At 34.0% G+C, this 107,772-nt stretch overlaps 13 protein-coding genes across 16 annotated transcripts in view; 4 read left to right on the forward strand and 9 right to left on the reverse strand.

The window, feature by feature from the left end:
- Window positions 1-877, forward strand: part of LOC18104679 (G-type lectin S-receptor-like serine/threonine-protein kinase B120) — a 3,883-nt gene extending 3,006 nt beyond the window's left edge. Inside the window, exons 5-7 of the mRNA XM_052446682.1 lie at window positions 1-16; window positions 121-271; window positions 348-877. The exon at window positions 1-16 is cut by the window's left edge and continues 222 nt beyond it. Of these exons, the coding sequence (XP_052302642.1) occupies window positions 1-16; window positions 121-271; window positions 348-677 (497 nt within the window). The 3' untranslated portion in view covers window positions 678-877. The remainder of the gene's footprint in view (window positions 17-120; window positions 272-347) is intronic.
- Window positions 878-3,103: 2,226 nt separating this feature from the next.
- Window positions 3,104-3,748, forward strand: LOC7497418 (calcium-binding protein PBP1). The gene has a single exon (XM_002319361.4). The coding sequence runs from the start codon at window positions 3,176-3,178 to the stop codon at window positions 3,533-3,535; it is 360 nt and encodes a 119-aa protein (XP_002319397.1). The 5' UTR covers window positions 3,104-3,175; the 3' UTR covers window positions 3,536-3,748.
- A 24,167-nt stretch (window positions 3,749-27,915) lies between these two features.
- On the forward strand, window positions 27,916-30,245 carry LOC7497419 (indole-3-acetic acid-amido synthetase GH3.6). The gene is made up of 3 exons (XM_002319362.3): window positions 27,916-28,328; window positions 28,448-29,376; window positions 29,485-30,245. Exons 1-3 carry the CDS (start codon window positions 28,018-28,020, stop codon window positions 30,069-30,071), a joined length of 1,827 nt encoding a protein of 608 aa, XP_002319398.1. The 5' UTR covers window positions 27,916-28,017; the 3' UTR covers window positions 30,072-30,245.
- Window positions 30,246-37,348: 7,103 nt separating this feature from the next.
- LOC7497420 (putative F-box/FBD/LRR-repeat protein At4g03220) lies at window positions 37,349-39,391 on the reverse strand. Its single transcript, XM_002319908.3, has 3 exons — window positions 38,132-39,391; window positions 37,836-38,018; window positions 37,349-37,742 (listed from the first exon to the last, which is right to left on the reverse strand). Exons 1-3 carry the CDS (start codon window positions 39,173-39,175, stop codon window positions 37,428-37,430), a joined length of 1,542 nt encoding a protein of 513 aa, XP_002319944.2. The 5' UTR covers window positions 39,176-39,391; the 3' UTR covers window positions 37,349-37,427.
- A 4,801-nt stretch (window positions 39,392-44,192) lies between these two features.
- LOC18104680 (fasciclin-like arabinogalactan protein 12) lies at window positions 44,193-45,210 on the reverse strand. The gene has a single exon (XM_006376481.3). It carries the CDS (start codon window positions 45,109-45,111, stop codon window positions 44,299-44,301), a length of 813 nt encoding a protein of 270 aa, XP_006376543.3. The 5' UTR covers window positions 45,112-45,210; the 3' UTR covers window positions 44,193-44,298.
- A 2,439-nt stretch (window positions 45,211-47,649) lies between these two features.
- Window positions 47,650-48,734, reverse strand: LOC7494455 (fasciclin-like arabinogalactan protein 12). Its single transcript, XM_002319909.4, has one exon. It carries the CDS (start codon window positions 48,621-48,623, stop codon window positions 47,808-47,810), a length of 816 nt encoding a protein of 271 aa, XP_002319945.2. The 5' UTR covers window positions 48,624-48,734; the 3' UTR covers window positions 47,650-47,807.
- A 14,245-nt stretch (window positions 48,735-62,979) lies between these two features.
- LOC18104681 (fasciclin-like arabinogalactan protein 12) lies at window positions 62,980-64,006 on the reverse strand. The gene has a single exon (XM_024583390.2). It carries the CDS (start codon window positions 63,913-63,915, stop codon window positions 63,121-63,123), a length of 795 nt encoding a protein of 264 aa, XP_024439158.1. The 5' UTR covers window positions 63,916-64,006; the 3' UTR covers window positions 62,980-63,120.
- Window positions 64,007-70,002: 5,996 nt separating this feature from the next.
- Window positions 70,003-71,114, reverse strand: LOC7477688 (fasciclin-like arabinogalactan protein 12). Its single transcript, XM_002319910.4, has one exon. The coding sequence runs from the start codon at window positions 70,963-70,965 to the stop codon at window positions 70,171-70,173; it is 795 nt and encodes a 264-aa protein (XP_002319946.1). The 5' UTR covers window positions 70,966-71,114; the 3' UTR covers window positions 70,003-70,170.
- A 1,609-nt stretch (window positions 71,115-72,723) lies between these two features.
- Window positions 72,724-77,830, reverse strand: LOC7464706 (cell division control protein 48 homolog C). Its single transcript, XM_002319911.4, has 10 exons — window positions 76,826-77,830; window positions 75,473-76,089; window positions 75,125-75,277; window positions 74,619-74,735; window positions 74,371-74,475; window positions 73,953-74,018; window positions 73,773-73,837; window positions 73,490-73,691; window positions 73,181-73,345; window positions 72,724-73,095 (listed from the first exon to the last, which is right to left on the reverse strand). Exons 1-10 carry the CDS (start codon window positions 77,745-77,747, stop codon window positions 73,048-73,050), a joined length of 2,460 nt encoding a protein of 819 aa, XP_002319947.3. The 5' UTR covers window positions 77,748-77,830; the 3' UTR covers window positions 72,724-73,047.
- A 528-nt stretch (window positions 77,831-78,358) lies between these two features.
- LOC7464708 (F-box/LRR-repeat protein At3g26922) lies at window positions 78,359-81,297 on the reverse strand. Its single transcript, XM_002319913.4, has 3 exons — window positions 80,278-81,297; window positions 78,992-79,162; window positions 78,359-78,875 (listed from the first exon to the last, which is right to left on the reverse strand). The coding sequence occupies exons 1-3, from the start codon at window positions 81,229-81,231 to the stop codon at window positions 78,597-78,599; spliced, it is 1,404 nt and encodes a 467-aa protein (XP_002319949.4). The 5' UTR covers window positions 81,232-81,297; the 3' UTR covers window positions 78,359-78,596.
- A 4,258-nt stretch (window positions 81,298-85,555) lies between these two features.
- Window positions 85,556-89,705, reverse strand: LOC7464709 (pentatricopeptide repeat-containing protein At3g12770). Of its 4 annotated transcripts, XR_008057026.1 has the most exons (4): window positions 87,345-89,705; window positions 86,459-86,585; window positions 86,070-86,365; window positions 85,556-86,021 (listed from the first exon to the last, which is right to left on the reverse strand). XR_008057026.1 is itself a non-coding variant. In XM_052446212.1 (2 exons), exon 1 carries the CDS (start codon window positions 89,621-89,623, stop codon window positions 87,383-87,385), a length of 2,241 nt encoding a protein of 746 aa, XP_052302172.1. In that variant the 5' UTR covers window positions 89,624-89,705; the 3' UTR covers window positions 85,556-86,585; window positions 87,345-87,382. The 4 variants fall into 4 exon arrangements, 1 of the variants encoding a protein (XP_052302172.1); XR_008057024.1 differs by having other exon boundaries at window positions 85,556-86,365; XR_008057025.1 differs by having other exon boundaries at window positions 85,556-86,368.
- Window positions 89,706-90,297: 592 nt separating this feature from the next.
- On the forward strand, window positions 90,298-92,360 carry LOC7464710 (uncharacterized). The gene is made up of 2 exons (XM_002319363.4): window positions 90,298-91,152; window positions 91,827-92,360. Exon 1 carries the CDS (start codon window positions 90,448-90,450, stop codon window positions 91,141-91,143), a length of 696 nt encoding a protein of 231 aa, XP_002319399.1. The 5' UTR covers window positions 90,298-90,447; the 3' UTR covers window positions 91,144-91,152; window positions 91,827-92,360.
- Window positions 92,361-92,816: 456 nt separating this feature from the next.
- LOC7497421 (fasciclin-like arabinogalactan protein 21) lies at window positions 92,817-93,878 on the reverse strand. Its single transcript, XM_002319915.1, has one exon. The coding sequence runs from the start codon at window positions 93,876-93,878 to the stop codon at window positions 92,817-92,819; it is 1,062 nt and encodes a 353-aa protein (XP_002319951.1).
- Between the last annotated feature and the right edge of the window lie 13,894 nt (window positions 93,879-107,772).

Raw genomic sequence — 107,772 nt, forward strand, 5'->3', positions numbered from 1 at the left:
GGGTGGTCGGTACCTAGTAAGTTCACAGATTGCACATAAACTTCCTTTGACATCAATCTGATTCTACTGATTTTGCTAATATTTTGCTGCTACTAATTCATAGCTCAACTACTTCTGCAGCGGCTACATATCACCTGAATATGCACTGTATGGAAAATTCTCAGAAAAATCAGATGTCTTCAGCTTTGGAGTTCTTTTATTAGAGCTTGTGACCGGCAAGAGAAATATCGAATTTTTTGGTGCCGAGCTCCCTCTAACCCTTCAAGGATGGGTAAGTGATTGACTTTCCTTCTTTGTTCTGCATATGCTAGGAAAACAAGACATTAATGTCTTCAACATGTTTTCAGGCATGGGAATTGTGGAATGATGATAGAGGACTAGACCTTATCGATCCGTCGATAAGGGACACATCTGAATGTCCTGAAAGAGCTCTCAAGTGCATCCATGTAGGGCTTTTGTGTGTTCAGGAATCTCCAGTTGATAGACCAACAATGCCATTAGTCGTTCTGATGCTGGGCAATGACAACGCATCACTTCCTTCTCCAGAAGAACCTGCATTTTCTAGTATTAAGCGTAGGAAATCTAGCAATGTTGTTTCTTCTTCTTCTTCTGATCACAACACTTTAAGTAGTTACTCTAACAATGAGTTGACAATTACCCTGCCAGAGGCTCGATAGGACTTTTCATTTTTATTTTATTTCACCTGAGATGCTTACAAATTGATCTTTCAATTTACCTGTAGCACTGTCTGGAAACGCAATATCGAAATGTAATGCAAATGGAGCTTTGGTCTGTACTTTCTCATCACTTGCACTGAGCCAAATGGATTTGTTCAAATGCTTCAGTGAATTTTATACGCAGTTGGCGATGATGGAAATAGTTCTATGTTAGATTGAATACTTGCCACATTGCATTCCATTTCGCTAATCATTTCTTGTGACAGATCCATCTGAAAAGGTAAATCTTGACTGGAGCAAACGTTTACGAATCATTGAGATCGAGTACTGCTCAAGGCCTCCCTTAAATCCACCATAAAAGAAAAAAGAAGAAGAAAACAGAAGAGGGGGATGGAAGAAAGAAAACCTTCACAGCTCGATAACGATTCTTGGAAGTAATCTACCATAGCCATGCGTAGTTTCTTGGAAGTCCTAGTCAGAAAACTTGCTGATCATCTATACCTTTGTCTCTTGCATATCTACTTTACGTGCCCAAGACATTCCAAAAGTTGAAGTTTCCAATTCCAATTCTGCGTATGACATCACCATGGTCGACGGCAGCCCACACGTCATGGACACGGCCCTTCTTTATGGCTGGTTCCTTCCCAAAGAAGGAAATTGAAATTGACATCTGCTCTTTGTCTCCTATGTTTATATTTATTCCATGAAATCATGCATGAATGTGTCAAGAAGATGTTTGCCAATTTTCATATTCACATATGACTAAGTTGAAATTGATTTTATTATGTGAAATGTGAAGGTAAACTATTCTTTGTTTAATACTTTAATTGAGTGTCAAGAATTCACTTGGAATTAAGATTTGGGTCATTTGTTCGTTTTTTCTTTTATTTACTATAACACAATTAAGTAAAACATATATTTTATTTATCTACTTATAATAAATAAATTGAATAAAGAAAATATCTTTCATATTCACCAATTTGTTAGTTTTTTTTTTAAAAAAATGTATTTAATGGGTCATTTTTACTCTGTTATTGTCACATAATATAGAAGATAGATACGAAATAAATATAAACATGTTTGATTAAAAAAAACAAATATAAAATATAAAATAAATTTATTTTTAAACCAATTTTATAGTCAATTTTACGTTTTGAAGCGCAAAAAAACATTCCATTAACCTTTATTATCCTTGAGATCATACACTAATTTACCTGGGCATAAAACCCTTTTGTACATTAATTCTCACCCTTTTTTTCCATAGAATAATAAAAAATTTAGAAAACAATCTTTAGTTATAACTTTTCAAAAAACCGGGTTGGATTAACTGATTTGTCTTATAAATTCAAGGAGCTGTTTGTTTTTATATTTTAAAAGTGTTTTTGAAAAAATTAATTTTTTTTTAATTTTTTATTTATTTTAAATTAATATTTTTTTAGTGTTTTTAGATTATTTTGATGTGTTGATATAAAAAATAATTTTTAAAAAATAAAAAAAATTATTTTAATATATTTTTAAATAAAAAATATTTTAAAAAATAACAATAACCTTAGTTTCACGTAACAAATGATCGGGGCTTTTTCAAAAGGGAATTTAGGAAAAGTTTTCAACAAGAACAATCAAATTTGAGTCATCTCACTTGATTTTCTATGATAATCAATGCTTGTGTTCAGGCAAGATACAGATGCACTTATGAACAGTTGATGCTGTCCTTTCTCCTCCCTACCTATTTCTTCCTACCCTGCATTAATGGATCTACTTTATTTTATTTTATTTTTGGATGGAAAGAGAGATGGGTTATCGTGTCGACATCGCATCATTTTTTATTTAAAAAAATCCCCATCGCATCTGCATATGATTATAAAAACTTATTCTTATAGATGCATTAAGTTATAATCGTTTGAGAAAATAATTCAATTTTAAATAATGTATAAAATTCATCTAAAAATAATTTTTTACTATAAAGAGAGGACAGCATTTATGACTCTTAACAAACTATCAATGGGAAGATCATGATAGAAAAAATAATTTCATTAATACAATATAATATTTAGTGTAAATAAAGTTCGGATTGAAAAATATATTTAATGGTGAAAATTATATATAGGAAAAAAAAAAGACAATAAAAATAAAAGGTACCCTTGTGGAGAGAGTCGTGCAATTTTATTTTTTTCCGTGGCTTTTCCCAATTCGTAATGAAGTCAAAACTCAAGAAAAGCACGGATTCACAGACGCAAACTATATTAAATGACCAAAAAACCCTTGACAACCTTCTGCGAAACAGATGATACTGCACCCCGTGTAAGGAATCAAAGCCGACCAAATTGTCTGTCCCTTCGCTGTCACCCATTGTAAGACCATAACCCTTCAGTTCCTTCCTAGAAGATCCTCTTCCTCCTTTCCTCTCCTATATAAATGCACCAATTCATACCTTTCCACTCATAAATCACATAAGAATCCAATCTTCACGCTTGTTTTCAAAGGTGTCTTGATCAAGAATGGCAGGAGTTGAGAAAAGAGCAGATTTTGAAGACTTGTTGCCTGTAATGGCAAACAAGCTAGGTGGGGAAGGTTTGATAAACGAGCTGTGTAATGGGTTTCAGCTGTTGATGGATAAAGATAGAGGGGTCATTACTATGGAGAGTTTGAGAAGAAATTCGTCTTTCTTGGGCTTGCAAGATTTGAGTGATGATGAGCTTGCTAGTATGGTTAAAGAAGGTGATCTTGATGGTGATGGGGCCTTAAATCAAATGGAGTTTTGTGTTTTGATGTTTAGATTGAGTCCTGAGTTGATGCAAGAATCAAGATTCTGGCTTGAAGAAGCATTTGAGGAGGAGCTCAAGAGTGATGGGCTTTGAGTCATGCTAGCTGCTGGTGATGATCATCATTGTTTCTACGGATTTTTCTTTTGCCATTGCAAAGATTTGTATGCAAATAAAAATTAACACCGCCTTGATATGGTGCTGACCACTTCAGTCTAGTTTCTTTGTTATTTGTTTTCTAATTTGTTGCTATTGATGTTCAAAATTGAAAGGAGAATACTTAAATACAGAGCATTATTTGCAGGGAAATTTGGTGTTTGTGTTGTTCTCAATTCATAATTTTATTAGGCTATTGTTTTAAAATAAAAAAAGAAATAGAGACGATTGCCCACAAATCCACCATTACAATTAACAAAACATGCCATTACTCGGATTCGAAATCTCTTTTTGGGAGATTAGACCTGCCCAAGGCCCCATATTTTTAGGTGTCTTATATAGTCCCTTAACTCTTTGTAGTAGTCAAATTGGTCCCTAATACTAACAACTAACATTGACCACTAATTACTAACCATTCCATTTACTCATATTTCCCCATAGACCACTAAAGAGGGTTTTAGGCAGCCTAGAGCACAATTCTCAACTAGGTTCTTAAAGTATGGTTTTATCAACTGACTTTTAGGCAGAAGGGCTTAATTGAAAATTCCAGATACGATTGGGACCTTAATTGAGGGAAACAAAACTCCAGGGACCCGAATCAAGATCACCTCTTAGGCTCATTGCTTATACGAGGTTAATTACCATGTATCTTTAATTTCATTCATCTCTAATTGCAATCATGCATCGGGCTATTACTTTGTGAAAGGTATGGTAGGATGAACAATAATTAACTAACGAGGAAATAAATTGAAAATGTCTTCCAAGATGTATCTTTAATTTATGGGAAATTAAGGGGGAAGAGACCACGAGAATATATAGACGTTGTCATACTTTGAATTGATCTTGGAAGCTTTAATCCATGATCTATTCAAATCCGTTGTCACTTTAATAACCTTAAATTATACGTTGTTGTGTGTATGGTTGTGAATCTTGTGATGCGGTAGGCAGACAAAAGCTACGGCAAATCCAAGATTGTTGGTCAAGTTGGCACCAAGTTCCATCCTCCTTCCATCCCTCAATGTTCTTCTTCTTCTTATTATTATTATTATTATTATTATGGGAAATCCATCAGCTTTACTAAGGGAGGTAAAATTCATCCATCAAGAAAATTAACGAAACCTAATAGACATTGAAAAATTACTGTAGCTCCGTTCTTACTGTTACTGTTTAATGGATCAGCGTAAATGTGTTTTTACCTCTTTATTCAAAAAACTTTACCCTGGATTTTGGCTTTTAAGGGTATTAAAATCTTTTCACATGATCTATTTGTTATTTCTAAATTGATTAGAGATAAATATATATCTTTTTTTATTTTTATTGCACGGTAAAATAACCAGGATACCCTTGCAATCAAAAAACTCAAACCTGGTGTCAAGTGGTATTTAATTTTGTATTTCATAATTGTTTTTTTGTTATTACAATTTAAGTTGAGGGGCAATTTGGTAATTAATCAAATATAAAATATTAAACAATTAAAATGCATAGTAAAATAACAAAATACCCTTAAAATAAAAAAAAATTAAGCTTGAGGTCAATGAGTGTTTTAGGTTTTTCATAATAGTTTTTTTAATTAAAAAGTCAGCTTAGGAGGACTTTTGCATTTAGCTAAATAAATAAAAAAACAAAAAAGGATGTGCATGTATGGCATACTTGGGGGCGCATGGGAGGCGCCCATGCCCTTCGATTGTGCGATGCCTCACAACATCCAAAAATAATCTTTTGTCGTGTTGTTGGAAGCATTGTCGTGTTTTATTTCTGTTGGTGCGATAAGTGTCTCCGATAATAGTCTAGTTTGTTGTCACTTTACCTTTCTTTTTTACCCCTTCTTCTCTCTCTCTCCCTCCCCCTAAAAATTACAGTTTGGCCCTCTTGGTTGCTGATATTTCAACTTCAGTCTCTATTCTTTTGATTTCTCATTTTTTGTATTGGCCTCTTTATAAAAGTTTTATTTGTTTTTAATTTCATAATTAAATCCCAATTTATCAAATATTATATTCTCCAATTTGGTTCTTATTCTTTGGGTTTCTAATTTTTTGCCTTGATTCTTTTGTAAAAGTTTTATTGGTTTTCAATTTCATCTTTCAATTGAAATTGATGGTATTATATTTTTTAATTTGGTTCTCGCTATTTTGATTTTTAATTTTTTTTTCTTGGCTCTTTTGTAAAATTTATTATTCTTTCAATCTCATCATTTAATTACAACATTGTTTTTATTTTTTTATGTCAATTTTGAACCTTATTCTTTTTATTTTTTGTCCTTTTACTAAATTGATTTTTTTTTAATTTCACCTTTCAATTAAATATAAATTTATTTTTTATTTTAATATTTATCCTCATTCTTTTAATTGCTATTTTAAAAAAAATATTTATGTATAATTGAATTTTTTTCAATTTCATTCATCAATATATAATTGATTGAGAATTAGATTTCATGATTTTTCTAGATTGGGTGCTTTGGGTCTAATAATCTGGATCACGAGTTGTAAAATTTAACATGCGATTTTTTTAGAAAAAAAAGCTTTATAATTCTTTTTAGTTTTTTATCGGGTTATTCCAATCACATGATTTAGGTCGTGGGTTTATCGGAATATCTCGGGTTGGCTCAATCCTAATTAGTGAGGTTATAAGTTTATTATGACCGGTTTTTTATATCTTTGTTGACTTATCAGGTTAGACACGGGTCGATCCAATATGTTTTTATTTCAATATTTTTTAAAAATATCACTTTTAATATTTTTTAGTCAAATTATGTTTTTACTAATCATCTGGGTTATATTTGGACCCTTCAAGTTGATCGAGTTACATTAGATTAATACCACATGGTTAATATTTTTTCTACTAGAAAAAATATTAGCAACGCATGAATATTTTTTACATTCAAGAAAATTTAATCTGACTCACAAAGTAGCGTGAAACAATTATGTAATCAAAAGAGTTAATTAGTAGCTAGTGATGTGGGAAAGGCTTATTGTCTCATTTAATCTAGTTTTCTTTTGTTCTTTCTTGCATGTTTTGTATGTCACTAGTTTTGGTGTTGGCGTTTCGCTGCGAGGCTGAACTATTTTTTGTATAATAACCTTTACAAAAAACATATCAAAATAAATTATGAAATTTAATTCTCAATCAACTTTAATATTGAATGATAAATTAAAAAAATCAATTAAAATAATTTTAAAAAATAACCTAGTGAACCTTCATCAACCTATCAAAGTGACCTATAAGATTTAATCTTTAAAATATTTCTGCCTGTTAAATTTAATAATAAAATTTGGCAAGTGATTTGACCTACTATTTAACCTACCTGATGAATATTCTTATACATACATCTCTTGACTTTGAACACTGGCTCTTTCTGCCAAGGTTTTACGAGGAAAAATATAACACAAGCTTCTTCCTTCTGACCCGGGTAAATCAATATATATATATATATTGAGAAAATTCCAATAAATAACCGGGTGGTTATAAATTGAAATTTGAAGCAAACTATGGATTCTTCATTGTTATTTTTTTTGGACTTTGAACATTAATTGTGTTGTGAAAGCCGTGTACAACGTCAAAGTCAAGGAGAGTTTTTAATTTCTCTTTTAACAAATGTATTTTCCACATTTTCCCTAATATCTATACAATTTTCTTACGTCATGTTATACGACTGAAAAGTGTGTGTATATATATATATATATATATATATATATATATTTTTAATAATTAAGGTATCATTGTATTAATTTTTACATAGTAAACTTATTTTTTCTTAAAAAGATTGTTTATAGCTAGATTGGCATATTTATGAGATTTTTTTCTTCGTCCTCCCGTGAACACAAATGAGTTGGATCATCACAATAATGTCTTTTCATGCTTTTATATTTGAAAAAAAAAATCAAATTTATATTTTATATTCAGATCTTGTTAGTTTATTTTTAAAAAATTGACGTAGTTATTTAATTAATTCCGTTTATGAAGGTATTTTAAACTTTCACTCTAATATAAAATGTTGAATGATCCCTCAAAATATGTGATTATAAGAGAACAATTGGGAACGTTACTAAAAAATTTAATTTTTTTTTGTTAAAAATTAATTTTTTTTATATGTTTTGCATTATTTTGATGTGCTGATCTCAAAAATATTTTTTTAAAAATAAAAAAAATCATTTTGATGCATTTCAGCACGAAAAACACTTTGAAAAATATTTTGATTGATATTTTTATACCAATCAATCAAATTATAAATCGGGTCAATATATACCAAAAATCTTAGTGTTTTCTATGAATAACTATAAATATTTACTTTATAAGTCCACATTAAAATGAGAAATAAACTATGCAAGAGAGAATTATATTCAGACTCCATAAAAATAATAAAAACATTTTTATATAGCTCAAAAATATTTTTTATTCTTTTTTTTTTGTTTATCTTTCCTTCTTATGTCAATCTTTTTTATGGAATAAATGTCGATATAGTTACTTTTGTGATATTTAAATACCATATTAATTTAATATAAGTTGAACAAGTAGAAATTGAATGTCTTTCGAGTCTAATGGTTTGAGTAAATGATTGAATTACACAATAAAGTGATTTTTGTAAGCTTCAAGTGTGGTTGAAATTGTTCCTCAAAACAAGAAAAAACATGAACAAGAGAAATTGAGTCCCAAATTCTTGCTAATTTTGTCTCCAAATAATTTTTAGAACAAATTTTGGGCCAAGAGCTTACAACCCAGAATTATGAGAAGGTGGTTCATAACTTTAACAATGAAGTAATTGGGCTGGATGATGGATTCATTCTCTCGGCAACCTAGAGCAGTCATTTCAAATTTCTAGATCACATATAAATTTTTTTCTAGCCCGTATGTAAAAGGGATTTCTTCAAAAATTATTTGGAGACCAAATTACCATACCAAACAAATCAATCATATTAATTATTAAATCCTTTGTATTTAGTTGTTGTCTCAAAAAATAAAATAAAAATAGAGACAGTAGTGATAAAGACATATTTATATCTTTACTATTTTTATTGTCTCTTATACTTTTTATATTTTTTGATCAAATATTTTTTTGTCTCTTTATTTTCATCTATTTTTATACCAATCAATCAAATTATATCCTGTTTTAATTGTCTTTCTAATACCCAAATCTGATTTATGGCTTGAAATCTGGATTTTTTAGGGTTAAAAATGAAATACATTTTTTTTAATTCTCTTAATAAATAAAGAAAGAAAAATGAAAATTAAAGAAAATGATGAATGACAGCTTCCATCTTACCAGCTAATAAGATCGAAGCAAGTCCAAAAAGGAGGAGAGTCTCACTGTCCCACTACTAAAGCACAACATCTTGCCTAAAGCCAAAGTGAGCAAATATATTGTCTTTTAAAAAAAAATTGAATGATGTTTTTATAAAAAGTAAACTCCAACTCAGTATCTACACTTTTTATTTGTAATATAATGATAAAAATATTGATAAATTATCACATTATTTTTTTATTAACGTTGGAATCTGGATCAGTTTGCACGCATTTCGACTAATCCCACGAGCCCTGAAGTTAACGACCATGTGAACCTCTAATTGTCATTATATTAGCAACCACAGCTTTTAAACCTGAGATTACAAGAAAAACAAATCTTTTAATTTTAAATTCTTACTACTAAACCATTCATCTATTAAATGTTAATTATCACATTATTTTTTTAATATTACGGCATCAAGAGTACTGTTAATGTTTGTATGGCAATGTAGCCCATTGGGAGAGGGGCACGACGAAGGCCTCGTCTAGTCGTTTCAAACCCACAGCAACTTCTGGAAAAGATATCTTGGATATGGCATCGGATGATCTTATCGATGGGATTTGCCTGCCATTTTTTCTCCCCTCACCTTTTGTGCATGGGGTTGCTAGTCAAAAGAATATTTATAGCAATAAAATCCAACTCCTTTCTACAAGATAAACAGAGATGCGGACAATATTTCATGCATAGATAGTTAATTAGAAAGAAAAAAAGATTTTCAATTCTATAATGTCTAAAGAGCTTGTGCCACTTATAATCACAATCAATGTTGGTGGCATTTTTGTTTTAGTTTATCATTTTGTATTAAATGGAGAAATATGAAATAATATATTTAAAATCTTCAAATTAATTCAAAGATATTATCACATCAATACCCAAAAGAAAAAAAAAAAATCTATGAATGTTAGGAAATCTAATTTGTGGACAAAATAAAGGAGGCTACACAAACGAACATAATTATGTTTCCCTTTTACATTTATCCTATCGGAATCAATTATAAAAAGACACACAACATCTCTCTTTTTAGATTTACTTGTCAAATACAGTTAACCCATGTTGTCTCCCAAATTACTTTATATATATATATATATATATATATATATAGAGAGAGAGAGAGAGAGAGAGAGAGAGAGAGAGATTATCTAGGTTTTATTACATATTGATCTTTAAGTTCCAACACTCGGTGCCTAGATATTTATTAATGTCTAACTTTGTAACTTGTGAAGTAAGCTTTACTAAAGGCTACATTCATTAGTATATCTACTAACTAGTCTTTAGATTTTACAGATGAGAATTGAGTTATCTTGACTTTGAGTTTTTTCTTAATAAAGTTTTGATCTATCTTAACATGATCGGATTATGAGCTAACTCTATGGCTCTCTTGTTTTCATAAAATAGTATAGTTTACCACTTAATATGTAGCCAATTTCAATGAGTAGCACTTTCAGACAAGTAGATCAATTTTCCAACTAGCCATTGACATCTCTTTTTATTAACGAGAATTTGATCGGGATATTCTCCGAGACCATGATTTTGTATTATTAAAGTGTCAGCTGGTTTACTATTTAGCATGATTGTCTTTGAAAGCAAGTCCATCATATACTTCATTTGTGATAAGAATATTTCTTTTACTAATTTGGCCACTTCAAAGCTTAGGAAATATTTTAATCCCTCAAGGTTTTTCATTTTAAATTTAGCTGCTATGGTTTTTTTTTTTTTAATTCTTGAAATCTTTTCTGCATTATTGCCTGTAGTTATCATATCATTGACATATATTATCAAGGCTATTACCTTCTTCCATCTATGTTTAAGAAACATTGTATGATCTAGTTTTTTCCTAATTTGTCGAGGATCTTAAACAATACAAATAGAAGACATTCAAACAAAGAAGGGACACACACATCAAGATTAAATGAGAGACTCTTGTAAAAATTGTAGCCAAACAAAGGATCTAGTAAATAGAGAACAAGAACACAAATAAACCTAGCCTCCCAAAGTTGTGGACAACCTAGAAAATCAACAGCATAACAACAACTTTTCCAGCCTCCAATATCCCATTTCCGATGGAGGTGGCTGGCATCACTCGAACCAGCAGGAAAAAGGAGTCGTGCTCATCGTGGAGTAATCCATGTGCCTCCTTACCTTGACAGTTCGTGAAGAACATGCATTAATAGTGTTTTTTTTTCTAGTAGTTTTTTCTCTGTCCCAACTGACTCCAACGACTTGTAAAGTTTAATTTTAAACCTTAATATGTGATTCATTTTTTTTAGAATAATTTGTGATTTGTTTATTGATTTTAGACTCTAGAACGTGTATTGATTTGTATGTTGTTTTGGATAAATTCAAGATGTGCATGTGATTTTTTTTGTATTTTATTATGCTTGTCATATTAATTGAATTAGTTGAAACATTAGTTATTATTTATGGTGGATATATTTTGTGAAATAATTAATTTATGATGGATTAATCTAAATTATATAACAAAAATAATCAAGACAAAACCTGAGCGCATGTGAAGATTAGGCTTTGTGATGAAGCTTAAATTCTAAATCACTATCCTAAGAGTTTTTACTTCTAATAAATACAAGTATTTAGTTTAAATAAAATATTAGCATATATGCGTAATATGTATTTTTATTATTAAAATTAAATAATAATACAACTTACTTTTGATAAAATGTTCTAGGATGATCTTCATTTTTTTTTAGTACAACTAACTTCTTAGTTAAAAATCTCTGAAAATCAATTAGAATTTATAGATGTTATAAAACTAAAATACAATTTGTTATTTTTATTTTTATTTTCTTTTACGTAATAAAATCACCAAGATATTTTATGAGACTCAGCAATATCTAGAAAAGCAAGCTATTCTACCTTGAAAATTCTTGGTCTAATCGATCATTGCCCTTTTAATTAGTACTATTTGTATTGGAACTTTGGGTCATCGATCCATAATCTACACTATTGTTAAAATTTTCTACTATGTTAGGGTATGCTACCTTCTCATCTCCTTGATAAATGTGCTCCCCACCATTGTTTTGTCTCACTAGCTAGCTGTCTTCATCTCTGGAAAATAAAGGCTCAAGGGCATGGAAAATTCCTCGCAATAAGCTCGCTCAAAAACGAAAATGTCACCTCCACATGTCTACAATGATCTCTTAAAAGACAACGATGGTTTGTGCTTACTTTTTTGTCAAGCCATTGTTGGCTATCTTCGGTCCCTCGTGTTAGCCAAACTTGCTACATGAAAAGATGGGCAGAAAGGCACATCTCACACGACAGGGTGAATTTGGCCATAAACTTCTTTAGTCTAAATCATCGAAAGTTTAAAGTTGTTGAGGAATTTTCAGTTGGATTAAACAAGTACAGTAGCAAAAGAATCCAGGAATTAGAACTAAATAGCTCTGTGCCTAAAAAGATCCAAAATAGTCATTATTTCATCTCTTGTACATGGATGCATCTAGTCATGCCTAATTTCAAATTTTGGATAAGTATTACCCCATTCAGCATGAATACTTAATTCATCTTTTGCTCCTTAATTTGATGTTAATCACTAATTTTGTTCCAAGTTCAGGTCACCAATATGTGTGCCGACAGTCTTAAATGTTGCTGGAAAGTGCTCCTTGTATGGCTAATCATCATGCTTAATCTGTCTGATTCAGAACTTCCATTCTTCTTCAATGCTCCCATTGATAATGACGAGAGATAATAATTCTTGTCCATGGGAGTCTCGAGAAGTCCTCCTCCTCCACCACGATGCCTGCACGAAAGTTCATGACCACTGGCAAACCGGGGTAAAAATACTTGGGGTGGCTGAAAAAACCGTTGACATACAATCTTTGGTTACTGTGTTGCAATAGTAGAGATAAAAATAATTGTGATAGAGGACATGTCCTCGTATCTTTACTATTTTAAAATAATAAAAATTCATTTTAAAATTATTTCATAGACAAATTTATTTTTATATTTTCATTTTACTAAATATTTTTTTATCTCTTTGTAATAATTTCTTCTATCTTAGAATACTAACCAAACACAACATAAGAACTCAAGGACTAGGATGCATATATATGAGCTAAGTTGACAACTAATTAAAAATAAATTATCTTGGAATGAAAGACTAAGTTTGAACTTCTTTTTTTCTATTTTTTTAGATGTCATCGTGCACGATGATTTCAAACTACTCATTTTAGCTGATATTATAGGCCTCTTGACTGCATAAATTAATAAACCGAGGAATTCTGGCGAGGCATTTCAAAACAATGCCTTTACATAAAACCTACATTTGTTAGTTATTAGAATTACAAAAAAAAAAAAAAAACTAAAAGAATTTTTCATTTACATTTCATTGTGAGTCGTATAATTAAATTATTATTTTGCCTTTAAGAGAAAAATTCATTTAACTTGGTTTTAGGAGTAATTATATATATATATATATATATATATATATATATATATATATATATATATATATAAAAGATCCATTAGTTATTATTGCTTTTAATAGAGGGACAAGTAATTCTTTTTATATTTTAAATCCACAATGTGATAACTTATATACCCTTGAAAGTACAACAATTTAAAACCGGAGAGAAAGGATTTATGCTCTTTTTGTCATTTGAATGCATAAAAAAAAGGATTATATTACCTTTAAAATAAAAAATAATAGAACTTAATTACTTCTGGAGGTACATGTCTTTTCAACATAATTATTTTGTAATTATGTATTTGAATATTAGCTATTAAATCTTTAACCATAGATAAAATAAAATAAAAATAATAATTAGCGTGTGACATATACACTAACAAGTGAAAGACGCTCATGCTTTTTAAGAACCACATATTATGCCTCTTGTTGGTCAAATATCATCGTCACCAACAATGTTAGAAGCAGCAAATTGTCCTCTTTGTAGTGGTGGAACGTGTGTTCATGGAGAAAATGCGGTTGAGCTCTACTGATCCTTTTTTTTCTTTTCTTGTCCTCTTTCCTAACTTAGAAATTTGCACTAGCTTTTTCAAAAATCAATTGTGTCCTCAAGTTTGTATATTAATCAATTTTGATCATTATTCTTTTGTTTACTATTTGTTTTGCTTTTAATGTCTTTTGAACTTTTTTTTATTTTGTACCTAAGCGTATTCATCTAATTTTTGTATCCAATTTGATCCTTATTCTTTTTATTGCTATTTTTTTGTTTTTATCTTTTCTTGATTTTTTTTTTCAATTTTATCCCTCATTATTTTATTGAGTTTAATTTTTGTATTCAATTTTGATCCTTAAATATTCTTTTGATTGCTTTTTTTTTTCTTAATTTATTTTAATTTTCAATTTAATCCCTCATTGTTTTTTTCATTTACTTTTTATGCCAAATATGATCCTCATTATTTTGATTGCTATTTATTTTATTTTTAATTTTTGATGATTAAGGATTTTGCTTAGTGATTTTTTAGTGTTTGCCTTATATAGGTTGATACCGGTCTCATGAACCAAGTTATTGGTTTCAAAAATTAGCCTGATTGAACTTCAGTATTTTTTATGCCCTTTTTTCAAAATTGATTTAATTATTTTTCAATTTCATCCTTCAATTTTAGGTTGTTGGGCCTTTAGTTTCATGGTTTTTTTTGCTTTTCTTTATGTGAGGTTGTCTCAGTCTCATATCCCAAATCGCGGGTTTGCTGGGTTAACCCAAGTTAATTCAGATTTTTTTATGTTTTTTTTTATTTTTTTTCTGACATTAAATTATTAAACCTTGAGCTTCGTGGTTTTTCGACATATCATGGATCTTAGTTTTAATTTTTTTTTATTTCATCATTTGAAATTACATTATTGAGTCGTTAACTTTATGATTTTTTTTTCATTTTTTTTTTATGGGGAGTTATCCCAAGTTGCGGGTTAGTCAAGTCAACTTAGAGAATTTTTTTTACATTTGTTTTTATTTTACTTCGGTCTTTTCTTATAGGCTATTATTTTTAAATTTATTTATTTTTATCCTGATCTTATATCACGGATCGCAAGATAATTGAGTTAACCCCGGTTGACTTAGGGTATTTTTTTATGTTTCTTTTTTTATATTTTTTTTAATTTTATTATTTGACATTATATTATTAGGCCTTGAACTTTGTGATTTTTCTCCTTTTTGTTTTTGCAAGGTTGACCTGGATCGTGATTTAGTCAAGTTAACCCGAGTTTACTTGATTTTTTTATTGATTTAACTTTGTTTTTTATTCTACGTCCTTTATTAAGCAAATATTTTTTTAGCCCAATCACATATTATGGGTAGCGTGTTGTCGAGTGAGCCTGGGTTAACTCTGGGTTTTTTCTTTGACGATTATATTTTTTATTTTTTTTTAATTTTATCATTCGAAATTAGATTTTTGAACCTTAAAATTTATTATTTTTTTATTTTTTTATGAGATTATTCGAATCTGTTATCTAGATTACGAGTTAATCAAATTAATCTGATTTTACTCGGTTATCTTTACTTAAATATTTATTTATATGAAATTTTTTTTTAACCTCGTCCGGCGGTGTACTGCAGAAAACTTATCAATATCATACGCTTAAGAGTAATTCTGATTCGACTAGGGTTCTATAGCAGTTGACTATATGACAGATAAGAGTACTGTGCAAGAACAGTTACTAGACATAGACAGTACCAACACGTACCCATTCAACCCACCAGGAAGAAAAGGTATTGCAATATCAAGAAAGTAATGATCATTAATCTCCATAATTATCATCCAAAATGTTGAATAACCTTATAGGAGAATCACAGAGAGGAAGGCTTTGCATGATTATTGTCATCATTCATGTTAAAATTGAAGCCATTGAGCAATTTATAATTATCCTGGAAAGGATGAACTTGGTAAAAAAATGAAGTACAAGCCACGCCATATAAAAACATACATCAAATCTTTGAAGATCCCTTAATTATGGGTGGCGTGCTGGATAGATTTGTTGAAGGAAATCGTAAATTAGTCACTGATATATTGACCAATTCTTAATTTCATCCTAAACCAAAACATTTTATCAATTGGGTACTTAATGTTTCAAGTGTTACCAAACCTAGATTCAATTCAACTGAAAATCTAGTGACTTGACCATCTAATCAAATAACTCATCAAATCAAGCTTAAACATGTGAAAACTTGACCAAATCTTGTGGGTTTTGTCTTGGTACCTTCATTTAAAAAAACAAAACAATTGTATATTATAGTTCAATAATGTTATGGTCTCATAATTAAATAACCCATCAGTTTAATCGCTAATTCACAATTTAATATTTTGATTGGGTCATTATCTGGATCAGTACTTATAAAAAGATTGGATATGTCATTATATATGTCCAAGAAGATACTTAAATTAAAAGAAAAGGAGGAAGGAGAAGATTTTTAAACTAGAGATCTTGATATGATAGCAGTGATTTTTAACTATGCTAGGATTCACTTGGGAATATGATTAGACATGCATGGTTAAAACTGTATTTTACTTTTATCATAGTTTTGAAAGTATTTTATTAATCAATATGTATAATAATTTTATAATATTTTATTAAAAACCCTCTCTTGAAATTTTAATTAGAAAAAAACTAATTTTTTTTAAACTTAATTTTTTAAATTACAATCATAAAAGCTACCACCTTAATACCAGTCATTAATTTGGCTTCCCAATATATCCTCTCATAGAAATGTTCAACATTCATGGTTTTTTTCTTGGGCATGTCGGTATCAAATCGATCCAAAAAAGTTAGGTAAATTGTCTATTCTAGTTGTTGCATATTGAAGTGATGCATGGCTAAGCATAGAAAATGGTAAAAGCTCAAGTACTGAACTGATCAGTTGTTGAGAGGTCAACTTCACAAGTCCTTTGCATCTGTGTACTAGCGTGATTGTGTGCGATATCATCAAGGATCCATATTGTTCCTTTACACAAGTTTGGGTAATCACACAGTGAAAAGAATCAATTCTACTACCATGCATAAATATCAGCATGATGATGTATACTGTGGCCAACTTATGAAGAATATTATTTTAGTGCAAACACATTAAAAAAAAAAAACTTACGAAGGATATTTTATTATGGCGAGAAATTTATAGAAATATATTTTTCAAATCTCTCCCATTTCTTCGAAGTACTCCATTTTGTATGCTGGTAATCTCTTTCCATTCTATTAAAATGCCGACAGTAATTGAGATATATCTTTGTCAAACGTTAATCAACAAGAGAGTTTTGTTTGTTTAAGACAGAAGCTAGCTACTTCACCTGTTATGGTATGCATGGGAAAGTAGGTTGAGAACATCTTCATAAGTGCTATTCGTTATGAAAGTCTTTCTCATCATACTGTTAAAAGTATTTGTCTCCCACAAGTGGATGGAGCTAGCTCTGTGGCAAAATGGTCGGGGAATGATATTTTTGCCCAAGTTAGAAACATAAGTTTCATTCGTGTTGAAGATATTATCAAATCTACTAACGATAATACTAAAGATAATATCAAATTATAATCATATTTGCACAAGAGATTACTGATACTGAAGATAATCGATCGTGATTATATATGCAAGAAATTCTAGAAATTAAGTGTATATCTTATCATTCATTGTATCATTAAATATAGCATTTTTGAATCAAAGGGTTGTAATATATATACGACTCTTTGTAATATATATAGGACTCGATGTAACAGTAATTTATAAGTTTTTTTCTGCAAACTATTCTGCAACTCTTCTACACAATTCTCTCCTTATTCTCTCATCTTTGCATGGTATCAGAGCCACTGACTCACGTCACACAAATGGCTTCTTCCTCAACAAACATTTCTAATGATGCCACCAATGGCAATCCTTCACTTGTTTCTTCTCCAGCTATAAATCTTACAAAACTCTTAAAAAATAACTATAATGTCTGGAAAGCACAATTAATTCCTTTCTTTCGTGGGCAAGGTCTCTTTGGCTACCTTGATAGAACCATTCTCATCTCACCCAAAGAAGTCTTTGTAGTTGGAACGTCCTATGTCATTCCCAATCCTCTTTATGAACATTGGCAACATCAAGATGCCATAGTAGTTGCTATTCTTTTCTCTATAATATCATAAAACATTCTTGTTCAAGTGGTTTCTCATACCACCTCTGCTGCAATCTGGTGTGCCTTAGCTAAATCCTTCTCCTCTCAATCACGTGCTTGGGTTATTCAACTCCGCACTGAACTCGTTAACACTCGTAAAGGTGCACAATTAGCACATGATTTTTTCATGCAGATCAAACGCATGACAGATGAACTTGTTGTTGCTGGTCATGCTCTTCACCGTGATGAAAACATCTCATATCTCCTATCAAGTCTTGGACATGATTATGATTCTTTTGTTACAACCATCATAGCATGCACAGATCCTGTCACCCTAGAAGAAGTATATGCTCTCTTACTCACAATAGAATCACGTCTACTACACAACAATCAACCCATTGTTCAGCCAACAGTTCACATTGCTACTCGTCAGCCTAATTCTCACCACTACAGAGGCTGAAATCACTACAGAGGATGAGGATAAAATTACAAAAAAGTTTCATTCTATAATGGATCTAATGGCAGGAACTCATTTCATAGAGATATTATGATATGCCAGGTATGTGATAAACCTAGCTAGACATTCTGCAAAGAGGTGTTATCACCGGTTTGATGTTACTTATCGTGACAATACTCCCAAATCTAACAACCTTCATGGTCTAATGGCCACAACCACTGCAACTTCAGAATTTGATTGGCATCTTGATACAGATGACATAATCTCACCAATAAAATGGCTAACTTGAATCTGCGAAGTGATGACTATACTGGTATAGATCAAGTCCTTGTTGGTAATGGTGCATGTTTGCATATTTCTCAAATTGGCTCTTTTATTATTACACATTAAAAAACATCATTTGTGTTAAAACAATTGCTTCTAGTCCTTGACATACAAAAAATTAGTCTCTCTTCAAAAGTTTTGCAGCGACAATCTTGTGTATTTTGAATTTCATGATCGTTTTTTTCTCATTAAGGACTACTTGGGGAAAACCCTTCATCGTGGCACCTTTAAAGATGGTTTATATTCATTCTCCAGCCTACCAGACACCTTTCGTCCTCATGCACTCACAGATGTGCGCGCTTCTTACCAATTATGGCACAACCGGCTTGGTCATGCCTCATTTCCAATTCTTCAAAAATCAATTTATGCATTTACGTTACCTGTTGCAAATAAAAGACTTCCAGTTTGTTCAGATTGTCAACTAGCTAGAAGCAGTCAATTGTCTTTCAAAACCAGCAATCATAAATATGTTCATCCTTTAGACATAGTGCATACCGATGTTTGGGGACCAGCATCTATCTTATCAAACAGTGGTGCTCGATATTATGTATGTTTTTTAGATGATTGCACTAAATTCATATGGTTTTTTCCTTTAAAGTTAAAATCTGATGTCGAAAAAGTGTTTCTGATCTTTAAAACTTATGTTGAACGACAATTTAATCGTACAATAAAAAATATCCAATCTGATTTGGGAGGCGAATATCACCGAATGTCTACACTCCTAACTCAAATTGGAATTCATCATCGTAGAGCATGTCCATACACCTATCAGCAAATGGGTACAATTGAATGTTGTCATACCAAATTATTGAAGTCGGTCTTTCATTACTTTCACATTCTAACCTTCCGTAACAGTTTTGGGAAGATGCTTTTCTCATGGCCACTTATATTATCAATCGTCTTCCTATTCCTATTTTCAATAAAAAATCTCCATATAAAATTGTTTATCATCATACAACTGACTATCATTTCCTTAGAGTTTTTGGTTGTGCCTACTAGCCTTATCTTCAACCATATAACAAACACAAAATAGATTTCAGATCTAAAAAATTGTATTTTTATTCATGTCGTTTTTTATGAAAATAATTTTCCATATAAAAATCCTGCTCAAACACCTTGTATCTGTCAAGACTCTGATTCCACAATGATACCATTTTCAAATACTATATCTCCTCTGTCACTAACATCTACAGGTTCTCATGCACCTTCAGCTTCACCACACAATGACTCACGTCTGCCAGTATCTTCATCCTCTTCAGATCCAGCACATCAACCACCAACCACCAACATGTACTTTCCCTAACTTACCTTCCATACCAGTCCTAAATCCAACACCTACTATTCTTGCTATTTGAAATGCTCATCCAATGGTTACCAGATCCAAAAAGAATATTTCCAAACCAAAAAGAACACCTGATGGTAAAACTTTATACCCTCAACCCCAAGCACTACATGTCTCTACCTCTCTATCCTTCAGAGAACCTACTTCATTTACTGAAGCCTCCAAATCTTATAACTGGCTATCTGCAATGAATGTTGAGTTTGATGCCTTGCTATGAAATCGCACTTGGGAACTGGTTCCTCCATCACGCCATTTTAATATCATTGGCTGTCGCTGGATTTTCAAGATCAAATGATGAGCTGATGGTATAATTGAAAGGTATAAAACCCGGCTGGTTCCTAAAGGCTACAATCAGCAACTAGGGGTGGATTTTTATTAAATTTACAGTCCAGTTGTAAAACTTGCAATTATACGACTTGTTTTATCTATTGCAGTCTGCAACAATTGGTCAGTTCGTCAGCTAGATGTCCAAAATGTATTTCTCTACAGTAATTTGACAGAAGTGGTTTACATGGACCGACCTTCAGGTTTCAAACATCCTCAGTTTCCTGACCATCTGTGTAAGTTCAAACGTTCTTTATATGGACTTGAACAAGCACCTTGCTAGTGGTTTTCCCGCTCCGTTACTGTGTTAATACAATTCAAGTTTCATGGCAGTAAGGCAGATTTTATCACTCTTTGTGTACACTAGAACCTCTAGCATCATATACATTCTTATATATATATTGATGACATTATCATCATTGGCTCTAATGATGTAACTATTACATATATCATTCACCGACTACAACAGGAGTTTGTTATCACAGACCTTGGCTCTCTAACTTTTTTTTTAGGCGTTGAAGTTATCCATGATGATACAGGAATCTATCTCACTCAACGCAGATATATTGTTGATCTTCTTATAAAATAAAAAATGGATGGTGCCAAGCCTTGTTCCACTCCAATTTCCACCATTATGGCGTTGATAGCCACTGATGCTGCACAATTTGATGATCCAACTCTGTACAAAAGCATTGTTGGGGGCCTTCATTATCTCTCTTTCACTCGACCTGATATTGCCTTCGCAATCCATCATGTTAACAAGTTCATGCATCAACCAAAACAATCACACTTGAAATGTATAAAAAGGATTCTGCGCTATCTCAAACACTTAATCTTCTATTGTTTATTCTTGTCTCGTAGAAGTTCCTTCACATTTCAAGCATTCTCTGATACAGATTGGGCAGGGGACACAGATGATCGCCGATCTATTGGTGCTTATTATGTGTTTCTTGGATCTAATTTAATCTCTTAACGTAACAAATAGTAAGCTACAGTTGCTCATACAGTACAGAGGCAGAATGCACAGCTCTCACAAACACTACTGCCGAAATCCAATGGTTACAATCTTTAGCTGCAGAACTTGGTTTACGACTATCTCAAGGGCCCATTCTTTGGTGTGATAATATTGGCGCCACGTATCTATCCTCTAATCCAGTATTTCATGCTCGAACAAAACACATCAAGATTGATTTTCACTTTGTCAGAGATCTTATTGCCCAAAAAAAATTGACTGTCAACTTACTGTCTAGTCATGATCAGCTAGCCGACCTCCTTACCAAACCACTCTCTGCTACATGATTCAACCTTTCGTGCTTCAATCTCAATGTTCGTGATCTCCCTTTTAGATTGCGGAGGCGTGTTGAAGATATTATCAAATCTACTAACGATAATACTGATACTGATACTGAAGATAATATCAAATCGTGATCATATATGCACAAGAGATTACTGATACTGAAGATAATCACGATCATATCTGCAAGAGATATTCTAGGAATTAAATGCATATCTTATCATTCATTGTATCCTTAAATATAACATTTTTAAATCAAAGGATTGTAATATACATAGGACTCTGTAATATATATAGGATTATGATGTAACAGTAATTTATAAGTTTTTTCTGCAAACTATTCTGCAACGTTTCTACATAATTCTCTCCTTATTCTCTCATCTTTGCATGGTATCAGCAACTGACTCACGTCACACAAATTGCTTCTTCCTCAACAAACATTTTTGATGCTGCCACCAATGACAATCCTTCAAGATAACCCAACATAAAGAAAACAAAAAAAAATCACAAAGCTCAAGAGCCAATAATTTAATGCAAAATAATGAAAAAAAAAATCAACCTTATAAAAAAAAACTAGGAAAAAAAATCTGAGTCAATCTGAATTAACTTAATTAACTTGTTATTTGGGATATGACATCAAGATAACCTAACAAAAAAAAAAAATGGAACAAGCAATGAAACCAAAAGCATAGTAACCAAATGTCAAATGATGAATTTTAAAAAATAAAAATTAATTTTTAATATACAACCCAAAAAAAAGCCAAACATAATCAGGCTCTAGTCATGAGACAATGATTACTCTGTAGAAAGGCAATCATAAAAAAATAACAAAGTAAAATTTTCAATTGTAAAACAATTTTAAACTCAAACAATATGGACTAAAATTGGTATAAAAAAAAATGAAAGAAAGTGATTAGAGATTAAATTGAAAAAAAAAATTAAGAAAAGGATAAAAAAAAACATAATTGAAAGAATGAGGACCAAAATTGGACAAACAAACAAAATTAAATAAATGTTGAGGGAAAAAATAAAAATAAAAAGATAAATTAAGAAAAGAATAAGAAAATCAAAATCAAAAGAATAAGAACCAAAATCAGATTAAAAACACAAATGCAATAAAATAGTAAGGGATAAAATTGAAAAAATAATAATCAAGAAAAGTATATGAAGCATAGAAAAAAAAAAGCAATCAAAAGTAGGAGGATCAAATCGGATATATTAATCAAATGGAATAAAATACCCAAGGACAAAATTGAAATAAAGCTAAACTTTAAAAAGTATCAAAAGCAAAATAAATAGTAATTAAAAGAATGAGGACCAAAATCGATAAAATTACAAACTAGAAGACACAATTATTTTTTGGAAGGGCTAGCTTGAATTTCAAGGGCATGAGAGAGGAAAGAAAAAAAACATCACCACGGCCCAATCGGACCTCCACCCTGAGCATGCGCCACCCAAAAAACACAGGGGTTGATACGTGTGTTGCACGAATCAATAATTTTTTTTAATAATATTTAATTACTTAAAATTATTAAACAACCCCTAACTAAATCCAAAAACTGCAAAAAAAACTAGAATGAAAAGACTAAAACGCCCTTGAAAGCAACCTTAGTATTTTTTAGTTAAAGAGTAATTCCATAATTTAACTGTTTAAACAAAAAAGAGAAGATGAAGAAACTCCTTTACGCGCTTACTTTTTTTCTTCTTCTTTGAAGGGTATGACTATAACTTTATTGTGTAATTTTATTTAAAGACAAAAAGGCCTATGATTGAAAGTTTAATATTTTTTTTTTGTTTTCAATAGCAAAATAGTTATTTTATTGTGATAAAAAAATGTCATAATCAATTTGTCCCTAATTAAATTTATAATGACTAATGGATTCTCAGCAAAAATAATTCTACCTCTAATTGCAAGTTTTTTTGTTCAATGATATAAGTATCATTTGACTGTTTTAATAAACAGTAAAATGTGACTATAGCTATAGTATTTTACTGATTTTTTTCCCCTTAATATTCAAAGCCATCGGTAGAATACGTACTAGGTAGCATTAATTATAGGATACACATTCTGATTATCATTTCAAGGTTACTTTGTCCATGGGATTAGGGTACATGAAAGTGATTTGATTGGGTTGAAAATGTGTTAAAAGCTGTACTAAGCCCAAAAAAAAAAGAGTATGTTTCCTCTTAGTAGGCAAAACGATCAGTGTCAAAGAGTTATGTTAGTCCACTAAGGGGGTTTGATTTGTGCTATTTCCAAGGATTTCTTAATTAGCACACTTTTCACCCACAAAGTCGTCAGTTCTTGTTAATTAATTCAAGTCCTCTTCTTGCAGGTAGCGAAGGCTCTTCTCAGTTCACTGTTCCTTACCACAAACAATGAGTGAAGAATTTAACCAGTCCAAAGACCAATTTCCTTGATCATTTCATGTTTAGTAATGTTCATTGCAATTCAATTTTGTCCAGTATACCATATATATAATAAGAAAGAAAACATTAATGTAAAGTTATTTATTTTATACAGGCTTATCCACTTCATGACCTCTCTTTATATTTGAGTGGGAATGAAATATTTTAAACTCAAATTTCTTAAATAATTAGCCTAATTAATTGCCTCAAACTCGATTAATTGTTGAGGATTCGGATACCATAATGGAAGATTAACTTCTTAATTTAAGAGGTGTTAAAAAAAAATGAGATTTTAAAAAAATATCTCATTAATTAATGGATTTTAAAAACTAATAATTATAATTCTTACAAAGTAATTTCAAAAAGATTTTAGTACAGTTATTAAACTTGATATTGTTAAATGAGTCGATCTAAGATCAGGTCAATCTAAGATCAGGTCGACCTAGCTCTTAGTTCCAAATTGAGTTTTTAAAAAAATTTAATATTTAATTTGATTTGATTTAGTTAACTTTACAGGTCAACTGCACTCAATCAAAATCTATTTTGATTATGCAAAATTAAGATTAACTTCTCAATTTAAGACGCGTTAAAAAAATATGTGTATTTATGAAATAGGTAATGCTATTAGTTTTGCAGAAAAATTTATTTAAAATATCTCATTAATTAATCGATTTCACTAATTAATGGATTCCAAAAACCAATAATTATAATTTTTTACAAACTAATTTAAAAAAGATTTTAGCATAATTATTAAACATGGTCTTACTAGACAAGTCGATCTAGAGGACCAGACCGACCTAACCCCTAGTCTCATATCGAGTTTTTTTTAAAAATTAACTTGAAATTGATGTGATTTAACTTAATTGACTTAGCAAAGCAACTACAACTTTATCAAAACCTAATTTGATTATAAAAAAAATTTAATTCTTCAAAACAATATTTTTTTTTAAAAAAAATTAACCCGAGTCAATTATATAACTAGAGCATGGGTTTAATAAGCTTAGATTTTAGGTAAAGGTAGCATTTTCCTTTCTCAAAATACATAATAGTTTCATATAGCAGCTCAAACGTTTTTTTCTTTGATTCATCGGAAGATCTAACAGGAGATAACCCTCCCTTTTATACTATTATAATCAAATAAATTGCAATTAATTGGATAATCAAAGAAATTATTACAGATACACGACAGCTACGCTCAGAATCTTCATAAAGATAAAAATATGTAAAGGTCAATGAAAACTAACGTACAGAACAAAACTGTGCATCCAAGCGAAAACAATAAGACAATAATCCCACATAAACATTCCCCGAAATCTCCAGTTTATCATAATCTCACCAAGCACAAAGCATCCCTGCCTTGGTGGGAGCTCTTTCACTTTGCATTTCTCCTCCTTAAGCAACGGGTCATTTTCCATGTGGTTGACTAGATTAATTAATTAAATGAACAGGAAATTTTTTTATCATTGAGACAGCCATTAATGGGCTCAAAGCAATTGGCTATTGAAAGTGACTGTGAATGGCCATATAGGGAACACCAAGAGAAGAGGCCGGGGATGGGACCAGAAATCAAACAGTTTCTGATCATAACTTATTGTATTTTTGTTGAGGCATGGCCATGAATCAATTCCACATACTAATATTATACTATATGTTAATTCTTTGGCCCACATCATTTCTCACACAACACACAATCCCATATATTTTTTGCCCTAAGTTTTTCAATTATACAAAAGCATGTTGAAACGAAAAAGCTCAAGTGTTGCATAGTCTAATTTATTTACTAAACTCATAGAGGATTAGCCTAACAAGTGATTGTCATTGCTTGTATGGATTTTGTGGCATAGCCGTGATTGATTCAAATAAAACTACAAACATAATTGACACATTAATTACATATGATGGTTACATAATGTAACTTACATTATTTTCCTTTCATAGTTGCTGATGGACCCTCCTTAATTAATGACTAATCGTAAATCTGATCACAATCATGTAGGAGGAATCTGTTTAATTAATGATCATCTTAAAGTAGAAATCTGGAGGCATGCATGCATGAATGTCCTAGCCGGCGCCGGCAACTTGTCTTGCGGTGCTGCTGCTACAATTTCCATAGATTTTATGAAAACTATATGCTTAAAGGTATACGTACATGTGCTAAACAAAAAAGTAGTGCACTTTACTCCATAAATCGTCTCAAAGAAGTTATATATATATATATTTCCCTTAATTGAACTCTAAGGTACAATCCATTTTCTTCAAGATTATGGATACCAATTTTCATTTTGACTCAATCTTATTAAATTATTTTTGCTCAATATAATTGTTTTAAGTCACAATTTCTCACTTTAGGTGGAATTAGTCAATTAGAATTGATTCAAAATAAATGAAAAGTTCGGAGATGCTTTTATATGAACTTGTGTATTTTAAATTGGTAAACACAATTTTTCCTACAACATTTTCCCTCTCAATACAAATATTTCTCTAGGTGTACTACTATTTTACTCGGCAGAAATTTTATGTTACTTATTTTTGCTGTCTTTTTAATACGTCAAATAATTTATTTAAAATTTGATTATGGAAAATCTATAAAAAAGAATTAACTTTTCTTGTTATAAAAAAGCTAGTCCAACAACGCCTTTAATAACTTGTGAACAACATTTTAATAAATAAATAAATAAAACTTGAAAACCAAGCTTTATTATATATTTAGTTAGAAGTAATCAATGTTAATCACAAATACTTCACCACCACCACCAATTTATCTCTTAAAACAATTAGTATAAACTCGGACACCAAGCTTTTTTAGTTTACTTAGAATTAAAGTGTCGGTTTGAAGATTATTCGATGCTTAATTAAGAAACTAATCTACTCCTTTTAACCACATCAAATTTTTAATTAATTTTTCTTAACAACACCCGTAGTTCTAATAATCCCAGTTTTACAAGATATTTCCTGTCCTCACACCTCTTTTTACGATTGAAATCTTCTTTACGTAGACTACTCCAAACAATTTTCTTGTTTTCCTTGCTAGCCAGCCAAGCACATATATAACGATGATGATTATTATTTTTCCATATTGTTTTTTCAACTACTACTAATTTCACAGAATTTTTTTCTTCAATTTACTATAAAAAGAATCCCATTTATTGGAATAATTAATGACTCACTCATGATCCAATTAATAGATGGAGATTTTTAGGTTAACTATGAAATTGCGAAGCCATTTTCAGTAAAATAAGTTTTTATCCTCCTTTGATTTGAGTTTAGGCCCGATAGTATTTTTGAGTCATCAACAGTTCTAGCCAAAACTATGTTCATCTCTTCGGTTATGTCATTTTCTTTAATATGAGATAACATAAAAAATATTACTTCTTTTGCTTTACACCATAGTGTTGATCAAGAAAAAAAAATCAGAATCTAGAGCTTAATTCAAGTCGAGCTTTTAATTAAACCAGATAAAATATTAAATAACCTATTAATCTAGACTCTATTTTGAGTCAGTCCTCCAGCAAGATATAACACTATGCTTTACAGTTTACACTATGATTATTTCTACATTATCACTTAACTTGGCTCAAAAGAAGAGTAGAATTCGAAACCCAAGTAAAGCAGGGAAGAGTAAAAGAGAGTTTCTTAATTGAGGTATACCTAGGAAAATAAAATTAATAACGAAAGATAATTTTTAGAGACATACAATATATCCTTTTGTTTACACTATTTGGTTAAACATGTTGCGTGTTTTTGTATGTGTAGTGGGTTACAGGCAGTCACTTAGATTTTTTATTTTATTTTTTTGTTCTATATAAACCCCATACTCCCTCCCCTTCATTTCACACCAAACAATATAGCCCTACTTGCTACAATTGCCATAGTTTCTTCCTTCTCCTTGTCTCCTCCAAAATTTCCTTTCTTTCACTTTGTTTTTCTATATATTAAAACCATGCCTGAAGAAGCTCCTATGAAAAACTTGGTTTGTGAAAAAAGTAGAAAGGCTTTACAGTTTATTGAAGATGTTACACGTAATGCTGATGAGGTGCAAAGAAAGGTTCTTGCTGAAATCCTCTCTAGGAATGCAAATGTTGAGTATTTGCAGAGATATGGCCTGAATGGGAACAAAGCAGACAGAGAAGCTTTCAAGAAAGTGATGCCTGTTGTCAGTTATGAGGATCTGAAGCCAGATATTGATCGTATTGCTAATGGAGATACTTCTCAAATCATATGTTCCCAACCCATTTCAGAGTTCTTGACAAGGTGATGATTCCATCAACTTAGCTTCAGAAGTGTTTATATATATATATAATGGTATATGTGTTTATATATATATATATATATATTTGTGTGTGTGTGACCTGGTGCTATTTGATGTGTAGTTCTGGTACATCTGCTGGAGAAAGGAAACTGATGCCAACAATTGAGGAAGAGCTGGGAAGAAGATCATTGCTATATAGCCTATTGATGCCAGTGATGAATCAATTTGTTCCAGGTTTGGATAGAGGAAAAGGGATGTACTTTTTGTTCATAAAATCAGAAACTAAGACTCCTGGAGGATTATTGGCACGTCCAGTTTTAACTAGCTATTACAAAAGTTCATACTTCAGAGATAGGCCTTATGATCCATACACGAACTATACTAGCCCAAATGAAACCATTCTCTGCCAGGATTCTTACCAGAGTATGTACTCTCAATTGCTTTGTGGCCTTTACCAAAACTATGATGTTCTTCGAGTCGGTGCAGTCTTTGCTTCTGGGTTCATTAGGGCAATTAAGTTCCTTGAAAAACATTGGATTTTGCTTTGCAATGATATCCGGAATGGAACAATTGACCCCAAAATAAGTGACCCTTCAGTAAGAGAGGCTGTTTTGAAAATTCTCAAACCCAACCAGAAACTAGCTGATTTTATTGAGGCTGAATGTACCAGAGAGTCGTGGAAAGGGATCATAACTAGGTTGTGGCCTAACACCAAGTATATTGATGTTATTGTCACAGGGACAATGTCACAGTATATTCCTACACTTGACTATTACTGTGATGGCCTCCCCCTAGTTTGCACCATGTATGCTTCTTCTGAATGCTACTTTGGCCTTAACCTGAATCCTTTGTCTAAGCCAAGTGAAGTTTCTTACACCCTCATCCCAACCATGGCCTACTTTGAGTTCTTGCCCGTGAACAGAAAGAATGGACTTATAAATTCAATCACTGCACCGACATCCCTTGATCAGAAGAAAGACCAGGAATTGGTTGATCTTGTTGATGTCAAACTAGGTGAAGAATATGAGCTTGTTGTCACCACCTATGCAGGTAAGCAGCGAAACCGTTTCCACAATACATAAATTGCTAACTTCTTGACAGAATATTAAATTGCACCATTCTGGCCTTAAATGAAATTGATAACAATTTTTTTTTCAGGTCTTTATCGGTATCGAGTGGGGGACATACTTCGTGTGGCTGGATTCAAGAACAAGGCTCCTCAATTCAACTTTGTATGTAGAAAGAATGTTGTTCTCAGCATTGATTCTGATAAGACTGACGAAGTTGAGCTGCAAAATGCAGTGCAGAATGCAGCTAACCATCTTTTACCATTCGGTGCATCTCTCACAGAATATACAAGCTATGCTGATACATCAAAGATACCTGGCCACTATGTATTATTCTGGGAGATCTGCCTTAGTGGAACAACTCCTATTCCTCCTTCAGTTTTTGAAGACTGTTGCCTTGCTATTGAAGAATCACTCAACAGTGTTTATCGCCAAGGCCGAGTCTCAGATAAGTCCATTGGCCCTCTAGAGATAAGGATAACTGAGAGGGGGGCATTTGACAAGCTTATGGACTTCGCTTTAAGCCAAGGTGCATCAATAAATCAGTACAAGGCTCCAAGGTGTGTTAAATACGCACCGATTATCGAGCTTCTCAACTCAAGGGTTGTGTCAAATTACATCAGTCCAAAATGCCCGAAATGGGTTCCTGGTCATAAGCAATGGTGCACTCCAAACTGAAGGATGAGTACTTCTTTCGAACATATATATATATATAGGGACTTCAGGTTTCAGTGGAAGTAGAAGGAATAGAATAGGAATGTCTTGGAACCAAGATATGTAATAGAATAATCCCAGTCTAGGGTTTCTTGTTTAAGTTATCTAATATTTATCTAAATCGGTTGCTTGTACACAGGTTTCTTGATGATGACCTCTTAATTTGCTTATATATATACTTCTGCCAATTCCAAGCATCAAAAGTAAACCAGAAAATGAAGCACACAACAACTATTATGTTTGGCTACGCCTTAATGTGCCAATATAACGGGGGAAAGGACAATAATTATTATATAACATTCAATTACCTTCCAACAATTATGCTTGACTATGTGATGCAAATGGAAATACGAAAGTCAACAAATATGCAGAGAAAAGACAGAATTTGATGAACCCAAAGGATTGCAGTCATGCAATTTAAATTTATAATGTTATTCTCTACAATAAAGTTTAATGAAGTTTAAAGAGGTTTACAATTTCTTTTGATAGGCTATAAAACCGATCTTTACTAGCTAGGGTAAAAAAAAAAGAATTTTAAAACATAAAAAAAATAATAAAAAATATATAATTAAACATGAAATTTGGACCGACAAGGTGGTTTCTATATATTAAAATAGACATTGAGCATCCCCTAGAAAAATTTAAGTTCAATTCAACATATATAATAAAATAAAAAATTATAGCTTTTTTTAATTATGATACAGATCTAACCTGATCATATCTTCTCTTTCTCTTATATTTAGCCCTATCCTAATAGTCTAGGAAAACATATATTAGGTAATCTGTTTGTGGTGTATCATCTTCTAGCCGTGTGAGATTATTTTTTTTACTACTTAAAACCTTAAGGTTTTGTAGCCCGACTGCATCAGATAAATTCTTCAATTAATGTCTTCGAAAATCTAGATAAGGGAATAGAGCTGCGAGTGTTTGAAACATCTAGTTTTATGTCCTCCTCCATGGCTAGATATTTGAAACATGGAGATTGAAACAGATGTTTCAAACATCTGCCGCTCTGTGCCTTTTTCAATGACTTAGAAGGCACTGATGTTGCAACTCTTTTCCGGCATTCTAGCCCAATGTTTTAAAAGGTCACGTGTTATTGCACTGCAACACTGAAAAATGCTCGTTGCTTACTGATATTGCTGATAATTGTCTCTGATGATCTGTAGAAACACATCAGGAACATTCACTGAGTACTCTAGCTACATTAACCAAGGATTAATTCTCAAGAGATTCTACTACATGGGCGACAGAACAACGAGTCCAAGTCTAGATTTTTGGACAAGATAGCAAGTTGAAGTTCTGTTTTTCACAGACATGATAAATGCCACGTTCTTGAAACGTTAGCTTCGAAATATGAATAACTGAGACAAAAAGTACTTGGACGAAAACACGCTTGCAAATAAATTCTGCCCCATCATTGCCCCCCTGTCTAGCTTGATGAAATGGAGTGACCCTACAATGGTGACCTTGCATTTAAATCTTACAAAGTACACATGTGAGCTGTAAGAGATTGATGTTGTTCCTCATCAATTGAGTCACCAAGATGTTCATAATTGAGCACTTGAAATTGACCTGAAAATACGCTTATGTGCAGACACACACATGCGTGCATGCGAGCTCTAGAGAATTCATTGTCTGGTCTAGATATCCAACTTGGGAGAATAAGTTGATACACAAAATATTGTTGATTGTATCATTTTCATGTTTCATCCACTTAACCACCGTGTTTCACAGATGCCTCGTGTACTGCCATGAAAGAAAAATAATTAGCTTTCCATCCATTACTAATGGCAGTCCACTTTTCTATCTCTTTTGTAAAAATTTCCTGCTGTTAATTAGTGTTTGTGGAAATTTTTTGGCTAACAGATATAAAAAGACTGATTACAGGTAGTTAGAAGAGAAGAATTAATAGCAAAAAAGTTCTGGCTCCATGTAGAGGAGTACTAATTAAAAAAGGAAACGTGCTGCTGTTAAAAGATGATGGTAGTTTAGGAGGTAGTTTAGAGGTTTTAGTGATTAGAAATTGAAATGAAAGTAGTTTGATAGTTAAGATTTCTAGTTGTAATAGTTTAGTAAAAAAGGAACTTAGTTTATAGAAGATATAATACAAGAAGAGTTTTAGGACAAAGACTTTAAGATTAGCATAGTTTTTGGCTTGCTTTACGGATGATGGTTGCATGGCTATCTATATATAGCCTTCCTAACTAACTTTAATGGAACAATCTAAACAAATTTTCCAACCATAGAACTTGCTGGAAATTTAGTCAATACACTCGAAAATTCTAGAGTTTTTTGAATTATGGACAAGCATTTTTTTTTCCTAGAACATTCCTCGTGTTTGTTTGATTTCTCTAGAACTTTCGTAACTTATCTTAGAACTAACTTGTAGTTTGTAGTGTTTTTATAGAATTGATCTCTAGAATCTTCTTTAAGTGCATTAATAATTTAACACTTCTCCTTAGTGCACTTAATTGATACTCCAAGTTGATTTTATAGTCCCTTGAACTTGAATCGTGGATACGCTTTCGTGAAGATATTTGCTAATTGTTTTTTAGTCCTGCAATACTCAAAATCAATTTTTTTATTGCCAACTGCTTCTCGTAGAAAATAATATTTGATTGATATGTGTTTAGTCCTGCTATGGAATACAGGATTTTCCATCATAGTAATCGTCGGTTTATTATCATATAATATCGTTGTAGATCCTTGTTGACATTCTCCCATATCTTCTAGCATTCTTTTAAGCCATATAGCTTGACTTGTTGCTCTTATGGATGCCACATACTCTACTTCAACCGATGATTTTGCTATAGACTCTTGCTTTTTAGATGCCCAAGAGAATATTCCAAAACCAAGTCAAAATGTGTAGTCTGAAGTGCTTTTTATATCATCAATTGATCCAGCCCAATCACTGTATTTGTATCCATATAGTCTTGCATCCATAATTGATATATACTATATGCCATACTCTTTTGTTCCCTACAAGTATCTAAGTATTCTTTTAACACCTCTAAAGTGGATTTTTGGCTTGGACTTTGCATGAACCTCGATAGTAGACTTGTTGCATACATTATATCTGGTCTTATTGTTGTTAGATATAATATGCTTTTTATTAAACTTCTGAATGTTGATGTGCCCTCGTTTTTTTATCCATCTTCCTTCTGTAATTTCTCATTAGTCACAAATGGAGTAGCAACTGCTTTACATCCTGTCATCTGGAATTTTTTCAGGAGGTTCTCGGTGTATTTCTTTTGTGAGATAAATATTTCTTCATTTTCTTGAGTTATTTCTATCCCTAAAAAATAATGCATCAAACCCAAATTTATCATTTTAAAAGTCTTCATCATATCTTTTTTGAACTCTTGAGTCATCTCCTTGTTATTTCCCATATAGATAAGATCATCAACATACAAAGAGACAATGAGGGTGTTAGAGTTACCTTGGGTTTTAATGTAGAGTGTTGGCTCACTCTTACTCCTAAATCGTTGTTCATTGAAGTAGCTGTCGATTATGTTATACCAGACCCTTGGTTCTTGCTTGAGCCCATACAATGCTTTCTTTAATTTTAATATTTTATCTTTGTTACTTTTTACTAAAAAGTCGAACGGTTGCTCCACATATATTTCTTATTCTAAAACTCCATTCAAGAAAGCAAACTTCACATCAAGCTGATAAATTTTCCATCTCTTTTGAGCATTTAAAGCAAATAATGCTTGAATAGTGTCTAGCTGAGCAGCTGGAGCAAATGTTTCATTATAGTCAATGCTAAGTAGTTGAGAGTAACCTTTTGCTACTAACCTTGCTTTATACTTTTGTATTGAGCCATCAAAGTTAAGCTTTGTTTTATAGACCCACTTAACTTCAATGACCTCTTTATCTTTTAGTTAATCCATTAGCTCCCATGTCTTATTTTTCTCAATCATTTTAATTTCTTCCTTCATTGCCTTCACCCAAACTTCTTCTTTAGATGTAGCTTCATAGCTTTTAGGCTTCATAACTGTGAAGTTGTAGCTTTCATAAATGTCAATTAGTGACCTCATTTTACTAACTGGTGAACTTGAAGAAATTCTTTCTTGCCTTATCATTGATGGTGATCTAGGTGAACTTGGAGGGGTTGATGATTGGCTTGTTGATGAAGAAGATCATGGTGATGATGGTGGGTTTCTACTTTCTTCAACATCTCCTCCATCAGCTTGAGTTTAGTGAAAATTGATTATTTTTTTTTCAACTTTTTCTTCATCCCAATTCCACTTAGCATTCTCATCGAACTTAATATCTCGACTGATATTTAGTTTCTTTGTCTACAAATTGTATACCCAGTAGCCTTTTGATGCTGAACTGTAGCCAATAAATATTCCTTTCTCGGTCTTGTCATTGAACTTACTCATTTTTGCATTTGGAATATAAGTGTAACATATACTACCAAAAGCTTTGAGATGCTTTGCTGAAGGCTTTCTTCCTGGCCATGCTTTCATTAGTGTTTTATTTGGCACTGCTTTTGTTGAACATCTATTTAGTATATATACAGTAGTGGATACTGCCTATGCCCAAAACTTATTTGGAAGACCTTTCTCCTTCAGCATTGATTTTGCCATCTCCAATATTGTCCTATTCTTTCTTTCTGATACTCCATTTTGTTTAGGAGCATATTCTACGGTAAGTTGTCGCTCGACACCTTCTTCTTCGCAAAGTTTTGCAAACTTTTTCAAGTTGTATTTTGTACCTCGATCACTCCTCAACACCTTGATATATCGGCCACTTTGCTTTTCAGTATAGTTTTTGAATTTTTTGAATATGTGAAAAACTTCTTATTTTTCTTGCATGAAGTAGACTCATGCCATTCTAGTATAATCATCAATGAAAAGAATGAATTACCTGTTTTGATTTAGTGACAATGTCCTCATCGGTCCACACTCTAATAGTTTTTTTGCTCTATAAGCTCCTCTAAAAGGAAATTACTGTCTTGATTGCTTGCTAAGTAGGCAACTTTCACAAACATCATTTACTTCTATTATTTTTGAAAGATCTTTCATCATAGTCTTCTAATATAGGTCCTTCAGCACCTTAAAATTAAAGTGGCCAAATCTTCGATGCCATAACCAGGAATCATCAACTTATGCCTTCATTGCAGTATTTTGTATATATTGTCATATGATAGGAAAACATCTATTTTTCATCCTTATTATGGCAATCTTTCTCCCATTATTTTTTTTTATCATATATGGTGCAATAATCTCCATCAAAGTAAATAGCTTAACCTTTTTCCTACATTAGGCCTATACTAAACAAATTATTTTTTAAATTCAGGACAAGCAATACATCGTTGACAAATTACATACATTATTTTGTCTCCACAGTGATATTGCCTTTTTCTTTAGCCTCGACCTCTGTATTTTTTTCCAAATCTGACTTTGAAATTGACTGATGAGTATAAATTAGGAAATATGATATCCTTTCTTGTCATGTGGTTACTGCACATGCTATCAATGTATCACATATCTTATCTTCAGTGGTAGCATGATAGCAATAAAATAACAGCTCTTTATCATCCTTCTTTTCATGAAAATTTGCTTGGTGATTATTTTTTATGTGACAATCCTTTTATAAATGTTTGAACCGTCCACGAAAGTGATATTGTGGTTTGCCATGATTCCAACAATCTTTCTCCAAATGATTTGTATTTTTAAAAATGTTGCGAGAAGGATATTTTCTCCTTGGCTGGCTATTTTTTCTTTTAAAATCTTATTTTCTTCTAATTCTCTTCAAGAATTATCTGTAAATTTCTCAGTATTATGTCTAGATTTTTAAGACCTTATATTAAGCTTAGACTGAAAAACACTTTCAATAGAGTCTTCCTCTTAGCTACTAAGCCTTTTATCATGTGTTTTTAAAAAGCCTATTAGTTTAGCTACTGACATGGTTTTAAATCTTTTGATTGTTCTATAGCAGCAACTATAGAGTCATATTTTCTTGTAAGACTGACTAGGATTTTTTCAACAACTCTTAGATCAATAATATTTTCTCCTAAAGATCTCATTTGATTTACCACAACTTTAGTTCTTCCATGATAATCTTTATCGGTCTTAGAATCTTTCATTTTTAATATTTTTCAACTCTTTTCGTCATGTTTAGATTTTAATGGTGTGTAGTGTGTATCTTAGAATCGCCGAGAAACTCCTCCTACAACATATGCCATGCTTGCTTTCCTGTCGAAGCCCCAGTAATCCTAGGGAAAATTGTATCAGCTGGTGATTGTTGAATCAAATAAAAGGCATTAGTATCATTTTGATCTTTCACATTTAACTCCTTTTGTTGTGCTTCTTTTATAGTAGAGATATTTTTCGGGATGTTAAGTCTCTCCATAACAATGTCTCAAAGCTTTTGAGACTTGAAAAGTGTCATCATTTTTATTTATCACAAATCATAGTTGCTCCCACAAAAAATGGAAAATGGCATAGAGATAGATTATGATGAATTTATGGTGGCTATAAAGACCCTATGCCCATTTACGATTAATTGGGGCTCTGATACCACTTTAGAAATTAAATGATGGTAGTTGAGGAGGTAGTTTAGAGGTTTTAGTGATTAGAAATTGAAATGAAAATAGTTTGATAGTTAAGGTTTTTAGTTGTAGTAGTTTAGTAAAAGAAGGACTTAGTTTATAGTTTGGAAATGGTTGAAGGATGTGGGATACACAAAACAAAAACTTTGCTGATAGAAGATATAATACAAGGAGGAGAGTTTTAGTACAAAGGCTTTAAGCTTAGCATAGTTTTTGGCTTGCTTTACAGATGATGATTGCATGGCTATTTATAGCCTTCTTAACCAACCTAAATGGAACAATCTATACAAACTTTTCAGCCATAGAACTTGCTGGAAATTTAGCTAGCCTATACACTAGAAAATTCTAGTCATTCTTGAGAGTCCTTTCCTTGCTTGGGAAAATACTCTGACCGAATAACATCATGTAACATTCTAAACATCCATGAATTTTCACTACCTCGGGTTGTTTAAGAAAGACTTCAAACTCCGAATTTGAACACCTAGTATTGCTCTTCCGAGGAGGTAGACATGTCCCAGAAGTCCCCATTCAGTTTTCGAAAAGGACTTGTCCGGAAATACCTTTGCAGAAGAGCAATATTTTGAAGCCTTTCCTAAACAACCTCAAGGTAGAAAAGATTCATGGATTTTAGAATGTGAGAATTAAGTCATTATAACAAAAGTTTTACACGAGTACGGAAAGGAATAGCAAAAAATATTCATTGCACAGCACATTTTAGAAGAGTACAATTAACAGGAAAAAATAATTATACTCTATTAAGAGGACAGTAAGAATACAATTTTAGCATTAGAAGAAGCCCAAGAGAATCCCATTATTTGTGACCGAACTTTTTGTCGCCGAAGAGAATCCTTAAAGTTGCAACAATTTGCTGTGCAAAGTGTCATTTCTTGCAAGTCCTTCCCATGCTTGAGCAAAAACTTTGCTAGGCTAACTTCGTTTTCACACTCTAAGAATCCGTGTATCTTTACTACCTTGAGGTGGTCTAGGAAAGGCCTTAAAGCTTGGAGTTGGGATTCCCAATATTGCTCCTCTGCAGAGGTAGACAAGTCCCACAAGTCCCTATTCCATTGCTGAAAGAACAAAAATATGAAACAAAACTAAGGCTAAGTGTGCGTGTATATATAAGGCCGTAAATCAAAAGGAATTACATTTATGGTACTCACTCTTCTTTCAGTCTTGAAGTCATTGATGATCTTGAGGATGAGTGTGTGCAACGTGGGAGAGCTCCTGAATAGGAATGCTAATCCTGGTACATTATTTTTCTCGAAACCGGTATGCAACTCCAGAACCTTAAGGTTGTTAAATGGATGGAGAAGGTTTATAATATCGTTCTTGTTTGATAGAATCTGCCAAAATAGTGAGAGTCTATTCTCATGCACTGAATAACATATAACTATTATGCCGGAAAAAAAAAGACTGATAATTGAGCAATATTTCAGGCAGGGAGAAAGGCTTTTACCTCAACACATTGGCTATCAAGAGTTAAACTATGGACATGAGAGAGTCCAGATAAAAAATTGCACACGCTCTGAAGCTTTTCCACGCTCAAATTTTCATGAAGTAGAGAGAAACCAACAGAGGCCTCATGCAGAGAGGTCAAGTTCACTAGAGAACTGCTAGCAGTAATAGAATTATATTCCCACGAAATGCCCCTAAGCCTTGGTGCATTAACCTTAAACCATGTCTTATCACTGTATGCATCAAAACAGCTTGCAACTCTTAAATTTTCCAATTTTGCAGAACAAATGTCCAAACTATGTAGCTGAAAACAATTCTCTATTGTTAAATCTTCAAGGGCTCGACAACAAACCTTGAGATGTTTCATCCCAAAACAAGCATCGAGATTAAGATTCTTTAGACAAGGAAATGACGATTCTGTAAACAAGTCCAAGAGGGAGGATTGTTCATATAAAATGACAAGTGATAGTGACAATGTGTGGAGTGATGGAAACCCAATAGTCATTACCGAAGATGGAAGCAATCTAAAACCGGGATACCGAGATCTCAGTTTGAGAACCCGCAAAGATTCACTCGTTATGACTCCTCGAGGGAAATTGAAGTAATCACCGGTGGCGACTTCCACATCAAGTTCTTGCACATTACACCTAATTGCTCTTCGGATCAAACCATTTAGATGGGAGAAACTCAAATGTGCACGAAAGCGAAGGGCTCTTAGATCAGAATGCTTGTCACGGAGAGCTAGGACATTGGCGATGAAGTCCATCGAAGGCCACCATCTTTTTGATTTAAGCTTTCGTGTAGAACAAATGGCCTTACTAGGGTTCATTGTGGTGAAATCAAGGTCAGGAAATGAGGACCAGAGAGATCTCCATCTTTGAGATAAGACACTGGTTTGAGCAATGGATTTAAGGGGAAGAAGCAAGAGAATGTGATGGAGGATAGCATCAGGGAGATCGCTGATCCTGTCAATGTCATTATCACCTTCATTATTTGATGCAAACCACAACTTTTTTCTCTTGGTGGATCTTGTTTCCATTACCATGATGGTGATAGTTGTGTTGAATATATCTCTCTGTATTGTAAGCTGCTATCGATTTAGATTAGGGTTTGAAAGTTTCGAAAGTGTGAAGTAAGATGATGAAAGAGTGCTTGAGTTTGTTTGCACTTTCCTTCAACTTTTAATTTCTTTTTTTATTATTATTTTTTGAATAATTCACGTTTGAGTTTGAAAGTTTCAAAAGAGTGAAGTTAGGATTTTTTTAGCAGATTTCTTGGCAAAGCTTACGTCTAGGTTTGACATCTCCAAGCAAGTGTGGAAGTCTCTCGCTTTCGGGATCTCTCATCTTTCTTGTTAGCTGACTCCATGGATTTTTTTTTGTTTGTCGTGAGGCCCAACAGGCCTTAATTATAATATAAGATTGATTTTTTTTTATTTTGTGTTTAGTGATTAAAATATTAATTATTTAAATTTTTTATTTTTTATTTTAAATTAATTTTTATTTTTAAATATTTTTATACAATAATGTCAAAAATAAATTTTTAAAAACAAAAAAAATATATTATTAATTTTAATATATTTTTAAAATAAAAACATTTTAAAACTAGCATATCACACTCCCAAGTAACTCTATGGACACTTCATCTTTCCTATTTCTGAACAAGATACTTTGTAGTTTCTTGATTCTCTAATTACCCAGAATGCATTCTTTACACAGGAGCCCATTACATTTGTAATTATTTTTTCTAAGATTGAAAGATGTATCAATTTTTTTTACCCAAAATTCAAATAACTCCTTCTTGAATACAAGATCATTCAAATGCCTGTTTGGGAGTATGATTGCGATTGTTTTTCAAAATATTTTTCATTTTAAAAGGTATCAAATAATGTTTTTTTATAAAAAAAAATTTATTTTTGAGATCAACGCATCAAAACAATTCAAAACATATTAAAAAAATTAATTTTTAACAAAAACAATTTTGATTTTTTAAAAAACACGGGTTGACCCGGGTTTTCTAGCGGCCACTTGGAACAACAAATGAAAATAATTGTTGTGGTTGCAAGTTGCAAGCATAGAAAAGATGTTATGTCACATGTTATAACCTTCTCGTTTATTTTTCTTTTATTTACTTTGAGTTTGCATGGATTGGCATTGCCATTGATGCATTGGTCTCTATGCTGTAGTGATAAATGGTCAAAATATTGAGGCTTGAGAAATTGGAAGGTATAAATATTTGGTTCTGTCCAACCACATCTAATAATTCTTTAAGTGAAAATTAAATGCATAAACTGCTCAAACAATGTTGTATGGGAAACGTTGTTCTTTTTTTGGATAAACCAAGATCACGTTACTAAGACACAAAAATGGAAGCCAGAGGAGAAAAAAAAATGGTAGCAGCACTGACAAGGAGCATCGGCATGAACGACACAAACAGAAGTGAAGAGCCCCAAAAATTACACGAGGCAAAAACAAAATCCAGCATCGAAGTTCGAAGAGAAATCTAAAACTGAAGATTTAAGAGAACAAATTGAAACAGAAGAGAACATCTCGCAGCAGAAAACCAAAGAACACAAGCCACCTATATCTCATAATTTTGGCTGAGGATGATTGGTTTAGCTAACATGTTTCTCCCTTTTCACTTCCCAAATCCTGAAGTGTTCTCCATCTCCTGAAAAATATACAGTGAGCAAGATCATTAATAGATGGAAAATGGAGAAATGACGGAAATATTGTTACTACAGAAAACAATTAGAAAACATCGCACAACTCATACAACTATCTTCCTTAAGTTGAACTAGAAAATGGAGAAAATGTTTGTTTCAATCAAACCAGATAAAAGATTTGGCCAGCTAATCTAAAGCGATCCATTATTGTGACAAAACTCTTTAAGCTTTGAAGAAATTTGAAATCTTGACATGCATCCTTCATTCCACCACATTTATCAAGCGACAAGCATTCCAAATTCAGACAAAGAGAAATCAAATCGCGCACCAACCTATTCAGGAGCAAACTTACTTGTTCAAGAAACGATGAGCTAAGGAATTCCTTAATTCTACATAAATTATATTTCTACATAAATTTAAACAACAATTATTTTTAAGCCCCGAGATATTAACATCCCCATCTCTAAGAAAAAAGAAAGACAACCAACAATCCGCAAAATAGTAGATATGGAGCTGAGTTCTTTTAAATAGTTTTGAATGGTGTAAAGTGTCAAGATATCAAAGGCTCTATTACTGCCACCTGTTAAAAAATTAGAGACTATAATGGTTAGAAAATTTGTTAATATTGCTAGACAGTTAACAAAGTCTGTTACTGTTAATTAGATTACGTAAACAAGCTTCTTACCTTTAGTTCATATAAAATGAATGTAACAGTGCTGGCAAACATAATAAGTGAATATACACAGAAACATTTTCTTTTTCCTCTGCATTGCAGTATCTCCCTCTAATTCTATTTACTTCTCTATTCATCTATGTGACGATTCTTGCTAGCTTATCATAAAAAATCTGTGATGCTATGTTGTGTGCTAGAGTCGTAACTGAGTTGGAGGTAGAATTTAGGGAGAGAAGAGGAAAGGGACCGGTGGAGGAGGGTTTTGTTGATGAATTTGGAGGAGGAAGAGCATGAGGGAAGTTAAGGGAAGGAAGTTTGGACCAGAGGTTAAGCCATTTGTGCGATATTAAGGAGGTTTGCATGGGTTGTTTAGGGTTTGAGTGGTGGTAGTTTGCTTTCCTTGTTAAAGTGACCAAACTTGCAAAAAAATAAATTAGTAAGGGACATAATGCTTATACAGTGTGAATATCAGAGTCTTTTTCACTCACTTTTTTATTTTTCAAAGATTTAAAACCTTAAAACAAATACATTAACGGGTCACAAATTAAATAATAAAAAATTAGGCACCAGAGGTCGCCTGATGATGGTGACCCGACTTTGTGGGTCGCTCGGCCAACAACCCAATCTCGTGGGTTGCCCATCCAGCAACCAACCTGCTTTTCTCTATCTTTTATGTTTATGTCATTTCTTTCTTTTTTTTAACAAATAAAGCTACATGGCACACGTCTTTATGTACTATTTTATGAATTATTATTTGATAATTTTTGTATAACATTTTTTTTTTGTCTTGCACACACAAGGTTTGCAGGATAGGCATCGTATTCCATTACCAATAGTTATATTTTTGCTACGCTTATTACTACCTTATATAAAATGTAAACTCCTAGTTAGAATTTTCGAGTTAGTGAAAAAGAAGATGAAATAAAAATGAAATAAATAAAAATATATATTTTAAGATAAAAAAGGAATATAAATTGACCTGAATGGTTAAAAAAATGTAAAAAGTGTGAAAATTTGAAGAAGAAAAAACATTCCATTTTCCTTAATATTTATAGTTGACCAAAGAAATAATGAAAAGGTGGATGAATTCTATTAGACATATGGATTAAATCAGATAAATTTAACATGAAATAAAAGAAAATAAATGAAAGGGGTGAATTTAAAAAGATTCGAAATAAATGAAGAATTTAATGAGAAATCATTACTATTTTAAAAAGAGTTTTGGCTTAGGAGAATAAAAATAAACGTGTTGATAGTGATGTTTGAATTATGAAAATTAATAGAGACATTAAGTAAATTGGAATAAATGAATAAAGTTTTTAATTGATGAAGAAAAATATTAGTGTTTAAAGATTTGAAAGTCTCTTGATCTATGGATTATAGGATGAGTAGGAATTAAGAAAAGAAGTTTCTTTTATGGAGATAATTTTGAATCTAAAAAGAATTTAAATGATGATAACACAGGAGAGGTTGCGGTATGGCACAAATAGTAAGGACTATTATTCGAGAGACAATTATAAGTAGGTGATTTTCACCTCAATACGGTAGTAAATTCTTAATTAATGTTAATTGCAATTTATTTAAATGCTTAATTATGTGGTAAGATTTAATTATGAATCTTATCCCAGAAGAAAATAAAAAAAATGAATGAAGTACAAATGAAGGAAACCCAATAAAATCTTTCAAAACCAATAAAATCAAATAACACTTCAAAATCACTCATCATCAGATAAAGAAAACCAAATAATCCATAATATTTATTACATTGTCAAAATCCAAACTTAATTAAAACAGTGTAATTGTGGAACGTCTAAAACATCGAATCAAAATTAAAAGGAAAGCCTCGCGGAACAAGTAAGGCATACCGACCAAAATTGAAGAAGCGAGAACACTCAAGAAAGTCCACCCGCTAACAGAAAGTAAAAACCTGAAATAATATTAAAAAAAATATGGAGGGGTGAGTTCAACCAACTCAGAGAGGGAATAACATTTAACATAGATTTTAGATATTAATAGTTTGCAATTTCATATATCTTGATATAAATATACATATTAAGCATATTAACATAAAGTTATGGAATACATGTCAGAGATCAGATGATACCCGAAGGTGACCACTATGTGAGGATCAGTCACCACAGGTCGGTGTCTCTTTCACTAACTATATAGAATATTATGTGCGCATAGACTAACTACTCTTTGTTAGAATGAAGTTACTAACAAGTCCGATATCAAAACATAATAGGTATTCGCATAATTATCATAGTAATATATATCATATCGAATATAATTTAGTTCAACAAAATACAAGTGAAAATTCAAGAATTGATGAGTACTCAAAAAATAAAGCAACATATATAAATATTCAAGAAATTTACTAGTTGTACTCATCAACATGCATATTTATGTATATTAAAAATTATCTCACTCGACGGAAAAATAAAAACAAAAAAGAAACGGATGCGAAACCGAAGACTATTAAAGATCATTAGGAGGAATATCAGCAAAACCTATAATGAATATAAAAAACATTTAAAAACAACTTGAAAAAAAAATAACATAAAAGATTTAAAATTCTAAGTTTAGAGATCAAAACATAAATATAAAGTCGAATTGTTTCGCTTAAGGAAAAAGAATGAAATTTGACCGACAAGTTTATATATTGCAACTTGAACAAGAAATTAAATAAAATCTCAAAATTCCATCTTAATCATACAACTTGGATTCAAAGTAAAATCAGAATTATTCAAATATATTTCAACAGGAATCCGAAGTCAACAAAATCATGAAACAAAACCGGAACCAAGCCCAACATATCTCCTCTCAAGTTTCAAAACCCTTCTACATTACAAGCAAACATTGCAGCAGCAACTATAACGAGTGATCCAACCACATTATTATGCATAAACGTAACTGCGCTAGATATATCCACAGGAGCAACAGGACTCTCTACATTAGCAGAAGGAACCGCCTTAGTAGGTTTTTCTCGTGCAGGTGCCTGTACTGGTGCTGGAGCTGGAGCATTGGATCCAAAAATGTCCTTAGGAAGTAGCACCTTCTCGATCTTATAAATGGCTAGCTGGTTGTCCGTGTATACCGTGCCAGATAAACTTGTATTGGTAAGTCCTGTGGTTATGTTCACCGAGTTTGGATAACTTGTGACATTAAGTGGTAACCTACTACCTGTTCCAGCCCATGTTCCAAGAGGATTACTTACAGTCTGAAACTGGGAAGTGGATAGGAATGTTGGAACTACGTGGAACTTCACCAACTCAGACTTGTCACCATCACTTAGAGTATTGAGAGTTCCTGATTTGAGTTCCGAAAATGCACTATCTGTCGGTGCAAAGATGGTTACACCAGAGCTTGAATCATTAAGAGCGGAGAACAAGTGGTTTTCCTCTTGGGTGGATCTCAAAAGGCGGATAAAGATCGTGAAATGGCCAGCCTTCTCAAGGATTTTGGTGACGTTGGTGATGCCGTGTGGTGCAGCAGCCTGTGTTGGGGTTGCGACTGGAGGTTGTGCTACGACTACTGCTGGTGCCTGTGCTGGGGCTGCTGTTGGTGACTGGGCAAAGGTATTGATATAACACAGGGAAAGAAGAAGCATTGAAAATGAGAAGATTGAGTACTGTTGCTTCATCTTTAAGTTTCCACGATATGATGCTAGAGATAATTAAAAAATGCTAACGCAAATTGAGTTCGATCTTAGTTGGAAGTGTTTGACGTCTGAAGAAGAGACAGAGTGAGCTTTTATAGAAGTGGACAGAGGATCAAACTAGGTGCAATGTACGAGTTTAGTTATACAACTTGGTTGCTAGTACCTATTTTGCTCTGAAAGGTGGAGGGTCATCAAAGGATGGGTTTTTTAACAATGCTGCAGCAACTACTTGGCTTGGAAAAGAAGGAAAAAATTTCTAAAAAGCAGATTTCCAGTGGTGTGACAGTAAATAAAGATGTCCATGATTGTCGAAATTATATTTTAGAATCATCACTGTCAGAACATTTGAGGATACTTCTTAACTTAAAAAAAAAAATCTTCTGTCATGGCAGAAGATTTGGACAAGCAATCTTAACGGAACCATCTTTCTATATCTAAAACAGCTATGGCTCCTTCAGCATAATAGAATGAATCTTTACTTCCCTGAATCCATGACAGACATCGATAGACTAACTTTCCAAATTTACACAGAAATCAAATCTCACCTAGACCATCACTTAAAACAACACAATCAAGCAACACCTACCTTATGTACTTGATTTGATGTTCGTGGCAAGCCTTCTTTCAAGGTTTATGCAATCTCCAGGGGAGATGCATTTTAGGGCAGCAAATATGTCCTAATACATGTTAGGGGAACACTGATTTTAGAGTATGGTTTGAAGCTACTGCAGATGCAGAATTGACAGCCTACACAGATGGTGATTGGCTCGTTCATTTGATGATATGTAGAGCACAACATGTTATGAGTTCAATTTCGGTTCAGGTGCATTTTATTGGATGACCAACAAGCAAAAACAATGGCACAAACCACTGCAGAAGCAGAGTACATAGCTGCAGCAGCTACAGTGTGAAGCAACGACAATTGAAATTGATAACAACTCAGCCATTGCAATTGTGAAAAATCATGCAAGTCATGTCAAAACCAAGCATATCTAAGTGAAGTTCCATTTAGTTCATGATGTATAAAAAGCTAATGAGGCGACCTTAATCTACTGTGAAGCAGAAAATCAACTTGAAGATATATTCGTTAAAACTCTTTCTCAAGCCAGATTTGAATTTGTCAGGAACAAGCTTGGATTATCAAGAAGTCGTCTCAAGGAGGAATGTCATACCAATTTTGATACTTTTGCTACATACTTAGTGCATGTTCTGTAGCAATCTACTGATATTTTGTAAAAAGTATTGCTGAAGTAAACCTGCTGAAAATCATGTGAGGGCAGGTCCCAGTAGTCAAGGGGTGGTGTTGTGATCCTTGGATGGCATTAGGTGGAGTTTTTCTTGAAAGAAAGTTATAGTAATCAAATACTTCTGCGCATATATAAATGATAATGTCAGATGTGGTAGTGCGAAAAAACAAACTGGTTTACAAAATCAGCAAAGCACTATCAGTCTTGCTATCTATAATTTCTCTGCTGCAAACATTCTTGTTGGTCACAAAACCAGCAGTTATGAAATTGGAGAGAACCTGAACCTGATGTTGGCTTAAACTGGAGAAAGATTCATTAAGATAAAACTTTAAAGGCTCCATTGTAAGCGCAATGTGCAGGTTATTTCACATACAGATTGGCAAAACTTCAAGTAAATTAGCTGTACCATGCAGATCCAACTTCGAGCACTCATTTTGTAACTCAAAATCCTTGAGATTGCTGAGAGAACTTCCAAAAATAAACACCACTCAATGCAAGCATCTGCGTATAATAACAAACTTTCATGAAAAGCTGTCATCAAGAACAATATAAGTATTATCCTACATTTGCACAAGCAACCATCTGCATATAATAAGACAATAGCTCACTAGTTATACAAAATTCACAATGAAATATCTGTTTTCACCGTTGTCCTACAAAATGAATGAATTAATGTGTAGCACTAGCTTATCTCTAGCTTCAAAACATCAATACTTCAAGAAGAAGGAACGAAAAGAAAAGGATTATCTTAATCCTGCAGGGCAGAGCAGTAAGGTGCTTCGCATGAGCAAGTAACCCAAAACACTAATCTCCAATGCTTAATATGCTCTTTTCTGTCCAATAATGAATACTTGTTTCAATCAAACCTGATAAATCCTTGAAATACTACCTACCTAGTACCTACCTTCAATTGAATCATCTCCAACAGCCCACGATTTGGACAAGTAACCTCAACCTCAAGTGATGCATTCTTTTTAGTGAAGGAACTAAGCTTTAGCTCCTGAAACTTTACAGAACAGAACTTTACATTCTTCATTCCTTACAACCTTCAACAGATAATCTTTTCAAATATACAAACACAGAAATCAAATCACCCACAAATTTGAAGAAAACATCATTCAAGAAACACTGACCTCAGGGACTCAAGCCCCAAAGAGGCAATTGGTTTATCTAACCAAAAGCTAGGAAATAAGTAGACGACACCAGGGTTACAGTGAGGAAAAAAGATGAAATTTGACAGATCAAGTATATATATTGCAACTTGAACAAGAAATTAAATGAAACCTCAAAATTCCATCTTAACCACAAGCTCAAATCATACAAACTGGATTCAAAGTAAAATCTGAATTATTCAAATTTCAACAGGAATCCAAAGTCAACAAAATCATGAAACAAAACCGGAACCAAGCCCAACATATCTCCTCTCAAGTTTCAAAACCCTTCTACATGACAAGCAAACATTGCAGCAGCAACTATAACGAGTGATCCAACAACCACATTATTATGCATAAACGTAACTGCGCTAGATATATCCACAGGAGCAACAGGACTCTCTACATTAGCAGCAGGAACCGCCTTAGTAGGTTTTTCTCGTGCAGGTGCCTGTACTGGTGCTGGAGCTGGAGCATTGGATCCAAAAATGTCCTTAGGAAGTAGCACCTTCTCGATCTTATAAATGGCTAGCTGGTTGTCCGTGTAAACCGTGCCAGATAAACTTGTATTGGTAAGTCCTGTGGTTATGTTCACCGAGTTTGGATAACTTGTGACATTAAGTGGTAACCTACTACCTGTTCCAGCCCATGTTCCAAGAGGATTACTTACAGTCTGAAACTGGGAAGTGGATAGGAACGTTGGAACTACGTGGAACTTCACCAACTCAGACTTGTCGCCATCACTTAGAGTATTGAGAGTTCCTGATTTGAGTTCCGAAAATGCACTATCTGTCGGTGCAAAGATGGTTAAACCAGTGTTGGAATCATTGAGCGCGGAGAACAAGTGGTTTTCCTCTTGGGTGGATCTCAAAAGGCGGATAAAGATCGTGAAGTGGCCAGCCTTCTCAAGGATTTTGGTGACGTTGGTGATGCCGTGTGGTGCAGCAGCCTGTGTTGGGGTTGCGACTGGAGGTTGTGCTACGACTACTGCTGGTGCCTGTGCTGGGGCTGCTGTTGGTGACTGGGCAAAGGTATTGATATAACAAAGGGAAAGAAGGAGCATTGAAAATGAGAAGATTGAGTGCTGTTGCTTCATCCTTATTTTTTTGGGATAAAATGCTCGAAACAATTCAAATATACTAATGCAAATTGATTTCAATCATAAAGTGTTTGATGTGTAAAGATGAGATAGAGTGAGGTTTTTATAGTAGTGGACAGAGGATCAAGTTAGGTGCAATATACAATTTTAGTTATACAACTAGATTGCTAGTACCTTATCTCACTCCAAAAGCTGTAGGGTCATCAATGGAGAGGGAAATTTAACAATGCTGCAGCAACTACTTTCCTTGGAAAAGCAGGCAAAAAAAAAAGGTTCTAAAAGGTAGATTTCAAGTGGCTGTGACAACAAATAAAGATGTCCATGATTGTGAATCATCACTAGCAGAACAGCTGAGCATGCTTCTTAACATCAAAACAAATCATCTATAATGACAGAAGATTTAGACAAGCGATCTAAACTGACCTTTGTATCGTAAATAGCCAAGTCTTTGCTCTTTTAGCTTAAAAGAACGAATATTTACATCCTTAATCCTTGACAGACATTGATAGATCACTAATTTTCTAGATTCGCACGCTCAGAAATCAAATCTCACACCAGACCATCACTTAACACAACTTCATGAAGAAACACTTACCTTATGTACATGAGCCCGTAGAGGTCATGCTATTGATACAAGTGATTTTGCAGTATGCAAACGCAAGTCTTGAAACTTTAAGATAACCATTTCTATTGGAAAAACTGATATATAAAGAACAGACTATTGTTGATCAACTGAGAAAAAGAACAAAGAACAAAGTCTTTACAGTTGAAAGAACAAGGAGCAGAAAATGTCTCAGTTGGTTACTGTCATCCCCAGTGTTTTATTTATAGAAGGAAACAAACATTACAGAAAATGAAACACTAAAGAAACGTACTAGCTATGTTCTCCTTTATCAAAGGAGTTATATAACAAGCTAGTCTAATCCTAGATAAGCTTAAACAAATGAATTGAAAGAAACATCCTAATCTAGATAATGCTATCAGCTAACAGATAAATAGCTATCAGCTAACAAATAGATAACAATGCAGTAGATTACTACAAAGTAATCCTGTTCCAGCTTTGGTACCAAACTTCAACACTCCTCCTTGGTTCCAAAGCTACACATTCCAATTCTTCCTCTCAGATCTTCAAACATGTTTCCTGTTTCTAGTTCAACTGCTGCTTTGAATTTAACAAACTCAGCAAACACATAAGATTTTGATTTCAAAAAGTAAATCCAACAGAATCTACTATAATCATCAACAAATAGAAGAAAATACTTTGAACCATTCAATGATTCATTCTGCATTGGCCCACACACATCTGTGTGTACAAGCTGGAGTTTTGACAGTGCTTTGAATGCATTGTCAGGAAAAACAACTCTAGTTTGTTTTCCTAACTGATAGGCTTCACAAATACTCTTTTGTTCCTGTATATCTGGTAAACCGTGAGTCATCTGCAGGTCAGCTATTCTCTTTAAAGTTGCATAATTGAAGTGTCCCAACCTTTTGTGCCAAAGAACAGATTCATTGTCTTCACAAGTGTTAGCACTCAAACATACTTCTTTCCAATCAACATTAAAACTTTTGTTCATCATTTTAGCAGAAAGCAGTAGCACTCCATTTTTATCTTTAAGATCACAAACTCCATCATTAAAGAATATTGAGTAACCAGATTCAATTAATTGTCCCACACTAACTAGATTCTGATTGATCTTAGGCACATAAAGAACATTTTTAAGAGTTTTTGTTTTGTACCTGACAAAGTTTCTACTTCAATTGCTCCTTTTCCTTCAACCTTCACATAGTCTCCATTCCCAATTCTAACTCTAGATAGATAGCTTTTATCCAAATCTTTGAATAAGCTCAGATCTGCAGTCATGTGATTAGTGCAGCCACTATCAATAAGCCATGATGAGTCATTTGCCTTGGTTGTGTTACACATCTCCTGTATTGTAGCCATGAATAAAAAATCTTCCTTCACTTCTAAACTCTCGGCTACTTGAGCTTGTTTTTCTGGTTCTGCTTTATTTTTGCAGAATCTTTGAATGTGACCAAATTGCTTGCAGTTTCGGCATTGTGCATTCTTGAGCCAACACCAGGCTTCAAGATGATTTGTTTTCTGACAGAATTTGCAAGCAGGAAAATGTTCTTTCTTCTCTTTCCCTTCAGTTAAGATGTTGTTGTTGTTCTGTTGCCAGTTATTAGATTGTCAGCCTCTCTCTTTTTCTCTTTTTTCTTCTTGATTGTTTCTGTAAAAATTCTTAGCCCGACTCTTCTCCTTGTAAACTGCAACAAGAGCTCCTTCACTTGTTCCTTCTTGTCTATAAGCTTGTCTTTGCTCCACAGCTTGCAATGCATTTACCAGTTCTTGCAGACTCATTTCAGAGAAATCTTTAGAATCTTCTAAAGAGCAAATTTTATGCTCAAATTTTTCTGGTAGACTTACCAGAACTTTCTCTACAATTCTTGAATCTGGAAAATCTTCTCCCAAAAGTCTTACTTGATTCACAAGTTTTGAAATTTGAGAAGAGAAGTCTTTGATGGTATCGGTTTCTCTCATCTTCAGACCTTCAAACTGCCTTCTGAGATTTAAAACTTGCATCTTCCTTGACTTCTCATCACCATGAAATTCTGCTTTTAATTTATCCCACGTTTCTTTGGCAGATTTACAAGCCATAATCCTTTTGAAGATTTCTTCACTCACAGCATTATGAAGACAGGTAAGATGTAACGTTTTGAATTAATGAATTGGAAAATACAACAAAGCCCTTGGTGGCTTAAAGTGTGGGTATAAATGAATGAGGGGTAGTGTGGTAATTAGATAAACATAATATATATAAATAGAAGAAAAAAAAACAAAAGAGGGATCTGAAAATTTGAGAGAGAATCGGCAGGAGAGAGAAGGGAGAAAGAAGAAGAAGAGAAAAGAGGGAAATTAGAAAGGAAGTAGAAAGGAGTTGAAGGAAATAAGTTTAAAGGTAAGATTATGTATAAATATGTGTTAATTAAGCTTTAATTTTGATTTTGATAAATGTTAGGGTTATGAAATTTGTGTTTTGAGTTTAATTGATGAATTAAATTGAATGTTAGGGGTTGATTGTTGTGGTTAATTGATGATTTAGTTGATTGTGGAAGATTGTGATGATTTTGAGTTATAGTTTTGTTTGAATGGTGAATTTTGAGTTAAAAATCAGGGGAGAACAGTAGGTTTCTGTTAAAATTCTGGATTGGAGGTTGAAGATGATGAAAATTCAATTTGGTCCCTCAATTTTGGAAAATTACAGTTTAGTCCCCAAACTTTGGAAAATTTACAAATTGGTCCCTGGAGCCTATTCCGAGAATCTGAACAGAATAACATATGAATTATGGACAGAATTATTGTATAGATAAGAGAATTTAACAATTTCAGTTTGGTCCTCCATTTGATAAAAATTACAATTTGGCCCTAAAAATATGATAAATTACAGATTAGTCCCTAGCTGTAATATTAGCTTTTTCAGATTGGTTTGATGAATAATTGAGGGTTATTTAGTGAATTATTATCAAGTTTTATTATTTGCTTTATTATGGATTAGATTTCGGGAAAACCGTTAGATTTTGGGTTTTTAGAAAAATAACTAGTTTAGTCTAAAAACATTTAGGGTTATGAAATATACCCTTAGATAAGTGTATTAAATAAGTTAAATATTATTTCGAGTCGTTCTTAAATATGTCTCCTTTATATTCAGATAATCCTAATATTCTACCGGCGGGATGTCAGTAGGATTTCCTTCGATATCAGCTTTGAGTTTTGTTGCTTTCGAGTCAGGTGAGTGGATAATTTTCCATATGCATGAGAAATATTATAAATATTTTATTTGTTAATATGAATTGGATCATGCTTCTTGATAATATATATGTTGATTATTATCCTTGTTATGATAAGCATGATCAATTGTTGAATCCGAATTATTGATATGAACCAGTATATATATTATGAATTGACTTCTGAATTGATAGCTCCTCATTTGATTGATGTCATGAGTTGAGCCTTGAGATATGAATATGTCTGTTTGATTATTATTATAAACCTATGGTATGTCAGTCAGAATACCCATGCTAACAGGGTAGTGTTAGTCTTTGTGCACATCGTATCTGAACCCTAGTTGGTCGGGGGAGTCACCAACCTGTATGGACTGATCATCCCACAGTACGGAGCCTCATGCTCATTGCATTTTGATTTTCTGACGAGTTTTACCATATGATATTCTTGTCATGGCCTATTTGAGAAACTTTCTATAAGAACCTAAAGCCATACTTGTATATATATTTCTCATTGTTGTATTACCTCGTGTGTGTATATTGAACGTTATCTACTCACTGAGTTGTTGAACTCACCATCTCATTATTTATCCTTTTCAGGCTTATAGCTTGATAGCAGGTCATTTTGTTGGACCTTCAGAACCTGCTTTTTTGTTGTACTTTGTACCTTTCCTTTATGTCTAGTTAGTGCTCCAAAACTCTGAACTTATATAAACTCTTGTATTAAGACAATTCAATTATATTATGAAGTTAATTTTGTTATTAATGCTGCGTTGAACTCTAATTGAGTTAGGATAAGTTTGTGTGTAAGTTTGGGTTCGCATAGGTATGGAACCTTGGAGGGGAACCTTGCCTATGTGCCGGTCATGGATCCGGGGATCGGGTCGTGACAAACTTGGTATCAGAGCTTTAGGTTAAAGAAACAATAATATAATTAAATTCGTAATAAGTGGAGCATTAGGATCCGTATTGTCTTGTTTGTTGTCTTTGAAATTTTGAACTCTTATCAAGCATGTCTTCTTCCTTGTGATAGATATGCTTTCCTATAATTTTGTGATAATTATCATGCTATTGTTCTAGCATGACTTGAGTGCTCTCACTTTTATTTTAGGAAATGCCGAGGAATAGACGAATAGCCGATACTATTAGAGTAGATGATGATCAGGATAATGTCCCTATTGGGCGGTTGAGAACTGCAAGGCAGAGAAGGAGGAGCGGTGCACCCGTGCCTCAACATGTTGAGGAGGTACCTCCACCAGTGAAGGAAGAGCCTCAGGAGATAGAAGAGGAAGATATGGTTGATGAAACAGGTGTAGGGGTAGCTGACCCTGAACCTGTTACAGAGTTTCAGCAACTTAGCCAGGTTGTGCGGACCTGGATAGAGTTTTCTATGGAGAGAGATAGAAGGAGGGATAAAGATGTACCCTCGATATCCCACACTGTTCAGGGAGTTAATGTGCCGTTGAATGACTTCATGAAGTTGGCACCTCCTATTTTTACTGGGATGGACAGTTCAGAGGATCCTCAGAGGTTCCTAGATGATATTTGGCGACGGTGTGAAGCTTTGGGATATACAGACCACCGAGCTGTGAGTTTGGCATCGTTCAGGTTGGAAGGAGATGTGGCAATCTCTTGGTTTGAGTCTAGGAAAAGAGCAAGACCAGTAGAGGCTCAGTGGACATGGAAGGAGTTTAGCTCCATGTTCTTAGACAGGTTTCTCCCTCAGAGCGTCAGGGATGCTCGACTTTATGAGTTTGAGAGGCTATCTCAGGGGAGCATGACAGTGGATGAGTATGATCTGAAGTTTATTCAGCTGTCTAGGTATGCAGAACATCTTCTACCCACTGAGGAGTGGAGGGTGAAGAGGTTTATTAGAGGACTCAAATCCTCTATGTATAAGGTGATGGTGTCACAGGTGTTTCCATCATACTCCTTAACTGTTGATAGCGCCAGATTGATAGAGGCGCGAGAATTAGAGGACATGACTGCAGGCCAGTCTAAAAGGCCTAGAGAAGAGGGTCAGTCTTTTAGGCAACAGGGATTAAGTGCAGGTCCGTCTAGGGGACGAAGTGGCCGTCAGGGCTCATGGGTTCAAAGAAGGTTTAGACAGAGACCGTCAGTTAGTGGCTCAGGCGGTCAGAGTGGCAGTAGTGGTACTCAGAGTTTAGTTCAGACTGCACCTCGTAGTTCATTTATTACACCTAGTGATAGTTCTTCATGTCAGCACTGTGGAGGAAGTCATACTAGTGCAGAGTGCTACAGAAGGACCGGGGCTTGTTTTAGTTGTGGCCAGATAGGTCATAAGATCAGAGAGTGCCCGAGGAGACAGTTGTCAGCTTCGGGGTTATCTGCTTCAGTCCAGCATCCTATTCAGGCACCATCGACGAGCCAGTCTGTGGCTCATGGGGGTAGAGGTTTTGGTGGTCGTGGTCAGAAAGATCGGGGTGCAGGTGATAGAGGTCAGATACAGCAGGGTCAGGGGCATGCCAGAGTTTTTGCCTTGACTCAGCAGGATGCTCAGGCATCCAACACAGTTGTTTCAGGTATTCTTCCTGTTTGCTCTTTTGAAGCAAAAGTTTTGTTTGATACGGGTGCAACCCATTCATTTGTGTCTCCATATTTTGCCATGAGGTTAGATAAACAACCAACCTTGTTAAAATCCTCAATTTCAGTCTCCACTCCCTTAGATGAATTAATATTAGTGAAGTATGTGTATCTGGATTGTGAAATAGAGATTGGAGATAAGATTTTTATGGGAGACTTAAATGTCTTAGATATGGTTGATTTTGATGTGATTTTGGGAATGGATTGGTTGGCAAAGCATAGGGCTTCGGTAAATTGTTGGGGTAAGAAAATAATATTTGATCTAGATGAAGAAGTTGAGTTGGTATTTCAAGGAGATAAGATTGGGTCTCCATCAATTATGTTGTCGGCTATCTCGAGGAAAATGGCCAGAAAAGGGGTACAGTGCTACCTTGCATATATAGTGGATATAGAGAAAGAAGTTCCTCAATTAGACCAAGTCCCTATAGTTAGGGAGTTTATTGATGTCTTTCCCGATGACTTACCTGGATTGCCTCCATATAGGGATATTGAGTTTTGTATTGATTTGGTTCCGGGTACTGAACCAATATCAATGGCACCATATAGAATGGCGCCAGCAGAATTGAGGGAGCTAAAGGAGCAACTGCAAGATTTGTTAGATAAAAAGTTCATCCCACCGAGTGTGTCCCCTTGGGGAGCCCAGTGTTGTTTGTGAAGAAGAAAGATGGGTCATTGAGGTTGTGTATAGATTATAGGCAACTGAATCGGGTGACAGTTCGAAATAGATACCCACTCCCTCACATAGATGATTTGTTTGACCAGTTGCAAGAAGCTCAATTCTTTTATAAGATCGATCTTCGATCTGGGTATCATCAGTTGAGGATTAGGGAGACAGACATTTTGAAGACAGCTTTTAGAACTCGGTATGGTCATTATGAGTTCTTAGTGATGTCTTTTGGGTTGATGAATGCACCAGCAGCTTTTATGGATTTGATGAATAGAGTGTTTAGCCAGTTTATTGATCGATTTGTAATAGTTTTTATTGATGATATTTTGGTGTATTCGAGGTCTAGAGAAGAGCATGAGCAGCACTTGAGAATGGTGCTTCAAACTCTGCGAGATCATCAGTTGTATGGCAAGTTCTCAAAGAGTGAGTTTTGGTTGGAGAGTGTAGCATTTCTTGGGCATGTAGTGTCAAGGAATGGGATTGAGGTTGATCCTCAAAGGATTGAAGCAGTTAAGCAGTGGCTTAGACCTACTTCGGCGACAGAGATTAGAAGTTTCTTAGGTTTGGCCGGCTATTATCGGAGGTTTGCGGAGAACTTTTCTCGGATTTCTGCACCATTGACTAAGTTAACGCAGAAAAATGTTAAGTTTCAGTGGTCTGAAGCTTGTGAGAAAAGTTTCTTATAGTTGAAAGAGAGATTGACTACAACGCCTATTCTAGCAGTACCATCAGGTTCTGGTGGTTACACAGTGTATTGTGATGCTTCGAGAGTGGGGTTAGGATGTGTTCTAATGCAGCATGGCAAGGTTATTGCCTATGCTTCACGGCAGCTGAAGAAGCATGAACAGAACTATCCTACACATGATTTAGAGATGGCGGCTGTAATTTTTGCCTTGAAGATTTGGAGGCACTACTTGTATGGTGAAACTTGTGAGATCTACACAGATCACAAGAGTTTGAAGTACATCTTTCAGCAGAGGGATCTAAACATGAGGCAAAGGAGATGGATGGAACTGCTGAAGGATTATGATTGTACCATACATTACCACCCGGGTAAGGCAAATGTAGTTGCCGATGCTTTGAGTAGAAAATCATCAGGGAGCTTAGCTCATATTCAGGAGGTACGAAGACCTCTGATTAGGGAGCTGCATGGGTTAGTGGATGAAGGAGTCAGATTTGATCTTAGTAAAGCTGGAGCAATGATTGCTCATTTTCAGGTTAAGTCAAATTTGTTTGATAAGATAAAAGCAGCTCAGAAGAAAGATGATTCATTACTCAGGATTAGAAATGAGGTTGAGCAGGGTAAGGCTGCAGGTTTTGTGATAGGTGATGATGATGTGCTGAGATATAAGGATAGGCTTTGTGTACCTGATGTAGATGATCTAAGGAGAGAATTGATGGTAAAGGCACATCAGACAGTTTACACAATGCATCCAGGTTCCACCAAGATGTATAAAGACCTTAAGGTGTGTTATTAGTGGAATAGGATGAAGGCTGATGTAGCAGATTTTGTTTCTAGGTGTTTGACCTGTCAGAGGGTAAAGGGTGAACACCAGAAACCTCCTGGATTGTTGCAACCATTGTTGATTCCAGAATGGAAGTGGGAAAGGATCACAATGGACTTTGTGACAGGATTGCCTAAGAGTCAGGAGGGTTATGATTCAATATGGGTGATTGTTGACAGGTTGACAAAATCAGCCCATTTTCTGCCAGTTAAGATTACTTATGGATATGCAAAGTTGGCGGAATTGTTTATTAGTGAGATTGTATGGTTGCATGGAGTGCCAATCTCAGTAGTGTCTGATAGAGGTCCACAGTTTACATCGCGGTTTTGGGTGAAATTCCAAGAAGCTATGGGTACTAAAGTGCAGTTGAGTACAGCTTTTCACCCTCAGACAGATGGTCAATCTGAGAGGACTATTCAGATCTTGGAGGATATGCTAAGGGCTTGTGTCATGGATTTTGGAGTTGGTTGGAGTAAGTTCCTACCATTAGTGGAATTTGCTTACAACAACAGTTATCATGCTAGCATAGAGATGGCACCTTATGAGGCTTTGTATGGTCGGAAGTGTAGATCACCGGTTTGTTGGTTTGAGGTTGGTGAGAAGAGGCTAATGGGACCAGAGTTGATTCAGATTACCTCAGAGAAGATAGAGGTAATTAGAAAGAAGCATCAAACAGCTCAGAGTAGACAGAAAAGTTACGCGGATAGAAGAAGGCGTGACTTAGAGTTTTCAGTGGGTGACTGTGTGTTCTTAAAAGTATCACCGATAAAATGAGTATTCAGGTTTGGGAAGAAAGGCAAGTTGAGTCCTCGATTCATTGGACCGTATGAGATTCTGGAGAGAGTTGGGGCAGTTGCTTATAGGTTAGCATTACCATCAAACTTGTCTGCTATTCATCCGGTATTTCATGTTTCCATGCTAAGGAAGTATATGACAGATCCATCGCATGTGTTAGAAGTTTATCCCATTGAATTAAGGGATGATATGGTTTATGAGGTGCAACCGGAAGCTATAGTCGACCGACAAGTGAGGAAGCTTAGGTCGAAGGATATAGCTTCAGTGAAAGTGAAATGGAAAGGTCATTCACGTGAGGAAGCGACCTGGGAGCTCGAGGATAAGATGCGTGAGGAGTATCCTCATCTTTTCGATAATCTCGGTAAGTATTCAATCTTTTCTATTAAGTTTCGAGGACGAAACTTTTATAAGGTGGGGAGATTGTAACGTTTTGAATTAATGAATTGGAAAATACAACAAAGCCCTTGGTGGCTTAAAGTGTGGGTATAAATGAATGAGGGGTAGTGTGGTAATTAGATAAACATAATATATATAAATAGAAGAAAAAAAAACAAAAGAGGGATCTGAAAATTTGAGAGAGAATCGGCAGGAGAGAGAAGGGAGAAAGAAGAAGAAGAGAAAAGAGGGAAATTAGAAAGGAAGTAGAAAGGAGTTGAAGGAAATAAGTTTAAAGGTAAGATTATGTATAAATATGTGTTAATTAAGCTTTAATTTTGATTTTGATAAATGTTAGGGTTATGAAATTTGTGTTTTGAGTTTAATTGATGAATTAAATTGAATGTTAGGGGTTGATTGTTGTGGTTAATTGATGATTTAGTTGATTGTGGAAGATTGTGATGATTTTGAGTTATAGTTTTGTTTGAATGGTGAATTTTGAGTTAAAAATCAGGGGAGAACAGTAGGTTTCTGTTAAAATTCTGGATTGGAGGTTGAAGATGATGAAAATTCAATTTGGTCCCTCAATTTTGGAAAATTACAGTTTAGTCCCCAAACTTTGGAAAATTTACAAATTGGTCCCTGGAGCCTATTCCGAGAATCTGAACAGAATAACATATGAATTATGGACAGAATTATTGTATAGATAAGAGAATTTAACAATTTCAGTTTGGTCCTCCATTTGATAAAAATTACAATTTGGCCCTAAAAATATGATAAATTACAGATTAGTCCCTAGCTGTAATATTAGCTTTTTCAGATTGGTTTGATGAATAATTGAGGGTTATTTAGTGAATTATTATCAAGTTTTATTATTTGCTTTATTATGGATTAGATTTCGGGAAAACCGTTAGATTTTGGGTTTTTAGAAAAATAACTAGTTTAGTCTAAAAACATTTAGGGTTATGAAATATACCCTTAGATAAGTGTATTAAATAAGTTAAATATTATTTCGAGTCGTTCTTAAATATGTCTCCTTTATATTCAGATAATCCTAATATTCTACCGGCGGGACGTCAGTAGGATTTCCTTCGATATCAGCTTTGAGTTTTGTTGCTTTCGAGTCAGGTGAGTGGATAATTTTCCATATGCATGAGAAATATTATAAATATTCTATTTGTTAATATGAATTGGATCATGCTTCTTGATAATATATATGTTGATTATTATCCTTGTTATGATAAGCATGATCAATTGTTGAATCCGAATTATTGATATGAACCAGTATATATATTATGAATTGACTTCTGAATTGATAGCTCCTCATTTGATTGATGTCATGAGTTGAGCCTTGAGATATGAATATGTCTGTTTGATTATGATTATAAACCTATGGTATGTCAGTCAGAATACCCATGCTAACAGGGTAGTGTTAGTCTTTGTGCACATCGTATCTGAACCCTAGTTGGTCGGGGGAGTCACCAACCTGTGTGGACTGATCATCCCACAGTACGGAGCCTCATGCTCATTGCATTTTGATTTTCTGACGAGTTTTACCATATGATATTCTTGTCATGGCCTATTTGAGAAACTTTCTATAAGAACCTAAAGCCATACTTGTATATATATTTCTCATTGTTGTATTACCTCGTGTGTGTATATTGAACGTTATCTACTCACTGAGTTGTTGAACTCACCATCTCATTATTTATCCTTTTCAGGCTTATAGCTTGATAGCAGGTCATTTTGTTGGACCTTCAGAACCTGCTTTTTGGTTGTACTTTGTACCTTTCCTTTATGTCTAGTTAGTGCTCCAAAACTCTGAACTTATATAAACTCTTGTATTAAGACAATTCAATTATATTATGAAGTTGATTTTGTTATTAATGCTGCGTTGAACTCTAATTGAGTTAGGATAAGTTTGTGTGTAAGTTTGGGTTCGCATAGGTATGGAACCTTGGAGGGGAACCTTGCCTATGTGTCGGTCATGGATCCGGGGATCGGGTCGTGACATAAGAGCTTTGAATCGCTTTTCCTTTTCTTCATTGAAAAATTTCATCTGTGCAATCGTAGGATTGTTTCCTAGTGGAGTGGGTTGCCTATCACTCTCTACTATCTCCCACAAGTCAAAAGCTTTGAGATATGTTTCCATTTTTATAGCCCACACACCATAATTCTGCCTTGTGAACACTGGTGTTTTTGCTGGAAAATTTGCAGAATCCATTGCATAGAAAAAAAAACTCACTTAATCTCTCGTGTTTCACTCACAAACCCTTCAACGCAGAAAGCTTTGATTTAACCTTACTATTCTCTCGTATTTTCACTCACAAACCCTTCAAAGATCAGAGAAGCTCTGATACCAATTGTTGGAAAAACTGATATATAAAGAACAGACTATTGTTGATGAACTGAGAAAAAGAACAAAGAACGAAGAACAAAGAACAAAGAACAAAGTCTTTACAGTTGAAAGAACAAGGAGCATAAAATGTCTCAGTTGGTTACTGCCATCCCCAGTGTTTTATTTATAGAAGGAAACAAACATTACAGAAAATGAAACACTAAAGAAACGTACCAGCTATGTTCTCCTTTATCAAAGGAGTTGTATAACAAGCTAGTCTAATCCTAGATAAGCTTAAACAAATGAATTGAAAGAAACATCCTAATCTAGATAATGCTTTCAGCTAACAGATAGATAGCTATCAGCTAACAAATAGATAACAATGCAGTAGATTACTACGAAGTAATCCTGTTCCAGCTTTGGTACCAAACTTCAACGAAGTAAAAGGAATTGTTCTTTTACATGATGTTGAATGGCATAATATTCTTTTATTCATGGAGAGGATGAAAGAAAAGGCGGTGGAGGAGGGTTTTGTAGATGAACGCGGAGGAGGAAGGATGAGGGAGTTGAGGCAAGGGATTCTGTACTAGAGCTCAAGCCTTTTATTCATGTTAAACGTACTAGGATGAATGGATCATGCTTCCACCAAAACCATGATTTTCCTCCATAATGCAGCAAATCATAGAAGGGTTTTTCTGGCAGTCGTCTGTCACATTCAGTTTATGAAAATTGTGATATAACCTCGACAATTTTACTGATTGGAATCCACTTCCTCAAGCTTAAAGTAACAATCCTATGCTCTCTAACACTCTCTTTTCTCTAATTATCAACACCAGCAGTTTTGAAACAGGAGAAAAGAACTTAACCTGATGTGGGATTGCTTAAACTAGAGAAAAATTCATTCTGAGGAAACTTAAAAGGTTCCTGTGTGAGAGCAATACAGCAGATTTGTTCACATTAAGTTTAGTAGAAGTTCAAGAGATAACCTAGTAAAGGTAGTTCTGTTTCAGAAGCCTGATTTCTTGATAATTAGCATTTTCTACTCTTTTGCATTATGTTCAGCCTCGCATTCAAATGTTGTCAGCAGAACCATATATAATCTTACAGATTAAAGAGAACAACATTTTGATTCCAACCACTTCAAAAACTTGTAATGAAATATTTGCTTTCACCATTGTCCTGCAACCTCCTTTTCCTTTCTCTCTACCCTCCTTAATGCATGCTTTGTCTTCTCTGATCGTCAAATAATCATCTCAATCCAATAACTTAAGTTATTAGGTAAGATTCCAAGATATGATTTATATCATTCTCTAACACACACCCCTCAAGTAAAAGTCAATTAAGCTTGAAACTTGCACATGCCCACACTATCTTGTGCTTAATTTTTATCAAATAAATAGGGATGGTGAGATTCAAACTCATGACTGTTTGGTCATTAAAGTTCTGATACCATGTCAAAGAATCATCTCATCTCAATAGCTTAAGATGTTAGGTAAGGTTCTAAGATATGATTTATATTATTCTCTAACACACCTCTTCAAGTGAAAGCCCTTTAGGCTTAAAACTTGTACAGGTCCGCACTACCTTGTACTTAATTTTTATCAAATAAATAGGGATGGTGAGATTTCAAGATATAATTTATATATTATTCTCTAACATATCACTTCAAGTGAAAGCTCTTTGAGCTTGAAACTTGCATAAATCTGTACTACCTTGTGCTTAATTTTTATCAAATAAATAGGGATGGTGGGATTCAAACCCATGATCGTTTGGTCATCAAGACTCTGATATCATGTCAAAGAACCAACTCAACCTAATAACTTAAATTGTTAAGTGAGGTCCTAAAATTTTGATTTATATTATTTTCTAATAATATCGTGATAATTTGCCCCGTGCACACCCTTATTAGCCGACATCCCCCTATCTCTGCATCAGAAAAATCTTCTTTCTGAGGGAAGTAATCCGATAAACCTTCCTCCAGATCCAGTAAGTTAATGTTCAATAAAAAAAACATAGCAACAACTAGCAAGCAAAAACTACAACCTCTTAATATGACATCTCAGCCGAAAAATCTCCGAAACCTCCAAAAATCTCACTCCATTTACTCCTCCGATAACTAGACTTCCAAGAAATAGAACCACCAACACAACCACTATTATCTAAGAAACAGTTAGGGCATGATTCGATGACACCAGGGTGATCACAAAAAAAACAACAAATGAAGTTTGACTAATCAAGTACATGTTTAGCAATTTGCTCAAGAAATTAAATAAAACCTTGAAACCATAACCTAAAATCATACAAACTGGATTCAAAGTAAAATCAGAATTATTCAACACACACCAAGCTTTCAATCCAACTCAGAAAATTTAGACGCTGCCGGACCCAACCCAGCTTATCTCATCTCGAGATTCAAACCCTTCTACATTATAAAGCAAAGATTGCAGCAGCAACTGCACCAACTGATCCAACCACGTTATTACGCGTGAACATGACTGCGCCAGATATATCCACTGGAGCAACAGGACTCTCAACATTAGCTGCAGGAACTGCCTTAGTAGGCTTTTCTGGTGCGGGTGCTACTGGTGCTGGAGCTGGGGCCTTAGAAGCAAAAATGTCCTTAGGAAGTAGCACCTTCTCAATCTTATAAATGGCTAGCTGGTTGTCCGTGTATACCGTGCCAGATAAACTTGTATTGGTAAGTCCTGTGGTTATGTTCACCGAGTTTGGATAACTTGTTACGTTAAGTGGTAACCTACTACCTGTTCCAGCCCATGTTCCAAGAGGATTACTTACAGTCTGAAACTGGGAAGTGGATAGGAATGTTGGAACTACGTGGAACTTCACCAACTCAGACTTGTCACCATCACTTAGAGTATTGAGAGTTCCTGATTTGAGTTCCGAAAATGCACTATCTGTGGGTGCAAAGATGGTTACACCAGAGCTTGAATCATTAAGCGCGGAGAACAAGTGGTTTTCCTCTTGGGTGGATCTCAAAAGGCGGATAAAGATCGTGAAGTGGCCAGCCTTCTCAAGGATTTTGGTGACGTTGGTGATGCCGTGTGGAGCAGCTGCCTGTGTTGGAGTTGCGGCTGGGGGTTGTGCTACGACTACTGCTGGTGCCTGCGCTGGGGCTGCTGCTGGTGACTGGGCAAAGGTATTGGTATAGTGGAGGAAAAGAAGGAAAACTGAAATGGAGGAGATTGAGTACTGTTGCTTCATCTTTAAGTTTCCAGGCTATTCTACTAGAAACTATAAAAAAAATGCTTATGTAAATTGAGCTCGATCTTATTTAGAAGTGTTTGATGTCTAAAGAAGAGACAGAGTGAGGTTTTATAGTAGTAGGCAGAGGATCAAGTAAGGTGCCATGTACAATTTCAAATATACTATCTAGTACCTTATCTTGCTCCATAAGGTGGAAGGTCACCAATGGAGAAGGAAATTTAACATTGCTGCTCCAACTATTTTCTGAATTATCACTGGCAGAACATTTGAGCATAAATGTTAACATCAAAACAAATCATCTGTAATGACAGAAGATTTGGACAAGCAATCTCTACTGACCCATCTCTATATCTAAAACTGCTAAGAATTGTGTCTTTAAGACATGTCCTGATGTTTTGAAATAAATGAGTAGGAAAATGCAACAAAGTCCTTGGAGGCTTAAAAATGGATATAAATGAACGAGGGGTATTGTAATAATTGAATAAACATAATAAGTATAAATAGAAAAAAAAAAGAGATCTGAAAATTTTGAGAGAGAACCGGCAGGAGTGAAGGGAGAAAAAAGAAGAAGAAGAAGAAAAAAGAGGGAAAGATAAGGGAAATAGAAGAGAATTAGAGAAAATAAGCTTAAAGTTAAGATTATGTATAAATGTGTGTTCTTTAAGCTTTAAATTTCTGTTTTGTTGAATGTTAAGGTTTTAAAGATTGTGTTTTGGTTGATTGATGAATTGATTTGAATGTTATGGGTTGATTGTTATGGGTAATGAATTGTTTAGTTGATTTTGAAAGATTTTAGGTAAAGATGATGATTTTGAATTATGATTTTGTTTAAATGGTGAATTTGAGTTAGAAATCTTGATATAACAGTAGGTAATATGTGAAATTCTGGGTTTGAGGTTGAAGATGACAAAAATTTAGTTTGGTCCCTCAATTTGTGAAAATTACAAGTTAGTCCCTAAACTTTGTAAAAAAACACAGATTGGTCCCTGGAGCATATTCCGAGATTCTGGACAGAATAAAAGATGAATTATGGGCAGAATTCCAGTATAATTATGAATTTTTAACACTTTCAATTTGGTCCTTCCATTTGACAAAAATTACAATTTGACCCTAAAAATTTGGGGAAATTCCAGAATGGTCCCTGGAGCATAATTAGAGATTCTGGACAGAACTGATGATAAATTATGGACATAATACCACTATAGTCATGAATTTATGATATTTTTAGTTCGGTCCTCCAATTTGACAAAGTTACAATTTAACCCTTAAAAATATAATAAATTCCAAATTGGTCCCTAGCTGTAATATTAGCTTTTGCAAATTGGTTTGATGAATAATTGAGGATTATTTAGTGAATTATTATCAAGTCTTGTTATTTGTTTTATTATGAATTAGATTTCGGGAAAACCATTTAATTTTGGGTTTTTGGAAAAATGACTAGTTTAGTTTAAAAACATATAGGGTTATGGAATAGACCCTTATTTAAGTGTATTAAATAGGTTGAACGTTCTTTTCGAGTCGTTTTTTAATATGTCTCCTTTGTATTCAGATAATCTTGATATTCTATCGACAAGACATTAGTAGGATTTTCTTCGGTATCTGCTTTCGAGTTATGTTTGCTTTCGAGTCAGATGAGTGGATAATTTTCCATATGCATGAGAAATATTATAAATATTTGATTTGTTAATATGAATTGGATCATGCTTCTTGATAATATATATGTTGATTATTATCTTTGTTACGATAAAGCATGATCAATTGTTGAATCTGAATTCTTGATATGAACCAATATATATTTTGAATTGACTTTTGAGTTGATAGCTCCTCATTTGATTAATGTCATGAGTTGAGCCTTGAGATATGAATATGTCTGTTTGATTATGATTATGAACTTACGGTATGTCAGTCAGAATACTCATGCTAACAGGGTAGTATTAGTCTTTGTGCACATCGTATCTGAACCCTAGTTGGTCGGGGGAGTCACAACCTATGTGGACTGATCATCCCACAATATTACGGAGCCTCATGCTCATTGCATTTTGATTTTGTGACGAGCTTTACCTTATGATATTTTTGTTATTATCTATTTGAGAAACCTTTCTATAAGAACCTAGAGTCATAATTGTATATATATTTCTCATTGTTGTATTACCTCTTGTGTGTATATTGAACGTTATATACTCACTGAGTTGTTGAACTCACCCTCTCATTATTTATCTTTTCAGGCTTATAGCTTGTTAGCAGGTCATTTTGTTGGACCTTCAGGACCTGCTTTTTTGTTGAAATTTGTATTTTTTCCTTATGTCTAGTTAGTGCTCCACAACTATGAATTTATATTAACTCTTGTATTAAAATAATCAAATTATATAATGAAGTTAATTTTGTTATTAATGCTGCGTTGAACTCACATTGAGGTATTTGAAGGTTAAGTTTGTATGTAAGTCTGGGTTCGTATAGGTATATGGAACCTTGAAGAGGAACTTTACTTGTGTGCCGGTCATGGATCTGGGAATCGGGTCATGACATGTCCAACCTAAAACTCTGCCAAAAAAACATCTTTTAGCTCAAATGCTTAAGATTTAAAAAAGAAAAAATAAAAATGTTGAAATTCAAACTTGTTTGGTCATTAAGTCTCGTGGTATAAAATAAGAATTTCAACTCAAAAGCTGAAATTATTAGGTGAAGCATCAATATATAATTTTTGTTAATAGGTATCACATTCAAATGCAGTTAACAGAACTGTAAAGTTACGGATTGAAGATAACTACATTTTGATTTGAACTATGCTTGTAAGAGTTTGAAAATCACAACGAAAATATATGTTTTCACCATTGTCCCACAACATGTATGAATTAATTTGTATACTTTAATCTCCTGTGAAAAATTGAATAAACAGCTGTTAGTTCACACTAACTTAATACTGACTGGAAACGTTAAGACTGTAACAACAACAAAGGATTAACGTATTCCTGCAACATGGTACAGTAAGATGCTTTGGCATGAAATATTTGCTTCAATGAAACTGTAATGTTTTGAATTAATGAATTGGAAAATACAACAAAGCCCTTTGTGGCTTAAAGTGTGGGTATAAATGAATGAGGGGTAGTGTGGTAATTAGATAAACATAATAAATATAAATAGAAGAAAAAAAACAAAAGAAGGATCTGAAAATTTGAGAGAGAATCGGCAGAAGAGAAGGGAGAAAGAAGAAGAAGAAGAGAAAAGAGGGAATTAAAAGGGAAATAGAAAGGAGTTGAAGAGAATAAGTTTAAAGGTAAGATTTAGGTTGTTAAATGTATAAATGTATGTTAATTGAACTTAATTTCAGTTTTGATAAATGTTAGGGTTTTGAAAATTTGTGTTTTGGGTTTAATTGATGAATTAAATTGAATGTTATAAGGTTGATTGTTATGGGTAATTGATTAATGAGTTGATTATGGAAGATTGTGATGATTTTGAGTTATGAATTGTGTAAATGGTGAATGTTGAGTTAGAAATTTGGCAAGAACAGTAGGTAATCTGTGAGAATTCTGGGTTTGAGGTTGAAGATGACAAAATTTCGGTTTGGTCCCTTAATTTTGGAAAATTACATATTAGTCCCTAGCTGTAATATTAGCTTTTGCAGATTGATTTGATGACTAATTAAGGGTTATTTAGTAAATCATTATCAATTTTATTAGTTGTTTTATTATGGATTAGATTTCGGGAAAACCGTTAAATTTTGGGTTTTTGAGAAAATTGACTAGTTAGTTCAAAAACATATAGGGTTATGAAATACACCCTTAGATAAGTGTATTAAATAGGTTATATATTCTTTTGAGTCATTCTTGAATATGTCTCCTTTGTATTCAGATAATCCTGATATTCTACCAGCGGGACGTCAGTAGGATTTTCTTCGGTGTCTGCTTTTGACTTCTGTTTGCTTTTGAGTCAGGTGAGTGGATAATTTTCCATATGCATGAGAAATATTATAAATATTTGATTTGTTAATATGAATTGGATTATGCTTCTTGATAATATATATGTTGATTATTAACCTTGTTTTGATAAAGCATGATCAATTGTTGAATCTGAATTCTTGATATGAACCAGTATATATTTTGAATTGAATTCTGAATTGATAGCTCCTCATTTGATTGGTGTCATGAGTTGAGCCTTGAGATATGAATATGTCTGTTTGATTATGATTATGAATATATGGTATGCCAGTCAGAATACCCATGCTAACAGGGTAGTGTTAGTCTTTGTGCACATCGTATCTGAACCTTAGTTGGTCGGGGGAGTCACCAACCTGTGTGAACTGATCATACCACAGTACGGAGCCTCATGCTCATTGCATTTTGATTTTCTGACAAGTTTTACCATATGACATTCTTGTTATGGCCAATTTGAGAAACCTTTCTGTAAGAACCTAGAGCCATACTTGTATATATATTTCTCATTGTTGTATTACCTCGTGTGTGTATTGAACGTTATCTACTCACTGAGTTGTTGAACTCACCATCTCATTAATTATCCTTTTCAGGCTTATAGTTTGATAGCAGGTCACTTTTGTTGAAACTTCCGAACCTGCTTTTTGGTTGTAATTTGTACCTTTCTTTTATGTCAAGTTAGTGCTCCAAAACTATGAATTATATTAACTCTTGTATTAAGACAATTCAATTATATTATGAAGTTGATTTTGTTATTAATGTTGCGTTGAACTCTGATTAAGTTAGGATAAGTTTGTGTGTAAGTTTAGGTTCGCATAGGTATGGAACCTTGGAGGGGAACCTTGCCTATGTGCCGGTCATGGATCCGGGATTCGGGTCGTGACAGAAACCATACAACCTCCCCACCTTAAATTGAATAGTCTCTGGTGATCCAAGATTTGGACAAGGAATATCAGGCAATTCATCCTTGTTAGTGAAGGAACTAAGTTTTAGCTCTTTCAGATTTCAATAGCAATTTTTTACGTTCTTCATTTACCTCCAACCTTCAAGAGATACGCTCTCCGAACTCACACACCCAGAAAACAAGTCACCCACAAAGTCATCTGCTAAAAAGCAATTTCCAAGAAACGTTGTCACTGACCTCAGGAAGTCAAGCCCCATGAAGGCAATACTCATTATTTTGTACTGAAAATAATATTTAAGCCTCAAAATCTTAACACATCCATTTCTTAGCATAAAGGAAGAGAAAAGTCTCCGAGGGAGAAATTGAAGTAAATTTCATGTACATTGCCCTTAATGGCATAATCAATCCACTGGGGATACCAGAGCGAAGACAGAATTTGAAACGGGAAGAGGAAGGAGGGTATTATCAACAAATTCGATGCAAACGGGGAGGGAAGTGCGGTGGGAGTAGTGAGAGTCATCATCATACTATTAATAAAGACTAGTAAACAGGAATTTGGATGCACTAGCTATAAGCTAGTCAGAAAAGATCAAGCATGATCATTCGCATGAAATGCTGGGGGAGGGAAGAACTTCCGATTGAATAAAACTCAATAAGTTCATGAATCATACTTCTTCGGATCGAAATAAATCATCTCTGGCATTTCTCTTCTGCTTCCTTCTTACTGTTTTTCTCCCTGGTCAGTGGTGACAATCTACTTCAATCTCTTTCGGCCTCCATTATCTCATAACTCACCTTCCTTCATTCCTCCACCAATCTTGCAATCACTTTTCCTTCGCTTCATATTTCCTGCAAGCTTTCTCTCCTCTGCTATCATGATACGTTGCCCCATATTCACCCCACTTAGCCAACAACCCCCTAAGATCGGATCAGAAGAACCATCCCCAGAGGAAATAACCCTAAGAACCTTCGGCAAGTTAATATCCGCGAAAAAAGATGTCAACAGCTTGCAAGCTTTTGCAACCCCCTGAATAGGACTTCTCAGCTTGACAACCCTCGTCTCCTCCAAAAATTCCACTTACTACTCATCCTCCAGTAAGTATTCATCCTCCAGTAAGTATACTTCCCCAGAAATTGATTCACCAATCCAACCACCATTATCTACCCGAAAACTAGGAAATGATTAGATGACACCCGGATTATAGTAAAAAAAAAAAATTGAAATTTGACTAATCAAGTACCAAGAAATTAAATAAAATCTCAAAACTCAATTTTAATCGTAAACTCAAAGCATACAAACTGGATTCAAGGTCAGATCGAAATTACTCAACAGATTCAATACAGCTCAGAAAAATATAACATCAAAACCAGACCAAACCCCACCAAATTTCATCTCAAGATTCAAACCTTTATACATTACAGAGCAAACATTGCAGCAGCAACTATGCCAACTGATCCCACCACATTATTATGTGCGAACATAAGTGCACTAGATATATCCACAGGAGCCACGGGACTCTCTACGGTTGCTGCAGGAACTGCCTTTGTAGGCTTTGCTGGTGCAGGTGCTACCGGTGCTGGAGCTGGAGCCTTTGAAGCAAAAATGTCCTTAGGAAGTAGCACCTTCTCAATCTTATAAATGGCTAGCTGGTTGTCCGTGTATACCGTGCCAGATAAACTTGTATTGGTAAGTCCTGTGGTTATGTTCACTGAGTTTGGATAACTTGTGACATTAAGTGGTAACCTACTACCTGTTCCAGCCCATGTTCCGAGAGGGTTACTTACGGTCTGGAACTGGGAGGTCGATAAGAAAGTAGGAACTACATGAAACTTCACTAACTCAGACTTGTCTCCATCACTTAGAGTGTTGAGAGTTCCTGATTTGAGTTCCGAGAATGCGCTATCAGTTGGTGCAAAGATGGTTACACCAGAGCTTGAATCATTAAGCGCGGAGAATAAGTGGTTTTCCTCTTGGGTGGATCTCAAAAGGCGGATAAAGATCGTGAAATGTCCAGCCTTCTCAAGGATTTTGGTGACGTTTGTGATGCCGTGTGGCTGAGCTGCCTGTGTTGGGGTTGCAGCTGGAGGTTGTGCTACAACTGCTGCTGGTGCCTGTGCTGGGGTTGCAGCTGGTGACTGAGCAAAGGTATTAGCACAATGGAGTAAAAGAAGAAAAAATGAAAAAGAGGAGAGTGAGTGCTGTTGCTTCATCTTTACAGTCCCTGATATAAAGCTTGAAACAATACCAAAACACCAAAGCAAATTAAGCTCTATTGATCGATCGTTGAAGTGTTTGATGTGTAAAGAAGGGATAGAGTGAGGTTTTTATAGTGGTGGGCAGAGGATCAAGTTAGGTTTAGTGTACACTTCTAGCTACAAACTAGGTTATTATCCAGCACCTCATCTTACTTCAAAAGGTGGAGGGTGTCAATGGAGAGGGAATTTAACAATGCTGCAGCAACTAGTTTGCTTGGAAAAGCAGGAAAAGATTTCAGTGGTGTGACAGCAAATAAGGATGTCTATGATTGTCAAAATTATAGCTGTCAGCATCCACAGGAAGAATAGTTTTATGATTGCTAGAGCCTTCAGAGACATGGTAGCTTAAGATAGTGAGCAACATTCACTTGCATTTCAGAAAATAACTCTCAATGAAGAGATCTTAACGTCCTGCAATCCATGACACGCATCGATGGACAGATTTTTCGAGATTTACACACGCACAAATCAAATCATACGCCACACCATTACTTAACACAAGAAACAATAACCTTAATTGCTCAAGCCCCTTCGAAACCATAGTCACAAGATTTTGTTATATACAAGCCTCAAATCTTTAACACACCCGTTTCTGAGAAAAAAGAAGGGGAATCTTTGAGTTTTTGCATCGACAGACCAATATGAGGAAAGCATGAGCTCGAGGTCTTTCACATGGTGGTCAATACCATTATGCATTAATCATGATAGTCTTAGAAGTCTAGTTGGAAGTAAACTTGTGGAGAGGAGGAGGGGAAAGAGGGGGCTGGCAGAGGCAGGTTTTGTTGAAAAAATCAGAGGGAGGGTAAGGGAAGTGGAGGCAACGGAGCTTTGTATCAGATTTCAAGCCATTTGTGGAAAGTTCAGAAGGTTTGGATTGCAGTTTTGGTAGGAAGAAAAGAGGATGTGGACTGTAGAGTATCTCTCTTCTGATGAAGTTGTTTAGGCTTTGAGTGGTGGTGGTTGTGGTTCTTGGCTCTGCTGCCATCTTCTTGAACTTACTTGATTACGCTTGCAAAGAACAAATCCAGAAGCAAATCATAGAAGGGTCGGTTTTGGCAGACATTAGTCACATCCTGTTTACCAAGAAACTCATTTTTTGACATTTTTACTGATAGGAATCCACTTTTTCCAGCTTCAAGTGCATCTGAATGCTCTCTCGCACTCTTTTTTTAGGCCATTACCAACGCCAAAAGTTCCGAAACTAGAAGAACACAACACCCTGAACCTGAGCAACAATACTCATGGTTTAAAAGTTCACCGAGGTTGCTTAGATAAACAAGTACAAGAAACCTTCTACTTGTCCTTCAATTGGCGCTTGCATCGATGCACTGACACTCAGTAATAATACTTTCAAGAACCTAAAAAAAGTGAGCCATAATTTTAGCCTCATAGATTCATCAATGTTCCTCTTCAACCCCATGGTTTAACATTTCAACAATGTTACCGCTATAGTTTTTCAAATGTTTCAATTTTACCCTTATTATTTTATATCTTCTCATTTTTTTCCACTAAAAAATCATAAATATCATAATACTCGCAAAATACTTGGAAACTTTATATATACATATATAAAAAGCCCAACTCATAAACATAATCAATTTTGGAAACCATAGGGGTAACACTGAGAAGTTTAAACTATTGGAGTAGGAGTGGAACAGTGATGAATCTATAGGAATAAAACTGAAGTTTAACCCAAAAAAAAAGAGAGAGAGAAAGGACAAGGCAATCTTTTTATTTCATTCAAGAGCACACCTTTTTAGCATGTGTATTGGTAAAAGTACGATTGGGCTTTTGTCATCTGCCTCAACAAACATGTGACGAGAAGAAAATGGCAACACAAAAATACAAAAACAAATACAAAATTTCCACACAGGAGACAGCTTCCCGCACCTCCAAATAACTTGGTGCCACTAAATTCTGGTGAAAGGACTAGCAAAATTTTCACCGACAGATCGTCGATGCAAGCAATGAGTTATGTTCAAGGATTTCTTGCTCAATATCTTCTATCGATCATCAAAAGCTAGTTTACGTCTCTTCTCATGTTGCTTTGAAACTCTCTGACCAAGCTTTGTAATATTGTATTTGCTGCTTACAAAGAAAAGAGGGTTAGACGAATATAAGCGAGGATTTCTGCTCTCTGTTATTAGACACCAGTAAGAGAGAGCTGTACCTTCTCTGACACGGATGGTGAAATTTTACCAAGGGCTTGCTCAAAATGAGTGGCTGTGATATTAACTGCTGGCTCATTTTGTGCGGCCGTGATTGTACCTGAAGTCTCATTCAAACATCTTTGTCTCTTGGCCTCCTTCAAAGCAGTCATTGCGGCTTCCTCCATCTGGGAAATAATTCCAATCCAAGTTAACAAGCGAAGGCTGGTCAAGTAAAGTCAGACCTCTTGAAAGTATCACAAGAATTAGAATGTGTTCCAGCTCTAACATATGTCAATAAAAAACCGAGACTAATAGAAACATAGACAAACCAGCTTCCTAAGATCAGCCCCGCTAAGATTTTTACAAGCCTCCATTTGACCGATGGCAGCCAAGTCGACACTAGGATCAATAGGTTTTCCTTTAGCGAGAGCCTTTAAGATCAATCCACGGTCCTCTGAACTTGGCAGAGGGACATAAAGAAGTTTGCCAAACCTACCAGGCCGCAGGACAGCAGGGTCCATCACCTCAGGTCTACCATCAGAGACACCAGCTTCAGTGAGAGAAGTGGAGAGGAGAGGAGAGGAAAATGAAAGAAGAGAGAGATTAGTGTACCTGTTAGTGGCACCAATGATAAAAATACCAGGGCGCTGATCTGCACCATCTAACTCTATAAGCAACTGCAATTATAAGCATTGCATTCAATTGACATATACTGGGAACAAGTTGATGATATGGATCACATAGAGAAAAACAGATGTTTTAATTCAGTTTATGTCATTGCATCTTATTGACCTGATTTAAGAGCCTCTCAACAACCCACCCCCCTTCTTTTCCACGCATTGTTGTCAAAGCATCCACCTGTATAAAAACAAAATAAATTGTTGCAAAGGACAGAAAATTTAATGGACTTCAGATAACATAGAAGTGCACAAAGTAAAGAAAGCCTCATCAGCCAGAAAAAACCATTGATTTACTATACAGGTCATTAGATGGAAATCTCACAAAGTGAAGTCAAATAGATCTAAGAGGAAAGAACAATCCAAATACAGAGTATCGTACAATTTCCAACATACACAAAAAAAATATCAGAGTTCATTAGAGTAGGGGAAGTGCCAAATATTTCAGTCATCTATCTTTCCAATCTAGATCTCCATTATGTCAAATTAAATAACTGGATACCGATAAATACAAAGAAAGGAGAGCCACAAACCTCATCGAAGAAGATTATGCATGGCGAGCACGTTCTTGCACGACTGAATAACGTCCTAACTGCCAGTTCGCTTTCTCCAACATACTTATTCAGAAGTTCAGGACCCTGATAAATTATGGAATTCACAATCATTAATGTTTTGAGACAGATTTAGAACAGATTCAGTAAGAAAACTGTGGTATCAAGGCACCAAAAAAGAATAGAATGGAAAAAAAAAATTGAGTAAGAGAATGAATGGAAGGACTCACCTTCACATGAATGAAGTTAGCTCCTGCCTCGTTAGCAGCAGCCTTAGCGATCATTGTTTTGCCACAGCCAGGAGGTCCGTAGAGCAAAATCCCTGTCTCTAAATTCACTCCAAATTTCTGAATTTACAAATAATGCGCGTGATTAGTAAGTGAATCAACCAGAACAATACAACTATGTTGTCATGCTAAATCTAACAGAACTTCAAAATAATAAATACAATACATATGAAGTTATAACCTAGTGCAAACTGCTATTTAGAATAAATGTAAGGAGGTAAAGGAAATGAAAATTATCAAGCATTAACCAGACAAAGAAATACTGTCTATTTGTTAGACGTCAATAACGTGCAATCCCTTATCAAGAGGAATAAAGTGCTTTGAAAAGATACAATTATGTTGCAGAAACTACATTCAACAGAAAATCAAAACATATAAATCGGCTCAACTTTGAAACTGAAACAGAAAAGGAAAGGAAGGGAGGGGTGCAGAGAAAGTGTAACGGTTACCTGATAATCATCAGGATACTTTATACGACTAATGATATAGAGGTCAAACTCATCCCTTATATCATCAAGGCCACCAACGTCTTCCCATTTGACATTAGGGATAGTAGAGAATCCTTCTCTTTTCGATGAGGGCTGAACTAGCTTGGCTGCTTTCTGCAAGTGAAAAAGGGGGGATTAATTTTCATCCTAATGTCAAACAAACCAAGGAATAAAGAAAACACAATGGAGTTTTTAAAAGCTTTTCATCAACAGGAAAGTCATAGGCTAAAGCATAAACAGAAGTTGAAGTACACCAATCTTGAAGTAAAAGAGCTTGAGACAATGACAGATAATGCAGTTCCAGATTACCTCGAAATCAGCCATTGTGATGGCAAGCTTTTCCATCTCCTCAGGCGACCAAGGTTGCTTCCACCAATCCTCATTGTCTTCCTTCTCTGTCAATTGTCCTGATAGCTCAGATTTTCTCTGGGAAGCAACTCTCCTCATTGCAAGATTACCAGCCATGTTAACCAAAGCATTCAAATCAGCTCCAACAAAACCTGGTGTAGACCTGGCTATTTGCAAAATATCAAGAGAACCTTCAAGAGTACAATTTTTAGTAAGCACTGAAAGAATTTGAACCCTAGCTTTCTCATCCGGAACACCTAAATTAATCTCGCGATCAAATCTCCCAGGCCTCCTTAGTGCAGGGTCAACAGCGTCAGGCCTATTTGTAGCTCCAATAACAAGAACATTTCCAGGTATTCGATTAGAGCTTTCTGAACTTGAACTGTCATCAGATGGTTGTCCTAGCCTGTGATGTTCATCCATGCAAGTCATCAATTGTGTCACAATCCTTCTCTCCATCTCTCTCTGTAAATTCTCTCTCTTTGAAGCAATTGCATCGATCTCATCAATAAAAATGATAGATGGTGCAGTCCTGTATGCTTTAGAGAAAAGATCTCGGATATTTTCTTCCGATGCACCTGAGATTACCCAATGAACCAATGTCAGTCACGGTAGTAGCTTCACTTGAAGCTTTTCCATCGCGGGACTCACTCATAGGTAGTTAAAAAAAGCCAAGATCATAACAAACAGCATGATAATGGAATTATAACCAGCCAAAGGCCTAATTTCTGCAAACCAAAAATCACTTCACTTGACAGATCATTAAGGGGAAAAGAGGCATAAAAAACACTCTGGTTTTGCATTTCTGATACTGCACCTGTGAACTGCCAGACTTCTTTAGTTCAAGAAAATAAACAAACGAATGGCATCCACGAGCAACAACCACAAAACTAATTCAAGCACTCAACACCGCATCACAAAACATTATAATCAAATTTCCATCACTAAAAAGCCTCTATTTACACAAACCATTTAAAAAGAACAAATAACACCACAATTTAGTGTTAATAAAGTGGAAGACATCCCAACAAACAGCATGATAACCACATTGTAGACCGCTAAAACCCTACGTTTCTACAAATCATAGGCAATCTAGAAGATTAGAACTACCAGTAAAGAAAAACAAACAAATACCATCATGATTTTGCATTTATAAAATTGAGTACTCACAGACTCCTCAACCGTCATAATTGCAACATGATAACAAATTTAATGACATCCACGAGACTCAAGAAACAGAGCACATTCAAACACCAAAACAGCAAATTTCCTTCAAAACCCACATCAAAAAACTTCCCTTATAAAACTCCGTACCTGAAACACCAGAAACAACCTCAGTAGCAGAAATCTTGTAAAAAGGCACCCCAGTCTCATTCGCAATAGCATGAGCCAACTTAGTCTTCCCACACCCAGGTGGCCCATGTAACAAAATCCCACTTATAGGACTAACCCCAAGTCTCAGCGGCACATTTGGATGATACAATGGCAAAAACACCTCCATTTCCAACTCCTCTAAAATCCCACTCAAACCCCCTAAATCCTTAAACCTCGGCCCCCCTTCCTTCCCCTTCGCATCCTCACCAAGCCCACCTTTCAGTTTCCCCAAACTACCCTCCAAGTCCTCTCCTTTTTGCTTTCCTACCCCTCTATTTCTCTCAATCATGTCAACTTTACTAGTAATACTTTCTTTTCTATCATTAGCAAGCTCAACTTCCATATTTTTCTCCGCCACCCCATAACTTTCCCTTAACATTGATTTCATCAAATCAAACTTCGGTGGCTCTAATGACGTCGAAGAATCCGAACCCGAATCCGACTCCGAACTGGACTCCGTATCCGAGCTCGAAACCAAAATCGGGCCCCGATTTCGATTCCTTCTTCTAGAATGCGCATTTTCAATCTGCATCAATTTCTCTTCACTCTCATCAATTCGCTTCTGCTTCTTACTAAGGTTTGCTTCTTCGTCGTCGGAATCGGATTCTGTTTCCAATTCATGTTTTCTGAATTTCTTCGGCGGCGGTGTTTGTTGGTTTAGGGTTTGCTGGACGATGCGAGTTAGGGTTTTGAGTTCCATGCGGCGGTAATTGGGGTAGCTATTGCGGAGGTGGTGGACTATGTCGTCTGTTGTGGTGAATTTTTTGTTACAGGTGTCTATGTGGTGTTTAAGCAGTCTTTGGTTTCTTCCTCCCCCGCTTCCCCCGCCACCACCGCCGCTTCTTCTTCTTCCGCTTCCCATTTGTTTGCGATACTGTGGATGCTCGAGGTGTTTAGCGGCAGCGGTGGTAGAGTTAAAAGAGGAGAAGAGCCGCTTTTTTGTGGGAGAGATCTGTCTGGTCAGTTCTTAAATGCCCAAATCAAACCATGGGCCTTAAAGCCCAACAAAGTGTATTTTTTATTTCTTGGAAAAATTATCTCAAAAAATATTTATGATTTATGATTTTTTTTTTTAGAAGGTATTTTTAAATCAGCTTCAAAATTTAGTTTTTTTAAGAATAATTTTAAGGATATAAGGTTAAAATTCAAGAATTTAAAAGAAGATGCAAGCTTTTTTTACCATCAAATTTATTTTTATGGTTTAACTATATGTATTAGTTGTGAAAATAAAATTGAATGTGAATCTTTTCTCCAAGCTGAATGGAATACCAAGTAAAAAAGAAATTCTTAAGAACCATGTAAGAAAAAAAAATTTCTCTTAAAAATGTTAATCTCTTGTATATTGGTAACCATCACCTTTTAAATTTAAATCATATACTATAATTATTAATCAAGTTTTATTCAGGCTGGTGATTTAATAACCATGCATGGAAGCATCATGTGCAAGAAAGAAAAGTTCAAAATTCACACACCTGCATAAATGGAATGCAAGAATCACAGCATTCCTAGCTTTTAATCAATTGAAGATTATGATTGTCCAGAAAGAATTATGACTGTCAACAAAATTCAACTAAAGATTCCTAAAATATTCAGAGAAACTATGAGCAAATAACAAAGAAACGGAGGACCGATTCGAGACGGTGCTACAGTGAAACAAATGCTGCCCACCACCCATTTCTAGGCACCAGATGAAGAAATGAAATTGGGAACCTCAGCGCTCAGGGCTTCCTTCAACATGCAGTGAAGATTCTTCGATAACTTCAGCCCTTGGAGGCCTTCTACGCAGAATTACGGGAGGAAGTAACATCCCATTATACAAAGAGACTAGAACAATCTTTTCTAGGACAACTCCTTGCTTTTTCAGGAGGGACACAAATTGACTAAATTGATTTTGATTTTGTCCTGGGACGTATGCTTTCAGCCTGACTTCCTTGAGGTTTGGCATGAAGAGATTAATTGGTTTATTTAAGAGTTCTTCTGATAAACTCTCCTGAAAAATGAGAAACATGGTTTATTTACTCGTTAGATAGTAAAAAAGATAGCAAACATGGCCTGTATTGAACATATTGCCTGTTGGAACTGTAAAAGTTATGTAGGGATACTTACATCTTCAACTATCTTGTATAGGGGATCAAGGTTCATTGTCTCAAGATTGGGGCAAAGCTCAAGCAATGCAGCCATGCCAAGAAGATCATATGTCGTATACCCGGTTTGTAGCTCTAAATGTTTAAGATTGTACAGCAGAAAATCTTTAGGAAAAACATCCTTCGGTGCAAGCTTTTTGAATCAGCATCATGCAAGGAAAGCAATCATATGAACATTTCATAAGATGATCAATTTAAAAACAATTTTGAGCAGCCACTCTCAAGTTGCTCATTACATAAGAGTAAAAGTTGTTAATAGTAGAATTTCTTCCTGTCAAGAAAACCACTTGGAAATAATGATTGATGTTTGAATCAAGAGGAAATCAGCTGCTCCAAACTAGAGGTAAAGCACATTGATCACAAGAAAAGAATATTTGAAATTCAGTATATTGTGACGGTGCTTTTTCTATCTAAACACGAAAAAGTTTGATAATACTACCACTGGCACTCAAACTTATCTTGATATGCAAACATGGCTTTCCTAGCAATCCTTTTCTTGAATTCTTCAGTCTTCAGTCTTAAATTGCTTAGCAAAGCATGTGCAAAGAGAGGCCCTTTTTCACTACTTTGTGCAAAGAATCTGATAACCAAACATGTGATACAAACAGATTCCATACAGTTTCCTTGATTACTGGCCACAAGAACAAGCAATTGCTTCACGCAGTGAATCCGTAGTTTGCAAAGAAGGATGATAGAATGGAAGAGAGTTGTTAAAATGCTCAATGCACAGCCTGCACATTACGAATCCTTGACATCTGGTTACTCAAAGGACATATTTGAGCATTAATAACCATGTGGTGAGCTTTAACTTAGAGTTCATTTAGCTGTTTGGGAAATTAATCCACAGACGAAACCTCACAAACCCATCCCTAATCAGTTCCTTTAACGTAATCAAAATATCTATCCAGCACAGAACAAACCTTTAGTATATACACAGTAGTGATGATGAACAAAGGATTTCGTGAAAATCTCAAATGAAACCAAGCCTTACCAATCCCACCTATCTCAACCTTTCATGACAAGCTAGGGGACCTTATTCTTAGTCCTCGTTCCACGTTTAGAAAATGCATTTTCCCACACAATCACGTCTAAGAAAAACCAAAGGCTCACTACTGAAACATTTGAAACTTACGAAAAACAAGAAAAAACGAATCGCTAACCTTCTACATAAATCAACATTGCTACCGATGCAAACATTACACAATTAAGTCAGAAATGAACACAAACACAAAAATTGCAGAGCAATACCTTAAGCCACCAATTTTGCACCACGAGATGCTTGATGTGTGCAATTCGATGAAGCTGCTTCACTACTTTACACCATTGACCATAGTACTCCAATCCATGCACAATAAAAGTATGAAACTCAACCAAAGAAGACAAATTTTTAACACAAAACTGCCCCATCTCAAAGCAATCAATATTCAACCAAACAAGATTAGGACAATCAAGCTCCAAATGCAATTCCCTCTCAGCAGTATAAAAACTAGAAAGATCCAGCCTTTTCAACTTCTCTGAACAAAGCCTCAAATTCTCCATCCCATAACAATCTTCAAACTTTAAAACCTCGATATTAGGACAAGCTTTGAACAAATCCAAAACCGTGTCATCAGTCATATAAACCTGATCAAAATAAACCTCATTCATTGACCAGAGATTCATACTTTCCATATTAGCAGGCAATGTCAAATCACATCTACACAGCTTCAAGACTCTAACTTTACTGTTTCTAAGAGCAGAAAAAGGGAAATCATAATTGGGTTTTGCTTCTGGTTCAAAAATATGAAAACTTTTATCAATAAAGAAATCAAGATCAAGTTCTAAAACTTGGTTCTTGATTGCATAACGTACCCATGAATCAACATGGTACCCATACCTATCCTCATAGATGAATTCAAGCCTGAATTTTTTTAGGGGCAACTGGGGTTTGAGAATTAGTGTTCGGTCAATGAATTCTGAAAAGAATTGGCGGGTTGTGGAGAAATTGTTGTAAGGAGGGAAATGAGTGTAAGAGAAGTTTAGAGACGGGACTAAGGACCAAAGAGGTTTCCATTTTGTGGAAATAAGGCTTGTTGTGATTGTGTCTAGTGTGGGGAGGAAAGAGAGGATGTGGATCAGGATGTCTTGTGGGAGATCGTTAATGTTCGTGACTGTTGTGGCGGTGGCGGTGGCGGTGGCGGTGGCGTCTGGCTTTTCTTCCATTTTGTTGTTTTCAAGATTCTGAAGAAACTAATTGAGTGGCCATGTAACCGCAGCAGTTTGGGTGACTAACGTCGTGTCTTTTTCTTTTTAAGGGTTAATTGTATTTATTTGGTCCTTGTAGTCTTGAGATGTGTTTAGTGTGGTCTATCTACACTTTTTCTATTTAATTAGTCCCTCTACTCATGAAAATTCGTTAATGTAGTCCCTCTATTGAATATCCATTCAATTTACCATTAATCCTTGATGTGTGGCTTCACAAGGTGGAAACAATTAATTGTGAATTGGACAGAAGGACCATATTAAAAACATTTCAGAGTATATGATTTCTTAATGAATATTGGATCGTGATTATATGTAACCCATCCTATATGTATTTTCTATTAATACACTAGTTTATTTCTCTCTCTTTTTTAGGATTTTTAAGAAGCCACGAGTTATACTACTTATAGTTTTTAAACCCGACTTGATAGTTAACTTGGTATAATGATCGGGTCACGAGTCAGATGGGTTGAACTGAATCACCCAAAAAAAAAACTTTTATAATTAATAACCAAGGCAATGGATCCTACAATATAACGTAAACTCAATAAATAAAATAAAATAACAAAAACATTCAATGCATCATAAATTCTACACCAACCTCATCAAAATCAACTCCACATTCAATAGCTAGAGCTAAATCCAATGCACCACCAAATCCTAAAAAAAATCCCAAATTACAAATTATTCTAAGAAAACAAAAAAAAACAAAATCGTAACAAAACTCATTTTCTCAAAATAGAAACTGAACCATAAAAATCATAACTTGATAACAACAAACAATAATTTGTTTGGATTCAACAACTTCTTTTCGATTGAAGGAGAGAAGAGAATTAAGTCATCATATAAGTACTAGCCATAACGTTGAAGGGCGAGTTTTGGGTCATCAGCAAGCTTGAAATCAAGATCGAAACCACGAGATTTGAGAGAATTGAAGAAGATTGAGTGGGAAGATTTGAGTGACAAGTCGTCGAGGAGGACTAAGAGGCGATGATCTGTTGGGGAACATGTGGAGAAAGAGAGGGAGAGAACAGGAAGGAGTGTGACAGATAGAATTGTTAAGATTGACAAACTGTTTCTTCCCATTTTTGCAGTCTTGGCTGCCTAAGTATGAGAGTGCGAGAGAGAGAGAGAGAGAGAGAGGGCTTACCAAAAATTAATATGGCTGTGAACTTTGAAGAGAGACGGGGATTAATCGATAGTAAAAAGCTAAAACCAAAAACGACGTCGTTTAATATATAAACAGCGGGGTCTCAGCTGGGTTTACCCGGGTCAACCGGGTTTTGCCGGGCTAATTCCCTAACGAGTCTTTTCATCAACCCGGCCCGGTTCCAGTCCCGGGTCTACCGAGTCTCGGGTCAACCCGTCAGGCCGGGTTTTAAAACTATGATATTAATCTCTTTCATTATATATTTCTATTTTATTTTTAAAAAAAAATATGAAAAAACAAATATTACAATTTTATCAAGAATATTACTTGCTCATTCATGTAATAAATTATTGGTAAATATATCATGTAGTTAATAAGATGGTTATATATAACACTGATTTTATTCATATAAAATATATTTATTAGTAATAAAGGTTTTTTTATCTTGAATATTCAATTATATTTTATTAATAAATTTAATATTTGATTAATGAATCTAGAGGAAAAATAAAGTTTATTAAACAAAAATATTTTATATAGAAAATTATAAAGTTGTTATAGTTATGAGATTATTATTGCATCAATATGTTGTTTCTAAATGCTCCTGTTCAATATTCTATTAAAATTAAATATTTATTATAATTATTGAGATTTGTGCATATTATGTCTCTTTTTTTATGAAATGAAGCAATTGTTCTTATAAATTAAGGTATGATGGATACATGGAACTAATATGTATATGCTTGTTAAATGATATCTATATTAAATTGACCCACAAGATAATTACATATGAAGAGATCATTTATATCTATGAAGAGATCACTTAATAGTTGTTTAAGTAATTTTTAGATTTAAGATTATTAAGTTATCTTATATGAGCAATGTTATATTTTAATTTTGGCCATATATTGTCCCAATCAAGAGTAATAAACAGGTAGATATTAGATATAGTATAAACTATAAAGATATTTAAGTGATTAAGATATTGGGTAATGCATGGTCCGACAGCAAAAATAAACACTACATTAAGCCTAGGTTTCCACGCCAGAACCCTCTTTGATTTTCCTATTCCTTCTCCTGTTAAGCTTGCCGATCATCTTGCTGTTGAAGAAAATAGAGAGTTGCAAAAAGGAAAGGATGACAGTCGAACAGATTAAGTAAGATCAGTGGTTTTATTTTGGTCTTTCACCACAAATTCGAGTCCCACAACCTACTAGCTACACCGCAATGCAGGTACATCCTACAATCTACAAGACCTTGAAGGAATTTATGCTACTGCGATGCAGTCTCATTAAGTTTGGTAGGGCTTGGACAGAGAAGGCACAGATCAAGTGTATTCTGACCGATCCATGACCTCTCCATTCTTGCTCGAGAACCCGTTGGAAAGTATGTGTTAAAGCTTGAAAAACTAATGGAAAGTAAATGAGAAGAATGGTTCTAAAGGGTTAAATCATAACACTAATGGATGGTGTTGGGAATGGAAGTGGAAGAATGATCAGGACCAAATTATAAAAGGAAAAGTTGCAAAAACACAGCTCTTTATTTAAATCAAAAGTCATAACTTTTGGTGGAAAAAACAATCTCTAACACTCCGAGCGAGGAACCATAAACAACAACCCATTACAGAGCCGAAAACCTTGAAAACACCAGTTGTTTTTAGAGGAAATTAAGTTGTTTTTACTTTAAAGCCGGACTCTTCTGTAATCTTGATGGAAAGTTAGTGACGAGGCTGGAAAAATTCTCAGTAAAAAGATTGAAGGTGCTTTCTGTAGCTTGATAAAATTCTCAGTAATCTTGATGGAAAGTTAGAAATCCCAGTATGAAAGGATGGGTCTGTGGTTGTTACCTGATGTCAAGTTTTTGTTGACGTTTTCGGTGTGTTTCTTGACAGAGAAGCTACTGTCATTAATGGAGTTCCATTCCCTGCAAACGCACTTGCATTGGGCAAGAGATTGCTGCTTCATCTCTCTGCTCTATGCCATGGTGGTTTAGTGCTGAGACCCTGAGCATTGCAAATAAGCTTTTAATTTTATAAATAAAAGTTAATAGAGAAACACTTCATCATGAAGCTAGTGGCATTAGACTAGTTGCATGTTAGAGTTTTGTAACTTTATCTCTTTCTTTTTGCATTTTAAAAGTTTTTTAAAAAATATTTTTATTTTTTTTTATTTTTTTATTTGTTTCAAATTAATATATTTTTTTGGTGTTTTTAGATATTTTAATGTGCTGATATCAAAAATAATTAAAAAAAAATATTTTAATACATTTCCAAGTAAAAAACAACCACAATATTCTCAAATACACTATCAATCCCAAAAATAAACCAAAAAAAATGGTTGAAGATGGAAATTGATTTCTATTGAAACTAAAGGCTTATTAGAGTATTAGGGTAAGTGACCATATGTGTTCAAAAAATGTAATTAAATCTGGTATGGCGAAAATAGATGGAGTTTTTAATATATTTATATTCTATTTAATATTTATTGATTAAAATCATAAATATCTATATTTATTAATCAAGTTTCGAGTGTCTATTTAGATATTTATTATCTCAAAGTTTTTTGTTTTTTTGTTATTCAACATAAAATAAAAAAGTAATATATATAATTAAGATATGCATACATGTATTAAATAATAAAATTATAAATGATATACTTATATGACTGTATTATATTAATAGTTAGGGCACGCTTATATTATATTGGATTTAAAAAACATAAATGTTATATATATATATATATATATATATATATATATATATATATATATATATATATATATATATGTGTGTGTGTGTGTGTGTGTGTGTGTGTAAATGTAAATATTTTAGGAAAGATTTGAATTAAATTTTAGATCGAATTTGACAATATTCATATTATATTATATTTACCCATGTGGTCCTGGCGGAGCGGTTAGGCGCGCTCTCGTCGCTTACGAGGTCTGGGATTCGACCCCTCTCTTCATCTGCAGCCGGCCCTTTGGGGAGCACTTGCCACCCGGTGCGCAAAGGGATTAGTCTGGGTCAGCGCTCAGGATACCCTTAGTTCTACCAAAAAAAATATTATATTATATTTATTATTCATTGAATAATGCAACAATTAAAAAAAAATCTATCATTTAAATCGGTTTGGTATCTATTTAAGGTTAAATTATCACTCCTAAATTTATTAATAGATATCTCAAAGAAAACGTGGTTTCAATAATTAAACCACATAATCACAACCCTTATATGAATGTGTCTGATTCCCATATGACTACTTTTTCTGTTATAAATATAAAAAGAAAAACATTATTGAGGAATCTCTCTTAATTAAGAAAGAGAGCCTTTAATACAATAATCATACTGCCCTTCTCTCCATCGGGGCCCCGCCACCGCCACCGCCACACATCAAACGAACTCTGTATGCAGGTAACACCCCCAGGCAAGCCGCAAACAAGAATAGCCCTCCACTCTCTATTTTGCCGACCCCATATCTATTTTGTAAGTTAAGCAACAACCACCACAAGCTTTGAATCATATCATAGAGACAGTTTGAAAACCAAGCCTATACTCCCTCAGTAAACTCTTAATTTCCCTCCTCTTTCCTCGACCACTGAACTTCTTAGAGATCCAAGTCAAAAAACTTAAAACATACGAGTAGGGAAACACTCATAGAAGCCAAATGAAGCAGAGTTGCAAGATCTCTTTGGAACTTTATTTCCCTGCCGCCGCTCCTTATTTCTTGTTATCATGCCATCCACTTTTCCAAGTACCAGTACCTCCCACCATGAGCACCCAACCCAGAGAATTTACCAACCCTCCAGGTCTTATTAGCATTAAATACTGGATTTCCTACGTGCAAATACTGAATATAGGAGCTTGATTCATCTGCGTGTGGCTGCACCTTGTGAAAACACTTCTTTTTGGCAGAGAGTTGAATTGATTTCTTGCCGCCCTTTCTTTTGCTACTTGAAGCGTATGACAAAAACAAATGTGAACAAGCAGTTATACAAAACACGTAAATTAGTAACCATATATCAGGTGTTAAAAACACTAACCATAGCATCAGACAAACACAGTTCCACATAGGGTGGAAGAGAGTGGTGGCAACTTTGAATTTTGGGGATTTGATACTGTGATTATAGGTCAAATGGAGCATAAGTGGGAACCACCTTCCGAGACAGTCTGCAAATACAGAAGGTTGTTATTGTTCAGATGAAGCGCACAGCTACTGATTAAACCAGCATCCAAGTGCAGTAATTTGGGAGTGCAAACTCCATGCAAAGCTAAAAGCAGCCCTTCTATTCGTTCTTAAAGTTCGCAACAAATATGTCAACGAGAAAATCTGTAAGTTACTATGTCAACCAAAAACATGCCATTTGACTTGTGAAGATTGGAATAAAAATAATGACTTGGCATTCTGCAAAAGGGTAAAAAGACCAATTCATATGCATCAGAATATAGATGCCAGTGACACGAAAATTTCATTTCCACTCAGGTGTATGACCATGAAGAACAAGCAGCACAGTGAATCACTTTTATCACATCCAATAATGTCATATAGACAACAGAAATTCCATGGTTAATACAGCACTAAATAAGTCACCAGTCACTGGCACAAGAGCATTGCATAACTCCACTTCCCCGTGTCCCAAAAAGGATGATTAGCCTAACCAGTACACTCTGACTGAGTGATCACCTTACAAGCAATGCAATGTGCCATTTTCCCGCAAATAGTTTAATAGATTTAATGATTTTTCTATTCTGTTAACTAACAATGATCAAATATGATCATCAACCAACACGCACCAGTGCTTGAGAAATTTGAAGGATTGCATTTTAATAAATCTCCAAAGTTTTCCTTTCATTCGACAATATTATCAAGAAAAATAGTAAGAAATAATTATAAAAATTAGAAGAAGAAAGAGGGGGGAAATCACTAACCAAGCTTCTGGGATAAGCTCAAGATTTAGCCATTCTTGTCACCAATAATCTCCACAGGAACAAGCTCCATCCTTAAAATGATGGAAACGACATGCATCCCTGACAACTATCTCCCTACTTACCAGCTTTGAGATGAGCTTGATTGCAGCATGACAGTTGTCGCATGCCCGAAGATTCTTTGTTATCCTAAGGGTTGTTCCAGGGGGAGTACTGATGAGGCCATAAGCAATCGCTAGTCTCTCACTATGATTACAAAGTGTCTCCTCTGTTTCCTCATAATTCAAATCATGCAGGACAGATTCTGTATGGGGGACAAATCCAGCTTCCTTTAATCTTCTCTCTAAATCCTCAACTTCCTCAAAAATCTCTTTGGATCTTGGATGCGTCTTATCTCCAGCCTGAAATGCCTGGAGCTTTCCATTGATCTCAATCACACTATAACCAAGGTGCTTAGTAAGTCCTTTCTCCCTCATTAACACCCGTACCTTTGCAACACAATCCCATAAGCAAGAAGAAGCATAGAGGTTTGACAGCTGAACATAATGCCCCGTGTTGTATGGATCTAATGAGAAAAGTCGTTCAGCTGCATACTCCCCTAGTGTCACATGGCGATGGATCTTGCATGCACTCAAAAGGGCTCCCCACACACTTACACCTGGTTCAATTGGCATGTTCATGACAAAATTATAAGCTCGATCTAAATGGCCTGCACGCCCAAGAAGATCCACCACACATGCATAATGTTGGTGCCTTGGTTCAATCCCATAATCTCTCATGCGGTGGAAGAGGTCCCAACCTTCTTCTACAAGACCTGAATTTTTGCATGCTGTGAGGAGCCCAACAAAGGTGACATCATTTGGGGACACCCCAGCTTGCCTCATTGCATGAAAAAGAATGATAGATTCCCGACCTTGCCCATGTAATCCATATCCCACCATCATCGCACTCCACACAACAACATCTTTATCTGGTATTCTGTCAAAAACAAAGCGAGCCATATCTACACTTCCACATTTTGCATACGTGTCAATGAGGGAAGTATTGACAATCACATCATTTCTAAACTCACTCATGCTGATATACTCATCCATCCATCTTGCTAATTCAAGAGAACCTATTTGTGCACAAGCTGCAATGCTAGAAGTCACAGTAATAGAATCTGGTCTTATATTTTTACTTTTCATTAGACGGAACAGTTCAATAGCGTCCTCGGCATACCCATTTTTCACATAACCAGAAATCATTGCATTCCAAAATATCAAACTTGGGTTCTCCACCTGGTTAAAAAATAATCTAGCAACCATAACGTGCCCACATTTTGCATACAAAGAGGTAAGAGAAATGAGCAAATCAAATTCACATTCAAGTCCCATTTTAATCACGCAACCATGAATAGATTTGCCATGTTCCAAATCCTCTACATCTGTATATGCTCTAAGAACGCTCACAAGCGCTATCCAATCTGGTCTCACATTTGTTTTCCTCATTTCACTAAAAATCCGCAAGGCTTCAATAGGCTGTCCATTCTGCGCATACCCAGAAATAATAGAGGTCCAAGAAACAATAGTCCTATCAACTAGCCTACCAAAAACAGCATTAGCTCGCACAATCTCTCCACATTTTGCATACAATGCCACAAGACCGTTCTGCACAAACACATCCGATTCAAACCCATGTCTAAATATCTGCCCATGTACCCTCCTCCCCATTTCAAGAGCCGGCAAGGCACTGCAAGCTTTGAGAACACAAGGAAAACTGAACCCATCAGGACTAACACACGCAACTTGCATTCTTGCATACATTTCAATAGCATGACCAAAGAAACCATGCCTAGAATAACACCTAACAATCGCATTCCACAAAAACACGTCTGGGTCAGGAAATTTATCAAACAACTTACGTGCACAGCTAACTTCTCCTATATTCGAAGCCTTGTTAACTAATTTTGCTATCAAGAAACCACCATATTGCAACCCCGTTACTAATAACTTAGCATAGATTTGGTTCAAGTGGGTTTTGTGTATCGAATCATCGATTAATGACGCGTAGAATTTGTCAGGTTTGAAGGTACTTTCATTGCAGTCATCCTTGTTGTTGTTGAAGTGGGTTGTTAAATTGAGAGATGAAGAATAATGGGTTTCGAGGAATTTGAGAGTGGAGGCGGGAAATCTAAATGGAGGAGGATCCAACGGTCGAATTTTAAAGGGTTGGGGACAGAGAGCAATAAAAGAGAAGACTTTGTTTGGAGGCCTTGTAAGAAATGGCAGAGACGTAGCCATATATGCCTGTCTCTGTTATTAGCTACAAGAAACTAGCAAAGCAAAGTGTTTGTGCCTGCTAAAGACTTCTCATGTGACAAACCAAGTAGGCAAATATTATTTGTATTGATGAAGCAAAGTTTTCATACACAGTTTTTAAAAAATATTGAGCTTCGAATATTCATTTAATTTTTTATATGTTACTTAATAAGATACTTTAACATTTATTTTAAAAAATACTTTTTTATTTTCATTTCACACTATTAGCTAGGAATGTATCTGTGTTTTTTTTCCAGTTATTTTTTTATATGAGATTATTGCAATTTGGTTAGATTTGGGTTTTTTTGTTATTTTTTTTAAATCTATTTATTTATCAGTTATAACATATTAGATTTATTAGTAATTAAACTTATTAATTTTATTCAATTTGTTTTTATGATTAAGTTATATATTTGACATGTTCATCCAGTTGAACTTAACATAAATAATTTCAGGTATAGGTTGTTTAAAATTTAAGTACTTGTTATGTTTTTGAATTTTTTATGTAAATATTAAAAATAAATTTAAAAAATATTATTTTAATATATTTTTAACAAAATAAATATTTTTACAAACAACACACTCTTCAATGTACCAAAAACAAACAAAACTCAATTACCGAACATACTTTAAAACTAACTTTGATCACATGAAACGACATCGTACCAAAGCAAACAATAACTCCAGAGTCATGTCCGAAGCTCTCATATCTTGATCCCTCTTTCCTCTTCTCTCCATCATCGTCAACGATGCATCAAAATCAAATCTTTCCATTTTTTCTCTTCCATTAACAAAACCAAACCCAAATGGAGAAACACATAGAAAACTTCTTAAACAAAGTCTCATTGGTTTTTATAACCATAGCCACAATCACCCTTCTTTACCTTTACCTTCATACCCCAGAAACATGTATCCCACCAAACACACCCATCACAAAACCCCACCTCAAATTTCCTTCTTCTACATGTGACCCTTCTTTAAACCACCCTTACACTGATCCTACCAAGAAAAGACTGAAACTTTGGTCCTCAAAATCTTGGCTTTCACAAGTCTCTTCTTTCACAATTTTCTTTCAAAGTTTGAATCTTTTGAATAATAAAACCAAAGTACTTTGTGTTTCAGCTGGTGCTGGACATGAAGTGATGGCATTGAATAACATGGGTGTTAGTGATGTTACTGGCGTTGAGATAGTGGATTCTTTGCCATTAGTTAAAAGGGCTGACCCCAATAACTTGCCCTTTTTTGATGGGGTTTTTGATTTGGCTTTTAGTGCTCATTTAGAAGAGGCTTTGTTTCCCTTAAGGATTGTTGGGGAGATGGAGAGGACTGTGAGGAATGGCGGGGTTTGTGTGGTTGCTGTAAAGGAGTGTGGTGGAGAGGAGGTGGATGCGATTGCTAGGTTGTTTAGGAAGTCTATGTTTGTTGGGGCTGAGAATGTTACATTGATTGGGATGAGGATGACCAGGATTATTATGAGAGTTGGCATTTCTTCTTCATCATGATTTTCTTTGGTAATTATGCTACTTGTTTACTTGATTTGATTTGATTGCATCAGTTTTGATGATTTTGACAATTACTGTGGTTTTCTTCTGATAATGAAAATTAGTAGTCTTTGTTGACATTAATCCAAAACTGAAACTTAATAATCTTTGGCAAATAGCAATGGATGTGGAAAATTCATCTGGGAAGAAAAAAGGAAGCTTTGTTTGACCATTGGAATTATTGAAGCTCCTAAAATTCTGAATATGTTCATGACTTTTGTAGAAATTAAGATTGGAGAAGTTAGTTTTTGTATGTTTCATGTTTCTTCACACTCTTGCAGTGGCTCAAATGGTATCAGTTCTGAATCTGACTAGAGAGTTTCTTTATACATGAATTGTATTTGTGTCTCTAGTTTGTGTCCTTGTTCCTCAGAGTGGAGAATCAGGAGACTGCAGTGCTGGTATTTTTCTTAGTTCAGTAACTGCACTGTGATTTTATTATGCCATCTGCTTTATCTTGCATCTTTTGTGCTGGTTTTTTATATATGAAACGAAACTAACAATTATTAACATTTGTAATTGGATGTGCATGATTAGTATGACTAAATTTAGATATAATCATAACATTGTATAAATGAATTGATATGATTTTGTTGGTTTACTAGTTGGTAAATAACTTTGTCCTGTCAAAATTGCTTCTGTAGTTTTCTGTGCCAGTCAAAGAAAGGCTTCAAGAGGCATAATTACTGTCTGCCCATGAAAAAGAGCAAATTGAGTGTTGGCAAGTACACCATATTTCCATTGATGATCAGCAATATGTTTGGAATGAAGCTCAGCTGTTTACCTGCTTTAGCAAATGGAGTTTGGCGGTGGAGGAAGTCACAATTAGCCATTAGACATCAATTTTTTCAGAGATATGGGGCACTTCAGTGTCAGATTTATGACATGGCACTCACTCGAAGTGTTCCTAAAAAGTGCAGTAAGATTTTCGTACAGAGTTCTGATATTGTTTGTCCTTGAATATTAACTCCAGCTGTCTATTCCTGTAGTACATACAAGGCAGGCATTTAGTTTTGCTTCCATGTCCATTTTTCTTCAAGATTCAGTATTAGGTTGCACAGAAAAAGTAAGTCTCCTGTAATTCATTGTAGATTTAGGTGTTTCTTTCTAGTTTCATCATTGCAATGACGGTATTTCGTAGACCAAGTTATTATGTTTATCTGTGTCTTTACCCTGTATTTTTGTTTCTGTATTCTGTTCTGTTAGAATTCCATCTTCACGATCCTCGCTGCTCTATTCGCCAACGCTTTGCACCTTTTAAACCTTTCACTGAGCCAAAGTTTCTTCATTAGCATCAAACCAGGTATTCATCTCCAAAATGAAAATCAATTGGGTTAAGTGGAAACAACCAGCCAAAAGTTTCGTTGGGCGTAAGATAACCTTATTCCAACCCATTCTATTAAGAAACCTCAAAAGTTTGTAAACCTGTCAGCACCTGACTAACCATGGTTGAATTAACAGCTACAAATACAACGAAGTGTTCATATCAGAGTTCAATACACTAGAGCTCATTAGCGCACAAAAATCGCATAAAGGTATTTGTTACACCTGGGGGATGGAGCTATAATGGAACTATTCCATCTAAAGCATGGATGAACAGAAGGCTTATCGAGGGGTACCATTAAGCCAACCCGCTATCTTGATGCATTAGGAAATTTAGCAATCTTGAAAGCTTGAGTAATCCCATGAACTATGAACTCCTTGGATGAGAAGATTTCTGGTGCTGCAATCTCTACTCCATTAATGGCCAAACCCTGTGTCACACCAACACCTTTAGTAATCTTAAGATCTTCATCAGGGAGCAGCGTCCTCAGCCGTTGTTTATCTGGCAATGCAGCAAGTTCTATGTACGTAGCCCTTTGAGGCAGTATGTGCAACCTCACAATCTTCTCAAGCATTGGTGATGAAGATGCCACAAACTCAAGTTCTGGAGGAGCAAAGATTGTTACAGAACTCAAGTTCTTGTGATCGGCAAGAATCCTATCAAGAACAGAATTCAATCCAATTGCAAATGACACGAATCTGTGGGAGCTAAGCAAATGGATAATCCTGGTCCATTCCAAAATGATCCTGGGGCCATTAGCATCTGAAACTAAACTGGAATTGGCATCACAAATTGGAGCTTGAATAGACTCCCATCCAAAGTAGACATCTTTAGACCTCAATGATGAAAATGGTGCAAGAACACCATGAATTGTAATCCGTCTTTCAAGAACCATGTCAGGGTGAGATACCAATACATGATTGATCTCTGCCAGTCTTTCTTTTGCATCAATCTTGGTTACAGCAAGTTTCTTTCGATCAACAAGTGTTGGGAAGCAACTGCCTTGAGGTTTCTTGAAGACATCCTCCATGGATAGTTTCAAAGGAGAGGTGTGGTATTGAAGGAGATTTTTCAAGAACCAGGGAGGGAGGGAGGTGTTAACGAGGGAAGAATCTTTAATGGCAAAGATGGTTGTGTTAGGAGATAAAAAGAACATTTCAGGGGAAATCAAGAGAAGGGTAGCCATGATATTGAACCCGGATTCCCTTAGAGTTCTTGATGCATTCAATGAGAGGTAATTGCTTGTTGGTCTGGTTGGTCTCGTTGCATTGTTGGATGGTGAATTCATTGCGGTGGAGATTGCTATGAATGCCAAGACTGCAGAGGCAATGAAGTAGACTGGTGCATGCCACCAATGGGAGCAAGAAGCCATTGATCTGCAGGGAAGTTCTTGATTGAAGAAGAGACTGGGAAAGAAGATGGTCGCTTTCAAATATGGGTTAAAGACACGTTTGTTATCATTTGTGCTTCATTTCTAGGGACTGTAAATGTGGCCTGAACCGTAAGCCCGTTTAATTTAGAGACTAAACCTACTGCATTTGATTCCACTCCCTTTTCAGTTCATTGTTTGGTAATTAGATCCTACCCACAGGATATCCGACATAATCCATCATGGTTGAATCAGAATACCTGATATAATTAGGATCAATCCATCTACCCAACCTGCTTGAATCAAGATTTAGTAAGTTAAAATTTGATTACTATAACATAAGGGAAAAAGAGGGAAAACGATTAATTTTCAAACCAAAACAAACACCCTTAATGGTGGATTATGCTCCCATGTCACTGTCAATTCCTCCATCATGACTTTAGAGGGCGATCAGTTTTTTTAGCATGAAAAGGTAGATCTTGGTATGCACTGGCTACCTAAGATTCAACCCTACTAGAGGCTCGCAGCCTGATATGTGCTGTCATAACCAAATTCCAAACTTGAATTTGGTGTCTAGCAATTGGCATCAGATTCAGCTATAGTCAATGGTAGCTCTGGAAATTTGTATTGATGAGAATCAAGACTTGGTGGGGACATTAACAAATTTTCTAGTTTAGGGCACATGACAGAAGTGATCCTTCTGTGCCCAGCAAATAATTAAGGGCCTAGTTAATTAATTATAATTTATTAGGAGTGGAAAATTAGTTGAGATCTTGCTTTTCAGTAACTGGTCCTGCCTCTAGTGTCTTTGATAGCTTGACCTAAACTCCTCTTGGCATTTATTCGGGTAGTTTTTGCCTTTGCCACCCCAGATTTAACATTCTAGAAAGAGGGATTACAGCTTAGCAAGATGTCCGACGATACTTACATAAATAATTTTTTAAAAATAAAAAATATTATTTTAATATATTTTCAAATAAAAAACACTTTAAATAACAAATATTTTTTCTCCTGTAAAATAAAATAAAATAAAAAGCAAGTCAATTTATTAAAGTCCAAGTACACCAAACCCATGCTCCAGTGACATACCAGTGCTAGCTCATCAGTATGAACCGTCCTTGAAGACAAATCTCAACAATTCCATAGCACTAGTGGCTTTCACACTGCCATGTTCTGTTCCCACACATTTGGAATACTTCTAAACTGGCAAAGTACCAAACCAGTCCTCCTCATGGGAACATCACACGTTCACACTGTTCTGTAGCTTTTTAATCAAATTAAAAAAGTGGATCACCTGATACATCTTATAACAAAATCTGCAGCAAGTAGAATCTTTGCGCTTAGATCTGCATATTGGATCAACATTGACTTGAAGTGATCGAGAGTGAAAAGAATAATGGGCAAACCTCAAATTAGTCCCCAAGCAATAACCCAAATCTCATCAAGTCCCCCCAACAATCTGAATGGAATCATCAACAGATATAAATAGTTTAGGGACTTTTTTGAGGTTTCCCAAGAATTTTGATGAGCCAAGCTACCCACCAGATGCCATATGTCAGAGGATCGCCTGGGACAAAAGCTGAGGCCTGAAGGGCATCAGATTACCTTCGTCTCTCAGAGAAATACAAAAGGCATGATCAAAGAATTCTTTTGATGATAAAGTTGCATTTCTCTCTTCCAAGAAAAGTGTACAGGATTTCTCAATTCCTTCGATTTCTCCTGTAAGAACTAATTATCAGCTTTTTTAATTGGCAAATCAAGCCAAAGATCCACACCAGAAACACCAGAATGTTTAGAAAAACTTAATCTATATTCACAGTATATAGATTGCTACTAAGAGAGTATATTAATACAAGATGTGTTGTTTTTTATCAAGATCACCGCTTCCTATCAAGCACTCTTTTGATTTTCTACACTCTAACAATCAGAACCAAAAAATGCCTCAAGAAAACCACAGGAATCACCAGATTTTGAACCCCATTACATTACTTTTCACCTTGATCACCATGTCTTTTTCTAGTAACTTTAATATAGCAAAAAACAGCAGCAAAAGTGGCAGTGGCAAGACCACCAATGATAACACCACCACCAGCAACAGACTTATCATATGAATGATGCTTTCCAAGCCTTCTGATCTCAGGAGCTTCAGCTTCAGCTTCTCTTGACTCTGTCTCTTCCTGCAGAGGACTTAATGCAGGCTTCTCTTCTGCTTCAACCCCTTTTGGCTTCACTCCTTCATGTTGAGCTTCAGATTTATCAGCCATAGCTTGAAGTACCAAGATCCCAAGAAAAATCAAGAAATAGAAACCAAATCTAGCCATACTTCACCACCAAAAACAATTAAGTGATACAGCTAGTTAGCTAGAGAAGTAAGATCAGAACAGGAACTTGTTTGAGTTAGTTCTGGGCACTTGGAGGAAGCGAAGGAGATTTGTGGGCTTTATACAAGGAGAGATTTTTGTTTGGCACTATAAGCGTGTGGGCGTGTGGGGTTGTGTGTGGCTTGAAACAGCTGAGAAGGTTCAACTCGTGAAGCTTTTTGGGAGGAGAGATAGCCTGAAAAAGTTCTGTTGGTGGGGGTGTTCGAGAGGTGAAAAATAGGAAAGTATTTATGCAGAGGAGACAGTTGTACCAAACGATGTTTCATTAAATTTTAATTTTTTTATGTTTTTAAATTATTTTAACATAATAATATTAAAGGTGATTTTAAAAAATAAATATTCTTCGCAATTAATAGAAAATGACATGGGAAGACAACTGTCTTCTTGAGGGATCTTTTTCCTTCTTCAGGTTTTTTTTTTATATATTTCAAAAATATTTTTAAAAAAATTTAAAAAAAATTATTTTTTTCTTTACTTTAAATTAATATTTTTCTAGTATTTTTAAATTATTTTAATGCGCTGATATCAAAAATAATTTTTTAAAAATAAAAAAATATTATTTTAATATATTTTTAAATAAAAAACACTTTAAAATATAATTATAACTATACTTCCAAACAAGTGATGGCTTTTACTCTAATTTATTAATGTTTCTTTACTTTTAGTTTTTTACTTTTTAAGGAAATATACTTTAATATTACTTAAAATTTATGGCTCGTTTTTTTTAAAAAAAAAAATAATAACATTATGATTCTATTACTATTAAGGGTCGCAATTTCAAAAGTTGCTTTCAAATGAAAAGGATTTGATTTGCGTCAAACCCTTTATGGTTTTATATTGAAAAATATTAGATAAAAAAAAAAAAACTAAAACGCGTTGGCTGTGTAATATGCAATCGGCACTGTTTACATTAACAAAACAATGTGGAAGATACTGTGTTTTTTATAATTTATTTTGGATGATCTGATTATAAATGAAAACTAATTAATTTTGATTTTTTAAATAATAGTGGAATTGGAAGAAAATAGACCAAAATTAAAAAAGCTTCAAAAAAAGACAGTGTACCACTGATTATGTGAAAAATACATTTAAATTCTTAAACTTTAAAAATAACATAAATTATATAATTTAGGTCCCTTAAATTTTAAACAAAATCAGTTTTGATATAAAAATTTATTTGTATTGTTTTTTCAAACCTTATTTATAAAGAGAAGAGAGAGAAGATTCGTTGAATTTTGATGATGAGAGAAAAATAAACTCTCATTTGGGTAACATGAGATAAGAAGAGCTTAATGATGGTTGTTACAATATTGCTTGAAATAACATATCTAAGCTGAGGAAGATAAATCTAGCTCGATTTAATTTGTGTTTTTAGACTTTTTTTGTGTATTTTGAGTTGATGGTTTGGTTTGTGGGTATTTCAAAGGTATTAGTAAGGTGTTTTTAGGTTAAAATGGCTTGAAAATTGGGTTTTGGGGATAAAAAAAGAGCTATCCTGATTTTTCGACCACCACAATAGTAGCCAAAATCTAGGTCTGCAAACAACGTGTCACCTGTTAGTTTTTTCCCATGATAAGTAGGGACAAATCGTCCACCCATTTAAAATATCAATAAAAAAAAACTTAGGTATGCGAGCCTAGGCTTAAAGACCCTCCCTCATGTGTGGCCCTATGGCCTACTCATTATTTATTTTTATTGGTATTGCTGATCTGTGATATTTTTTTAATTTTCTTATTTTTTTTATAGAGATTATTAAATTATTTTGTGGTATTTAATTAGTGAGCATTTGGAGGTAATGATTACCTTTTCTTAAAAATTCATACCTCGCCCGCAAATATATCAAACTAGCTTGAACTTTGCAAGGGTAAATCTTACCTCCGTTATCTTTCTAACAAACATAACCCAAGTATAAATAATGTATTTCACTTGTAAAGTATCTCACATGTCGTTTGAATATTATTATACAATTATTAACAAAATCAGACCCCAAAGTTTAAAAATTATAATTTAAAAGAAATCCTAATTCTTTTTTCTTTCTTTTCAATTGAACCATATTATTTTCAATGTATTGCTTCTAATAATCACTTATAATAATAATAATAATTAAGAAAAATTATTTATAATATCTTATTGTTTTATCGAAATTATATTTAATTGTTGATTTTTTTAAAATTACAATTTATATTTTTGATAAGTGTAAAATAGACTAATATAATAATTTAAGATATAAACTGATTAGACCCAACAAAATTCTTATTATAAAGTGTAATTTTTTAAAAGTTGATAAGCATATATAATCTTGACTAAATTAAAGAATGATAACTGGGGTAATTTTTATTAATTATATTTGATTTATTAATTATTTAGAAAATGCGATTGTGGTTGTTTTTTGAACTGTTTTTTATTTAGAAATATATTAAAATAATATTTTTTTTATTTTTTAAAAATTATTTTTAACATCAATACATCAAAATGATTTAAAAATATCAAAAAAAATTAATTTGAAATAAAAAAATAAAAATAAAAATTAATTTTTTAAAAAAACACCTCTTAACTGCAATAAAAATAAATATCATCATGGATTACAGGTAACGAGGACCATCATGTCAAAATGGGTGGTGGCTGCCATGGTGGGATCCACCAAAATTCCGCAAGGGCCATTGAGGGCATTGCTCACCAACCTTCACAAGATACAGCTACAGATTTTGATGATCCAGAGGAGGATAGCATCGTCACAAGTTGCTTTCAGACGGAAAGCATTTCATTTCGGTCAAACTTTAGTTGCCGTTTTCTAGGGAAAAAAATAGTAATTAACTACACGAGGATAATTGAACTTCTCACAACGGATACCTTTTTTAAAAAAAAATAAATTATACTAACTTTAATTTTTAAAATTTAAAAACACAATTAATTTTGGTTTAAAATTTTATTTTTTTATTTTTCAATCCCTAATTTAAAAAAAATAAAAGAAACACATCAGAATCCAATATTAGAGAGAGAAAGTTTTTATTACCCCGATTCTGACCACAAAAATAATTGATATTGATGTTAAATTATTTTATTTAATAGGGAAGTTCACATTAAAAGTTTTTTTATCTTGAAATTGCCTCGAAAAACATATCTGAGTTCACTAAGACTTTTGGTTTCGGGTTAAATTCAGGTTTTGGGATGGTTTTTTAGATTTTTGGAGGGCATGAATTAATCTATCAAGTTGCTTAAGATGTTTTATAGATGTTTTGAATTAAAAATAAATTGAAAGTAGGTTTTTGGGTTGAAAAAACAAGACAATCAGACGATGTGTCGTTTGGCTTTTTTTTTTCAAAAAATTGGGGCGTATTCCGCCCTATAAAACAAAATTAGGGCCCATGCAGGGTCCTTACTAGATGGGTCAGGCGCGCTTGTTTGGTTTGCCAAGCCCATCAACACCTGGTTTTTTTCTTTAAAAAAAATGGTTTTAAAATTAATGCTTTTCTATATGTAATTTTTAAAAATAATTTTTAAATTTATATTTAAATTAATACTATTTCTCTCTTTGGTTTTGTTTATCTTGCCTCTTTTAAATAATAATTGTTTTTTAGTTATTTTGTATGTATTTAATTTTTTGAGAGATTGTTCTAATTTATCTATAATTGTTTTTTATGTTTTATATAAATGGAACTTATTGTAAAAAATTAAAAATATTTATTTTCAGATAATATTTTTAATATATATAGTCTTGCATAATATTTTTTTGCCCTTTTAATTTATTTAATCAATTTAATTTATATCTATTTTTATTGTTATTTAATTAAATAAAAAATTAATTTTTGTGAAAAAAAATCATAAAAATAATCGGGTCAAAGATCCAAATAAATGCATAAAAAATCATAAAAATAATCAGGACAAAGATCTATATTAATCTGGTTTATACAAAACATAAAAAAATATACAAATTAATGCATAAAAGAAAATCAATTTGCAAGTTTGTTAACATATTATACAAATTATTTTACCTTAAAATAATTTATTATTTACCCCGTAATGTTTGCGGTGTGATTATAATATTGTTTATCATATTTATTTATTTATTTATTTTTAATAGTACAAACAAGAATAAACAACAAATCAATTTTATAAAAATTACTCTCGACATACTTCTTTTATTAAAAATCTATTTCAAATTGTTTTTTTACAGGTATAATTTCTTATTCATCCTAACAAAAATTACTCATATTGTTATTAAATATAGACTAAAATAAAATTGTTTTTTTATAACATAAATCGTTATTTTGTGTGATCTAGAAACACACGGGTAAGTCGCAACAACATAGAATTTAGGAATTGTTTTTTTAATGATTAGAAGGTATTTTTAGATCATATTTCTTACTGTAAAATTAGAAACAAATCATCTAACCAAAGATAAAAATAATAAATAGAGGGTTGATTTAATTGCTAAACAAAGACTCGATGATGAACATGAAAATAATGGTGAAAAATGTTATTGTTTCTTGGATATTTAATTTAGTTGCCTTGCATGGTTGGTCTATTCAAGCTTCCATGCTGTTCTTGCTCGCCCTGTTTATCAGTGGCCAGAATTCATCACTATTTCGGTCTCCATTACAGCTGCAACTTGAAAGCCAACAGTTGGCATTCCCTGGCTGGAAAATATGAGGTCTGTGTATAGTTGTCATTGAATGGTGTTATAAAATCTGTTATTTTTCAAAGAAGCTATACTTACTAGTGGTGTCATTCTTATTTTATTTATTTATTTATTGATAAATTTCATTATATTAATTGTTAATTCCTTTCAATTATGTTAGAGTGACCAAATTAACTACTTTCTCTTTTAATTATAACTTATATTTTTGGTGATTTTTAAAAATACATTTGATATAAAAAAAATATTATATTAATATTTTTTAATAGTTTTAATGTATTAATATCAAGAATAAAAATAAATATTTTAATATATTTTAAAAATATAATTCAATACAAAAGTGACGAGCATGACATCCATCCACCAAAGTGGGCCCTCTAGTAAAGGAGCTAAGAATTCAAAGCAGCCCAATCCACAAACATGTGTGACCTTCATGTGAGGTTCATAATTCATGTCTCACATTTCATCAGCCCTTTTCAATGGCAATTTCTTTGTTTTTTCTTTAAAGCAAAAGATTAAATTCATTCGATTAAAGCATCAATTTATATTTTTTAAGATCTTTTTATATAATTTTGTCACATTTATCTAGACTTTTTTCTTCAATCATATACAAGATATGGTGACTTTTCTAATTTTTTATTTTAAATTATCTTTTAATCATGGCCACGGTTTTAAGAGTGTCTTTTTTTTTTATTAGATAAAAGATAGTTTCAAAAAAAAAAAAACTGGGTTGAGAGTTATGTTAATTGTAAATTGGTTTATGTATTTTTTTCAATTTTATTTTTTAATATTGGATTTTTCTTGAATTTTTTATTTTATTCTTCAATATTTTGTTAATTATGAATTGGTTTTTGTATTTTTTATCATATAATAAAAAAATTAGAATTTGTGATATAGATCGCGGGTTTGGCAGGTTAACTTAATTTTTTTTTCTTTGAATTGTTTTATTTAGAACTACCAAGTCGATAAAATCACATTAAAAAAACTCTCATATCATTTAATTTAAGATTCAAATTAAATAAAGAGTTAGGTTAAAAATCTTTAAATTTTATTTGTTATACCAGGTTTAATGACAAATTTCTTACAATTTATATATTATTTTTTACATTTAAATTTTTTTTGGTTCAAGCCAGAATGTAACACAGAAAATAACCTAATTATTATATGCTATAGCTACTTCATTTGATTTTAACATATATTATTATTTTTTCGCCAACTCCTTTCTCTATCAAACATTCTATGCATTTCCTTAACTTCTCATTCCTTTTTTTTTCCTTCCCCGTTTTCTTTTCCTGGCTTTGAAAGAAGATCTTTTAAAATGCAAAAACAAAAAAATCTAAATTACTTATCGCTTTGATTAAAACTTTTTTTCTTTATTTTTTGAGGTGGTTTTGGTTATAGTTCTTGTTTTTTTTTACAATTAGTTTGGAGGTTCCAAAATTAAGTTTACCTTCATGGTCTAGTTAATTCACAACACCTTCGCTTAGTATATATAATAATTGTTAAATCTCATGTGAAACATGAATGTTTAAGTGCTTATAAGATCAGTGTGTTATTGAATTAACTTATAAGTTATTAAGGTAGTTTGTAGATTTAGGTTTTTCATTGTAAATATTGTAATATGGCATGAATTATAATCTTAATTAATTATATAAGGATTTGACAATAAAAGTCTATGTGGTGGTTCTATTATAATGGTGGTGGGTGACTCATGTATTTTCGGACGGTGTATGTGATCAAATCTGATTATCGTTAATTTTTTGATGTCGTTTGATTCATTTCACTAGAACATTGAGTGTATGTATCCAACCAACCATTTATAGGTATTGTTCGAATGGTTATTGATTGTATTGAGTGTGTATGGTGAATTTGCATGAATTAGGGCATGACTGTATCTATTAAGCATGGTGTTTCTGGTTAGGCACATAATCCCCCAATCATGTTTAGTGGGCAACAAAAGCTTCAAGCTCCCTGTCCTGTGTTAGTTACAACTTGCATGTAAGAGCACAATATCAGAACTAGGAAGCTGCAGAACAACCTGATGGGCCCTTCTGTACGTATTGCTGCTGGTGCTGGTAGTGACCAAAACAACATCATTTATTACAGCACAAAAACTGGAAGCTCTGCATTTATTGGATGTTGTCTTGATATATTGTGCTTACCGTACTGTCGTCTCTCTTGTCAGGATCGATCCTTAAGAACAAGACCATGTAATGTGTTGCTGTTTGGTCATTGGTACATCGGGGTCTTGTCCCCAGGTAATTGGACAATCTTGTTTCTTTTGCATGCTCTTTGTTTCCTGCTATACCGCATAGGAGAGAACAATCAAATCCCAAACGAAAACAGTCGGAGAATGCCCCAGCGATCTCCACAACGACAGCGAGCCTCTCTTTCGGCATCCTCGCCATGAAACAGGTCTGATAACACATAAGCCCCCGGCCCATTTTCTCAATAGCACAGGCGTCTCGTAGCAGAAGATGAGAAGAAGGGATCAACTGTCACTGTTCGAACCCATACTGCATTTGTCTCTACATGTACAATAGAATGCACAGCGAATCACCAAGATAGCTTAGTTTTTTTGTTTTTCATATATATACAATGCAATTTGTAATTTGCAAGATAGTACTATTGGGCTTCCATACTGACCGTGTGAAAATTATGCCAGGTTCTAAGATTTTTTTGGGCTTTCATTCGTGTTCTGTTGAGGTTTAGCACCCTGCAGAAAGGCCCACATGGAGTAGCTCGAAGGCCCCTGTAAAAAAGTGTTTGTCAAGGCGGCCGAAAACGTGGTTTATAAAACAATTAATTTTTATATATATTTTTTTAAATTATTTTGATATATTATATCAAAAATAAATTTTAAAAAATAAAAAATATATGATTTTAATACATTGATATAAAATAATAAAAAAACATGACAGTAATCAAGTCATTCCAATAATGAAAAAATAAATATAGCTTATGGAATATTTGAAAATATGATTATGGTTGTTTTCAAAGTATATTTCTCTTATAAATATATTAAAATTAATTTGCATTTATATATATGTGCAAGTGTGGGAACCGAATGTTCTTTGCCTCTGGGTTAGCTCGACTTCTATAATAATAATAATAATAATAATAATAATAATAAATGAGAGTGAAAATAAGTTGCATAAGCCATGCAACCCGTGCCCTTCTGTAGTTAGAAAAATATACAGTTTGCATTTATGCACATCATCGAATATAACTTTCCTTTTGGGATTTCATTTTTAGCGAAAAAATGCTAAAAACTTCATTTTGGCATCAACAAATTTCAATTTGAGGGGCCTAAAAAACAAATATTTTTTTTGAGATTGAACATTAATAATCCCTTTATTTATTTATTTATTAATATTTATAAGTAATGAAGTATTTGTATGTTTTTTAGATCTCCACATAAATATATTTCATTACTTGGGACTGTTAAGTCATAATCTTGGTCTGATTTAATTAACTTATTTTTTTAAAAAAAGTGCATTATATCTAATGATTTTAAAAAAAAATATTTACAAGATATCCAAAGATTTAAATTCAAGATCTTTTAACATTTGAAATCTAAGTCTTGACTATTTTATCATTATGGTGTTATACATCTAAAAAAATAAAAAATGGGGCATTGCTAACACAAAAGAAATTCAAGATTTTTCTTTTTTTATCTTCTCTCTTCACCCTTCACCAGATTAGAACCACTTGCACAATGTCTTTAATTAGTGCAAAGACCAATGCCAACATGCAACGGAAACAAAAGTTAAGAGAATAATATAAATTATATATTAAGATTTTATTAAAAAGTTTAAGTTATTGGGTTGAGATGATTTTTTAATATAGTATCAGAGCCTTGAAGACCAGGCGGTCATGAGTTCGAATCTTATTACCCTCTATTTATTTGATAAAAATTAAACACAAGATAATGTGGGACTATACAAGTTTTAAATCTAAATTTTTTTTATTTGAGTAGGTGTTAGTGAATAATATAAATAATATATTAGAATTTCATTATGTTGAGATTATATAGCATAAAGAAAAAGGCCGGTTAAAAAGAATTGAATTATGCTTTAAAGTTTTTCCCTTTAAAGGTTTTTTCGTGATGATTGTATTATTGTCTCCTCCACATGATCACGATCAATAAAAACTTGCTTTCAACATGATTACTATGAGCTGCACAGAAGACTGCACGGAAAATGTGGAACAGTGCTAGGATTATCGGTGCTGATTTTTTGATATCATTTGATTCATTTTACTGAGATTTACTCTTTTTTTATTTCTCTTTCCTCTCTCCAATTATGCAGCCAATTTCACAATTATTTTTAAATGTGCAACAAGTTATGAATGTCGTATTTTTTCGCGATATGTATCCCTTGTGTTATTTTATTAATATTTTATTTTAAAATAATAATAATAATAAATAAAAAAAGCATGCTAATAAGCAAGAACATCCCTATTTTTCTTTGCCAAAACCATATATCAATCACACAAACACTACGGAATTGCTTGTCTTTCACTGATCAAGGCGGCCTCTTCTAGTTGGCTCCAAATTGTTCATGTCCCTCACATTTCTTCCATCCATCTTAGCCAGATTCTTTACTCAAAGATAACTCAACTTTATTTCATAAAAATCTATGTTTTATCTAGATGTTGATGCATCACTTGTTTTATTTGGACATTAATCTTCAATTGACTAAAGGTGTTTAAATTGCGACAAAACCATTGTAAATTGTATCATTGTGTCTTGATTCTTTTCCTGTCATAGTCATGGTGTAGTTGAGAGAGCCCTTTGACCTAAAAAAAACTAGGATCGGTGCAAAGAGATTCCACACCTATAATCTCAAACGCTTATAGCCATGCATGTTGTCAAGAACTCGTCGTGTCAGGTCATGCCAATGTTTAGATTGACGAAGGTTGATTCAATTTTTTGGTGTGCACTCATGAATTATCGATAGATAAGACCTGAACCATGCTAATTTCATCAATTTACAGTCATTGAGCTTGACAATACCTCCTCCACTACTTATAAATCTCCACCTGAAGTCATTGCGACATCTTTTCATTGTAAGTGATTTATTTTTGAAAAACCATAGAAAGAGTATAAATACTTTGATTCTTTCAACTATCTTAATTAAGCATGGTTATAAAATTTCCGTCATAATACAAAACCTGAATTGAGTAGAGAAACTGATATCGATTATTAAAATGGTATCGTTTTAATTTTGTATATTGTTTCATTAAGAAAACAGAATAACATTGTTTTTTTTTAAATTAAATTGGATTGGTGTGCTAGCTTGTAAGATAACTCGGCCGACTCAAAATCCCAGCCTTGAGCCGGGTCATGATGTCAAGATGATGAATGGTGAGAGTGTCCCTCGAGCCTTTGGATGCATCCATAGCCATGCTTGATGAGTTTATGTGATGCAGCACACATGATCTCCGTAGGGTAAGATTGGATTGACGGGCAAATGATACCAAGAAACAAGCTATTGTTGCTTGTAGGTGTTTGCCTCTCTTACATTTACTCCACAGTTCAACTTCCTGTGACCTCTTTATTCCTTTCTATATCAAAGGGCCCCTTAGTGAATCATTTGATTCTGAAAATTGACCTCTGTGGCATTATTTTTGCCAACCACCATTTAAGATGGCCCAGATGCATTCTATTGTCGTTGATATTCGTCACCTCCCAGCTCCCTCTCTCTCTTGGTGCCTTGACATTACTGACCTGAGAAGGGCACATTTTTAAAGCAGATGGCCATCCCATGCCGGAAGGGAAACTCAAAGCTCAAAAAGAAATTATGGCCCCAGAAATCTTTATGGTTCATCAAGTTTATGGGTCCACGGTAGATGAATTGTGTTTTCTATCTCCATCACCATCATTTTAATAATGTTATGAACTGATTACCACATAGTTTCACATATTTTTTCAGAGTCAGAATTTTCGGTGGCATGTGTCTCTCGTGATTTAATTAATTAACTGAATATCTAAAATGCATGGCATGGTAATTTTACTGTACATATAAAACCCTATGGACGTGCATTTTTTGCAATTTCATTTTGTTTCTTGATGTCTTTTTATGCAATTTGATCCTAGTTTAAGGCCAATTACTTCTGCTTTCTTAGTCATTGATGAGATTAAAAGAAAGAGGACTAGAATGAAAAGGACGATAAACATTAGCTGCGTGTTAAAAGTTTCGGGAAAGATACACCTTTATCCTTGAACTTTAAAAATTACATAAATTTTTAAATTTTGATACCTCAATTTTTTTCTAATTCAATTTCGATATAAAAATTTATTTTTGTTATTTTGTTACAAAAGTTCCTGGTTGAGAGAGGAAAGAGAGAGGTCGTCGGATTTCGACAGTAAAGAGAGAGAAACGTTGTTGACACCGATTTAGGCCATCAAAATGATTGATATTTGTGTCAAATTATTTAATTTGATGAGGGGAGTTCATATTAGGTGTTTTATTACCTTGAAAGTTCGTGAAAAAAATATTTGAACTCGGGTAGATTTTTTGTTTCAGGTTTATTTTAGTTTTGTTGTAGATTTTTTATTTTTTGAGGCCATAGATAGATTTGTCACAGTTTTTAAGGTGTTTTTGTAGGTGTTTTGAGTCAAAAATAGGTTGAAAACAGGATTTTGAGTAAAAAACTTTAAGCCCCGATTTTCTGGCCACCATAGTGGTCAAAATCTGGGCAAATCAGACGATGCATCATCTGTATTTTTTCAAAAAAACACATTGAGACGAACGACATGTCATCCGTGCTAAATACAAAAAAATAAATAAGGGCTCAGTCGCACGGGTTGGCCTGGCATTACAGGCCCAGCAACTCCTGGCCTTTGATTTTTTTCTCTTTTTTTTTCTAAATTATT

This window comes from Populus trichocarpa, chromosome 13 (assembly GCF_000002775.5).
Source record: "Populus trichocarpa isolate Nisqually-1 chromosome 13, P.trichocarpa_v4.1, whole genome shotgun sequence".
Taxonomy (NCBI): domain Eukaryota; kingdom Viridiplantae; phylum Streptophyta; class Magnoliopsida; order Malpighiales; family Salicaceae; genus Populus; species Populus trichocarpa.

What these genes read in the sequence shown, in the direction of transcription:
- LOC7464710 (XM_002319363.4), top strand. Translation starts at nt 90,448, where the DNA reads ATGGAGAAACACATAGAAAACTTCTTAAACAAAGTCTCATTGGTTTTT.
- LOC7494455 (XM_002319909.4), bottom strand. Translation starts at nt 48,623, where the DNA reads ATGAAGCAACAGCACTCAATCTTCTCATTTTCAATGCTCCTTCTTTCC.
- LOC18104680 (XM_006376481.3), bottom strand. Translation starts at nt 45,111, where the DNA reads ATGAAGCAACAGTACTCAATCTTCTCATTTTCAATGCTTCTTCTTTCC.
- LOC7464709 (XM_052446212.1), bottom strand. Translation starts at nt 89,623, where the DNA reads ATGGCTACGTCTCTGCCATTTCTTACAAGGCCTCCAAACAAAGTCTTC.
- LOC7497418 (XM_002319361.4), top strand. Translation starts at nt 3,176, where the DNA reads ATGGCAGGAGTTGAGAAAAGAGCAGATTTTGAAGACTTGTTGCCTGTA.
- LOC7497419 (XM_002319362.3), top strand. Translation starts at nt 28,018, where the DNA reads ATGCCTGAAGAAGCTCCTATGAAAAACTTGGTTTGTGAAAAAAGTAGA. An exon ending in ATTTCAGAGTTCTTGACAAG is followed by an intron (nt 28,329 to 28,447) that starts GTGATGATTCCA and finishes TTTGATGTGTAG; the next exon opens with TTCTGGTACATCTGCTGGAG. An exon ending in TGTTGTCACCACCTATGCAG is followed by an intron (nt 29,377 to 29,484) that starts GTAAGCAGCGAA and finishes TTTTTTTTTCAG; the next exon opens with GTCTTTATCGGTATCGAGTG.
- LOC7477688 (XM_002319910.4), bottom strand. Translation starts at nt 70,965, where the DNA reads ATGAAGCAACAGCACTCACTCTCCTCTTTTTCATTTTTTCTTCTTTTA.
- LOC7464708 (XM_002319913.4), bottom strand. Translation starts at nt 81,231, where the DNA reads ATGGAAGAAAAGCCAGACGCCACCGCCACCGCCACCGCCACCGCCACA. An exon ending in TGCAAAATTGGTGGCTTAAG is followed by an intron (nt 79,163 to 80,277) that starts GTATTGCTCTGC and finishes TGATTCAAAAAG; the next exon opens with CTTGCACCGAAGGATGTTTT. An exon ending in TATACAAGATAGTTGAAGAT is followed by an intron (nt 78,876 to 78,991) that starts GTAAGTATCCCT and finishes CTCATTTTTCAG; the next exon opens with GAGAGTTTATCAGAAGAACT.
- LOC7464706 (XM_002319911.4), bottom strand. Translation starts at nt 77,747, where the DNA reads ATGGGAAGCGGAAGAAGAAGAAGCGGCGGTGGTGGCGGGGGAAGCGGG. An exon ending in TTGAGAGGCTCTTAAATCAG is followed by an intron (nt 73,838 to 73,952) that starts GTCAATAAGATG and finishes TTATAATTGCAG; the next exon opens with TTGCTTATAGAGTTAGATGG. An exon ending in CACCATCCGTGTCAGAGAAG is followed by an intron (nt 73,096 to 73,180) that starts GTACAGCTCTCT and finishes CTTTGTAAGCAG; the next exon opens with CAAATACAATATTACAAAGC.
- LOC7497420 (XM_002319908.3), bottom strand. Translation starts at nt 39,175, where the DNA reads ATGGTAATGGAAACAAGATCCACCAAGAGAAAAAAGTTGTGGTTTGCA. An exon ending in TTGATAGCCAATGTGTTGAG is followed by an intron (nt 38,019 to 38,131) that starts GTAAAAGCCTTT and finishes CTATTTTGGCAG; the next exon opens with ATTCTATCAAACAAGAACGA. An exon ending in ACTTCAAGACTGAAAGAAGA is followed by an intron (nt 37,743 to 37,835) that starts GTGAGTACCATA and finishes TTGTTCTTTCAG; the next exon opens with CAATGGAATAGGGACTTGTG.
- LOC18104681 (XM_024583390.2), bottom strand. Translation starts at nt 63,915, where the DNA reads ATGAAGCAACAGTACTCAATCTCCTCCATTTCAGTTTTCCTTCTTTTC.
- LOC7497421 (XM_002319915.1), bottom strand. Translation starts at nt 93,878, where the DNA reads ATGGCTTCTTGCTCCCATTGGTGGCATGCACCAGTCTACTTCATTGCC.